This window comes from Pteronotus mesoamericanus, unplaced genomic scaffold (genome assembly GCF_021234165.1).
Source record: "Pteronotus mesoamericanus isolate MK-2021 breed Mesoamerican mustached bat unplaced genomic scaffold, CSHL_Meso_final contig_657, whole genome shotgun sequence".
Taxonomy (NCBI): Eukaryota; Metazoa; Chordata; class Mammalia; order Chiroptera; family Mormoopidae; genus Pteronotus; species Pteronotus mesoamericanus.
The window spans coordinates 19,150,402-19,284,141 of NW_026555229.1; the positions used below are offsets into that span (position 1 = coordinate 19,150,402).

At 44.3% G+C, this 133,740-nt stretch overlaps 1 protein-coding gene across 2 annotated transcripts; it reads left to right on the top strand.

The window, feature by feature from the left end:
• Window positions 1-57,722: 57,722 nt before the first annotated feature.
• Window positions 57,723-111,386, top strand: WDR11 (WD repeat domain 11). Of its 2 annotated transcripts, none has more exons than XM_054581616.1 (29): window positions 57,723-57,842; window positions 58,815-58,926; window positions 62,906-63,059; window positions 64,229-64,402; window positions 65,891-66,077; window positions 68,308-68,473; window positions 68,899-69,013; window positions 69,842-70,037; window positions 70,242-70,345; window positions 73,103-73,279; window positions 75,332-75,416; window positions 81,502-81,608; window positions 83,530-83,605; window positions 88,116-88,224; window positions 90,122-90,246; window positions 91,158-91,305; window positions 95,155-95,261; window positions 95,604-95,718; window positions 96,069-96,240; window positions 102,117-102,225; window positions 103,122-103,184; window positions 104,356-104,421; window positions 105,137-105,299; window positions 106,470-106,565; window positions 107,112-107,277; window positions 107,781-107,878; window positions 108,323-108,468; window positions 109,192-109,271; window positions 110,456-111,386. In XM_054581616.1, exons 1-29 carry the CDS (start codon window positions 57,757-57,759, stop codon window positions 110,611-110,613), a joined length of 3,660 nt encoding a protein of 1,219 aa, XP_054437591.1. In that variant the 5' UTR covers window positions 57,723-57,756; the 3' UTR covers window positions 110,614-111,386. The 2 variants fall into 2 exon arrangements, with proteins under 2 accessions (XP_054437591.1, XP_054437592.1); XM_054581617.1 differs by having other exon boundaries at window positions 70,245-70,345.
• Window positions 111,387-133,740: the final 22,354 nt, after the last annotated feature.

Here is a 133,740-nt window from a genome sequence, read left to right on the forward strand (position 1 = left end):
GAAGGAGCGGCACCAGCAGGTTTGGGGAGTCATCCCGGTGCCCCGCCTCTTCCTTCTGTCTGGGGGACCCTCCCATCCCACCCCAGGCCTGTCTTCAATTGGTGTTTTCAGTCCTCCTCACGCCATCCTTTCAGCCCGGCTGGGACGAGGCACTGGCTTTGTTCTTCTCTAACCAGACCCTGGGTCTGCTCACCTTTCTGAATTAACTGTGAGGCGACCAGGGCTGACTGAGCAAGGGCCATTGTCTATGGAAAGCCTCAAAGGTATCTCTGAAAACACACACTGTCTTTTGTGAGAACAAAATGGCATTGGTGGTCGAATTTGAATCAGTAGCTGTCGTTTTGCTCAGAGTTCCTCTTCTACAGTTGGCAGCAGGGTTTTTTCCTGAATATCAAGGGTGACAGTCTGCAGGTGGCTTCTCTCTGGCACTGTATTGGGTTGGTAGGAGTCCAGGGGGACAATACATTGTAAATACACTTCCTAGGTTTGCTGCTACAATGACCCCGCCCCTTTTGCACCCCCACTCCCAGCCACGCTGCAATGTACCCAATCTGGGTGTCTTCCACAGCAAAAACTGCACCGTACAGAGACGATGTGCCATAGAGACAACCCACAGAAGCTTTGAGTTGGGCAGACATGGTTTCGAGCCTTAACTTTGTTCCTCCGCAGTAGCTTTTATAACCTTGGCCTTTTAGTACCTCTGTGTCCTCATGAACAAATGGGGATAATAAGGGGAACCCGCCTCATAGGGCGTTGGGACAGATTTAATGAAACAATGTACCCAAAGAGCTTATTAGCATGAGGCTCATAGCAGGAAATCATTATGTCTACTCTTATTCCTGTTTTAAAATCTGTGGTCCGCACAGATACCTAGCCAATACCAGGCAGGCTGGGACGACCGCTATTATACGATGAAGGTATGATTACCATTATTCTTTTTGGGCAGGCTTCTCCCGTGAGGAACTCAGCTTGTAGCCACATCTCCAGCATTAAAAAGGCAACTCCTTTGATGGAGAGCGGTAATACTGAGAACTTCTTGTTTTCATGCCCCAGTATCATGTTTAGGGATATGCAAGGGTTCTTTACCTCTGGCAGTAACCTTTAACAATGAATGAGTTAAATCTACGGACCAAGGAACGAGAACTCTCTGTCTTTGACTGTAACCTGCACAAGGATGATATCCAGACCCATAGATCTCAGCCTTACGCCTGAATAAAGAGGACTCAATAGTTAATGACCCCCAGAAGCCCCCACAGAAAGCAGTCTATAAAGTCACAACACTTGTACATTCTCCAGCCATTTCTTCTGAGCTTAGGGCAGCCTGTGCTGCTCCAGATCCAGAGACTGGGCTGCAGGCAGCATTGATTTTGCCCCCTCCACCCCCTACTCTAACACCCTGAAACCCTGAGATTAATGGAACAGCTAAAATGAATGGAGTTCTTTACGCCAGCTAATTTTCCAGCGGTCAGCCTGGCCTTCTGTAAAAATGTCTGTTCAGCATTTGGAAGTATACGTTTTCCAACAACACCTCACAATGAAATACATACCAGGAAGCAAAACTATACTGTGATTTTTCTTTGGTGCTGACAAATGGAGAGGAATGAGATGTCCGTTGGCCCCAAAGTCGGAAACAGCACAACCAGTTATGAAGTCTGAGCATATCCAAAGGGCCTTAGAAGAGCAAATAGCCATGCCTGTATCATTCCATCTCGCTGGTTACTCAGCTTTTTTTGAAAGGCATGAGTAAGCTTGTTAGAGAATCTCAATGGGAATTGGTTTCAGGAAGCGACTGAACGGTGAGCCCTTGGAGCGCTGCAGGGTGGTGCTGCAGAGTCGCCTTGAAATGCCTCCGAGAGGCAGAAGTAGAGGTGCATTCAAAGTCCCTCTTCAGACTGTACTCTTTTCCCAATGACCAATTGATTATTTTACCCATGAGGACACTCATTGTATAGATATATTATACACCTACATAATTTTTACAATCTATATTACAGATAAGCTAAAAGAAGAAAATGACTTATTTCAACAAATAATGAATGTTAATCTTGCTTTACACTTTCCATAGGTTTATACAGTGGCTAAGCGCACAGGGGCCCCAAGTCCTATGACTGGGATGAGAGCCTACTTCCGTCACTTACGACTGCGTTTGATTCCATTTTCTCATCTGTGTAGATGGGATAAAAAGAGTACCTTCCTTACAGCGTTTTAGGAGGAACAAGTGAGATAATATGCATGAAGCCTTAAATCCATGCCTGGTACCTTAGTAAGCATTCAATAAATTGGAGCTATTTTATGTATCTTATATAGAGGGCACGCAATTAAAATAGGATTTTATTGTAAGTACTGTTTTATAACTGGGTTTTTTAATAGCATACTGTAAAGATTTTTTCTGTACAAATGTATGTACCTTACTTCATCATTTTAATGGCCCTATAATAGTCCCTCATGAGTTGTGGATAGGTTACCAGGTAGGAGCTGAGCGTGCTGGCACTGCCTGCCAACCACCAGTTGAATTTGGGGGCTATCTCTCTACACCAGGGTGTACATACACAATTTATTCTATTTTAGAATCCTTATATAGCCCTAGCTGGGTAGCTCAGTTGGTTAGAGCATCATCCTGATATGTCAAGGTTGTGGGTTCCGTCCCTGGTCAGGGCACATACAAGACTCAGCCAACGGATGCATAAATAAGTGGAACAACAAATTGATGTTTCTCTCTCTCTCCCCTCTTCCTTCCTCTCTCTCCCTAAAATCAATAAATTTAAAAATTTAAATTGTTACGTAAAAATTAGTATAAACAAATAACTAAAGATCTGATATTAATGGCAAGAATAATTGGTCTTGTAAGTGTTTTACACTGAGCAAAGATAGATCCTGAAGAGCATGTACAAAATGGAAGAAAAATAGTGTCAATATTTTTCTATGCCTAAAAGGCAAGTCTGGTGGAAATGTCATCGTTTGCTTTCCTCTCTCAGGGAACAGAAGCTATCTTCCAGAACATATCCTTTATCTTCAGCATTCATGTGTTTGACCAATGTCCAAAAGGAAGGTCCTGCGCTCAGGCTCCTCCCGACAGCTTCCCGAGGGAGCATGTGCCACGTGCAGAGGGCCCGGCTCCCCAGGCAGCCCTGACGCTGAGGTCCTATAGCCCTGAAGACTCGGTGACCCAGAGTCAGGGTCTCTCATCGCCAAATACCACGGGACTGTTCTGTGGGGACCCATAGAGAAGGCACACATTTTGGGGGGCCTGGAGTGAGGTCTGGGGAAAAGGCGCAGGCTAGGCATTTGACAAGAGACCCCTTGAAGCCAGTAGCGTGCTCATGGGCGTAAATAGCTTTCTGCTTTCATTCTGGAAAAAACTCTGCTCAGCAGAAATGAGACAAATACTTATGGTGGGTCCAGCAGGCCTAGCACATAGTAAATGTTCACTGAATTCTGAGTAGAATTCAAGGTCAAGAAAAGGAAGCCAAAAAGTGTCGTTTACTGTTTTAATATGTCTGTGCTGGTTGTATCACTTTATCTCTTGTTTACTCTCATTTAGAGGAAATGAGGATGAAGGCACTGATGTTTAGGGGTGAAGCTGCTGTAAATGATTCTGCAGAGACTCTGTGGATGGCACCCCTGTCATTGCACAGTGGCAGTTGGCAGCGGCCCCTCTGCAGAAAGGTGGGGGTGCAAGCTGAGACCGCCTGCGACTTCCAGAGAGCGACCAGGAGACAGACAGAAATCGGAGACAGAGGAGAAGGAGTTGAGAAGTGAGCGCGTAGTACAAAGCAGATGCAGCGAGTGTAAACCGTCCCCGCCAGCCTGGCCAGACTCCTCGGAATTCAGAGACTCTCATTCCATCCCCACTTGCTGTCTTTAGTTTCGGTGGACACTTTCAATTAGTGCCACACTCAGCCGTCCACACCCTCTTCCTCCCCACGGTTCAAGGCCATTACCAGGGGGAAAAAAAGGAGACATCTCAGTTGGGATCTTCTTTTTAAATTTTCATCAAGGAGAGAAAATCAGCCAAACCGCTGAGTTTATCCTAAGTGCAGTAGCAAAGTGTCCAACCACAAAAACGCGCCCTGCCTGCGTCTCTGGTGACCGAGGGAGAGCCGTGACTTCAGTCCTTCAGTGTGAAGCTCTTCCTAGACTTGGAGCAGGAATGACAAACTGTTGTCACCTCCCCCACCCCCCCACCCCCGCCCCACTACTGCATTCTTTCTTGAGAGCTGCAAAAAAAATGTCAGTCTTCTTTCCTTTGTGTTGCTTCCTTCCTCGCCCAGCGCCTCTCCGGGAGAGAAACCATCATGACACTTTATTCACTATTACAGGCTGGAGCAGAGTGAACCAGAGGGGCAGCAGGGTTGACTGACAGCCCTAGCCGCTGGCCCTGAGTTTGTGGAGGCCACACTTTGCTTCTCTCAGGCTGCTCCAGCCAGCGAGCGTGTCAGGGACACGGAGGCAGGCCCATGCCCGTGAGACACAGGACTCTCTTACACGTGACACCAGTTCCAGAGCTCCCCGTCGGTCTTCCCGAATCGCTCTTGGAACTGCCTTGTGGTCTAAGATTCCACCACCCCCTGCCTCCTCTCTCTCACAGGCGTCACACCGCACGGCACCCTTAACGGCTCTCCCGGCTGCCTCCCCTTCACGACTGTGTCTTGCGCAGCTAAAGCCATCTTGCCGTCTGCTTTTGGAGGAACAGAACTAACATTTGGTAGATGTAAAGAATTAGCCATTACGTGTTAGGGTAGCATTTCAGGAGAGCAACACTTGGAGGAGGATAAGAGACTTCGAGGCATAAACCCCGGACTAAATCACTTACTAGCTTTACAAACCTGAGCCTATAGAATGGGGAGGAAAACAATAATTAATACTTGCAAGTATTAATTATACAACCTCAGAGTTTTATAAGCAGCGAGCAAAATTATTTGTTTGGATAAACTTTGTACACTATAAAAAACTATGCAAATGCTATTTGTTAATCATGACACGTTATAATGATGAGAACACTTGTCAGAAACTCTCAACAGTCTCGACTCACAAGTCTCTGGCTCCAAACACACAGGACAAACCTGCCCTATAACTGAGTTCAGTTCTGACACTGGACGCCCCGGGGTGAGCGCGGAGCCCACAGGGCACGGGTCAGACCCACACGGCGGCCCCCTCCTCCGACACCAGCCGCACGTTCCAGGCCTTCTGTTCTCTGGCCGAACGGCTCTCAATCAGGGGTTCTCCCAACTCCTTTGTCGGGTTTGATAATTTTCTGGAACAGCTCACAGAATTCAGGAAAATGGTTTATTGTAAAGGAGGTAACTCAGGAACTGCCACATGGAAAAGAGGGACAGGCCGAAGTGGGGAGGGGCTGGGGGCTTCCAGGCTCGCGGCGGGCACGCCACCCTCCCGGCACCTCGATGTGCTCACCATCCCAGATGCTCTCCAAACTGCGTCGTTTAGGAGGTTTAAAAAATATATATATACAATCACTATTTTTAATATTTAATATTATTTAATATATACAATTAATATATTTTTAAGTATATAAAATTTCTGTCCAGAAAGTATCCAGCCATATCCTATGAAAAATAGAGACATTCATTGAAGAAGATACTGGATACAACAAACATGGTACCCAGGACAATGACACTTCAGTCCCCTTCAGAGTAGGCACCCTGGGACCTCACACCATTCTCCCAATATCATCAGCTGCCTCAGCCTGTTTTTCTGACTCTCATCAATAGTCTGAAGTCTCTTCCTTCTAAAGGTGATTTTAGTTTTGGGAAAAGCCAGAAGTCACAGGGCGCGAAATCTGGACAGTGCTGGGGCTGAGTCACCTGGTGATTTGATGTTTTGCCAAAAACTGCATGAGATGTGATGCATGAGCAGGTGTGTTGTTGTGATGAAGCTGCCAATCACCAGTTGCCCATAGCTGCGGCCTCTGAATCATCCAAATAGTTTCCAAGGAGCAATGAATGTTCAAGCTTAACCCAAAATTTGATGCAGACTCGTTTCCCTACTCGCTGAGTCATTTTGAATGTGGCAGCCACACAGTACACATGCTCACTCACCAGCATCTATCACCCCCACTGACCGGTAGAGTGAAGCCATCACTGCTCACGCATGTGCTTTCCAGTCCACTCACCTTGGCCGCCACGTTACATCAATGTTGTGCAAACCATCCTTGTTATATTAACAATGGCTGGACTTTTTTTCAGACAGAGAGCGGCATGATTAATTAAATCATTGATGATTAAACTCAGTCAATCTCCAGCCCCTCTCCACTCCCCAGTTTAACATTTTGATGGAGTAAAACTTGTGCAACTGAGCCCTTGTCACATATTTATATCAGCTATAATGCCACTTAGGACCATCTACCTGCTCAGGTTCCAAAGGTCCGGCAACCCCCTGGTCCCCCATCCTCCTGTGGACGTTCCGACCCTGCTGCACTCCTTGGTGTCTCTTTTCTGTGCGGTCCCCTCCTTCTGTCACCAGCACCCTGCCCACCAGGGGCCTTTGCTCCGCCTGTGGCTCTGGGCTGCCTCCCAGAACCTGATGCTGGGCCTCACGCTCTGAGCATCACTCTCGGCCCCCGTCTGGAGAGGAAGGAGCAGGTCCTTGGCTGAAGGGACCCTTGGCTCCTTTTGATTTTCAGACTGGAGTTTATAGGGGACAAATGAACTTACCTGCTCAGCTCTAATGGGTTTTTATGCTGCCTGCTCCATGCCCACCAAAAAAAGCAAAAACAAAAAACAAAAACCATTTTCCTCTTTTCGTTATCTTGCCAAAGACCCCAGGAGCTCTGCCAGGCATGACGGAGGTAGGTGGGAAATGGGCAGGGAGGGAGGCAGGCCTGTCTCACCACACATAGAAAGGTCTAAGCATTGGTAGATAATGAACTAATGTTATAGAATTTATTTAAACGTTCCTTCATCTGAGAGAGAGCTAAAACCCCCAAGAGTCTCCTCTGAACTACAGAGAGTGGAGGGTGGGGGGTTGGGATAAAAGATGTTCTGATTTAATTCCTGTATCGTAATGAAAGTCATTGTTCTGGTGTGTCATTATTTTTCCATTATCTTAATGCCTTGGTTAATGAAGATCTTCAGAGCCCACTCACGCAGCTCCGGGAGCGGAGCAGTTCGATCGTATCGTCCACCCTGTGGTTACAGGCGCAGCTCCCCTGCAGACGGGAGTGTCCCCTGCACACGGGAGTGGCCCCTGCACGTCGTGGTCTCATGCTGGCCATGGATGGGGCTGCATCTGCAAGCCTGAGCGGGGACAAAGCAGCCTCCATCCCATCCGTGTGGGAACCTCTCCCTGCTTACCTTCCGCGTGTCCTGTCGCTGCAGAGGCAGCCCTTCAACAGGCACCCGCTGTGCTGGTTGACGGCTGATTGATGGCTCTTGGGCACCAAGGCCACTCAGGGATGCTAGACAGTCCATGTCTGGCGTGGAACAGTGGGTAGTGCTGTCCTCTGTGTGAGAAGATGCTGATGTCTCAAGGTGTGCAGATTTTCAGGCTTTATTCTCCCCCCGCACACAACTGTTTCAGACTTGCCCACCCGTCTTTGCCTCTTCTCTCCGCCCCGCTGACCCTGATTTCTGACTGCAGAAAGGGCAACATCTATGCAAACCCTCTTGAGAAAAGAGACCAGACAGAACGCACTCCCCAGGTGGTTTCATGGGGAAGGAAAAGAGGTTGCTGGTCAGATGGCTCATGATAGGGACAAGCAGGTAGAGTGTTAGGGACAGGGCTGTATTATGGAGGAGAGGGGACCCCTACCACATGGCAGAGGGAGAAAGGCCTGGGAGTGTGGGGTGGGAGGGAAGAGGGAAGACAGGCTAGAGAGAGTTGTTACGGACATTGCCCGTGGAGCCCCGTAGATGGTTGAAAGAGATCTAAATAAAATTAAGTCCTTCGTGGGTTGCTTCAGTGTGGGTTGCCCAGAGGGGACACTCCTCTGAAACTGGGCCACATGGCTCCCGTCTTTATCAGCAAAATAGCTCATTTCTTGGCCACTCTCTGCCCATCTGTCATCCCTGCACCAGGACGAGTGAGAAGAGGTGAAACCGTAGAATTGTAGGCTTTCAGGGCACGGAGACCCATTAGAAAGAATCGAGTCTAACCTCCCACGTAACTCAAGAAACCTCCTTCTGCCCCCTCGCCTGGTCTCTGCTGGATGAGCTGCAATAAGAGAACCTCAGGTCCCACGAACGACCAGTCTTGTTATTGTAAAGCTCCGACGTCTACAATCGTTGAATTCTTGCTCCCCAGGGTAAAGGCCCCTCATCTGGAAAGAGGTCACAACATCCCTCTTTCAGAGTGTCTGTGGGGCGGGCACGACTAAATGACACTGTGGATGGTGTGTGGGCGTGTTCCAGAAAGAACTATGCAGAACTGAATTCTGAGGGTAGCCTCCTGACTTAGGGCCCTTGGATTGAGTTTACATGTTGATCAAACAACCTGTCAGTGCAGAGGGGGAAAGACGCCCTGTGTGGGAACACAAATAAGTGACGTGATGGAGTTTGCCTTTTAAAATAAGTCCTGGTGACATGCTAATACACAACTTTGTTTAATTGATTTGGGGAAAGTGTTTTCAAAAGAATACATCAAATACAAAGAGAACCTTGGGAATTCAAAATTATCCCCATCAAAGTCAATCTATTTACAGTCCTTCTTTATAACTACTTGAGATAGCCTTATATTTAATGAGCTTGGTATCTGAGTAAGAATATATCAAAGGAATTGGGAATCTTAGAACATCTGAGAGTAAAAATAGAAAAAAGATTGCAAAAAAATTCCAAAATAATTACTTACTAATGGAGCAATTAAAGTGAATTTATTTTTTCTTCTTTCTACATATCAAAATTTTCTACAATAAAGTTACAACATCTTGATAGTAAGTTGTGCTCCGACAGTAGGAGAGTCTAACTTCTACCATTGTGTGCGTCCTCACATCAATGAGTTCACTTTTTACTGCCTCAGTTTCTGCCTCTGCAGAGCAAAGCCATTCAAATAGGTGCTATGTAACGCCCTTTCTTAGAACACAGTATTATTCTGGCAGGTGAAAATGTCACTTAACGAGCAAAAGACTGCCACCCATTCAAAAAAGATTTCACCGTCACAGCCAGACGATTGTCCATAGGAAAAAAAAATCACACTTTTTTTTTTTAACAATGGTATGTATCTTGCCTCAGAAATAAGAAAAGAATGAAGGAGAGATGGTTTGAGTCTTAGAAATCTTGGACAAAGAGAAGAGTTGTTCAATTGTCGTGACTTGGCGGCGAAAAGATAGGTGTTTTATACAGCACATGTGCGCCTGGTTCACCGAGTGAAAATTGGCACGTTTCAGAGGAGTTAGCATCCTTTGAGTCTATCCCTTTGTGGGGGCATAAGACTCACCGCCATTCATTGGACGCACAACCTGAGTGTTCATTTGTCCCAAGGTAGCTGCCATTGCTTGAGCCTGACCGAACAACCCAGTGAGCCATTATGTAAACAGAGACACAGTTTCTAAGTGCTAAAGTGTCACTGTAAATTGCATACCTCATAAATATCAAACTACATCTCACACGCAGAACAAGAAAATAAAAAGAAATTCATGTTAAAATATAGACATAAAATATAATATTCCCTATTTGCTTGAAGAATTGAAAAGAAATCTATATTTATACTTAAAGTGTTGGACTTTTGTTGGGTGATGTGATGAAAATACATTATTTGGAGCCACAGACACCAGATAGCTTGCTCTGAGGCTAAGTATTTCTCCCTTTGAATTTCAGTTAGTTCATCTGTAAAATAAGCGTGCAATAGTTTCCTTTCTCCTTCCGTGGTTATCCTTAGATTTCTTTAATCCAGTGGTATGGTTTATACAACCTTGGAAACAGCTTCTATATTTTAGCCATTTCTATATTCCCTTTCAAACGTTTTCTGGCACACATGACAGCACTAGATTTCCATCGTAAGCTACGCTCCTGGACGGATGATAAATGGAATCAGGAAGGGACACCAGGGCTTCTCACCACTGTGATTACTAATTTGCTAAAACATGTAAATTAATAGCAGATCCCAGGTCCTAATCCTCTGATTCAATAAAGGGATAAAGACCTTTATATTCTAGTTATTTATGCTGTTATCTTGTTGTCTCTTTGAAGATGAAGCTGGGTCTTATTCTTCTAAGCGTACGTAACCCACATCTGACAGGATTTTCAGACGTGCATAGGCAGACTGTGCTGCATGATTACATACATACTGTCCCTAGTAGGGGGAGAGGAAGAAGAAAATACATGCATTTGCAAAAATTTTTTAGAATATATTGGGGACACTGAAAATATGGTTCTGCATTTAAATTCTCATAAATAACAGTGTCTGTACCAGCGACATTGTTGCCCCTCCAACAGCCACCCCCAGACTGTGTGTCCCCGTGTGTCCCTGCTGGTGGCGCCTGGATCAATGATAAAGAGAGAGCAGAAATGCCAGGAACCCACTTGCCAGCAGCCCCCGATGCCCTGGCAGCCACGGGTCCGGTCTGGTTCGGAGATGTTAGGGGAACGATATAAAGGGGGTTCTTGGGGAGACCTTCTGCCCTGAGAGATGTGGGATGAAGCCTCACGCTCCCTTTCGGACTTTTCAGCTCACAGAATAGCGGAGGCACTAAGTTGGTGTCCAGACACCACTGAGGTGCTGAGCGACCGAATAATCAACTCTTTTCAGAATTTGATGTGGGAAAAAATTGGCCCTTACTGTTTAATGTAACTTTTGTCTGCTTTCCAGGTACAGGTGCTCTGTTCCCCGTAGGCAAAGCATCTTTCAGCATAGGAAACATAGTCCATAACATTGCAATAGCTTTGTATGGTGGCAGATGGTAACTAGACACACTGTGGTGATCGTTTTGTAACGTCTATGAATATCGAACCACTAGGCTGTACACCTGAAACTAATAGGGTATCGTGTGCCAGTTATGCTTCAATGAAAACTAGAAGCCTCCTTTTAGGGGGCCCTCTCACCCTTCCACTCTTGCCCTGAGCCTTCCTGCTTCTCACCCTCTGGCCTGGTGTAACCCTGTCACTTACAAGTATACTGTCAAGAAAAATGATAAAAAGTTGACTTTTTCTCCATCCCCCCGAATGAACTCCTCCGACATGACCTGCCAGGGTACATGAGGGCAGGTAATCAAATCCCCCTGGGACCCCAAGAGGGGCAGGGTGGAGGAGGGGCCAAGTCAGTGAGGTTTTAGGGTAGAGCAAGAGGGCGGGGCAGGCACACGTGGGCTGTGGACACCTCAAAGCTGCCTAGAGAGCTGTCCAGTTCCTCGAAGGAGCTGTGGGTCCCCTTGACCCTCAGCAGGAAGTGTGCTGTGAGCTGCAAGCCACAGCCCCTCCAATTGCAGAGGTGGCCGGAGCAAGGCTGAGCTGGCCGGTGGTCTGAACCCTGAGAAACAGTTGCAGAGAGAAATGCCATCAACAACCGCTGTTCATGGTGGCCCTCGTGGAGGGTGGGGCGGCTGCAGAGAGAGAAGCAAGTCGGCAGCCTTTGCCTTGATGAGTGAGGTGCTCTCTGCAGGGCTCCCCGGAGACCAGGGGCTGCTCCAGGAGCTGCTGAGCTGCCAGCTGGGGGACCCTGGGGTTCATGTGTCCCGCACTCTAACGTCCCCACTTCCGATTCACCCTGACATCTGTGCAGCAGAGAAGGGGTTTCTCTGTTTTACTCACCCCTCGCTATGAAAGGAAAATAACATCCTCTCACTGGGAGACAAGAAGAGACAGAGGCACCAAAATCTAGAGCCTATCCGACTACAAAGGACCAAGGTTCCGGCCCGCACAGACAGCTGGGAGCAGCGCAGGCCGCCTGGCCAGGATGCTTTCCCGGCATTGACCAGCAGGCGGCCCCTGGCCAAGGAAATCACTGATGGGCTCCTTTTGCTGAGAAGTGAAAGTCTTTTTCTAGGCACTCGTTTTGAACATTGGCAATTGGGTTTTCTGAAAGGCTTGGAATGGCTTTCAGACATTTAATAAATTGCAGTCTCTCCAGTTCTTTGTGCTTAAAGGCATCTACACAGGACAAAATAAAGTGGAAATTTGGCAAGAGAGGGTCAAGGTTAGCACAAACCAGTTGAATTTGCTAACTTGTCTACAGACATTGCTGATATCAGGCCATGTTTACAGAGCTGTGCCCATGTAAACATCACAGTATTAATGAGGATGTCAACAACGAACGCTGTTAAATGTGCCAGACACTAAGAACTCATGTCATTTAATCCTCACTGCCCTATGCAGTAGGTACTTACTATCTGTGTGGCTTTGGATGAGTTAATCCCTCCAAGGCGTCCACTGCGGGAGCCAGGCCTCAGACACAGCCTGCCAGACTCCACGCAGGGCCTGCGTGTGAGTCCACCGTACCATCCCACAAGCCAGACGTGACACCCAAAGGCCTCGTCTTTGTTGGGGCTGGCTTTTCAAGCCAGCATATAAACATGAGAAACTCTCCAAAATAACCCTGGAGTCAAACCTAACTTTCTAGGCTCTGAAATGCTCTTAAAGGGAGGGTGTGCGTGCGTGCGTCCGTGCGTGTGTGCGTGTGTGTGTGTGTGTATTGGTGAAGCTAACATGGACACTCCAGCCTCTTAGGGCAGAAAAGGTTTTCAATGAATTTAATTTTGTTTTGTGTGCTGCCTCACAGAGAACAGCGAAGTACTTACTTAAACTCTGAAAGAGCCTGCAAGGCCAACCGTTGGTAACTCAATAATTTAAATATAAATTTCTATTTCTTCTGCATTTGAGTACCGCAAGCCAATAACTTATAAAATTTCCTCGGCTGTTAGCAATACAAAAGTTGAGAAGCATGTTAAAACCCACATGCACACCCAAAACTTAAAAAAAAAATTTCCACCATATTTTGCCTTTCCTTTTGGCTGAATGTCATCAACATAATTTCATTTTATTTAATCTAAGATAAAAGATGTACAAACTCCATTTACTAAACGAGGGAATGATCTGCTCTAAATCGTTCATAATTATAAAGAGTACATATATTTCATTGTGCGAGACTGGCTGTAAATTCATTTTTCAGCCCATCCATTAGTGAGAAATATTGGCTGTGCATCTTAGTGGCTGTGTTCAACAAATGATTCATACTTAAAAACTCATTTTCACTTCTCAGAAGCACATTGTAAGTGACGGCTTTGTTTATGCTGGAAACTGTTGATGGCTCGCGCCTCCTGTGAATGCTCCAGACAGACGCGCCAGGCTGAGCTGCCGTGCGGGGCCACTTGCCATGTGTACTTGAGGGAGCCCAGGCCTAGTCCCTGCGCAGACAATACAAGCCACCGTAGTGACAGTAGAGCGAAAAACAGAACTCAGCTCTCGTGGGCTCATTGCATCCCCTGAAATTCATATGTTGATGTCCTGACTCCTAATACCTCAGCGTGTGACTGCATTTGAAGATATGACCCTGAAGGTGTGATGAACTTAAAATAAGACCCGTAGGGTGGCTCCTAACCAATCTGATTGGTGTCTTCATAAGAGATTAGGACACAGACCTATACACACTCCAAAGAAAGACTGCGAGAGGGCTGGGGCGGGGAGGGGTGTCTATAAACCAGGGAGAGAGGCCTCGGGAGAAACCAAACCTGCAGACACCTTGATCTCAGACGTCTAGCTCCAGAGCTGTTAGAAAATTCATTTCTGTTGTTCAGGTCTGTGGTATTTTTTATATAGCAGCCCTAGCAAACTAACACATCAGCCTATCATCCGTAGGGAGCAAAGTTAAGGTGCATTGAGACCGGCTCTAGAATTAAGCTGGTGATTCTCAAAACACGGCGAGCCCAAAGGTCAATGTCAGCCATGCCCTTATCTCCGGAGCAGGGAGTCCCTCCTGTGAGGGATGATCTCACTAAGCTCTTCCCTTTTATATTTTGAGAGGTGATGGATGAACCAGGTCATGGTGGTGGCTGATCAGCCCTTGGTTAATAACGATAGCAATAACCACCAGCAGCATTTCTTAGGAGCTCTGTATGCTGCGGGCTCTGGACTGCACGCTCTGTGTGGTATCTGATCACATCACCACCGTCAGAGTAGGCAGATCTTGTTGGTCTTCTCTGGTCACATAACCAGGAAGCCAGATTTGGACTCAGGTGGCTCATCGTGGAAGCCTGTGCTCTTCACTTGTAGGCTTTATTCACTGGTAATGTCAGTGACCTTAAAATGCATAAATATGAAAATGAAGTGACACCTCTGTTTTTTTACTCCAAATGAATGACTGTGATGATGGGGAGTCCATTCTCTTACGAGCAGGGCCTGCCCTCTCCTCTCCACTTCACCTCCTCCAGGAAGCCTTCCAGGCCCATCCCATCCTTACAGGCTCCGTGAGTGCTTTATTCCTACCTTGCTTATTAACAAAACCCTGCATCTGGCACTTGGTGTAAATGGTCTGACCGTACTGATTATGTTCTCATGAGCGATATCATATTTTACCAACTTTCATCCCAGACGTGGGATGTGGCAGGCACTCTATGGCTTTCGCTTCTTCATACAAGATAGCGAGGGGCGACAAAGTGGTTTGTCTGAAAACACCCACGGGGGCTCCTCTGCGGTTGCCTAGACCAGGAGGCAGCTGGACCAGTGGCTCCCCTGTCCTGCAGTGGGGAGAATGGGGTTGGGCAGCTTGCAAAGAGCTGGCGTCTAACCCAGACCACCAGGGGCCCAACCCGTGGGCAGCCTGTCACACTTGCTCTATATGAACGGCCCCCACACGGTGGTGTCAGTTGGGCAGATTGATTTACTGTCACATGCCAACTGGATCGGCTGTGTAGAGTTTTGCATTGAGAAATGTAGAGGTCTAGTTTGAGAGCATGGAAAACAGTATCCAGGCTCGCTTGGGGGCAGTTCTTAAAACTAACAGTGCTTCGGCCCTCATGCCAGGTTGATTGAATCAGAAACTCTTAGGGAGGGAGATGTTGGAATTGTTTTGTTTAAAAGCTGCCCAAGTAATTCCAGCATCCAGACAGGGGACTGGCTGGAGGACAGAAGGGAACCGTCCCGCCCGTGAAGCATTGGCCACAAGGCGGGCTGTCCGGGATGTCAGTCCCCACCCCGTTCTGCACAAGGCCCCCAGTTCTCCACTGCCAGCCAGAGGGGGCTCGGTAAATGCTGCTGGGGGACGGGTGTGTCAGCCCAAGTGAGAGGGAAGAGCTTCTTCAGGAGGGACAGGAGGAGGCCCTTGGAGAATACAGGGACTGACCTGTCCTGGTTTTAAACCGGGATGTTCCAGGTTTCCTCACCCCATGGAAACCAAGATGGTTGGTCGCTCTACTGCGGGAGCAGGTGACATATTTGCAGTAACTGCCCCTCCTGCCTCCGGTGCTGAGATTCAAAGTTGGTGGCCCTCGAACTTCTCCCCTGGTGGTCAGAGCTGGGGATGGGGGAAGCCGTCTGCACTGTGACCCAAGGGGGAGATGCCTGTGCCGCCAGCAGAGGGCGGAGCTGGGTGGCAGTACCAGTGACTGCAGGTATAAGCCCAGGTGAAAATCCGCCAGTCTTAAACGTTAAGTTTATTTGTGCATGTGACGTGAAAAGCCACTGCCTGATTGCAGGTTTGTCTTGTATGTGACGATGAGGTTTGGCTTTATTTTGTTTCGGAGATGAGTGTTCACTGGGGTCACCCAAGACTTCTCTGCCCCCCCCCACCCACATGGGGGGTGAATTTGAAGACATGATCAGCTATTTTCTCCCATGGGCAAGAATTTAAAAGAGAATTTTATCAGCTATAACAGACATTTCTGGGATAATAGGGGAAATGTGAATATAGACAGACTGTGAGATGACTTTCATTTTGTTAGGATGATCGTGGTAGTGTGGTAGGAAAATGCCCTTATTTTTTTAGAGATATGTACCGAAATATTTAGGGATAATTATCATATTAACTGTAATTTATAATAATTCAGCAAAAAGTGGTACAAATAATATAAAGGCAAAAATGCTCAAAATCATAATTGGGGTGCTGTGTGTAGCAGAGGCTCCCCCAGCCTGTGTGCAGTGAAATAGGGCGGAAGTTGGTAGGGGTAACCTTGGATCATGACAGAATGGTTCATGCTTGGCCTGTTCGCAATGAAGGACCAGGAAAGTGTCTGATTTTTAATTTTCCAAATCTTTCATCCAAAAGGCCATTTAAATGTTCAAGTTTTTACAATTTTTCAAAGCCCAAAGGCATCTAAAGCTTGACCCATGCACAGTGTGTTTTAGGGAGCACAGGCTGGGGAGCGGGCAGGGAGCCCAGCGCCATCACTCACTAGCTGTGTGAGCTTGAGCAGGTCACGGAACCTCGTGGAGACCCAGGCTTCCCCTCTGGGAAGTGGAGTTAATAGCATCCTCCTTGCAAAGCTGCGATGGGCAAATGCTGTGAACAGGGAGCTTGCCTGAACACATTAGGTAACCAATAAATGGAATGGCCACTTGTGGAGGAGGAAGGAAATTTGATTTTGTCCAATGTACAAATAACCCAAACAAAGAGTCCCCCAGAGAGACTTGACTAGCAAGTTTAGTATTGCCCTTCCATGCCCATGCGCTTGGGATACCTGCATCGACACGTTGAATTAATAGCTATGGAAACCCAGAGGCAGCCGGGGAACTCTGCGTTGTAGGGAATAGTCTTGTGACATTTACCTTAGGAAAAAATGGTTTTCAAAGGGAGATCAATATAAGCAGATTTCCATTGTTTATTAGTCCAGCCTGTGTTTATATACAAAAGAAATTGAACTTTATATAAAGTTGAGATTCATATTTCTCCCATTGTAATCTCTAGCCTAATAAAAATGACTCCATTTATCAAACAGATACAATAGGCCAAGCATCACTAGATGTAATTAATTGTTATCTTCAGCACAAGCTAATGAAGTAGCTATTATTATTGAATTACCCCCAATTTAACAAAAATAATAGCTATCGCAGGCGAAGTCTCGTGCCTGGAGATTGTAGTTGAAATGGCAACACAGCCTTTGATGAGAAGCTCTACAACCTTGCCAGGACCAGCTCATTCCCCTGCCCCTCTGTGTCCCCACAAGCCACTGAACAGGGACAGGGACTCCAGTTTTCCTGGTCACACGAGAGGGATGACAGTAACAAGCCCATTGGATCCTGAGGTTCATTGAGCTAATGCACTGATACGTGCAAAATATTTACAACAGCTTCTGGCACATGGCCACTATTACGTGACATAAGGTTTGGCGTGTTTAACTAGTTCGACCTGGCTGGCTGACCCTTTATGCTACCTCACTGGTGAATAAACTCAGCTGGTGGCCCCTCTCGTTGCTCACCAGATGTCACTATCACGAGAGGGCCGGACATGGGCCTCTGGCCCCAAAGGCCGTCTCTCAGCCCCAGCATGCCTCCTGCTTGACCTCACCGCAGGCTTCCCTCTGCACACCGGGATGCTCAGGAGCGGCTGCATCCCTCCATCTGCACACCAGCTGCCCTGTTCTCAGATCCATGAAGCTCATCAGGTCAGGAGTTCAAAACACTTATTTTGGGGATTAACCATGTTCTGTGATCCAGACAGCAGACGTCATCCCCTGTGAAGAGGAAACTTATGTGGCTGAGAATAGCTTGCAAGATAGAGTTCAGCCAGAAACTCCTGAGGATAGACCAGGATTGAAATATTACATTGCAGGTGCACAAATACGCATCGGTGGCCTCCCGCATAGATGGCAGACATACCACAATGGATGGACTTTCATCAGCCTAGGGTCTGTGTGTTTTTTTAAAATACCCATTTATTTGTGCATAGCTCTCAGGCTCTCAGGCTGGGCTGGAATGTAGGGTGTGAGGGTGGTTATGCGTTGCAATGTCACAAAACACAGAAGAAACAAAGAAACAAAAAGAGGAAATGATTTCTAAAGCAAAAAGAAGGGGAGAGTTTCTTCTACCACAGACATAGGAATGCAGCTCATTCATTTATTCATTCATTCACTTGCTCACCTGTTTATTCAGCAAATGTTCATGGGCTTCTATGTTGTGCAAGGCTCTGTGTGATGCATGAGGACAGATGGTCGAGCCAGGTGGGTTCCTGCCCTTGGGGAGGGGGGATGGTTGATCAGTGATCATGCTTGACCTTGGATAGGTACCACCTCCGTGTCCTGGACTTGCTTTCAGTCCTGGGTGGATGGACTTGGGGTCTAACATCATCTTACCCCCAAGGCCAGCAGTTATATTTCCCTTGGAGCTGGTGAGGCGGCTGAGACCTTCCTGGGAGTGGAGACCGTCACCCCGACTCCGGAAGCTCTGCCATGCTCCCATCCGGCTCCTCGCGGACAGATGCTCTAGGAAACTGCAAAACTATTTGCGCCTAGAAATCCACATGCTCGTTCATGTTCTCTCTCTCTTTTCCTCCTCTTCCACTACAGAGTGAATGATATGTCCCATAGGCTCATATAATTATGGAAAGAAAATTAAACCTAATGTATCCTCACCCTGTTTGTGCTTATTTACTCTCTGTGCTCATGGCTTGCTATTAATACTCTTATTCACTATAGCTTATACAACGAAAAAGAGGGTAAAAATATGAGTTGCTGTTGATAAGGGTAACATGTCCCTTTTACTGAGCTTGAATGCAATCAAGTGATAAGTGTTCCTTGTGCACCCGCTCCGTGCTATTACTCAGTACCGTGAAGGACGCAGATCAAAGGCGGGCAAGTGCTCTGGCCTTGCTAACCAAGCACCCGGCTGGCAGCCCCAGGCTGAGGGATAAGCTCGCCTCCAATCAGAATACGTCCCAGCCTTTCTGTCCTAACCAATCCCCCTGCCCCATCCCATCTGCGCTTTCTGATCTGTCCCTGATCCAAAGTGGGATGTGGCAACACAGCTGTGTGGGGTGGCTGTTTGCCTTGGGCTGTGTTTTTATGACATAGTTGGATCAGTGACCCTGTCAAAATGGAAAGCTTTTGCTGTGCATTACCAGGTATCGTGCATGGCAGACATTTCCAGTCTTTGTTTCTTGTCTACTTCCCCCTCTTCGTCCCCTTTTACCGAGAGGATGGTTTTTATGTTTTTCCTTTCTCTGTATTATCTAAACTGTTTTGGAAGTGTGCTCTTTGGTTGAGTGGTGTTTTCTACCAGTCTACTAAAAAGGGTTTGTCTCTATAGATATGTTCCCTGCTTTGGAAAAGTCATTATAAAGTAGGTTAACGCTGTTAAATATCATTTATATATTGTGCACTACCGGGCACTGAGAGAACTGCTGGAAACTTACCTGCGGCTTCCCTCTGCAGTTTGGAGAGGAGAGGAAGTGCTGGCTTTGACGCGACTTCGGGATGAATCGGGCTGCTGAGACAGGGCGAGTGTCCCCTGTCTGGGGGGGTGGGGGTGGGGAGGTTGGTTTCTATTTTAGGCGGTCTGAGTTTGCAGGACGGCAGGAATTTCCAGCACTTGCTGAGATGTGGCCCTAACTTCTCCAAGCCTCGGTTTTCTTATCTGTAGGCTGGGCACGGCAAGTCTGGCTGAAACCAGGAGACCTTAGCAGACAATGGATGGGACACCAAGATCTTTTTCAACTTGAATGAGAAAAGCCTAAAAAGAAATCAGACTGAACTTGGCTCAGCCTCACATCTCCTGGGTGAGCGGTGTCCCACCTATGGTGTCACCTGAGGCTGGAAAACTGAGAAGAGAGCATGCGCAATGTGGGAATGTGGCCCGAGAGTCTCCAGGGGGCCGGAGGACCGGTCTGCACCCCTGCGGGTGGGGTGGAGGTTCCCATTGTCGGTCATCTTAAGAAGAGGTCATTCCAGGAAATGACCACTCCCGGGAGGAGGCTTAGACACAGCTAGAAGAAGGAAGAAAACCCTAACTTTTCATCTCCATCCATCCAGGGCTCACTTGGGGACCCCGGGGAGCATCCAGGTTGCCAGGGGTTGGGGGTACCTGGAGAGGCAGACTGGTGATAGTTATCTCTGCGCTGCAAGTCCCCTCCCCCTTGCCCTCAAGGCCATCTCTTGCCTGGTGCGACTGAGGAGCGTAATTGTGGGGAATCACAGGGAAGAGAGTCTCCAATTACTGTTCCCCTGTGCCTCACTGAGAAACACCTCCCCTCCCCCCGGTAATTGTCAGCCACTTTTTTTTTCTTTTTTTAATTGATGGTTATAATTTAATCCACTTTTACAAGGTCGTTTCTATCACTTTCATTTAAACTGCCCCTTCCCGCCCATCTTTGAAGGCGTTTCATACTTCCGTGAAAACTCTTGAAGCTGCTGGAGCGCAACGGCAAAGACGGAGGACTCAGGGATTCCTTGCTTGTGCACAAACCTCCCCCTTGCCCTAGGGTGGGGGTGGGCTGGGAGTGAAGGGGGGGTTAGGGAGACTGGAGAGAAGACATCCCTCCAAGTGACTGCCCCTGGAGAGGTGGCTCACTCCGTCCCTTAGGCATTCCTCCTGATTTTGGTTGTATCTATTTACCCCTAAATATTTTCATGCATATTTTCTAAAAATGAAGACATACTCTTACTTGACTGTAATGCAATGATCAAACTCCAGACATGTAACAGGGATACGACATCATTACCTTAGTCCATATTCGGATTTCATCCGTTGTCTCCACAGTGCCTTTTCTCCTTTAATCTACAATTGTCCTTCAGCTTTACAGGCTACTGGATGTTGATGTTTTTGAAGAATACAGGCCAATTATTTTGTAGAACCTTCCTTGGGATAGTTTGGTGTTCCCTCATGATCAGATTCAGGTGATGTATTTTCAGCAGGGCTATCATAGAAGTGTTCTTGGTCTCTCAGCGTGTACCTGCTGGCTCTTTGTAAACACTGTCTATAGGAATGTGGCAAAATATTCTGAGAGTATACAAGCAATAAGTCTTTCAAAAACATTTCTAGACTTCAAATTGACCCCAATACTCACTCTGAAAAATGAATGTAAACCTTACATGCAAAGGACAAAAACAGATATAAGTGAAGTATAATAATCATCATGATAATGACTTTTTCTTATTTGTCTAACTGTGTAGAGAAGAATTTTCATTCATCTAGTAATGTGAGAGATTAGAGTGTTCACATTGGCGATGGACGAAGAAGCGTATGGGAATGTAACGTCATTTAAAGTGCTAAGGGCTCTTTAATTTCAAGGTATCTGCTGTCCACAGTGGCAGAATTGCTTTATTCTTCATTCTTCATCTTTTCATTCCAGTTCTAAGGATAAGTGTCTCAGTGAACATCACTGAGCTGCTGCTGGCTGATCCTCTGAGGTGCAGAGGGTTTGTTCAAAGTTAGCAGTACACCGTTATGATCACATTTCAGTGAAATGATGTTCCTATTACAAGATGTGACACCGGCAACCCGAACTGTCCCTGCCATTCTCATATTTCTCTTGTTGAAGAAACAGCTGTCCACAGGATCTGGGGCAGCCGAGCAACTGACAAAGTGTGAGAAACTATACTTTTAATCAATCACTTGCCTCAAGTCATGAAAGTGATTATTTGGTTTATAGTTACCCAGACATAATACTATTTAAAAACCTGCTTTCATCACAGGAGTCTAGTAATGTCTATGGTTTTTCTTCCTATGTATAGCAAAAAAAGAAAAAAAGAAAAAAAAAGTCTAAAAATGATGCACTTTAAATATAGAGACCCAGACAGGCTTAAAGAAAAAGGATGGAAAAAGACATACCAGGCAAAGTAGGAGCCTAAGACAGCCGGTGTGGCTATATTAATGCCAGTCAAAATAAATTTCAAGGGAAGGCCTATGAGCAGAGATTTAAAAAAAATAAAGGAGTATTTTATAGTGATAAAAGTGTCAATCGATCTGGATAGATAACAACACAAAATGTATATGTTTTCCAAAATCAATTCAAAATATAGAGAATTTAAAAGTTTATGAAGAAAAAATAACAGTGTTAAAGAGGGAACTAGATATCAGTTGAAGATTTTTAACACCTTTCTCTCAGTAATCGGCAGAAAAGTAGGCCAAAAATATCATGAGGATGTTGAAGATCTGACAAACATTCTCCACAAACTTGACCTAATTGGCATTTACTGGACAGCTGTAGAATACACACTCACTTTCCAAGAACACATGGAATCACATGGAATATTCACTAAGAGAGACAATATGCTAAGCCATAAAGTACATCAATAAATTTCAAAATATTAGACTCTTTATAAGTGTGTTTTTGAATCACAGCAAAATTAACTTGGAACAATAAGATAACTAGAAAGTCTCCAAATGCTTAGAAATCAAACAACACATTTATTTTTTTTAATACTCACCTGACAATATATTTATTGATTTTAGAGAGAGAGGAAGGGGGAGAGAGGGAGGGTGAGAGAGAGAGAGAGAGAAGAGAGGAACATCGATCAGTTGCCTTCCGTATCGACTCAGACCAGGAATTGAACCCGTAACCTAGGTATGTGCCCTGAGTGGACATCGAACACACAACATTTTTTGGCATACCGGACAATGCGCCAACCAGCTGAGGTACCCACCCAGGGTAACGACACACTTCTAAATGATGTGTAAGTCAAAGAATAAATCATAATTGATAAGAAAACATTTGCCAGAAAAATGGTAATAAAAACACAGCATATCAATTCAAAGTTCCCACAGAAGCATTGACTTAAGAGAAATTTATAGCTTTAAATCTCAGATCATTGATTTGAAATCTTCCTGTTGAACACATGTTTCTACATTATGAGACTAGAAAAATGTGGGTAAGTTAAAGCCAAAATATATAGAAAGAAGAAAAGAAATAAAGAGCCAAAATTGAAGAAATGGAAAGTAGAGAGCTAATAGGAAGATTAACAAGGACAATAGCCAATTCTTTGAAGAAATTGGTAACATTGATAATCCCTTAGCAAGACTGATTTTATCAGTTGAAGGTTGATCAGAGAATCTGAGCCAGTATGAGTGATATAGAATGTGGAATGTAGAAATTTGACCTATGCAGTTGAGGGAGTTTGTTAAACAGTCCATGTGAAGCAATTGCTTCGGTGGCAGTGCCTTCAGTTAAGAATGATAAGAGGACGCAAGATGGGAGAAACCAGGACAAACAAGAATGACCAGCCGGGATGCAGGAGACTAGTCTGGAACCTGTGTTGGTCTTCCGCCACCGCTAAGCATCCAACTTCAAAGTCTCAAGTTACATGCTGGTGCACTTGCCAAGGAGCTGCATAAACACCTGGACCTGAAGGTCTGGCTGCTGTCCCCTCCCACAAGGGCAGCCCGCAGAGCAAGAAAGTGCTGGAGCCCAGCAGTGCCTGCCAACCCCTAAGCTGAGCACCGCTTCCCTTCTGCCTCCCAACTCTCATGTTAATTTCTTTTGGGCCCAACCAACAGAGACGGAACTTCTGGGAAATGTGGTTTTGCTTGGGCAGACACAGTACATAGCCTCACTGATTGAGAAAACAAAGAGAGGAGACAAATTACCAATACCAGGATTGAAGGAGGGGCTATCACTATAGATTTTACTGGCATTTTTTTAAAAGCTCGCGTTTCTTTGTTGCTTACCCTCTGCAGTTCTTGGTTGTGTGTGCTCCCAGGAAAAATGAGTTACATTAAAAAAGGAAAAAAGACATCAAATTATCCACTCTTCCCATTTCCTTGCTGAGTAAAATATTTCAATGTATTAAAGCAAAAAGGTATGCACTAGATTGATTAGAGCATCAGGATTTACTTTGCAAAAGAATTCTTTGAGCGGCAGAATGTGGACTTGTTTCATGGAAGATCACTTCATTGACAAGCTCAAAGGAAAGAACAAAGCAAGTGGAAATCATTAGCGGCTGCGTGTTAAAGATCGGTGAGAAGTGGAGAGAAATTTTCTGAAAGGAAAATTGATGTGCCGATTATACTTTCAAGCAGAATTGCACACAACCTGAAGACCCATTTATTGCCCAAAGTGAGCACCTTTGTACATGTTCCCGCTCTTTGGTTTTCCTATCATACCGATTCTTTGTTTTTCGCGGTCAGGAATGTATGACATGACGTTATTCACTATGCAGGTATGAGGGTTTTTTTGCAAATAGTGATCATGAAATGGGGCCCACAAATTGGGTTTCTGCTTCCTCTGCCCCAAGAGGGAGAACAGAGTCCGCCGAGGGTGGCTCTCCCAGAGGCAGGGCAGAGGCCCGTGGTGACGCTGTTCGCCGTACAACTGAGCGCGTGCTGGAAGGCCATGGTGAGAAGGATGAACAAAGGCTTGAGGGCGGTCCTGCAGCTGCCTGCCTCTGCCTCTCCTGCAGGCGAGAAAATGCATCTGATCGACTCATTCACACTGGGACATGGAGGTGCCTTCTTCCAGCTCTTAAGTTTTTGAAAAGATACCTGGAGAAATCAACCACAGTATAAGGTTGTAATGGAGAGATCTCAGGCCCCTAGGGAGGCTGGGTTGGGAGAGATTTGGGTACCATGGGGAGGATTTTCAGGCTAAATCCTTACTTTCTCTCTCCAGATTTGTTGAGTAAGCCTATTGAGTGCCAACTCTCTCATGGGCAGGGGGGTTAATACCTGACCTGACTAGAAGCTTGGTATCATTAGCTTCCTGGTTGACAGTTGTTTTTTTCATAATTTCCAATAAAGCCACGGGGTCCGAGCCCAGATAGACCTGGGATGCTAGTCACCATCCTGACCTCATCTGCTGGTACATCTCCTGGCCTCTGGCAGAATTTATGGGGTGGCATTGTTCAGACTGAGAGCTCAGAGGAAGCAGCTTCCCCACGGTCACTGTGTCCTCAAGTCATCATCCCGAGAAGAGTGTTTTCGCAGATCAGAAGACATCAGAGAGCGTCCCCTGAAGGAGGGGCGAGCTGAGACAGGCGCTGGTGCAAACGCTGCCAAGAACACAGGGGGCCATGGGCCGTCTCTTCCCCTAGAATCACCTGCAATTTTAAATCCTGGCAGCTTCATTTTCTTTTGAGACTTTATTCAATTAAATCTACATTTTGGGGGTCTTCATGTCATTCCACTAACTGGTTTCAATATCTACTTGTACCAAGTGCTACCACTATACCATTAAAAAAAAAGCTATTTTACTAAGAGGATTTTAAAATGTAAATGTATCTTATCTCATATTGTCTTTTCATTTTTTTCTGAGGAGATGGGTGCCAGAAAAGAGGGTGAAACAACGAGTCAGTGAAATCCAGCGATGCCCAGGCTGGAAGTGAATCGGAGCAGTGAGCTGGAGAGCATTATCAAGCTGGGACGCGCCTGGGGCCCTGAGTTTATTCTCGTGCAGCTGGTGCATGCTCAGCAGCCACCATGTGCCACCCGCTTCTAGAAGCTACATAGTCTAAGCGGGATCTGCCGAGTGTCCAGGAAAGCAGCCCCCAGCTTCTCCAAGATAGCAGAACCATCATCCCACTCAAAACTCTCTACTTCTGGGGCTTTTCCCAGGCAGCTAAAATCATGACGACATCAAGTGAACCATTATTTCCTGAAGTTCTTTCGGTAAATACTGGCGGTTGCTGTATTATCACCTTCTCTACAGCATTCTATTTTGAAAATAATGGCCAAAGAAAAGCATCAGATGCAAAATAAAGCAAAACTGTTCTTATTAAATGTGATTAAAAGACTTGCCCTGGCTGGTGTGTGTGGCTCAGTGGATTGTGTGCCACCCTGTGAACCAAAGGGTCGTCGGTTTGATTCCCAGTCAGGGCGCATGCCTAGGTTGCGGGCCAGGTCCCCAGTAGGGAGTACGTGAGAGACAACCACGCATTGATGTGTCTCTCCCTCTTTCTCCTTCTCTTTTTTAAAAATAAATAAATAATATAAAAATTAAAAATAAAAGGGTGAAGAACAAGGACTCTGTTATGCTCAGGTAGCTCTGAAGACCAAGTTGGCAGGGAAGCGCCTCCTATTTCTTGCCATGCACTGGGGTGAGCCCACTGTGTGCAAATGAGGGAGCTTAAAACAAGAAAGGGATTTGAAATGGCTGTGTCCACTGGTCACCAATCTGGATTTCGGTCTTCCAAGTCATTAGGTGGGGGTTCTGTGTTGGGGGGGGCCCAGAGGGTAGACATACCCCAGAGCTGCAGTTCTTCACCCTGACTTCAAAGAGATGGGGCTTCCATTTCATTTGTGTTATGGGTCCGTATCCCCTGGGAAATTCTAGTTACGGAAGGGGCTCCATAACTTTGAAAGTAATTGAGAACCACTCACCTGTGCCCGCTCCAGCATGCAGGAGGGACTTGCTGATGAAGCAATCTCTTTGGGGACAAAATAGTTTGACATAGCAAACATTTTGATGAATAGCAAAGTAACACCTGGGTTGTGAACAGCACTATTGTATTGGTTCCCTTTTTTTTCCAATCCTCCCTTGAGGATATGTTTATTGATTTGAGAGAGAGTGACAGAGAAACATTGCCGTGAGACAAAAACATCAGTCAAGAGAGAGAAATAGAGAAACAGTGATGTGAGACAGAGACATCGATCGGTCACCTCCTGTACATGCCTCAAGTGGGGATCGAACCCACAGCTTAGGCATGTGCCCTGACCAGGGATCTTACCCACAACCTTTTCATGTATAGACAATGCTCGAACCACCTGAGCCACCCAATCAGGGCTACATTGGTTTCCTTTGTTCTGGCATCTGGTGCCCCTTCTCAGCCCCGGAGAGCTGTGCAGAGGAAACATGCCCCAACAGTAGGGGGAGGGTGCTGCCTCCTTGCCTGCGATTCCTCGCCCCCTCCCGCCCAGCATCACACACTGCGGAAGCCGGGCCAACGACACCTGGCCTGGAGATACTCTCAAACACTCAAGTCCACATTTCGATGCAGGTCAGTAAGCTCAGCTTACTGAAAAATAGACACGCCTAAGGTTGGGTAACACACTGCTTTTTTTTTGCTGCCATAAACCAGGATTCAGTGGATGGAACCCCTTAACCCTTTTTTTCCTCATTCTTTTTCTCAATTCATCAAACAGTAAAGGATGGCTTAGGGAAAAGGTAATAAGAGTATGCATGTAATGGATGTTGCAAAATGTTTTCTTTATGGAATAGAGAAAGCCATTTTGGAGCATATCCTATATAGCCACGATTCCTGGGTGTCTACCAGGATAGAGTGAGGCATGGGATCGAGAGGTAAAGCTACCAGGCCTCCAGAAGAAGTGAGGCCCATACAGAAATTAGGAACAAGCTGCCATTTACTGAATATTTAGCAAAAACCAGGGCTCCTGTAAGTGGCATCTCTGATTCTCAAAAAAATCTTTTATGTTAAGTAGCCTCATTTTACAGGTAGGAAACTGAAGCTCACTGAAGATGACTTCCAAGCCCCCAAGTTTTCAAATCCTGATCTGTTCTTTTCCTGCTTCCCATACAGCTCTGTTTGCATACCTCCAGTGACAGGGGACTCACTGCCTCCCTGCAGCACGGCAGTTTGCTGGGCGGCACTGACAAATACGAAGCACTTGTTGAGATGAACTGCTCTGTCCTCCCTTTCTAATTTATGCCTCTTAACACAGAGTCTTACCTCCCTTTTTTCCTTCCATAAATGATTACTTTATTTCAAAGTATATAAAAGAAAATTGGTAGAACAATAAAAATTTCAGAGTCATTGGGTTGATGTACATCCAATACATTTATTATGCAACCCAAGATGGCAACCCTGGTTTTTTTTCCCTCACATCCCAGTTCTAATACCCCTCAAAGGAACCTCTCTAGAAGAAAACATGTTTCATCACTAAGATGGATGCAGCTGGAGTCAGTATTGATTTTGGAAAGACAGCCAGTTAAGAGCATCTTTAATTACCTGGTCCCAGGAGTTGTGTTTGAGTTAACTAGATTTTGGTTTCACTTCTGGGACATGTTCTCAACTGATTTCTACTGATGATATGAGACTCAACAGACCAATGTGCTTCTAAGTAATTAATGATGCATCTTTCGTGTAGAGAATTCAATCAGAAGAGAGTAAAATGTTTTCGTGGGCTGTATCTTTGACAGCAGTTGTTCTCAGAAAGGATGGCTTTGCCACAGGGGATATCTGGCAATGTCTGGAGACATTGTTGGTTATCACAGTTGGGAAGGTGGGGTGCCATTGGCATCTAATGGGTAGAGGCCAGGGATGCTGTTAAACATCCATAGTTCTCAGAATAGCCTCTGCAGAGAAACATCTGCCCCGATATGTTAGTAGTGCCAATGTTTGGAAAACCCCAATCTACAGTACTACCCAAAAAATGCAAATAGCAAGAGAAAAAAAACAGTTACTGATTTTACAGTACAGAAAATAGTTTAGAGTGATTTCACATTGGTGTCCACCATGATATCAAGGATTGCTTGAAATGAATGGATCATAATTTAGTTAACAACCACAACTTCAACAGAGTTATTAACATTCAATGGAAACATTTGTAGCCCTCCTTTTTCTGTAGAAAGTACTGAATAACAACCAATCGTACCATGTTTCTGGGCAGGCAGAGAGCTTAATTCTCAGATTTCTTGACGGCAAATGGAAAAGCAAATTCGGGGATAGCATGGTACATGTAGTCTTGGCATTCCCGTGACAACAACGGAGGGAGACTTGACCTTTAAATCTGAAAACTAGTGAAGCTCACACCCACCACCAGCAAGCTCTGGGCAGGACATTCAAGCCTCAGGCTTTGGTTTCTGTTTCTCCAACCTTCAAATGAAAATATTGCAAAAGCATCTGAAACATTAAGGTGATTATATCAAATAAAACATGCCAGCCCTCTGTTAAGTATGAAATGCTATCCTGTTAGAGGGTTTTACAAGGAGAGTCATTATTATAAGTGAAAATAGACACCTCAAACACACGTAAGATATTGCCCAATAATATTCAAATCCTTAATAACAAGCCCTAAAATAGTTATGCTTCAGTCAATTCAATCCCAGATTTAGTCATTCTTTTCTAATCAAACACAATTATGTGAATTAAATGCTCTTAATAATATCCCCAAATTAGATTACAGTACTGCACCTGGAGTTTTCTCTATTACCAACAGAATAGCAACTCTGAGAAGCAGAATTGTTGAGTGAGTTCTAAAATGAGACAGGAGAGAATGAAAATAGGTATGGGGGAAAGAGAAATGGATGAAACAATCTTCAATTAAGTAAAAACAAATGGAAGAAAAGAGACATATAGGTCAAAATCTAAGGGAAAAGAGTAGTCTTCCCTTTTGGTTTTCATGAGACAAGTCTTTCATGCTTCAAAAGGACAGCAAGGCGACTTTACTAAAAATTAACTTGTATCGAATAATTAGAGGTAGGAGCACAAGTAATGTAAAAGAAGAAAAATGCAGGCCCAAAGTCCCTGAGAATTCCTTTGATAAATAATTAGATTTATTTTTCTGAGTTACATGGAAGCAAGATCAGCCAGAATTGCATCCCTCTGTAAAACTAAGTTAAAAATGTTTATATATATGTAAATATATACATTTATATATTTTTATGTGGATATATTTATATTTTTATATATATTTATGTTTCAGGAACAAAGGACCTCTCTGAATTTACAGTGTTAAGGAGATATACTTTAAGATTTGAATACAGTGCTGATCCAAGAGTGATTTTCCACATTGAATACAATGAAATTCAAGGGGAAATTATACCAAATAAATCTTCATAAAGCACACATCTGATTTATTAACTTTCTGCAGCACAACAAATTTGAAAGCCAGCGCAGGCTCCGCGCAAAGCAGAGGTCCGCCCTCCCGCCCCATCCTGTCTACTACCTCCCCACATCTAGTCCGCTGGTCTGCAGATGCTCTCACACGAAATTCCGTCACTGAACTGTGGCCACACCCACTCTGGTCCTGTGCTCTCCTCTCTTGATAGGTGCACTTGAAGTTTCTTTCGTCTACATGGCCAGGAAGGCCAATTGCTCGCGCGCTCCTGAAACACCACCTGAGGCCACTGGGTAAGCCCAGGTTGGACAACAGTCCCCAAAGCACCCAAGTTCCCTTGCATAAATGGACTCCCTCTCTCACACTGAGCCCAGGTCCTGGGCCACCCACACACCGCCATCCAGTGTTTTTCACCAAAATGAAACAGAGAACGTTTTGCTATATATGTCTGGCCTCTAAACGCTTTCAGAAATGAAACATGGCCAAGACAGCTAAATCCCACTGGCACCTCTCATTTCTTTCCTCCTCATACTTCCTTACATGTATCCACGGTTCAGAGGTAAGGAAGAAAAATCAAAAATTGGTTTTCCCTCACTTACCCTGAGTTTTAATTTCTCCCTTTCTTGGCTCTTAATGGATAGTGGCAGTGGACCCTATCAGCAGAGACTTACAAGTGAGATACCCAAATCTGTAGTGACAGAAGGTAGATTAATGGTTTCCATGGATGGAGGAAGGCGATAGTGTGGAGTGACAACTAATGGGAATATCCCATCTTTTGGGATGATGATGATGTCCTCAAATTAGTGGTGATCCCTGCACATCTCTGTAAATATACTAGAACCCACTGAACTGTGCACTTTAAAGGGATGACTCTTATGGCATGAAAATTATTTTTTTAATAAAAATAGTAAAAGAAGATAGATATAGAAGATAGATGATAGGTACATAGATAGATATAGATGATAGATAATAGGTAGGTAGATAGGTACAGATGATAGATAAATGATAGGTAGGTAGGTAGATAGGTATAGATAGATAGATAAATAGATAGATGGATAGATAGTAGGTAGGTGAATAGGGATAGGTAGATAGATAGATAGATAGATAGATAGATAGATAGATAGACAGATGAAAAGCCCAATGCCCAAGTGGCTTTCTTTGATGCAGCAGAACCAAAGGGTAATGTGCTGCCTCCCAGTCAAGTGTGTTTCTTCTCACACGGTGGCTCTTGGCCATCTCTGCCCTGGCCCTTCTCAGAGTCCCCTCTGTGACTCTCCCCCTCATGGAGGAGAGGAAAGTGAGCATGGAGGCCAGGTGAGATGTGTCACCTGGAGAACTCAGAAGGGGGGCGGCGTTTCTGCTGGGCTGACTTCCAACAGCAGGTGGTGGTCGCTAATGAGAAAGGAAGGCAAGCTGTAGTGGTTTCAAAGGGTCGTCAAGGAACGCGTGTATAAAGGACCCAAGGCCAAAGGCAATGCGAGGGGAGGATTGAATGTGAGAGGTGGGGGAGGGGAGGGCGGGGGAGAGTAGTGGGGAAAATGGGGACAACTGTAATTGAACAACAATAAAAAAATTTTTTAAAACCCTGAAGAATGCAAAACCAAATATGTGTTAATAATCACTCATCGCATACAGCTGGCACAGCGTGATACCTCTGAAGACTCAGGCCGTAGGGTGAACATGCGGGATCCACCGAAAATGTCCGGTGGGACACACTGCTTTAAATATCAACAGAACGATGTAGCTGGAGTCCCCAGAATTCAGAAGCTGAGCTCAGAGGTGACTTTGTTTCTGTCTGGTTCCTAGTCACACCTCCACAAGGCACTGCATACCTCAGTTTTCCCACCTGTAAAATAGGTTTCTTGACTGCCACAGACCAATTCTGATGATGATGTTTTCGGTAAAACCAGAAAGATGGTCATTAAGGACTGGGCTTGAACTTCCTACCAATCGAGCTGGCGGGAGCTCAGAGCTGACTACAGTCGACTTAGAAAAACAAAACCACAGGGGCATTTCTGATGTGCACACATGTGGGGTAACATTCATATCCACGGCACATGCACTGATTCAAATAGGGTGTGCTCTCAGCTCCTGCAAGCTGAGGTCCGGCAGGCTGATGTCCTGGTCCATCCCTTCTCTCAGCTTCCTTGTCCCTGCTGATCAGCAGGTCCTATGGAGGGGCCCGTAAACCAAATAGAAGTCGCTCTGGAGGATCCCTGCAGTGTTACAGGTATGCTCTGAATCAGAGGGACAGGGCCGTCTGGGGCAGGGGACAAAGACGAAAAGGAGATGGAGCTGCCCCAAGAATGGGAGCCAAGAGGAAGGAAACCGCCTCTCCCACTAGCCCTGCAGAGCCCTGCGCGGCCCCTCCAGCCCCCCAGGGGGCCAGCCCAGCTCTAGGGCCTGCAGCTCGGCCCCAGCTGTTTGCGGCTGCACCACACACCAGGGTGCCTATCAGACGGGTTTATAGCCCACAGGTCACTGCGCTGTCACATTTGCCATCTACAAACAGAAGGGAGTGTTTTCAGCCGGGGAGAGGGAGAACTCAGCATCTGTGGTGAGAGAAATGGAAGGCAGTGGAGGAGAAAACTCCATTACAAACTTGCAGAGGAGCTGGGCTTATCCGTCTTCCCCCGTGGTTGCCCACGAGCGCCTCTGGCCTATAGCCTCTACCTTCTCTAAAGGAAAAACAAGCACAGGTCACCTATTTCCCTCTTTTAATCACAGAATTAAGGGGATGGGTGATAAAGTGCTACATCAAGCTCACAGCCTAATGTTTCACTTTATCAGTATCATGCCCTCCAGACTGGGGGCTGGGGGCAGCACAGTTCCCTCCCAAGCCCTCACCCCTCTTGTAGCCTCTGTACCTTTTATGAACACGTTCTATCCACCTGGCCATCTTTCCCTCGTTAGCCTAAACACGGCCAGACATTTCAGCACTTTAGGCTTCTCTGTCTCCCAAATTGTCAGCCATTATCATCCTAAAACCCCTGAGCTTTAAGCAGGTGATTGGATTTTGCGATCAAAAGGGAAATCAAGAAACACAATCCTAAGATAAGAACAAAGCCAATGACAGTATCTGATTTTATTGCTGGCCGTTTGTGTTTATTTCCCCAGAGAGAGAACACTGTGTGGGGACCCCCTTTAAGTGCGCTGCCTGGTCCACTGGTGAGTCACGGTGGATTGTGCGGTGGGTCACACGCAATTAGTGCTCCTAATTAAAGTCTGTGAGTAAATCTCTTTTCTATTACGATAGAATGTATCCAAGGCACACTTATAATGAACTTACTTTTAGTCACCCATATTCTGATATGCTCTCCTGAATGTGGGAAAAAGAGGGTGAAACGCAGACAGCGTGCCCAGCACCTGCCAGCCACCTCGAGGCTACCTCTGCTCAGAGCACACCTGTGACGGTGTCCTGTTCATAATTATGACAGTTTGATATGGTTGTAGTAACGATGTTCTTTAGGTTTCCCTTGAAATCTGGTTACACCCATGGGGCTGTATTTAGAATGTGACACCATCTGTCTCCTGCCTTAGGGACAGAAGGCGTTGTTAGGCTCTGACGACCTGGAGATGCAGATACCAGATCTCCCGACTGGCTTCGCTCCCCGGAGGCGCCAGCCTCTCTGTGTCTCAGTTTACGCTCCACAAATGACAGAGCACATGGCCTTCCTCACAGGGTGCTTGCCAAAATGAAATGAACTACAGGAGAGTCTCAACTTGCCCAAGTTCAAATGGTGGACTTCCAACACTAGCATGAAAACCAGCTTCAGAGCAAAAGGTTTTCAGCTCTGCTTCACACCAACAGATGGCGCTAGGTGTCACTTGCGTGGAGGACAGAGGGACCCCCAGAAGAGCCTTTGGTAACATAAATGTTCTGGAGCTCTTGGAGGAGAATGCCCCTTTACTTGGGGAGGGTTCGAGGCCATGGCCAAGATAGAGGAAGCAGCCTGCCGTCTGCACTGGCTGCTGGCATGAACACGTTTTTGCCAGTGAACTCAATAGTAGGGGGGGTTGTTCGTTCAAGGTTTATGCTTGTTGTCATGGAATAATTGCCTCCTTTCTCAGGATCTTGGTTTGTAGGGGGGAAAAATCTGGTTACTCCACACAGTGGGACCCTGGAGACACCATTCATTTCAGAGTCAGCATCTGATGGCTGGTGCCAAGTCTGAACTTTGCATTCTTGGCTAATGCCACACTGTGTCAGAAGGGAGCAAAACAGCATGATCACTCTATTTTGACTTAGAATCTGAGTGGCAGTTTATGTAGTGCAGGGGGTCTCAGACTCAGCACTCTTGACATCCGGGCTGGATAATTCTTTGTTGGATAAGATGCTTAGCAGCATCCCTGGCCTCTACCCTCTAAGATGCCAGTAGCACCCCACCCCATCTCCCTTTTCAATTTATGACAGCCAAAAATATCCCCAGAGATTGTCAAATGTCTTTTGGGAGGTAAAATCACCTCTGTTTGAGAACCACCGATGCAGTGCTTCTTGCAGTAGGATTTAGTGTACAAATATGGATAGAGTCAACCTTGGACACTCATGATGCCTGAAATAGCCCCTGAAATCAGGAGATGAGAAATACTTACTTTTAGGGTTTGGGAGAACATACTGGTGGTCATGAACTCAAAATTTAGAGTCAGAATGATCAGCATTTGAATGTGGCTCTGTCACTGCATAGTCTTGTGCAAGTTACTCAACCTTTCTGAGCCTCAGTTTTCTCATGTCTAAAATGGATAAAAAAAATTTCTACCTCCCAAGGCAGTTATGAGAATAAAAAGAGACAAGACATATAGAGCATTTTAATGTGTTTGGAGCACGCAGTAGGCACCCGATAATAGTGTAACAATGATGATGGCTGTTGATGGTGTTGCTGTTAATTAGACGTTGGGCAGAGCCACATGATGGTTGAAGGGGCTGCTATGTTTTGAAAGGTACTATGGGCAAGTCAAGTTGCTCCAGAACAGGCCTAGTGTAAAGTCATGGTACATTGCCTTTGAATATTTAGATCTACCCTATTGTTCTCTTGGAAGCCTACTTCCCTGGTATCTGATTTCGTAAACAAGTGGCCACATGTTTACTGTATTACCAATTCTTGAGACCCATGGTGTAGGGGGTTTTTAAGATACCGTATAGCCTGGCCTCTGGCACAACCCGCCCCCCTGTCCCCGCAACGCCTAACCTAAACTCCAACCAGGGAGATACTCGCTGCCTGGCTTGGGAGCCTAGGACTAAAATGTGTCAACCCATTGTCAGACACGATGATGACCCATGCTCCAACGGACGGTCCTTTGGTGTCAGAGGCTCCTCCAGGCTGTGAAATGCCGAGGGGACATGAGCCACTCGTGGTCCTGGGCTATTCCCTGAAACTCGGCTTACAAGGATCAAATGAGAGCTGAACTTTTCTTCAAGAGGAGCTGGAATTAGTCTGTTTGGAGCTGTGTGGGGAGGGGCAGGGGGCTGAGATACGGAAAGGGTGGGGCGGGCCAGAGAGAGGAGTGGGGGTGAGGGCAGGAGAGAAGTCAGTGAGGTGACTTGGGGCCAGGGACTTGGGAGTGAAGGAAGAGCCCGAGGACAGCCCCTGGTGGCGGGCGACCACTGTAGGGAAACCTGATGTCAATTTTGGAGTTCCCTCCCCTCATTTTATCAGGCAAGCTGATGCTAGTAAATTCCATGCAAGTAGAGTTCAAGTGGAAAAGATAAAATAAAACAGGAGCCATGTTCCAAATGGACACAGGCAGGAAGATCAGTGTACGCCACACAGGAGCCCAGGGACAGGGTGGCTACCTGGGGCCCCAAGCCCATCCGTGATTTGCAGTAATTTGGGGAAAGCCTTTGCATTTGGGGACTCAGTGACAATCTCATCTAAACCACAAGGGGTGGCAAAGTCCCGCCCGCCATCAGTCACAGGTCACAGCCACCTTGTCACCCTATATCTCTTTACTGTCACTTCCACAGTTGACTCTCTAATTCCTTTGTTTACGTGTAACAGAGAAGGCCCCCCGGTTGTGAACTATCTTCAGTGGATATCCTCAATGATTTTCCCGAAGGTCAGCTGTACCCCGGAGCGGGGCGGGGTCAGAAGCCGGGGAGAGGACGCACTGAAGCCTGAGTGAGCAATGATTTGTCTCAGGTCGGTGGGAACCGCGGCCCTGATGTGCGGCTGCAAAGGGCTGCTGGGAGAGTGGAGAATCGGGAGAGACTCCTAATGAGGTTTTGGGGGGAAGAAGGGTCAATGACATTTTTCTGGAGAGAGAAGATCTTTTCTCTTAACAATGCATGGACGTTTTCAGCTTGACTGTGTCCGTGGCTGCCCCTGAGCCTGACATTGTGGCCAGGAAGTGGAGCACGCTGAGTGGCCCAGGGCTGAGTCACACACCTGCCACCCCAGTCACGCCAGGGTAGACAGGCAGAGGGGCTGGCAACCCCAAGCGAGCCACAGCCATGGGACTGGAGATGGGCGGCAGGGGCTCCTGAGGAGAAATAAGAAGCTGCAATGGATATCAACCAAGCCAAAAAAAACCCAAACACAAAACACACAAAAAACCCTAAACAGAGGTTGGGGTAACTAGCTTGAATAAATCTCTGTGCCTTAGTTTCCTCATCTGTAAAATGAGAATAATATTCATACATTTTTTTCATCTTCTGTGGTTTCAGTTACCTGCAACCCCCTGTGGTCAGAAAATATTAAATAGAAAATTCCAGAAAGAGACAATGCATAAATTGTACATTGCACGCCATTCTGAGCAGCATGATGGAGTCTCATGCTGCCCAGCCCCACCCTGCCTGGGACATGAGTCCCCGCTGTGACTGGCATCTCCAGGCTGCATAGGCTCCCTGCCCATTAGTCAGTTAGTAGTCGTCTTGGTTTTCCGACTGGCTGTCGCAGTATCACAGTGCTTGTGTTCAAGTAGGCCTTATGTTACTTAATAATGCTCCAAAGCAGGAGTACTGCTGCTGGCAATTCAGATATGCCAAGGAGAAGCTGTGAAGTGCTTTCTTTAAGTGAAAAGGTACGTATGTATAGGACTGAAGCATAGTATAAGTAGGGTTTGGTACTATCCGCAGTTTCAGGCATCCGCTGGGGGTCTTGGAACGTATCCTCCGTGGATAAGGGGCGCGACCCCTGCCTTCCCAGGTGGTTGCAAGGGTTAAATTACTTAAATGATATAAACCACTTAGAACATAGCCAGCACAACGTAGTGTTGACTACCATTATTATTAATTGCAGAATCATCTGTTCTTAGATTTCTATAATTAGCTTCTTTGGTTATTTACTTCCTCACCCGACTGAGTCCTTCTATAATTGTCAGCAATTTTTGAATGCTCTATAGCAACAGTCAGTCAGCTCTTGTTTTCCTGCCTAAAATGCCTATAAAGCAATTTGTAAATTTCTACAGATGATTGAAGTGATAACAATAACAGCCCTAGTAATTGCTATAAGATTACTAGGGTAGAGCTATCCTCCTGGCCAGCCTCTCTCCTAAGTCTAAATTCCAGACGTTCTTGCTGTTAAAGGGTTCTTACCCCCAGAAGCCAGAACCACAAGAAGGGCCTGTTTCTGATCAGGCATCTAGGGGCCTGGCTGGTGAGAACGTACAGTCTGGCCACTCCTGCAGCCTCCCCAAGGCTCTTACTGTCTCCGAGAACAGGGGTCCTTGGTGATTCTCTTGGATCCCAGAACCCCTTTCCCCGAATGGGTGCTCATTCCAGAGAAAAAAAGGCAGAAGTCCAAGTCTCTCCATGTCACGTTACCTTAGTGCTCATTTCTAGAGACAAACGGCTCCATTAAACACCAGGAAAGCCTTCTGATACCTAGACAAGCAGCTGAAAACATATAAATTGAATTTCACACTCATAGCACAAATCCATCTTTATAATACAGCCCTCAGAGGAATCCAAATGATTCTGTGTGAATAGTCTCTGAGCTATGATTATAAGCTATGATTGCTTTGGCGGAATGAGAGATGGGGAGGATTATTTCATTGGCTTTGTCAGCTTTGGCACAGGTGAGGTTATGATGGGAATTAGCAACCCCGTGGACTATTAAGGGAATGAGTAAATATTGTAATATAATATGGAAGACCTTTCAATAAGACCCAGCATGAATAATGCACTACTTTGCTGATGGTTGAAAGTCAAATATCTGAAAATAAATTTTAAAAAAATAGGCCTACTTATTATTAAGAGAGAAAAACCTATGCATCAACATTCCAAAGTCTGGTGTATACAGGCGCTGCTGACCTCAAGGCCCAGGCCGTGTGGCGGGCATGGTTAGAGCCTTCTCAGGCAGATCCTGGGGCCTGAGGCAGAAGTGGCTTCTAGTCACCTGGGCAGTGAAGGAGGAAGACCAAGTACTTGCCCTCTGCCCAGACTTGCTGTCTCTCCTGGTGGGGCAGGGAGGACAGGAGGCCTGGAACTCCCAGTTTGTAAACGCCCTCACAGATTTATTAGGAATCGATTGCAGGGCTGGCAGAAAGGAGCATGTTTGTACCACAACAGGGCTGAGCAGATTCTCAGCCGGCCACCACCATTACCCCTCACACACGGGGAGAGGGTCTCTAACCTGCGCTGGCCAGCAAGCTCTGTCGCTTACTTACTAGGTGATCTAAGGCAAGTTATGTTATCTTAATGAGCCTCAGTTGCCTGTTCTGTAAAATCGGAATGCCTACTCATAATGTGCTGGGAGGATTAAATAAAATGACTAACTTGAAGCACCAAGGATAGCGCCTGGCTTGTGACGGTGGTCCCCCACCTCTTTCCTCCTTTCTCACATGGAAGGAGGAAGAGATTCTCAATTCTTCTTTAAGCAGCAATAACAAACTATCAAAAGCTACAAATTTCTATTTGTTGTAGGGTTTGTAAGGTGCTGAGAAGAACAATTGTTCTGAAGAGAACCACACTCAACTCCTAGCCTCTAATTTTCTGTGTGACCTTTGATAAGCCTCTTGGCTGGTCTGATTCCTGGTTACCTGGACAAGTTGGTCCTCACCGTGGCTTCCCGCTCTGTGGTTTGCTGAGTGATTCTCCCACATAGCCGAGGCCACATGGAGCGAACCTTTCAGGGATTGCTTGCCTGACCCCTTCTCTTTCCAGAAATAAATCCTACATCCACATTATTACGCAGCCTGGCTGCCACTGGCCAAGGGCAATTTTTCCAGGTGCTTGACCCAAAATGAGTGAGGCAGAGTTCTTCTCCATGAGCTGTCCTGGAATTGGGAAAGTACTGTGGGGAAACTGTGAAGGACAGCTCTCAAAAGCTGCTGACAGCCATCTTTCCAGCCATTTGGTGGAAGGCAGGCTGTAAGGAGTGAGAAAAAGCCAACGCAGAGAGCAAAGATTCAGGGAGAGTCCAGAGTCTAGTCTGGGTTTTACTTTCTGATCCCAGTTGTCCCAGAGGCGCGCCAGCACCCATCTATCTCCCCGCTGCAGTTGGGGTGTTTCCATCCTTGGATTCGATGAGCCAGAGAATTCTCTTTTTGCCAAAGCTAGTTTGAGTTGTATTTCTGTCCTTTGCAGCCAAAAATGCTGACTTGGAGCACCATGTTTATTTGATCCAAACATTCCCTCATGTTTATTTGGAATGGCATGGATGCCTTTTTTTATTATGAGAATAAGAACATTTAACATGCCATCTACCCTCTGAACAAATGTTTAAGTACACAATGCAGTTAACTATAGACAGAATCTTATACAACAGATCTCTAAGACTCATCTTGTATAACTTAAACTTCATGCAACTCCTCATTTTCCTCAGCTCCCAGTCCCTGACAATCAACATTCCACTCTTTGATTCTGTGAGTTTGACTATTTTAGATACCTCATATAAGTGGAATCATGCAGTGTTTGTCCTTCTGTGACTCCATTGAAGTTGCAGGATACACAAATCAACTCGCAAAAATCAGCTGTGTTTCCATACACAAGCAACAACCTATCTGAGAAAAGAAATTAGAAAATTAATCTCACTTATCATAGCACCTAAAAGAATGAAATCCTGAGGAGTAAATTGAACTAAGGATGTGAAAGTATTGGTGTACTGAAAAATACAAAATGGTACTGAAATAAATCAAAGAAACAAACAAGTGGGAAGACACCCCATATTCATGGAACCCAAAGAATTAATACTGCTACAATGTTCTTACTACCTAAAGCAATTCAATGCAATTCCTATAAAAATCTTAATAGCATTTTTTACAGAAATAGAAAAAAATCTAAAATTCATGTGGACCCACAAAGGATCCCAAATAGCCAAATCAATCCTAGAAAAGAACAAAAATGGATCATCACACTTCCTGATTTCAAAATATATTGCAAAGCTACAGTTATTAAAACAGCACTGTCCAAGAATAGAGACATAGTTAGACAAGTAAAACAGAATAGAGCCCAGAAGTAAATCCACACATATACAGTCAACTGATCTTTGAGAGGGTTGCCAAGAATATACAATGGATAGTCTCTTCAATAAGTGCTGTTGGAAAAACTGGATATCCACATGCAAAATAATGAAATTGGACCCTTATCTTATACCATACATAAATATTAATTCAAAATAGAGGAGAGATTTACATGGAAGGCCTGAAACTATAAATGTCTTAGAAGAAAACATCGGGAGAAAGCTTCATGACATTGGTCTTGGCAATGATTTTATAGCTATGACACCAAAGCACAGGCAACAAAAGCTAAAATAGCCAAGTAGAACTACATCAAACTAAAAATCTTCTGCACAGCAAAAGACACAATCAACAGAGTGAAAAAAACCACCTATGGAATAGGAAAAAATAGTTGAAAACCATGTAGCTAATAAAGGGTTAAATTCCAAAATATATACGGATCTCTTATAACTCAATAACAAAAATATTAATAACCTGATTCCAAAAATGGGCTAAAGACTCAACTAGACATATCTGCAGGGAAGGCACACAAATGGCCAACATGTATATGAAAAGATGTTCAGCATTATTAATCATTGCAAATCAAAACCACAATGAGATATCATCTCACACATGTTAGGGTGACTATTACTTAAAAAAAAAGAAAAAGAAAAAAGACAGCCAATGTTTCTGAGGATGTGGAGACTTTGGAACCCTTGGAAATCCTTGTACACTGTTGATGGGATGGCATAGTTTTTAATATTTTATTGCCCCTACTATTTTGCTTCCCTTGAAATTCAGCTTCTGTTGCAACATGCTGTTACCCCAGGGGGAAACGAGGAGTTGCTTGATAGTATGTAATCTCAAAATTTCCGACCCAGTGGACATTCTTTACATGAGGGTCTGAAAGAGAAGACCACATCAGAGAGCAACTCATCACCAGCCCGGCAGGGTGGAAAGACAGGCTGTCTGGAGTCCCTCAGAATCTGTTGCTTTCAGTTACTGTCTCTAAGTGTGGAGTTTATTAGAGGGCAGGGTAAAAAGTCAGGGCTGACTTTGGGCTCAGGTGTTTGCATTTTGGCATGGCTGGGCAGAGGCTTCTTGGTCGCTCAGCCCTTAGATGAAAAAGGAGTATTTTGTGAAGCATGAAAGACTCAAGATTTCTCAGGAAATACCAGGAGGAGTCTTGTTTCCCAGGCAACAGCTTTTAAATTGCTGTCTTCCAGCTGGGTCCTCACAAATTAACCATGAATATAAATAAATGAAAGTGCTTCTCAAGGTAAGTGATGGCTGTCCTGTTCCGCCTGTTGGGACAGCAGTGGAGAAATCAAAAACAGAATGAGGTCTTGAGAAAGTCAATGGCACGACTCAAAGCTAAGTGTCCAGACTCTAGTTGAGCAGCGGTCATTATGGTCAAAACTGAGTGTGCCAAACCATCTCTACAGGGACACACACCGCCTACACAGGAGCCCGATGTGTTCTGATAGGAGGCAGTACGTGCTTCCTGCATGGGATGCTATCCCGGCGGGGAGCGTGGACTGCTTACTGGCTCTTAACAAAGAGCACCTTCAGACACCGCTTGAAAAAGTATTTTTTATGCTTTTGAAGTGTGTATTATTTTCAGTATTGAAGCAAGTCAATTTGCTTGCTTTACAAAGCTAACAAATTTCTGTTAGGCTGCACTAACAGAAAAACAACTCAAATTGGATGAAACGAGAAACACATTGTTCATGTAAGAGGAAGTCCAATGAGAGGGTGGGCTTGGGGTTGGCTAATGCCATCAGGCTCATGATATAATTGAGGTCCAGGCTTTTTCCATGACTCTGCTCTGCTGTTTAGAGCCAACTGCACTCTCAAGCTGGTTTTTTTTCTGGTCATGGGGTGGCTTGTGGCAGCAATCGGGACTATGTTCCCCTTCGTTCCCATACAGCAGGAGAAAAGGAGAGTTACTTCTGGAGGCCTTGCAGAGCAGGGAAAGATGTTCCCAGAAGTTGTCAGCACAACACTTCTCATATTTCATTAACCAGAAGCATATCTTACCCTAATTCCTGAACCAACCCCTGGCAAAGAAAAAAGGACCTCACCTGGGTCAATTAAACTCATGCCTAGAGCCAAGCGTGGAAAGTCAGCTTCTGCTGAGGTGTAAGAATTATTGGGGAAGAGGTAGGCAGTGAAGTCAAGTCTGAGCCATGAGACAAGACACAGGGAAATCCATGGCGAAGCAGGCAAGCATTTAGCTAATGTTAACCAACCGAAAGTTTGACTAGCCCCCTTTCCTTTCTAGCTTACATTTTCAATACTAATACTCTTTATAACTCAATTCTTCAACTCCCACATCTATATCTGCTATAGATGGAATGTCTCTGTCTCCTCCCAGTATTCCTAGGTGAATTCCTAACCCCCAAGTTGATGGTATGAGGAGGTGGGGTCTTGGGAAGTGATTGGGTCGTGAGGGTGGAGCCCTCACAAAAGGGATTAGTGCCCTTACTAGAAGAGACACAAGAGAACTTGCCCTCTCTCTGCTTTCAGCCTCCTGGGCATACAGTGTGACGGCTGCAATCCAGGACTTCCTCTCTCTAGAGATGAGCTTGGCACTGCCCTGGCTGACTGTGCAATTTGATAGCAGCAGCAACCAAACCTAAAACCCCCATAAGGATCTAATAACCTGGCAGTAGGTTGACTGCACAAGACTCTTTCCATCATGGAAGGACAGAGATGTTTCTCTCCCTGGAATGGGCCTCTTTCTGGGTTTGGGTTTGCACTCCCTCCCCATCCTGCATCTGCCAGCACCAGCTTCCATGACTGACCAGATGCATCCTGGTGGCCCACGGAGCATTACTTCTGTTCAAGGAGTTTCCTTCTTGGCGAGGTGCGTGTCCCTTGGAGACATGGGAGTTGTCTTAGGAGCCCGTCATCGCCTGACAACCCAGGGTTCCGCTAGTTTACAGAGATTGCAGCTGCGTATGGTATCAGGCTGAAACATATAAAAATTATGATAACCAACCCTTTTTCATCTACCTAAATGGCAATTTCATATGGATCAACCCAAAACTGGTGGGATTTTGGTGAGCGTTTTCTGAAAGTGTGCACTACTGCATTTTGGGTTATGAGAGGGAATAGAAGTGTTAGGCAGGAGCTATTCTTATTATATATAAGCAGCGGAGAAGCATATAGGGGCGCCCAAAGAACAGATCATAGTAGATAGTCACCATTTTTTACTGCATAGCATCCAAACACTCTTTATGTTGGGAATGCCAAGCTCACGAGCAAGCACAGCCAAGCAGGTGCTTCTATCTGGGACTTGGAACCCTGAGAGAGTTAGACATTCAGAGAATTGTTTTCATGGTGGTTGTTGGGGGGCCCATGGGTGAGTCTTAGAGCAGGGACAGAGATGTCCAGAGGTGGCGGGGCCAGCAGCAGGGGGGTCCAGCTGGGAGCGGTGCAGCCCTGAGCAGCTTCCAGGCATCATCTAGGCTAAGCTTTGCCTCCCTGTTGTTCTTGTTCAACCATGACTTTCCATTCCTCCTGCTGAGTGTAAGTTTCCAAGGCTGCTAGAACAAATCCCTTTTCTGGTTAAGCTGACCGGAGTAGGTTCTGTTGTTTGCAACTCAAAATGTTGGTAAGGACACTCTCTTTGACCAAAGGTTTTACAACGGTTTCTAGATAATAGTATTTGTCTGTTTTTTTGACAGTAAAAGACTTCACCTGTAAAATAGTCCAGGTCAGCAGTGGGCAGGAAGGCAGAGAAGGGCCTATGTATTTCTTTGATTTAGTCCTCCTTAGTTATTTGTCTTTTTAGATTATTTTTTAAATGTATTGTAGTATCAACTTATATTTTTCAGAAAAATCATCCATTTCATTTAGCCTTTCAAATCTATAATATAAAAATATGTAGGATACTTTAAATATTTTTAAAAACATTTTTATTGCTATAACCCCATATTGTGGGGTTTTTAAAAAATATTTTTCACAAAAGAGTTGCCAGAGGGTAATCCATATTGTCATTTTGAAAAGCAGAGTGTTTTGATTTATTACCTGCATTCTTGTTTTCTGCTCTATTTTTCTTCTGCCTTCATTACATCTTGTGTTTGGTGGGAGGAATTAATATTTCTTTTCTAATATCCTAAACAAAATGCTTGATTTGACCCCTTTTCTCTTTTTCGTACCAATAAAAGCATTTAAGGGAATTAATCAGGTTCAGTTCAACAGCCACATGCGGAGGGCCTGGGGGTGCCCGGGCTGGACAGGGCACAGCGGAGGGAGGACGACGCGATTCTGTGTCCCCACGAAGTCTGAGAAGGAAATGGGTGTAGTCAAAGGTACTTTTAAACAATGTGATGCAATAGTTATCTCTAGATGAAAGTAATACTGACTTTTTCTCTATTCTACATTTTTGTATTTACAATATTTCAATGACATATATTCAATTTTATCCATGAACACATGCTATTTATATAATCAGAACCCAGAAAATAAATGTGTTTTTTTTTTTAAAGAAAAATTGTGACAGAATAGAAGTAGTGCTATTTAGCCTTGGACATGGAGTTTCTAGAAAGACCTCCTAGAGCAGATACCAGATCTGAGTTTTAAGGAAGAGGAAGAGCCAGACAAAGAAAGAAAGAAGGAAGGAAGGAAGCAAGGAAGAAAGGAAGGGAGGAAAGAAAGATAGGAAGGAAGGAAAGAAAGGATGGAGGGAGGGAGAGAAGGAAGGAAGGGAGGGAGGAAGGAAGGAAGGAAGGAAGGGAGGAAGGAAGGAAGGAAGGAAGGGAGGGAGGAAGGAAGGAAGGAAGGAAGGAAGGAAGATTCAGGTAGAGGAAACAGCGTAAGCAAAGGCCCAGCACGGGAAGAAAGAGGCGTTACCCTGGCTGGCCGCTCCCCGGGAAGCCTGTGGCTTCATTGCTGTAGCCTCAGGAACCCCATAGGCAGGTGGACTCCAGCGGAGCCCCCGCACCAGCCTGACAGGTGCTCTGTGAGCGTGTGTGACACTGAATGAGGATGGATGAAGCAGGGCTGGGAGGAGAAGGGCAGTAGTCAGGCAGGCACGCTGCTGCCTGGAAGGCAGATTTGATCCAGGTGGCCATGGGCAGCCCCTGTGGTTTTAAAAGCATAAGGGAGATTTTTACTGTGCCTGACATGCTCTGTTTTAGAAAAATAGGTACTGTTCAGGGTCGGACAATTTCCCTGCAGTTTAAGAACTGATGTTGTGTCATTATCACTTTCTTAAATCACTGACATTCATAGTAAGGTACCTACTATTATCTCCTGTGGTAGATAAATGAGCCCTAATGCATATTCTCCAATACCAATAAAACCCGATGTGAACATATTACCATGTGAAGACTGTTCTTATGGACAAAATGAAGCAGAGAAACAATGGATCCCTTGATTATAGACACCATAAAGGTCTTTGACAATGGCAGCTCCATCGGCCCTCTCTGTCCTGGCCTTTAGCAGTAACACAGCTCCTACTTCCTGAGACCCAGCGAGAGCTCAGCCAGGAAACACAAGAGGCAAAACTGGAACATTTTAACACCACTGTCATCTTATTGGATGGAAAATTCTGGTCAGAACTAAAATACTATTTATCTAAATTTTTGTACTCGTGATTTTATATATTTATATACACATATAAATCATATGCTTTATATATGATCAGAAATATTAATTTCCATTTATTGTGCTGTTTCTCAATTAACAGCTTTGTTATTCAGCTCACCAAGTTTTATAGAACACCCCTTTCTACAAGTATGCAAGGATCCAAGTGGTTTCCCTTTTAGAATATTTAAAAGTGAGTATTTCGCTTAAAAGTGAAACCTAAGCCTGACGCCTACAGGGAATTAACTTTTATAACCACCACGTTCTGACATGAGGAAGATTAATGACTGTTTTCCTTCTCTACTTTCTATTGCAATCCTTCATGCAAATGAGGCAGATGTGAGGAACTTGGCACATAATGAAGTCAGGTAGGACTTTCTTGATTAATTTGGCTGGAAACCCCTGGGCATTAACTTCACCCTCAAAAGAGCATCCTTCAGAGGTAGGAGCGAAATTCCCAGCAATCAGCTTGTTTGGCAACTACGGACTAGATCTGGTTTGAATAGATGCATGAGTCTGGGGGCAGTCCCTGGCCACCTGGAACAGCCCTGCAGGTGTGGGACTCAGTGACTTACAATGGACCGAAAAGGACACAGGAGAGCCTGGGAAGCCCAGGCTCCTTGCAGGGCCCATGCAGTCGGCGAGTACGTATTTGGGGGGGCAGCTCGTGCTGCAGCCCGGCCCCCACGTGAGGGGCAGGCCAGTGAGGGGAGGAGAAGGATCAGAGGGAAGGGGGGACGATGCCTCCCAGGCCTGGTGCCTGGCTCAGCTTCAGACTTGGAATTACCTGGGGGCTTCAGAATGGGCTCTTTCTCTTCAGCTTCTGTGACCGACTGCATCTGGCCTAGAGTCAGATGCGCGTTGACTCATACAGAACATCGTGTTGTCGAATGGCCGTCTGGCAGGCAGGTGCTTTCTCTGTATGGAAAGGGAACACAGTGGGCAGTGCATTTTAGCCCATTAAAAATGTTAAGTTTCTGTACTTCCAGAAATTCACAAAGTAAAGGGGAGATTAAACTGGCAAAATATTTGCAAATGCTTACATCTGATTATTGGGTGGGGAAGAGGAGAGTAAAAATAGTTCTTATAGCGTGACCTCAGTTTATTAAAAAAAATAAAACAGATACATTTTGAAAAGGAAGACAGTCATTTAGAAGATGGTGGAGTAAGTGGGAGCTACACTAACCTCTTGCCAGGGCCAATCTGGAATTACAACTAAATTGGAGGGAAGTCATTCTGAATAACAAACTGAGTGCTTCAGCTCGGCTACTGATTACAGATTGCGGCTATATTACTGATTAGTTTAACAACTAAGGCAGAAAATACAAAGCAGCAGCCAAACTGGGAAGTCAAAGAAACACTCCCCAAATGAAACAAGAGAATTCCCCAGAAGAAGAACCAGATAGAATGGAGACAAGCAACTTGCCAGCTAGAAGGTTTAGAGTAATGGTTATAAGGATACTCAACAGTGTGAAAAAAGACATAGAAGCTACAAAAAAGGACCAGTCAGAAAAAAAGAATGCAATATCTGAAATAAATAACACACAGGAAGGAATACACAGCAGGTCAGATGAAGCAGAGGTTCGAATGAGTGATTAGGGAGACAAGGTAGAAAACACCACTCTGGCAGAGGAGCAAAAAGGAAAAAAAGATTTTAAAAAAAATGAGGAGAGCTTAAGAAACATTTTGGACACCATGAAGTGTAAGAACACCCACATCATGGGAATACCAGAAGGAGAAAAGAGCGAGTAAGGAATCAAGAACCTATCTGAAGAAATAATGACCAAAAACTTCCCTAATCTGGTGAAGAAAAAAGACACACAAATCCAGGAAGCCTGGAGTCCCAAACATGTTGGACCCAAAGAGGCCCACACTGAGACATACCGTAATTAAAATGACAAGACTTAGAAAGACAAGGAGAGAATCCTAAAAGCTGCAAGGGAAAAGCAGAGAGTTACCTACAAGGGAGCACTAATTAGACTGGTATCTGATTACTCAACAGAAACACTTCAGGCCAGAGGGAGTGGCATGAAATATTCAAGGTGATGAAAAGCAAGGACCTACAACCAAAACTACTTTACCCAGCAAGGCTATCATTTAAAATCAAAGGAGAACTAAGGAGCTTCCCAGATAAGAAAAACCTAAAGGAATTTGCTAACACCAAACCAGTACTGCAACAAATGTTAAAGGGCTTGCTTTAAGAAGAGGGAGAAGAAGAAAAAGAAAAGAAAGGAAAAAACCCCCAGAGGACAATAGTCTAAGAATAAAATGGCACTAAATATGTATCTATCAATAATCACCTTAAATGCAAATGGCTTAAATGATCCAACCAAGAGAAATAGGGCAGCTGAATGGATGAGAAAACAAGATCCATCTATATGCTGCCCCCAAGAGACCCATCTCAGATCGAAAGATATACACAGACTAAAAATAAAGGAATGGAAAAAGATAATTCATGCAAACAGAAAGGAGGAAAAAAAGCTTGGGTAACAGTTCTTATAACTGAAAAAATAGACTTTAAAACCAAGGCTATAGTAAGAGACAAAGAAGGACACTACATAATAACAACAGGAACAATCCAACAAGAGGATATAACCCTAGTAAACATTTATGCACCCAACATAGGAGCACATAAATATGTGAAGCAAATCTTGATGGACATAAAGGGAGAGATTGTCAGGAATACAATCATAGTCAGGGATTTTAACACCCACTGATTTCAATGGATAGATCTTCCAGACAGAGAATCAACAAGGAGACAGCGGCCTTAAATGACACACTAGATGGATTTAATTGATATCTTTAGAGCATTTTATCCTAAAGCAGCAGAATATACATACTTTTAAAGTGTGCATGGAATGTTTTATAGGAGAGACCACATGTTAGGACACAAAACAGGTCTCAATAAATTTAAGAAGATTGAAATCATGTCAAGCATCTTCTCTGATCACAATGCTATGAAACTAGAAACTGATTAACAAGAAAAACACTGAGAAACATGCAAAGACATGGAAGCTAAATAACATGTTATTAAATAATATATGAGTCAACAATGAGATCAAGGAAGAAACCAAAAGATACCTCAAAACAAATGAAAATGAAGACACAGCAATCCAAAATTTGTGGTACACTGGGAAAGCAATCCTTAGAGGGAAATTCATAGCATTACAGGCCTATCTCAAAAATGAGAAAAAGCTCAAGGAATCTAATTTCACACTTAAAGGAATTTGACAAAGAAGAGCAAACAAAGCCCAAAAGTGAGTAGAAGGAAAGAAATAATGAAGATTAGAGCAGAAATAAACAAAATAGAGTCTTAAAAAATGATACAAAAGATCAATGAATCCAAAAGTTGGTTCTTTGAAAAGAGAAACAAGATTGACAGACCTTTAACCAGACTCATCAAGGAAAAAAAAGAGAAAGGACCCGAATAAATAAAATCAGAAATGAAAGAGGAGAAACAACAACTGACACCAAAGAAATACACAGAATTGTAAGAAAATATTATGAACAGCTATAAGCCAACAAACTGGACAACCTGGGCAAAATAGGTAAATTCCTAGAAACATACAGTCTTCTAAAACTAAATCAGGAAGAATCAGAGAATCTGAATAGACAGATTAAACCTAGTGAAATTGAAGCAGTAATCAAAAAATTCCCCCAAAACAAAAGCCCTAGGCCAGTTATCTTCAAGGGGAAATTTTATCAAACATTCTGAGAACTAACATCTCTCCTCAAAATATTTCATAAAATTTCATAAAAAGAGGAAGGAAGGCTCCCAAACTCATTTTACAAGACCAGAATTATCCTAATTCCAAAACCAGATAAAGACACTACAAAGAAAGAAAATTATAGGCCACCATTCCTGATGAAAATAGATGCTAAAATCTTCAAGAAAATATTAGCAAATGAAATACAGCAACGCATCAAAAAGATCATATACCATGATCAAGTGGGATTTATTCTAGGGATGCAATGTTGGTACAACATTCACAAATCAACAAATGTGATTCACCACATAAACAAAATGAAGGATAACAACCACTTGATCATATCAATAGATGCAGAAAAAGCATTTGATAAAATTCAGCACCCATCTATGACATAATCTCTCAGCAACGTGAGAATAGAGGGATCATTTCTAAACACAATAAAGGCCACATATGACAAACCTACTGCCAGCATCATGCTCAATGGGCAAAAACTACTAGCATTCCCCTTAAGATAGGGAACAAGATAGGGATGTCAGCTTTCGCCTCTCTCATTCAGCATAATACTGGAAGCCCCAGCCACAGCAATCAGACAAGAAGAAGAAATAAAAAACATACAAATGGGAAAGGAAGAAGTGAAACTGTTATTATTTGCTGATGACATCATACTGTACATAAAGAATCCCACTTTCTACCAAGAAGCTACTAGAACTGATAAATAAATTCAACAAAGTAGCAGCATACAAAATTAACATCTAGAAATCAGTTGGATTTTTTATGCCAATAATGAATTAACAGAAAGGAAAATTAAGAAAAAAAATCACATTTATGATTGCTAAAAAACAAAAAAAGAATAAAATACCTAGGGAAAAAAATCTAACCAAGGCTGTAAAAGATCTGTACTCAGAAAATTTTAAGACACTGAAGAAAGAAATAGAAGACACAAGTAAGTGAAAGTACATAGTATATTCATGGATAGGAAGAATTAACATCATTAAAGTACCCATACTACCTAAAGGAATCTATAGATTCAAAGCAATTCCTATCAATATTCTAATGATGTATTTCACAGAACTAGAAGAAATATTTCAAAAATTTACATGCAACCACAAAACACCCTGCATAGCAACAGTGATCCTGAGAGACAAAGTTGGAGGAACCACGCGGCCTAGTATCAAACTATACTATAAGGCCACGACAATTAAAACAGCATGGTACTGGCATAAAAGCAGACACAGAGATCAATGAAACAGAATAGAGAGCCCAGAAATAAACCCACACCATTACAGTCAATCAATATTTGATAGAGGAAGCAAGTGCATGCAATGGGCTAAAGATAGTTTATTCAGTAAACGGTGTTGGGAAAGTTGGACAGATATGTGCAGAAAAATGAAATTAGACTACCTTCTTACACCACACATAAGAATAAGTTCAAAATGTATCAAAAACTTAAATGTTAGACCCAAAACCAGAAAAATCGTAGAAGAGAATATAGGCAGCAAAATCTCGGACATTGCTCATAGGAATTTTTTTTTTTATCAGATATATCTCCCCTGGCAAGGGAAACAAAAGAGAAAAATAAACAAATGGGACTACATCCAACTAAAAAGTTTTTGCGCAGCAAGTAAATCATTAACAAAATATAAAGACAACCCACAGAACAGGAGAACATATTCACTGATACATCTGGTAAGAGGTTAATATCCAAAATTTATAAGGAACTTACAAAACTCAACACCAAAAAACCAAACAACCCAGTTAAGAAATGGGCAAAGGACCTAAATAGACACTTCTCCAAAGAGGACATACAGCGGGCCAATAGACATATGAAAAGATGTTTAACATCACTAATCATCAGAGAAATGCAAATTAAAACCACAATGAGATATCATCTCACACCAGTCAGAATGGCCATCATCAATAAATCAACAAAAAATGGTGGCGAGGACGTGGAGAAAGGGGGACCATTTTGCCCTGTTGGTGGGAATGCAGACTAGTGCAGCCACTGTGGAAAATAGTATGGGGACGCCTCAAAAAATGAAAAATGGATCTGCCTTTTGACCCAGTGATCCCACTTCTGGGAACCTATCCGAAGGAACCTAAAATGCTAATTCGAGAACATAAGCACACCTATGTTCATTGCCGCATTGTTTACAATCACCAAGATATGGAAACAGCGCAGATGTCCATCAGTAGATGAGTGGGTAAAACAACTGTGGGACATTTACACAATGCAATACTACTTGACTGTAAAAAGGGAGAAATTTTACCCTTTGCCACCTGGAGAACATTATGCTCAGTGAACCTGGAGATGGGCCTGAGATTATTATGCTGAGTGAAATAAGCCAGTCAGAGAGAGACAAGTACCAAATTATTTCACTCATATGTGGAATCTAATGAACAAACTAAACTAACAGGAGAAACGGGGGCAGATTCGTAGATGGAGAGCAGGATGAGAGCAGGAGGGGAAGGGAGGAGCGACTGAGCAAAACGGAAAAAGGACTCATGGATGTGGACAACAGTGTGGTGGTCGCTGCGGGGAGGGGGCTCTGGGGGACTAAATGTTTATGGAAAAAAAATACCATAAAGATTAAATTAAAAAAATAAACAGGAAACAGTCATTTAAAAGAAGCCCATCTTCATGTAACCAGTCATCACATAATTAATATTTTTTGCATTCACGCTTTTCTGAAACTTCCATATTTTCTGCAGTAAGCATTTATTTATTTTGTAATTAAAAATTTTAATAATAAAAAAGATAGTCATACTCACTCCTGCAAATTATTTTTTAATAAATAACTTAATAGAATTAAAACCAACTAGAAGCACAAAGATATTTACAGTAGCTTTATTTTTGTTATTTAAAAAATTATAATTAAATATTAGGCAATAATGGAATAGCTAAATAATTTATATTCCCTCTACCAAATATTATGAAGTCATTCAAATGATAATTATGATGACTATATAAATATTATAAATGTGGTTATGATAGAATGTTCAAAGACAAAATGAACAAGATGTATGCATGTTATGCAGCTATGTAAAATATATCTTCATTTGGCAAGAACTGGGAGAAATGTATAAATATAAAAATAAGTACATTAGCAAATGAAGAGCATGGATAGGTTTTTTAAAATTCTTATATTATTCTCCATATTTCTTTTTTAAATTTTTTTATTGTTTAACCTCCATTCAAAAATATTTATTGATTTTAGAGAGATGAAGGGGAGACAGAGAGAGACAGATAAAGAGAGACAGAGAGACAGACAGAAACATTAATGTGAGATAGAAACATTGATCTGTTGTCTCTCATGTGTACCCTGACTAGGGATCGAACCTACAACCTAGGTATGTGCCTTGACTGGGAATCAAACTGGCAAGCTTTTGGTGTACAGGATGATGCTCCACCAACTGTGCCGCCAGGTTGGGCTCTTCCTCTTTCAAAAAGTCAAATGAGATGGTCCTGAGCAAGCGTTTGGAGGATAGGTCAAGGGCACTGTGAGCTCCCTGCTTTGTCTTATGCTGGTGTCTGGGCCTCTGGACTTAGTGTATCCACACTCAAGCCTTGTTACAGGGCAGATTTAAATTACAAGTCAGTAATCTTGAATTATGTCTTAAATTATAAGTTGGTCATCTACCCTGGGTAGAAATACAGGCATGACACTCAGAGAGTCAAAGTAATGGTGGTGAATTGGCATTTATTTTTAATCACCACAACTGGAAGATTCTGTGAAACACCAGCCAGTGAAATCCTTAAACCTGTTAGAACATCTCACAATCCACTTCCACCAAAGTCCAAATTTTTTAAGAAAGAGAAATCAATAGAATCATTTTTTTCCCCCCAGTACATTATGATCATGCACCAGATATGACCTGGATAGGTTATCTAATTTATGAAGTGCTATCCATGAGTACAATGTGAAGACACTGTTTATTCGGACTAATAAGATTCTGAAGGAGAAGCCAAATAAGAAAGTCCTCTAGTTTATTCTTCCTTAAAAACTCAGTAATTGGATAAGCGCACGCTGACAGAAGCTAAGTGGCCCCAGCAATGAGATATGCTGGCAGGTCAATTATGCGGGCCATCTGGAAAGAGAGAAAGGACCAGAAAGGGTGACTGAGAGGTGAAGGGGCTGACGTGCCTTCTCATCCTTAATACCCGGGACAACGATCACATTGCAGAGTCTTACATGCCCCAGTTTTATCCCCTAAATCAGCCCACAGTCACAGAGTTCAGGGCGGCAGAGTTAGGGCAGGACGCTTGTCTGCCTGTCTGTCCAGCTGCAAAGTCCTCATCGCTCCTAGCAGCACCTAACTGGCTCTCCGTGTGCGAAGGGTGTAAGCGGGGCACGTCCCTCACATGCCCTGCTCTGGAGAAATCCATTTCATCATGGCTACCTTTCTCAGAAACGCCCTTTAGCCTAATAAACCTCAATTACCATGTCATAACGTTTAGTGACTAAGCCATTGTAATATCATAATTACCTATGACATAGAGACATGAGTAGCCAAATAATAAATCCAACTAATGATTATCCACAAGGGGTAAGGTGTGGGCGGAAGGTGTTTAAGGAAAATCCCACAGAAAGATAAGTAGATGCTAAGTCTAGGTTGTCCATCCAGGACTCCTTCAATAGTCCTGCCCTCTGTACTGCCAGCTTCACCTTCCACATTTCTGGGTGCCTTTCCTTTAAAATGTTTTGCCTCCACAAAGTATACATCCTAGTCCGCATTTCATCCCCTGTGCGAATTCCCCAACCACTCCTCAGTCTCCCAGGAGAGCAGCCATGTATCCTAGACAGAACCTTGGCATTAGCATGACAAAACCCAACAAAGGTTCCCCTCTGTCACTGACTACGAGTGTGATCTTGGCTAAGTCACTGACGGCTTCTGAGGCTGAATTCTTTCACCTAGAACATGGGTTGGGAATGCCCACAACTGACGAAACAGGGTTGGTTCAGACTTCAAATGCTTCTGTTCAAATTGTCAAGGATTGGCCAATTCAAGGTACCAATGTTATAAGGAAACGAATCTAACAAATGAAACAAATGTCTTGGTATGCATTGACACTGGAGGGGTGGGAGGCTGAGCAATCTACATCAGGAGGAGGTTTTGAGTGAAGACACAGCAGAGAAGCAAGGCTCGGGGTCCCAAGCCTGGGAGCAACGCGAGACAACAGCATCCTCAAGGCGCACAAGGCCCTCCCCTTGAAGAGCTGACCCTGCCGCACCAGAGGCGAGCCCCAGGCAGCACCCGCTGACATAAACAGGATGCGACCAGCAGGGTGGCTGAGCCTGCCCACGGCTCCTGGGGGGCACAGGTTGCCTGGTCCTGGGGGGCACAGGTTGCCTCGTCGGCGGTCAGACAGGCCATGTCTTCGGTTGTGTGAAGACAGCCTAACTTTTAAAAAAATATTTTCATGTTCATTACATAATTAAAACAGATATTTAAGCATACAGGTTGTTATAACAGTTATTTTATACTAACCCAATAGCAAGTCTCAGAAATGAAATAATAACATCAGTTCTATTCAGATGATAGTCTTTTACTACCCTATCGAACCAAGCAGGCAAATTGTCGTGCCACATTTAGTTCATCTTTCATTCAGACTGGAAGATTTCTGTCTAGTAACAGCATATCCCTCTGGCCACATAAGTCCTCTCACGTTTCATGTTTTCTGTCAGAATCACAGCGAAGGTGGATCAATGCACTCTCTCTCCTGCTGGTTGGAGAGGCTTTGTTCCGCAGTAGAGATGGAGAACGCTATAGCCACTCCCTGGTTGGCTTCAGTGAGATTGGTTATTTCTAGCCTTATCGGTAGGTCTAAGTTGCAGCAAAAATGCTGATAACTTCTCTAAGTCAAGCCTCTTATTTTTGGAGAAATAACTTTCATGGTTATTCTTTTTAAATTAAAGTATAGTTGACATATAATGCTATGTCAGCTTCAGGTGTGAAACGTGGTGATTCAACATTTATATTACTTATGATGTGAACATCGCAATAATTCTAATAACATCTGTCACCATACAAAGTTATTTTGATATTATTGACTATTTTCCCTATGCTGTCCATTACATCCCTGTACGTGAAGGGGAATAAGAAGTACAGACCTCCAGCTACTAAAAAAAAAAAAAAGTCAGCTTGACTTTTTAGAAAGAGCTGAGTTAGCATCTCCAGGCCAAGCTCAGCATGGTCGGCCCAGAACTGTGATTCCCCAGCCCTGCCTGGTGGTCCTGATTGTGGCTCCTTCAGCCTTTGTTTTAAAGCGAGCTTCTGGGGTTTTAGCATCCTGGTGACTGGCAGCAAATTCAACTCCACTTTGACCGAAATCCTTATCACTTCTTCCCTTGTAGGCCACACCTTAAATAGAGAAGATCTTTCTTCATATTCAGGATGGGATAGCTTAGGGAGGCCAGTGCTGTCAATGAAAACAGGAGGTCTAGATTTATGCCTCAACTATGCTGGTGAACATTAAAGTGTAGCGCAGGAGCTCCAAATCAGGAAGCTGCTTAAGTGTTCATGATACTCCAAAAAAACCCCACCCACCTTGTGGACTAGCTGATGTAGACATGCTATTTATTACTCACCTTCCAGGGGAGTGCACCCAGGGGGATGGGGTGGGGGGGTTGGTGTGAGAGAGAGACAGCACTTCCTCCAGCCTGAGGCTTCTTATAACAGGGTCCCAGACAAAGGAGGCATGTGTTCTACGGGTGACTCTAAACTACATTACCTCAGGATGTACGTGCAGCAAGAAGCAGTCACAGGACAAGAAGGTTCTCCAAAAAGGAGATAAGGAGGGAGTTACAATCTACTTCAAAAACAATACACGGTTCCTTCTGGCCAGTGGCCACGCCCATTGGCCCCACAGGTGTTTAGGAATCTAAGTGCTGTGTTAGGCTCTGTCCAGTTATTGTCTAATGTAATGCATTTAATTGCCCAGACTGCTGCCCCAACCCCTGCTAGTCATCCATCATTTGCCTTGACTATGAAACATCCATGTCCTCAAGGTAGCTTACAGATTCACACTAATTAATACTTCTTCCTCCAAGAAGGGTAGGTTCTGCCCCTCTGCTTCTGTGAGTTCCTGCACTGACTTCATTGTCATTGCATGCCTGACTGACCTTATATTTATGGCCATTTAAAACTCCTACACCACCAATCATTTATTGAGGACCAGAAGGAGTGCTAGATGTTGAGGAGAAAGGAAGATTGTTTTTTTGTTTTGTTTTGTTTTGTTTTCCTGGCAGGAGTTCTAAGCCTCCTACAGTATTTATTCTCCTATATCAGAGTTGCCTAAAAATGTGTTAGTCTCCCCTGCTAGACCGACATAGCTTCAGATAACAGTAATGTAGGGCATAAATTCTGAAATAGCACAGATCAGCAGGGGGGAGTCATTTCTCAGAGGCTACTACACAGCACTGTGATAATGTGCCAGACACAAATTGTGGTTATGTTCTGATGAAGAAGGGGAGGATGAATTGTGGAAGCCAATTAGCAATCTTTGTCACAAGAGACATGAAAGAGTTTTAATACGTGAGTGATAAATTTAGACCTGTGGGTATGGTCTTCTCTGGTGGCCCCAAAAGGACCAGTCGCAAGGGATGTGGTGCAGGGAAGGTAGCACAGCCGGGGCTGGGAAGCAGCAACAATGTGTGGTTGCCGAGAGCAACAGCCAAAACATGTTTCTTGGCTTTAACAAGTATGTGGATATAGCAGGTGATCTTTGAGAAAGCTGTTTCCTAAGAGTGACAAGGTGGACACAAAGATCTGGGGTGACGAAATTACCAGTATTTTGTCCGTTTTGTTGATTAAGGAACTAAATGTATTAGAGGAGAAACAGACACCTGCAGAAATCATTGTTGCAAGGCACAGGGGAAGGAGGGATTGTGCCTGACTGGAGCAGAGCCACAGAGGAAAAACTGCAAAACGACTCCAACAGGCAAGCAGGCCCTGGGCCTCAGGAATAACGCTTATTTTTTTCAAGTATTTCCAAAACCAGATATGGAGTGTTCTCAAACTGGGAGATCTTTATAGTCAAGCCATTACTCTCATTCGTTTTCTTGCTTTCTCCATTTCATCCAGTTAATCCCCTTCATTTAATTACTCTATAAAATGCATGAAGACAGAGACTTATGTCTTCATCACGACACCCCCATACCACCAACAGTGCTTAGCTTGGTAGTTGCCCTAATTGACCAAAGGAAGAAAGGTAATTGAGACTTTTTAGCACTTCTTTTCAGGATTTCCAGAAAGGTAGAGAGGTCTCCGCAGCTTCAATTTGAGGAAAACAGATACGATTGGAGGGGAGCACGGGCTTCTATACACAGTGGCAGAACCAAGGGAGCTGCGGAACCCTGAAGAAGGCGGGACCGGGAGCGGTGGAACAAGGTCAGGGAAATCCAGGAGCGGTGGAACCTTCGATCCTGCGGAACCAAACGGCGGAGCGCACAGAGCCACCCGGACTGTATTTGGAACGGAAGTGCAGTGGCCGCCACTTCCGGATTGCCTGTCGGCTTCGAGGGCAGGGTTTAGCCGCGGCGATGTTACCTTTCACGGTGAATTTCAAGGTGTCGGCCCGCACCCTCACCGGGGCCCTCAGCGCCCACAACAAGGCGGCGGTGGACTGGTGAGGGCGCCGGGCTGCGAGGCCGCCAGGCTCGACCAGGAGTGTGTGAGGGGAAGGGGAACAAGAGGTTTCACCCCCTGATTAGTTTGGCCTCGCCAGGACTGGGTGCCACCCTCACATCATAGCGATTTTCTTTTAAATGCTGGGTTTTTGTTGTTGCTATAAAAGTAGTAAATACCCCGTATGGGAACTTGGCGTGTGCCAATACATTTGCCCTCTTTCTTGCATCTTTGTTTCTCTTTGCTCTTTCCTGCACACTTTCCTAAAACATCCTATTTCGGTCTCTACCTCTCCTCCAATCTCCAGGCTTCTCTCCCCCCACAGCCAGTGCGCCTGACCACACTTTCTTCCCCTTTCTGCCTTTCTCTTCACTCTTATCTCTGTCCCTTACCTTGACTCATTCAACAGTGTGCGATCCTGTGCTAGGCACCTGTTCTATCCTTCAATTCACTTTTATCTTTTTACTGTAAAATAACACTGCAGCTTTGAAAATTAAAAATTAGACTAATGGAAAGCAGCGTTCTATAGCTGTGGCTGCTGGGAATTTAGGCAGGGGGACTGAAACCTCCTGTCCAGGGTTTGTCTTGTTACCTGGTTGGAAGGACCAGGACTGAAGTAGAGGTTAGGGAACATGATCCCAGGCACTTGGTGGATGCTCAGGATTCGAAGTTGAGCAATTCAAGGAGTAGACCCTCAAAAACAAATAGAAGACAGGAGACGCTGTATACTTTCTCACAGCTCTATATGCATATCTCTTAGAACGTTTTTGACCCAAGTGAAACGAATTTCAACAAGCATTTTTGAGCTTAGCTAAACCCTTTATTTAAATGAGATAATGTAAAATGCTGACCTTTGAGCTAATTTTACTAACGGTAGTACATATTCATTACATTTATCATTTATTTAGGGTGCCTCTTGACAAAAGGCCTCTTGCTTAGTTTTACTTAAATTTTAACATTACTGTTTTGTTAGGGGCTGGCAAGGTTTAATTGCTTATGGCTGCCATTCGCTTGTGGTAGTGATTGATTCCAGTACTGCCCAAACTCTTCAAGTTTTAGAAAAGCATAAAGCTGATGTTGTCAAGGTAAGTCAGATTCCACTTTGACCCTATAACCGATAGCCTGTTCTAAAGTAGCACTAGCATCTCATTAAGTCATATGTATAAATGTTGAATAGCTTTTAAATATAATAGTAATCTCTTCGAGGTTAACCTGCCATTACTATGCGGTTGACTTAACATCGATCTAGGATGAATTATTATGTGTTAGTTCTTAGGTTATTTTAAAGCTGATGGAAAAACACCAGTTCTATACCATTTGCTGGGCCATTCATTCATTATTAGTTTTGAGCACTTCGCATGTTCTAAGGAGAAAGAGATGAAAGCCCTCAAGCAATTCATTGTCTGGTGAGGAAGAATGAAAACACCAATGTATGTGGTGAGTGAGACTTGCACAGTGTGCTGCGGGGAGATGAGCCACCTGTTAGTCAGTCATAGGGATCTGGGGCGGATCACAGCAGTTTTCACTTCAGGAACCGGTAAGCAACGGGTAGCCAAAGGGAAAGCTGGGGGAGGCGCAGCACCGAAGCAAGGGAGAGGATACACAAAGGCAAGCCGTGTGCGTGAGGGTGGCTAAAGGGTGGGATACTCATGTAGGGGTGAGAAGGGAGGAGGCAGCCAGAGACGCTCACCTGCCCTGCAAGTCTGATAAGATTGTGAAACAATGTGGATTTTTAAGTAAGAGATTGATACGATCATCTTTGCGTGTTAGAAAGGCTCCGGCAGCAGTGGAGGATCTGTAGGAGGAGGGCAGTGCAAGGCAGTGAGATCATTCAACAGACTTTTGCAGTAATTTTGGCAGGAAATTCTAAGGGCCCAAAATAAAGCTGAGGCATGAAGGAGTCTTATTTAGTTGCTGCATAAAAGGTAAACTCGATAGCTTTGTAGCAATCAGTTTTAAGGGAAAGTCAGAGTATAGAATGATTCTGAAGTTTCTGAGTGACTGAATGACAGTGTTAATGTGATAAGCTAAGCGTGTGTGAAGTCAGTGAATTCAGATTTTCAACACACAAAATCTGAGCGGCCTCAGACAAGTGAATTAGAGTGATCTGAAATTTTAGGAGAGAGTGGAGACAGAGATTTGGAGTCTGTATTTATTTTTGATGACAGCTTTGACACATCCTATTATAAAGTTAACTCATGTAAAGGGTAGAATTCCATGGCTTTTAGTACAGTCACAGAGCTATGCGGCCATCGTCCCAATCTCGAAACTCCGAGAAGAAGCCTGCACCCACCCCACCCTTTTCCCATCACCTTCATCCTTAGGCAGCCACGAATCTACTTTCTGTCCTGTAGATTCACCTATTCTGGGCATTTCTTATAAGAGAAATCATGCAGTGTGCGCCCGGCCCTTTCGCCTAGCATCATGTTTTCAGGGTTCAGCCATATTAGATCATGTGTCAGTACTTTGTTACTTTTTATTGTTGAATAATATTCCACTTTATGGGTAAACTACATTTATTTATTGATGGATTTTTAGGTATTGTGAATAATGCTGTTTTGAACATTTCTGTACTTTTTGGGAGTGAACCTGTATTTTCATTTCTCTTGGGTATGTGCCTAGTAATGGAATTACTGACTCATGTGGTAACTATGTCTGACTTTGGAGGGACTGCTAGACTGTTTTCCCAAAGAGGCCGCACCATTTTACACTCCTGTTAGCTGTGTATGGAGATTGCAATTTGTCCATACCCTCACCAACACTTGTCATTGTCTGTCTTTTTGATTTTAGCCACTCTAGTGGCTATGAAGTGGTTCTCGTGCTTTGGTTTGCATTTTCCCGGTGGCTAATAATGTTGAGTATCTTTTCATGTGCTTATTGGTCATTTGCTTTTCTTCTTTGGGAATGTCTCGTCCTTTGCAGATTTCTAAATTGCATTGTCTTTTTTATTATTGACTTGTAAGAGTTCTTCGTGTTTTCTAGATCCAGGTTTCTTATCAGATATGTGATTAGCAAATATTTTCTTTCATTCTGTGAGTTGTCTTTCACTTTTTTGAAGATGTCCTATGAAGCACAAAAGTTTTTAATTTTGATATAGTTCATTTTATCTATTTTCTATATCAAGAAACCATTGCTTTTTACAATGGCAAGAAGATGTACACCTTTGTTTTCTTCTAAGAATTTTATAGTTTTAGTCCTTACATTTGGATTCCTGATCCATTTTGAGGACACACACAAACACGTGCGCACACGCGCGTGCACATGCACAGTGAACCAAGAAAAAATACTATTGTTTTTTTATATTAACCTGTATCCTGTGACCTTGCTAAACTGATTAGATCTAGTAGTTTGGGGAGGAATTTTTACATATACAATCATGTGATCATCAGATAACAGTTTCTTTTTTTCATTGATAATCTGTGTCTTCCGCTTTTTTCCTTGCCATACTGCGTTATATGGGGCCTCTGCTGCGGTGACTAGGAGTGGTGGCAGGGCATTCCTGTCCTGTTCCTGAGCCCGGGAGGGCAGCATTCAGTCTTTCCCTGTTAAGTCTGAAGTTAGGGTTGTTTTTTTTAGAAAAACATCATCTCTCTCTCTCTTCCTCCCTTCCTTCCCCTCTTCCTGCTCCCTTCCTCCCGCCCTTATGCCTTTTTGGCGTTTCTGGAGTTTTCATATAGACCCAAGTTTCAGTCTGGTATTATATTCCCTTCCTGTGAAAAATGCCCTTAAAGTTCTTGAGGTATATATCTAATATTGGTTGATTTTCTCAGCTTTTATGAGCCTGAAAATATATTTCAGTAATTGTCTTCCTTGTCGTACTTTAAAGATACTACTTTCCTGTCTTCCAGTTTGCATACTTTCTGGTGAGAAATGTGTGTCTTTGTTTGTCTGTATGTAGTGTATCTTTACGCATCTGGCTGCCTTTGGGATTTCCTCTTTATTTTTGGTTTTCAGCAGTTTGACTATGATGTGCCTAGGTGATTTTTTAAAACACATATACACCGCTGGGAGTGTACTAAATGAAATTCAAGCACTGTACGCCTATATACATACGTAAATATACATATACAAAGGTGTAAATCTCCTTGACATTGAAGAAGGCAATGGTTTCTTAAATACAGCAAAACAAGAGAACAGTAGATAAACTGGACTGCGCTTCACAGGACACCGAAAAAGCAAGAGGCTGGGAATTGAAATGTGGACAAGGCCTGCATGGTCCTGCTCTGTGGGGCTTGTGGTTCATGGGTTGGTGATAGGTCAGAACAAAGTAAATAAAATAATTACAAATCATGTGGTCAATGCTTGGAAGCAGACAAGCAGGATGCTGAGCTAGGGGAGGGTGTGTGGCCAGGGAAGGCCTTGGTGTGGGGCGTTTTATTCCTGACTCTGTATTTGATGCTTAGGATTAACCTGGTTTGCCCTGGAATGTTTATGTTTTTCATTTTGAAGATTCTGTTCTTACGATGTTGCTGGAGGTGTAAAGCATACTTTTCTTTTTAGAGAAAAAAACAGTTAATATTTTTTCCAATTTTATGAAAGAGGGACAGCCAGAGTTTTTCATTTGATTTTGTTTTTTCCTGCAAGGTTTTTTTCTCTGCAAGGTTTTTACAGTTCTCGATTTTCTCCTTTTAATTTGGAGAATAGACTACAGAAAACACTCTGCTTAGTGATTTTGGATTTTAGATGTTCTGTCATAATTAGATTTTATTATTGTAACATTAGAATGATCAAGTGGTATACCAATGATCATTAACATTTCATGATATGGTGGTCTGAGGTTTTTACCAGAGTTTACCAGAATATTAAGGCTGTACATTATTTTTCATATTTTAAAAGCAGGAACATGGTGATGTTTTCAAAAATATTTTAATTGCACCTTTAAAATCACAGCTAATAAAAATGTCTAACGTTCAAGATGGAAACCGTGTCCCTGTTTATTCTTCTAAATATTTTTGTAATGTAAATATAGACTATAGTATGGGTTCGGGGTGATGCTTTATGAAAATTATGTCCAATTTCATTCAGTGCAAGTATTTACCCAGTTTGATTTCTTCTTGATATTAGGTTAAGTGGGCCAGGGAAAATTATCACCATAACCTGGGCTCGCCATATTCCTTGCGCCTGGCTTCTGCTGATGTCCATGGAAAAATCATAGTTTGGGATGTGGCAGCAGGAGCGGCTCAGTGTGAGATCCAGGAACATGCCAAGCCTATTCAGGGTGAGGAAAGTCTGTGCCCTGCTGTTTGTGTTAATACGCTTACTCTTAGAGTGAGTTCCCCTCTCCCCTTCATATCATTTCATCACTTCCCAGGTAACTCTTGATTCTGTTCAGACTATTCTACTGATCTGAGTCTAGTTTTCTTTTTTCTTTTTTTAACCCTTATTATACTCCTGGGCATATTTCCTCATTTCTCAGTTGATCTGAGTTTTGGTAAAATGTATTCATTTCAACATCAGCCTTGGCCAAGCTTGATGAGAAAAATTAAGTTGCTATAGACAATCTTGTAAATTAAGCTAAAATATAAGTAAACTTGGCCAAACTGCTCTTTTGTATTAGCTCTCAGTACTTACTTTCTATTAATAGAGATGATCAAAATTTTTTTCTCCTATTTATATTGATCATTTGTTTGCTTATTTATTGACCTAAAACCAATACAGACTCTTTTTTTTGGGGTCTCAAGGCTTTGACTGAGTGGGTATTTTGAATGAGCGAAGTTTTAAATGACTGTTTAAAAAATATTTATTGTGTATTTACTGTGATCTAGGTACTGAACTAGATCTTTACCCTGTTTATCATTGTGGAAAAACATGAAATTACAAAGTCCCATTAAGTAATTCCACAGAAACATTGGGACAGTCTTTAACATAAAGTTTTCAGTATTGATTACTGCAAATAGCCTTGTATTTTTTTTTTTAATTTTGTTTATTTTTAGAGAGAGGGAAGGAAGGGAGAAAGAGAGGGAGAAAAGCATCCCAAATGTATGGTTGCCTCTCGAGCACCCCCTTCTGGGAACCTGGTCTGCAACCCAGTCATGTGCCCTGACTGGCGATCCTACCTGCGACCCTTTGGTTTGCAGGCCGGCACTCAATCCACTGAGCCACACCAGCCAGGGCGCCTTGTATTTTTTTTGAAGTAATATTTTGGATTACTTGCAAATTTTGACCTTGAGATTCTAATGTCCACAAAGCTCATTTTTATATAAAATTAACTTTTCCTCTGCAATCTTGACACACATGTGTAACTTGGAGGGGAGAAGGACAGATTTTAAGGATTACGTAAAAAAAACCCACCCAAAAAACACCAAACAACTAAATATCAAGAACATGTTATCCAAGTCCTTTTGCCGTGGATGACCTCTGAATTTTGTCACTCTCTGGCCTTTACAGACGTTCAGTGGTTATGGAGCCAAGATGCTTCCCGAGACTTACTGCTTGCCATCCACCCGCCAAATTACATCGTGCTCTGGAATGCAGACACTGGCACCAAGCTGTGGAAGAAGAGCTATGCGGACAACATCCTTTCTTTTTCTTTTGACCCTTTCGATCCCTCACATTTAACTTGTGAGTATTGGTTTCTTGTGGAACATAAGTTGAGGTGTTTATACATAGTTAACACTGTATACATAAGTTACGTACACATCATGGACGTGTCATGTTAAAACAACTGAGCCTCGTGGAGAAGCACATCTTTAAGTTCCTAGTTCAGCTCCTGCAGCTCCTAATACAGATAATAAATCATAACCTCCAGCTCCTAATACAGATACTAAATCATAGCCCATAGCATTGGCACGCATTTTGATACTTAGAAATTTGAATCAGCAAGCTGGACCTTCACTGTGTTGAATTTGTGAGTAGAATTAGATTAGCCAGGGAGAGAGAGTTGCTGTGCTATTCTAACTCAAACTTAATTAAATTTGGCTTTCTGGAACATTCAAAGAACCTAAGTTAAAGGTTTCATTTAATCTGGCCAAATTCAGTTTTTCCTTTCTAAAAGAAAATGTTCTAATTCATGCCATGTGTGTTGAGTGCCACAACCAGGTGCATGTGAGGAACAGATGAAGCCCAGCAGAGTTTTGTCTTGAAGAGGTTGTTTTTGCCAGTGTGCTTTTTTGATGCTTTACTGAGCTCTTCACCTAAAAATTAGGTGTGTTTTGAGACAGACATTTTTATGACTAAATTGTTTAGAAAATATTTTTATTGAATTATCCAACAGATGCTTCTTGAGCTAGTCCTCTATGTCAGGCGTGTTCTGGGACCTCGGCTCAATCAGTGACAAAGGACAAGGGTGCCTCCCTTGTCAAGTTTGCCTTCCCCTGTCAGGGAGTCAGATTCTGAACTCGGCGTGCAATGAATTAGTAAGTTCTAGTATAGTAAGAGGATGGAAGTGGCATTAGAAAGGTAAAACAGGACATAGGGAACAAAGGAGGATGGGGGGCTGGGAGAGCCGGCAGGTTGTTGAGTTAGCAGGCCACTGTGGCCACTCTGCTGTCATCATAGATGGAGAGAACAGCTCACTGCATCCTAAGGCTCGATCTGATGCTTGAGAAGAAAAAGGAAGTATGTTTAGACTGATGGCTCATGATAAACATAAAAAAATTCATATCATCAAGTCAAATATTTGAACGTTGTTAAGTGTGATATGCAGAGCTTACATACATAGGGGATTTTTTTTTCATATGTGTATTTTATATTTGGTAAAGTATTTAGATTTTGAAGTTACGGGATATAATGAGGGAAGGTTTTTAATGAAAGTCCATGCACTGAACTATTTGGAAGAACAAACATTTGTTCTTTCTGCCCGTAACCTTCTGGTATTTTTTTTAATATTAAACATTAATTTAGAATGCTTAGCTTGAAGGCCTCTGATGAATTACAATGGACCACCTGTTTCACTTCAACTTGGAGAACATTTCCTGCTATGTTACAACTGCATAACACTGCCAGTTTTATATTATTAAAATTATCATTACCTTGCTGTCAAAATTATAATGGAAAAAAACTGCTAAACCTGATTAAACTTTAATTAGTGGTCTGCTTCTCTCTATGTAGTACTCACCAGCGAGGGTATTGTGTTCATCTCAGACTTCTCCCCGTCCAAGCCTCCCTCAGGCCCTGGGAAAAAAGTCTACATATCCAGCCCACACTCGAGCCCAGCTCACAGCAAGCTGGCTGCAGCCACGGGGGCTAAAAAGGCCCTTAATAAAGTCAAAATCTTAATCACGCAGGAGAAACCTAGGTAAGTGACAAGTGTAAAACTAACAACAACATTTAACTATTTGTCATCTGTTCTTGAAAAAAAATAAATTTTGAACATGTACTAAGATTGATTTTCTTCTTCATTTTACCCTTCTTGTTTGTACTTTTGAGTTTCTAAGAGGAAAAATACCCGTTTCGTCGCCTCCCCTAAGGGGAGATGCAGCACTTAGCATGGCTCCTTTGCTTCCACTAGTTGGGCCAAACTTCCCCCATTGATTTTTTTATAGATTAAAAATTTTGACTTTGGATTTTTACTTTTGAAAATATGAGATGAACATTCTAACATTGCAGCTATTGAATATATTCCGAATATGAGGACAAAATCTGGATTTTCATTTGAAATACATTTTCCTGCCTTCAGTGCTGTGCAATCCCTTTAGTTGTAAAATATGGGTATTTTTCTTATGTGTGTAAAGATGTTTCTCATACTGGTAAGGGCCATAATATTAGGGGAAATTGAAGCTGTGTGACTCAGAAATTCTTTAATCTTGCTTAAATTTTACTCTCCCAGTCTCTAAAGTAGTGTTTTAAGGGATTTCATAGAGTTTCTGTAACTTAGATACTTAAGATAGTGGCTGATACTTGGTAAGAATTCGTTTGGTAAATGCTAGCTATTATTGTTCATATCAGAAATTGCAACTGAATAAAATTTTATATTAAGAAACTAATTTTAGGCATTAGAAATAGATTTCTTTCTTTTTCCTAGAGCCATGATTGTTCTTACATTTTTATTGCTTTGGCAGTTTTTTTTTGGCATCTGTTTTAAAAGAGCCTTTGCTCTTAATATGCTAAGTTTATTCTATCTAGACTTTCTGTAATTACCTGAAAAATATATGGTAAAATACAAATTGTTCTACAAATACATTTTGAATTTATATATAAACATCATTTTTATGTATTAACCATAGGCTGGTTAAGTTCACTACTTTATTCCCCACCCTGTGCCAAGATAATTTAAGATTGCTCTTTAAAGATCTTTTTCCCCTTTTTTTCCCCTTTCTCTTTTTATTTTTTTAAAATTTTTAAATTTAATCTTTATTTTTTCCCATTACTATGCTCCTTTAATATTTTAAGAGAACTTTCTATTTATTTTTCATTGATTCTTTCTCATAAATAAATAATTATTTTATAGTCTGAGTAGTTTTATAAGTTATGATTTATATATGTTACATTTTCTCTCATGTGAATCATACGTTCACCTTGAGTTTTGGGGGCGGTGAATTATTAATCCCGCCAAATAGAACTGCTCTGGGTATTTTCACTTACATTATTACGTATAATCTTGCTAAAGTCTGGGGTGGTAGTACCGGTCCCATTTTATAAATGAGGAAATTGTGCCTCACTTTGTTTTAAATGTTACTCAACTTACCCAAACAGGAAACGGCAGAGTCAGGACTTTAATGCAGTCTGCACCCCTCTCTCTAGTCCTCTAATCTAACTTTATGTTAAAGTTCAAAACCTTTTAGTAGATAATATTATGTAAAAAATAGAACATAATTGTATGTCCATTCCTGTTGAAATATATTTATTATAAAAAGGTTGTGATGAAATAGATGCAATAATCACAACTTACTAAAATGATTTTTGAGATTCTAACAATCTTTTACAATTCTCATATAGCTTTATATATTTTATTTACACAGAAAAAAATACTACGATAGGTGAGTAAAATACCCCACTTTGTTTGCAAAGAGGCTTCAGACAGCTTAAACGGAAATGAAGGCGGGGTAGCGGGAGCGACTTGCGAAAGGCTGTACAGAGAGCCCTTTGACTCGTGACCCGGTGGCCCTCCGTCCCTTACACGTCTGACTTTAGTCCCAAGTCTTGATTTCAGGAGTCTGTTCAGTATTTCCAATTGCAAAATAAAAATAAAATGACTATCCTATGAAAGTCCAGTATATCATAGACTTGTCATTTTATCTTATTCATAGTCTTACTCTTACTATTTTACTTTAAATTTTTCAAAAATTTAGGAGCACCATATCACTCAGCATGTACAATATTATTGCCATAGTTTGGGGTTTGGCACGTAGTAGAGGTCTGAGTGTTAGATAGTAGACCTCGTTTGTCATTTCATAAATAGTTGTGCATTCTCATTGACTTTTTTTATGTGGGAAGTTCAAAATTCAATTCTTTATTATTTTTTTCTGATACGAATACAATCTTTGACTCATTTCTCAATGCCTGACATAAATGTTTGCTTTTTTCAGTGCTGAATTCATAACTCTCAATGATTGCCTTCAGTTGGCATACCTGCCTTCCAAAAGGAACCACATGTTGTTACTCTATCCTCGAGAGATTTTAATCCTCGACCTTGAGGTGAATCAGACAGTGGGTGTGATTGCAATAGAACGAACAGGAGTTCCATTTCTGCAGGTAGCAACAACTTATAAATTCCATCCCCAGAAGTTGATTGTGAATGTTACATAGAGAAAAAGTATAATCATGCAAAAGTCCTTAGTTCAACTTTCTCTTTTCTCTTTATTTTAAAATTAACAATGTTATTTTATATTTCTTTTATTTATTTATTTTTTTTACACTCTTGATTGCTTTGATTTACCCTAGAAATTTTTCTGACTGATCTGGAGATGTTTACCGAACTACTGAAGTGACATGGATAAAAAAGAATTTTTTTAAAATTATAAATGGGTTTTTTAAATGTTTATTTAGTTTTAAAACTTGGGGATTGTGTGATATATTTTTATTTTTTTGTTTTGTCTTTTTTGCCGATATTCTCAAACATGAGCATATGAGTTTCACAGTATATACTCTTTAAAAATAAATGAATCATCTCTTTGAAGGTAATACCCTGCTTTCAACGTGATGGTTTATTTTGCCTACACGAAAATGGCTGTATAACTTTACGTGTTCGAAGATCTTATAATAGTATTTTCAACACTTCAAATGAGGAATTAGGTGAGTTTATGTCTCACAATAATTTAATTATGTTTTCTTCAGAAATATTTTATAAAACAAAGACCAGCCAGATAATAGAGTCAATGGTAATCCTGGCTTTGAGAAAGTAGAATATTGTTATAAAATGGGGCATAAAAAAAAACACAAGCGCAAGAATAATCTCTTGGTGTTATCATAGTACCCCTCCTGTATACAACAAAGAAAAAAATATGTTGTAATTCCTTCTGGATTATTTCCAGGGGCCAAGTAGGTGTTATCTTCTGTGAATTTTTCTTTAGTACAAGCCCAACCTTATATGTGCATTTAGTCTTATGCCTCCTTGACTTTTCCTCTGCCTTAGGAATTTACACTGTAAAGTGACAGGTAAATAAGCCTCCAGGTGGTTCAGTTGTTGTTGTCAATCTTATCCTGGAGAATAGAAGTCATATTTTGTGAAATAAAATGTACTAGTAGAGTTGAAAGTGACTTTAACATCTTCCATAAAATACAATTATTTTCAGGCTTTCTATAGACCACTATGAACTATGCTGTTCATTATTTAAAGCATTTACTTTATTTTAGAAATGTTAAAAAACAAGCTATCTTGATTATATTCAATAGATGTTATTTTGGAAATTAAACTTGGTGCAGACAATCATTAAGGTAATTATCTTTATATTCTGAAGAAATTAATAATAATTGTAGAAAGGGCAGCCACTCTTGACAGATTTTCCATTAGTGAAGGAATGCTAGCCTTTTCAGTTGAGGTTTTATTTAAAGTAAAAGAACTGTTAGTGATGTCGGTATGGTTGCTTTCTGATACTGAAAAGAAAACAATACTATGTTAAGATCCAGATCCTGTCCAGGAGCTTACCTATGATTTACGAAGCCAGTGTGACGCCATCAGGGTGACCAAAACTGTCCGTCCCTTCAGTATGGTGTGCTGTCCCGTCAACGAGAATGCGGCTGCCCTCATAGTGAGCGACGGAAGGGTCATGATCTGGGAACTGAAGAGTGCCGTTTGTAATCGAAGTTCACGGAGCAGGTGCGTCAGTCAGTGGGATCGTTTTTAAAGTGATAATGAAGGCGTTAGGTTATCAGAGAATTATGTAAACCTGCTGAAGATATTTCACCTTTGCATAAGAAAATAGATAGAATGCCGTGATCTGAAATTAGTAATTTGTTAGTTACTCCCTTGTGAGGCAGACTTGAAATATGTGGAAACTGCCGCATTGTTCGGTCTTTGCAGCAGCTCCGGTGTGTCGCCTTTGTATTCCCCCGTGTCTTTCTGTGGAATTCCTGTGGGCGTGCTACAGAAGAGGCTCCCGGACCTCTCCTTAGACAACATGATTGGTGAGCTTCTCTTTTCTTCTCTAACTTTCACATTAGGTATTCTTTCTGAAGGGCAGAAATTGATACAGTCACTGATTTGCGACGATTATAAAGTCACAGTTAACACTTGAGAAAACTAAGATGTAGAGAGCACAGAGCCCTGTACATCCTAGATATGCAGTAAATATTTATTGAAGGAATAATGAAGTAACTGAGCAATATCAGAAAGGATTATTTTAACTTTTTGACATACATTGTCTTGTTTACATGTTGGTGATTCTTACTCTCAACAAATATTAATTTGCAGATAAAATATTGCTTCCAACGTGTTTAATTATTATCAGGCCAGTGTATATTAAAGGAAGAATGAAGATTTGTGATTTCTAATATTATACAACTAGAAATTATAAATATGCCAAACAGTTTTTATTTCTAATTCTTTTGAAATTGTTGCTGTGGTTTATAAAGGATTGTTTTGTATCATTATTTGTTCTCCCATAATGTAATTGAAAATTGGTATTATTTAGTAGGTTGTTTTGTTTAAATGGTTGATAGATGATACATAAGGAAGAGCTATTAATCTTCTTAATCAGGGATGACATTTATTGAGTCCTTATTACTGTGTTCAGTGCTGAGCTAAATACTCTGAATGGTACCTCACACAGTCCTACAAGATATATAATCTTATTTCCATTTTATGTTTGTGGGAACTGAGACCTAGAGAGAATTTTTTAAAAACTTGCTCAAAACCACACAACCAGTAAGTGGAAGAGCCAGAATGTGAACCTCTTCACCCCAGGCTGGAGCCTGCTCCTGGACCTTGGCTACCAGCCCTGGCTGCTCCCCTGGGATCTTAGGCAAGGCCTGACCTTACCAGGCCTTGGTTTTCTCATGATTCCTGTAAGTTGTAAAATCCTTCTGCTCAATGACACTAACTTTTATATTTAAAATTCTTTCTCCTTGCCTCCCAGACATAAATCCACATAAGGAAGTTTAGACACATACTTGTTCTGCAGAATGCATCTTATCAGTAACCCAATTTTTGGAGTTAATTGAGCTTGTCTGCACTTGATAAAAATATTAAATTGAAAAGAATTACAAACACACACAAGCACAGAACTAATCAGTAATATGAAACATTGAAATTTTATGCTGTTTAGATATCTAAGTAAAATAAATTACATTTGTTTTAAAGATTTTTAAAATTTATTTTTAGAGAGAGGGGAGGGGAGGGAGAAAGGGAGGCAAACATTGATATGCGAGAGAATCATCAATAGGCTGCCTTCTGCACGCCCCCAACTAGAGACCTGGCCTGAAACCCAGGCACGTGCCCTGACCAGGAGTTGAACCAGTGACCTTTTGGTTCACAGGCCCATGCTCAGTCCACTGAGCCATACCAGCCAGGGCTAAATTACATTTTTTAAGAGACAAAAGGCTATAGATTGTTTAACAGCTCTTGACAATGTAGTTGGTTCAAAAGTATTATACAAATAAAGCTTTGTTACTTGAAAACAGTTTAATTAAAACTTTTAATTTGAAATTCAATGTGTATTTAGCGGTAATTCAGTTAAATACAGAGTCCTGATTTATAACGGTGTTCCTTGGGTAAAGGCTGCTGCTTATTAAGGCCTAATCTGCCTTCCCTGTGAGTTGCCTCTGTGGAAGATGCTTGAACAAAATATGGCAGTTCTCAGGAATCAACTCTTAAGATACTGAGGGTTGGTAAACATGTACCTACCTGTTGAATTCCCCATTCCTTTAGACTCCATCTTTTGTAACCAAAGATTGATGTTAACTGCAGGACTGATCTGAAGGGATCATTTTATTTGCATTAAATTGATGGCCTTTTTTTCCCTGTATATCTTATGGATTTTAAAATAACTTTAGAGCCTCAAAAGATTATATTCAGAGTCTCATCACCCATTCCTAGTAATTATTTACACTTTGCCCTTTGTATATTTGTGTGTTTATACATTATATACACTCATGTATTCTTTCTTATGTATTTTTTGGCAATTTAACCCCAGTAGTCAAAAGTGATTTATAGGAAGAAAAATTGTATACCCTTATTAGTAGATGGTGTTGATTTTGTTGTACTCTTCATATTTCCATTTTGTTACATTGGTTTTTATTGGAGTCATCTTTTTAGTTTGAGACTTGATAACTAAGTATGAGTGTTATATCTGGAAGATATGCCATTTAATACTTAACCTTTGACAGTTACAGGTTATATGTGATATATAAGTTTACATATTTACATATAAAATATTTAATTATAAAGCTTAAATTTTATAATTGTATGAACACAGTAGGATTTCTTCTTAGAAATCTAAATGAATTCTTGGACCTGTTGTTTGTGATTGCCAATTCTGTGTGCACTTTACGAAGCACATCGATTAAAAGTAATGCTTTCGAAAGTGATGCAGCGTCCCACTCCACGGAAACTGCCCTCTGACCGAAGTCCTCTTGCTTTGCCTTTGGTGCCCTAATGCCAGGAACTTTGGCTGAAACAGTGTTTCTTAGAAGACAAAGGTTAGCCGTTCTGGGGAGCAGCAGTCTGGGGTAATCTATCTTTTGAGATGTCAGGCAACACAATGCAAGTCCCGTAGCCAAGTCCAGGGCCGTTGTATAGCTACAGCCCCTGACTTGCAACATCACACCCTCTTGACCCGAATATACTTTCCTGGGCCTGAAGAGTATTTCCACTGAAAGTGTTTTGGATTTTGAAGATGAGCATCCATTATAATGGATACGTTGGTATTTTTGATTGCCAACCAGGGCAAAGCGCAGTCGCTGGGGAAGAGCAGGCCCCGGGCCCCGCCCTGCAGGAAGTGCACCTCAGGTTCTTGCTCACGGGGCTGCTGTCGGGGCTGCCCGCGCCGCAGTTCGCTGTCCGCATGTGTCCGCCGCTGACCACGAAGAACATCAAGCTGTACCAGCCCCTGCTCGCTGTCGGTGAGTGCTGGGCCTGTTCTTGAAAAATTCTTCCTTCATGTTTTACGTTTTATAAGACTTGTAACTTTGCTAATTACTAGAAAATTCTTTTTAAGAATAAAGAGGAAGAGGCTAAGTGAAGCCATGTAATACTCCTCTTAAAATATTTTTCTGTTCTGTCCTTTGAGTCTACCGATCTTTTTATTTATTTATTTTAAATCACAATGCTAATTTTTAAATGATAATTAAAATTTTTAACGCTCCCAAGGTCTGTAAACAGGTGATTTGTGATAGTTTTTATCTAAAATGAAAACCCAACCACATTTATTTTGTTGCTGGTATGTCTGAGTTATGCTAGTATATCAGCATAATGGCTGACTTGTGAGAACTAAAGGCTCATTTGAATATTACTATATAACAATATTCCTTTTCTCCATTTTTTCATTACTATTTTCTGAAGGTGATTTGAATTTTAATGTTCAATAGTCCATGTGTACATAGGGACTAAATAGTAATAATCATGTGTTCAGATTTATATAAAATCAAATAAATGTTTAATTTTTGCTATAGAATCTACCAATTCATATTAAACCTCTTAAGGAGATTTTAATTAGGATTTGCCAATGCACAAAATTTGTTCAAGGTCAATTAGGATTCTCTCAGTTTCTGGGAAAAAATTATTTCTTGGGATAGCTACATAATGAGAGCTAAGTCAGGATCTGAGATTTCTTTTGTAGGATAAACTGTATTGTACTGGTATATAATGAGTATCAAGTCATTTATTGAATTTAGTATAATAACAAAGTAAAACCAAAAAATATAAAATGCATGTGCTCAGAGTCACTAGGGAAGAGGAGCAGAGTTCATCTGTGGAATTGCTGCTTCTCCTTGGGGTCACCCTCGAGTACAGGATCACAGGCTCTACGTCAGCAAAACTTGCAGAATGTAGTACTTATTTGATTATTAAGAAGAGCAGTTAGCTGAAAAGTTTTAGTAATTCTTTAGATATATTCTCAGTAATAGAGAGCATTATTGTGGCACAGATGATAAAAGGAAACAAGTGTAATACTGTGATTTTCTAGAACAGTTTTACAAAGTATTTCTGAAGCTTTATTCAACAAGGAAGCTAAAATTGAAATTTGCCTACCATTTTTACTTTTATTATTATTATCATTATATTTTATTGTTATTTCTACGTTTATTGCACTTTATATAATCCATTAATCGCTTTAAGTCATGTACAGTGAGAAACTGATCATTTGACATATTATACTGGTCACTTGTTTAATTTACAAAAACAGTTTAAGGTTTGAAACATTGCTTTCTCAAGTATGGCCACATCCCTTCTAATTAAATTTTAGACACACTACCTGAGATCATAAGCATTAGGCAAAACCATAATTACAGTAGTAACTGAAATAGTAATAATCATATACTTACTTTGTGTCAGATGCTGTACTAAGTGTTTTATGTCTGTTCTCATTTAGTCTCCAACAGATAGACTTTCTATTATACCCATGTTTAAAGGATGAAAACCACATATTTAGTGTGGTCCCGTAAGAGTTTAGGGCAGAACCGGGGCTTGAACTCAGGCTTCTTTGACTGCAAAAATCCACAGTTAACCATTATCCTATACCATCTCTTTGTGATTTATTTAATATAAAAGATAAAACCAAACCAAAATCTTTATTTAAAAAAAACAGAAAAATCTGGTCAGTGAGTTCTGCTAGGAGTCCTTTTTGAAGACTAGTTACAATCAACATTGCAAATTTCAAGAAGTATAAATTCTCATGTGTAAAAATGCTTAGGAAAGTGCCTTTTCAAATTTTACGTGTTGAGTTAGGATTTGAAATTTTTTGTGAAAATCTATCCTTTGACCTACATATGATTTCAGAGCATGTGCGATCAGGCCCATTTTTTATGAGGGATAGCAGAGAATTTTGGTATTTTTTTAATCACATAGCTTTGGTCCCTTTTATAAGAGATAAATGTAAAATGATTAAAATCCCGAGAAAAGGTGGTGTTGGAAACATCGGGAGCTCCTCCGACACATACTCTCACGTCGTTCCGCAGGTACAAGCAACGGCTCTGTCCTGGTGTACCATCTCGCCAGCGGGCTGCTGCACAAGGAGCTGAGCGTCCACTCGTGTGACGTCAGGTGAGTATGTCATCCTGTCATTGACATGGACATCGCAAACCCACATGCTATTAGGGAGGCGTTCGCATAGACTTTGCTACATTGAATACTCCGCAGTGGTGACTATTCTACTGAAAGCGGAATAATAAACACCCATGTCCTACTAATGGCTGTGCTAATCAAGGATGATACTGATTGTTTGCTCTTTGTAAAGGGCATTATGCAGTAGAGAATTTTTTCTCATTATTGCTGTATCTTAATTGGTTTCTTCTAAGATTCAGGCTATTTCTGGAAATTGTTGTGTTTCCTTGTTCAGGTTTATTTAGTTGGTTTTTCATTTCTATAAAGATCCCTCTATCGGACTGCTTATCAAAATTGAATACAGTCATTTTAATAATTAATCTCATTTATTTCTTTGTTTAAGCACCATCAGAAAAGGACCAAACCTGTCTAGCATTTGTTTTTTCATTTTCAGATGTGATCTGTCTAATGACTATGCAGAGATGCGACGGGGGGTGGGGGCGGGGGGCCGGGGGGGCTGAAATGAGAGGAACGCCTCTTCCTTTCCGTTGTGAAGCGCATGCACGTCTTCTCCAGGGGCTTAATTTTATTGACTGTATGGCTGTTATCCTTTTTAGGCCCAAGCAAGGATGGACTGTGAAGTTGCACATGTATAATATAAAGTTATTAAATTGCCAGTATTTTTTGATGATCTTTTAACAAAAGTGTAAGAAAGGCCATTTTCTGTCCTCTGCACATTATATAAGTATAAGTCCCATGTATATGTTACAGTTCTTAGTGAACCGTTAAAGAGCACCATATCCTTGAGTAAATGCACCGTCTGAATGGGCCAGGGTTAACCCTTTAAGAATCACGCTTGTGACTGGGATGGAAGTCTCCGAAGGGTTTACATGGCCTTGTTCTTTCAGGTGTGCTGTTCCGTGGCGCAGCCCGGTGGCAGTTTATCCCCACCTCCGCTGGGCCCCTTCAGTATCTCCCTCAGCGCTCTCACGTGGAGCAGTGTCTCCAGAAGTGTTGGGCTCGCGAAGTACAGCAACACAGTCTGTTCCTCTTCTTGTTCCTTCCGGTAGCCCCTGCTGTCACTGCTGCTGCTGCCTCCCTTCCTTCCTTCCCTGTCTGCATTTCTTTTCTTGACAGTTCCGCTCACCCTTGCCTTTTGTGTGCAGTGTTGCCTCTCCTGGCTCACACCAGCCAATCAGAACCCTCCCTTTAAGCAGTACTTGTTCTAAGGATTATGCTAAGTATTAACACTTCGCACACATCATTTCACTGAATCTCCACTACAGTTTGTGCAGTAGGCACTGTGATTATTACCAATTTACAGAAGAAGAAACTGAGTATTGTAATCTCAAAACTTAGCAGAATTCAGTCAAGGCCTTTTAGACTTTAAAATTGAGCTCTTATACTTACGGTAGATGCACATAGATTAGTAGGAAACATTTCGTCAATAAGATAAAAATTTAAGCCAGATTCATGTTACGAATTTGGTACATGCTTCTGGAAAATCAAGCACATTTTAATTTTTTCTGAACACTGAAATTTTTAATAAAGACACAGGAGCTGGTTTATCTGTGAGCTATTCATTTCTTTTTTCTTTTTTTTTTAATCGGGGTGACATCGGTCAATAGGATCATGTAGGTTTAAAGTGTACAATTCTGTGAAACATGATCTGAATATTGTATTGTGTTTGCACCACCCAAAGTTGAATCTTACATTTCTGAAAGCGAGGGTTCTTGCCCTGGCTGAGTTAGGTCATGCACATGACTCACACATGCTGTGATGGTATTTGTTACTGAGCGACACTGGAAGTCTCTGTAAATTGTTACATAGGACGCCGAATAACTCTAAGGGATACACTCGTCAGACAGGCTGGTGTGGATGAACACACAGATATGCTCCCTTTTTTTATATGAATTTTCCCTCTTAATTGCCATTTCGAAGATAATTCACCTTTTATATTCAGAGGTGGCACCCAAGAAGATGCGAAAATCCTGCTGTCCTCATATCTCAGTTAATGCAATTATGGTATTATAATGAAAAGCCATTGTGAAAATTTCACAGATGTGTTATGAAAACTGCTGAACTTATTAGCAGTAAACCCGAGACGTTCTAGATATTCACATGCATATTAAAGGCCAAGTTTTAGAAAGTTGTTTTTCTACCTTGTACTAAATGTGCTGTTTAAAACCACTTATTTTTAAGTGCTTAAATCTTATGCATGCACATGGTCAGGACTGCCTAGCTGCAAACAGTTGCATCTGTTATGGTTTTTTAAAACCATGATGTTTTAACCAGTTAGGCTTTATAAATAAATATTGAGCGGCTTCTGTATGCCTGCATACAGACATCTTTAAGTCTTGTTACGTGTTGGAAGGAAGTAGATGAAGTACAGTGGTACATGTAGGTTTTCTTAGATTATTAGTTGGTGTCTTTGTCCAGTAGACTAGGTTTATAATAATGTAGCCCAATACTATTTTCAATATTGGGAACTATTAGAGCAGTAGTTTATATGGGTATGAGAACATTGATTGGTAAGTATTGTTTTGAGTAAATGGAGTGATTGCGGAAAGAAAATGATCTCTATTTTGTCTGTCCATAAATTTGCAGAAGTTAGTTTTATGTAATCCTAGAACTTGAAGGCCTCTCAGAAAGTGTGTGTCCCCCAGCCACCCACGGTTGAGAAGTAGATCCTGTAGCGTCCCCAGCGGAGGTGAGTAGGCCCAGCTTGGGAACCTGTAGGAGGCAGAAGCTCACATACCCACTGATAAAGTGACAGTTGTTCAATAGTTAGAAATCCTACAAAACAAACCTAGATTGAGTCAGAAAGTGAGCTGCTGTTCTTATGAGGTTTTTTTTTTTCTTTTGTACAGCTCAGTGCATAGTTTAAACCTAAACAATAGTTTTCTAATCCTTAGAGCACTGTGGTGCTTAGCTGTGTTGGACAAGAGCTTCCTTCTTTTTCTTTTGAGAAATAATCCCCTCCATATCTAATCTACTTTGAAGTCCAACTTGATTTTTATTTTCTTCAGTTAATCAGTACGTATCAGATGGATATACAAGCTGCTGCTGGAATCTGCTCAAAGACGACATGCTCACAGAGCTAGAATACAAATAAGTAGGCACCCCATGTTCTGTTATATTCTGAACACTGGGACATCTTATAAACAATAAGAATAGCATTTCTTGAATATGTATGGCACCAGTAAACATAGGAAAGAATGCTAGGCTTTTCTCAAACATCGTTTATTTAATCTAAGAATTTACTGAGTGCCTGTCATGTGCCTGACAACACGTAATGTGGTACTTCCCTTCAAAGAGAGCCCTGGCTGGTGTTGCTTAGTGGATTGAGCACCGGGCTGTGAACCAAAGGGTTGCTGGTTCGATTCCCAGTCGGGGCACATGCCTGGGTTGTGAGCCAGGTTCCCAGTTGGGGGTGCGCAAGAGGCAACCACACATTGCTGTTTCTATCCCTCTCTTTCTCTTTCCCTTCCCGTCTCTCTAAAATTAAATAAATAAGTCCTTTTTTTTTTTAAAGAGAGTATACTCTATCTAGTGCGTTGTTTCTGAGCCACTCCCATTGTTTCCTTAGTTGTTCAAGCTTTCAGGCAAAACCCTATTTGCCCTTTGGGACTCAGCATCAGTGGTTCTCCTGGAAGCCTTGCCTGGCCCCTGAGATAAGATTTCATTTGACTCTTGTAAGCTCCTGTTGAACTCTGCACCATGCTCTTTTGTAATAGGTAATACAGAATACACTAGTATTTTGCTAGATCATAAACTCCAGGACAGCGATTATATTCATCTTATCCACAGCTGTATTCCCAGTGCCTACCACAGTCACTGGCATCACTGGGTACTTGACAGGTATATTTTTGAAAATAAGGACTTGAGAATGAGAGGACTGGAATTGTCAGTGTTGGGGGACAGTGGCATTGCTACTATATTGGAGCATTAAGTAGTTCCGACCGCCAGCAACAAGACCTGGAGAGTGAGCGTGTCTTCAGGTTTCTGTGGTCTTAAGGTTTCTTTCTTTTTAAGATTTTGCTTATTTATTTTTAGAGAGAGGGGAAGGGAGGGAGTAAGAGGAAGAGAAACAATACAATTGTATTGTTTTCTTGCCATTGGTTTCCTCTTGTATGCGCCTGAAACCGCAACCCAGGCATATCCCTGGCTGGGAATTGAACCGGCGACCTTCTGCTTTGCAGGGTGATGCCCAACCAATTGAGCCACACCCGTCAGGGCTGTGGTCTTAAGGTTTCTAAATGTCTGATTGAAGCTATCAGGTTTATAGAAAGAGCAGAATAAGTGTAACATGATTTTTCTGCCCTTTTGTTCACTCTGAGTAGAAAACTTCATGAGTACTGTTCCATGTTAGGGGAAAGAGAAACAAGAGACAAGGGACTTTTCCAGTGAATAATTAACCAAATTATATTGTGTTCACTCTAGATGCGGTCTGAGTTGAGCAAACAGGGAGCCTCACAAAGAAGACAGAGCTTGAGTTAGAGTGTGACATAGCGCGATCGCAGTACCGATGGTGATTGCTGTCAGGGCAGCACTTCCTCCGCGGCCGGCCTTCCTTGTCGCTCAGCGTTGTCATTCTGGCACAACAGAGGAAGAGGCAGAGGAAGGGAGACCAGCTGGAGCCAGGTCTTGCCCTCAGATAGCAATTGAAAAGGGAAAGACAGAGGTCATTGCAGGCTTGGGAATTCTCAAGAGCACTCGTTTTAAGCAGCCTAAGCTGAGTGTTTCAACAGTTTTACATTTAAAGAACTATAATCCTGGATAACTACAGCAATTCCCTGCTATCACAAATATTATTTTCAGTTTGCCTGGGCTTGTCTTTGCCCCCTTGAGAAAGGACAGGTAGATGGATACACAAGGGTTGGTGAGGACGGTGATAAATAGCAGACAAGATTCAGATGATTGAGTGGTGTGGTCAGGTGGGATGAGGCAGATGGCCCTGTGGCTTTGAAAAGCGTACAGAGGGGTTTGGATGTGATGCAGGAAGCCAGCCATTGTGCCTTCTCGGGCAAGCAAGGGACGTGGTCAGGATGGCATTTAAAGCTAAATCTAGCAATTGCATTCAAACTGGAGTAAAAGTGGACAAAGTAGATGAGGGGTTGGCAGACATTTTCTGTAAAGGACTAGGTAGTAAGTACTTCAGGCCTTGCCAGCCAAAGCATTGCTCTCACAACTATTCAGCTCCGCCCTTGTATCGTGAAAGCAGCCATAGACGCTTGTTAACAATGGCTGTCCCGTAGACACTGATGGGCACCTCCGGGGAGAAGAGAGGTTTCGGTTTCCCTCCCAGCCAGCCTCTGTTGCCCTGTAAGCGATGCAGGGTAGTAGTGCAGCGTTTCTCACTTATTCTTACGGCTCTGATGACCACTTGTCCTTTGTGCCGTCCCTTTTCATTCTCTGCAGGCCATGATGGTGGACGCTCTCCAGTTACGTTGGTGGGAAAAACATGGGCTCTCCTCCCACTGCTCCCATACAAGGAGACCCCAGGACATTAGGTTGATAGGTTACTGTCTTGTCATTGGGTCTTTCTTTCTTTCTTTTTTTTTTTTTTTTTGAGATTTTTCTCTTCTGCTTTTCTCTAATTGAGATACCATTTGAAACTTTCAACCACTTCCAAATCTTACAACTCAGTTCATATTGTTTGCTTCAGGAATATCTGCTTCCTAACCAAGAAGTTTGATAAAATTTGATGAAGTTCCTAAGTGTACGCAACTTTAGGAAGTCTGCTTAGAATATTTCTATACCATTTAGTTTTAAGCAGTGGGATTCTCAGAAACTACTGTGATGTGATGCTCTCCTTCACCAGATTTTATTTTAATGTTGCTATGAAGCCTGATAACTAAACTCTCTTGTCATTATCGGAGATAAAGTTTAAACTATAAATAATTTCATATAGCTTGAAAGTATATGGTAATGCAGTCTCAAATAAAAGGTCATATTAATATTACTTCTTAATTAAGTTGTAATATTAGGAAAACTTATTTAGGAAAACTTAATTAGGAAAAACTTATTATTCAAATTTTTCAAACTAAAAGAGTATTAACCTTTGTTCAATATCTCATTATAGGGGTATTGAATGGACAAGTTTGACTGGTTTTCTTTCTTTTGCTACCTCAACACCAAATAATGTGGGATTAGTGAGAAATGAACTTCAGCTGGTTGATCTTCCAACAGGTTTGTGTATTAAGACTCTTGAAAGATTTAAAATGATTTTTCATATTGATCAAAAACATTGTCATTTATAAACATGTTCTAAAGTACTTTCTTTAACCTTGGAGTTTTTTTTCTTTTATTCTATGTTTATGTATTGTGTATTCTATGTGTAATAGGTGTCCTAGAAAGGACTCATTATTATTTGTATACAAATTGTGTTAACACAAATGGGTGGTAAAATGGAGTACCATTGGCCTGGACAGACAGATTCAGAAATAAATAGGGTATCAGTTCTTCTTTTATATACATTGTTGTGGACAACTGAAAGTGCAATTTAAAAAATAAGTCTTTGTAGTTCAACTTTATGAGATTCTATTTTAAAATTTTGGACTTTATAGGAATCCCTTAAGAAACTTATAAGTAAGGACTATTTTTAAATGCTCAAATTTGAAACTTTTGATGGTCTTTGGGTGACTGAATAGGGAGATTTAATTTGAGAGTTTAAAAGACTTTACACTCAGAAACTTCCTGTAAAGTAACTTGTTCAGAAGTGTTAAAAACTTACAGCCCAAAGAGTTTTAAAGTGAAAAACTTGAAAATAGAATAAGGTGAGGAGTTCAAATTATTTTATAACACATGCATTAATTTCAAATAAATGTTTTTTACAAAAACATGGTTTTTTAAAAATGGCGTAGCAACATGAATCTATGTAGATGGTTTTAACCAGTAAGATGCGTGTGTGTGTGTAATAAATCAAATATATTGTTGCTTCTTTCCATTCTCAATGTGTGTTTCCAAGATATACCTGAGAGTGACGAACAAGCGTCTGTCTCAGAGCGCGTTGCTGCCCCTCCAGGGCTCGGCCCCACCGCGTAGGCCGGCGGCGCTCCCCTGCCACTGGACGTGCTGTCTGTCCCCGACCCCCAGTTTGCCAGCAAACGGCACTGGTGTTGCTAGTTGCATGGCAGCCCCGGGATGAAATGGTGTCCTCTGGTGTCATTTACAAAAAAACCAAAAAAACCAAAAACTTTTTTTTTTTATCAGCTCAAGCTCTGGACTTTTAGATAAATCTTTTATAATCTCTTTTTGAGGAACAGACATCAAAGCAATGTCACTGAGTCTTTGAGTGGGACAGGAGCGCACAGAGGATACTCTCCAGAGCCGTGGCCTCTCGGGAGGGCCGCTGCCCGCAGGGCCAGGGCGGGCGTGGGGCGCTTGGCGCGTGACCGAGGGGCTGCGGCGAGGCTCCCCTGAGGGCGCCGGGGGCGGTGGGTGGGGGGTTGGCGCTCCGCTCATCAGTGTGAGTGAAAGCCCAGGGAAACATGTGAAAACGCATTTTTCAGACATGAGGTAGAATTTGCATTTTTTTAATTAGAGAAAATAATTTAGTTTCTTTGGCGGTTAACTGATCCGTATCATTCCCCAATTTTAGTTTGCAGAGAACTTTTGATAGGAATGTAGCAAAATACCTTAGTTGAGTATTTTGCACATAGGACAAGAAATCATAAGTATCTGTTAGAGCATTTTCCCCACTCGTTAGTATTTGTAAGCATGGGAATGTTTATATTACTTTAAATGTACCAGTAGTTTTTACAGTCACAATTGTTCTCCCATAAATGCATTCAAACTTTAGAAATTTATATTTCTAAATTTCTAAAATTAAATTATTTGGAAGAAACCACAGAAGAAATTCAAGAAGCTCTGTAACAAGTGAAAATATCTTTTTATAAAATAGATATTTAAATATAAGTAATATATTATTATTCTTTAACTTGTAAATACTTTTGACAATACTTTTTGAATTTTGATTATTGGAAGCAAAGAGAAGAATCCATGGGAAAGTAGAGAGTTGCACAGATCAAATTATGTTGGTATAGCTTCTCATTTCTTACATGGTTTATGTGCTGTTTTTTCACATTTTCCTTAATGTTTGCAATTACAGGTAGGAGCATTGCTTTTCGAGGTGAACGTGGCAATGATGAATCGCCCATCGAAATGATTAAAGTATCTCATTTGAAGTAAGTGTCAACCTAAAAACTATGGTGTTATTACAGTGGAATCTCAAGGATTCATTTTTCATCTTTAAGAAAATGAGAATATGCTAAAATTTATATAAAATTTCTTAAATGTTAGCAAATGGTGATATGCGGTCACATCAGAGAAAATAATTTGCCCTGACTTGTGTGGCTCAGTTGGTTGAGCATTGTCCTGAAAAGTGAAAGGTCTCTGGTTTGACTCCCGGTCAGGGCACATACCTGGGTTGTGAGCTAGGTCCCCCGGTTGGGGCACATGCAAAAGGCAACCAATTAATGTTTCTCTTCCATTCTTTCTCCCTCCCTGCCCCTCTCTCTAAAAATAAATACATAAAATATTTTTTTAAAAGAAGAGAATTTTATCATAAAATTAAGTTGCTACCTCTTTCAGTTCTCCACTTCTACAAAGATGAGGTAACTTGCATAGATCTTACCTCATTAGATTGGGAAAACCAATAATCCTGTTTTGTTCTATAGCAATATTGATATAAATTCTATCACCCACTAAGAAAATGTTACTTGTTAAATGATGAAATTCTCATGTACTTCCACCTCAGCATGGGTTTATAAAGTGAAATAATTCATTTTATTTATTTATAATTACTGCTCATTTTAAGTATAGGAAGTTTTTGAGGTTTTGTTCTAAGGGAATATACATGTAAGGCAGGGTTATTAAAAATAAAAAATAAATGAAAACCAATCAAAAGATCAAAGAAGTAGTAAGCTCTTTAAAATAGTTTTCAAAATCACTTTACCTTTTCTAGGATCTTTGCATTTCCATATAAAATATAGTTTATCAGTTTGACCAAAAAAGCATTGAATCTGTAGATCACTGTTGGGAAGAATTGATATCTTAAGCCTTGTGATTCATGAACATGGTATATCCCTCTACTTAGGGCTTCTTTAATTTCTTTCAAAAATCTTTTGTAGTTTTCAGTGTATATGTTTTACAAAATCATTTGTTAATTTTTTTGTTTTTTTCCTATGATGCTGTTATACACAGTATTTTTCCTTTTTAATTTCAAGTTTCAATTATTCATTACTTATATACTGAAATAGTTAATTTTTTGATGTTGACCTTGTGACCATGCTAAACTTAATTTTTAGTTCTTGTGGCATTTTTATTGATTCCTTAGAATTTCCTGTATAGAAAATTTTCCAATTGTGTTGCTTGCCAATAAAGACACTCCTTCATCTTTTTTTAGTGGGGGTCTGTAGGCCTTTTGTTTCTTGCTTTGCCACACTGACTAGGATCTCCAGTACAGTGTTGAACAGAAGCGATAAGAACTGCCATCTTTGGTCTGTTCCTGGATCTTAGGGAGAAAACATTTAGTCTTTCAACATTAAACATAATGTTAACTATAGTTTTTTTGTAGGTGCCCTTTATTAAGGAAATTTTCTATTCCTAGTTTACTGGAACTTTGTGTCCTTGAATAGGCATTGAATTTTGGCAGATTCTTTTCTGCACTTATGGTCATCATATAGTGTTTTTGTTTTATTCTTTAAGTCAGGTAGTATGGCAAATTTATTGATTGATGTTTTTCAAATGTTCAACCACATGAATATTCCTGGGATAAACTCCACTTGGACATGATATATTACTGGATTTGATTTGCTAATATTTTAATAAGTTACTGGTTTGATTTGGTAACATTTTATTAAAGATGTTTGCATCTGTGGTTGTGAAGGTTATTGGTTTAGCTTTGTGTAGTATTCTTGTCTGGGTTTGGAATGAGGGAATATTGACTTTATAAGTGCATTGTGAAGTATTGGCTCGCCTTCTTTTTTCTGCTTGAGTTTGTCTAGAATTGATAATCATTTCCTTCTAAATTAGGAAATTCACCAGGGAACCCATCTGGGCCTAGAATTTTTCTTTGTGGAAAAGTTTTTAAGTACAAATTCAGTTTCTTTCCTGGATATATATAGCTCTTTGGGTTGTATGTATCCTGAAGATCTCTATTGTTTATGAAATAAATTGAATATAATTTATCTATAATTTTTTTCAGCAAGCTTAGTAGTTGGTGTCTTTCAAGTAATCTGTTTATTTCATTGAAGTTGTTGAATTTATAGATATAAACTTGTTCATAATATTCTCTTATTCTTTTAATGTCTGTGATCTGAGTGATGTCATTTTCATTCCTGTTATCAATAAATTGTGCTGATCAATTTTATTTATCTTTTCAAAGAAACCTCTCTGGTTTCTTTTTTCTGTGATTTCCTCTTTTCTGTTTCATTGGCTGCCATGCTTATCTTTTCTTTTTTTCCCCTTTTGCTTACTTTGGATTTAATACATTCTTATTTTTCTTAAAGTGGAATCTTAGATGATTGAATTAAGTTCTTTCATTAAAGAAAGATTGAATATAAGCATTTAATGCTGTAGTAAGCACTTTTTTTTGATATGGTGAGTTTTAATTTTAATTTACTTCAAAATACTTTTAATTTCCATAGGATATTTATAGATATATTGTTTAATTTCAAAATATTAGGAGGTTTTCAAGATATTTTTCTCTTTTTAGTTTCCATTATCATCAAAGAGCATATTTTTATATCATTCCAGTCCTTTTAAATTTCATGTAATTGTTATATGGCCCAGAATTTGGTATATCTTAGTGACTGTTCCATGTACAATTGAAGAGATTGTATGTTCTTTTGTTGTTGATCGGAATAGTCCATAAATGTTTGTTCACTGTGGTTTATAGTTATTCTTACTGATTTTTTTATCTGCTTTTCTATCTATTACTAAAAGTAATAAGTGTTGAAATTTTGAACTTTGTAGATTTATTTCTCTTTTGAAGATCTCAAGTTCTTGCTTTGGATATTTTAAAGCTCTGTAATTAGGTACATAATATTTAGTCTTGTTATATCCTTTCGAATAATTGACTTGTTGATCATTGTGAAATGTCCTCTTTGTTTTTGGTAATATTCTTTGTTCAGAAGTAATTCTGATTTGTCTGTTAGGTATAGCCACTCCAGCTTTCTTCAGATTTGTGTTTATATGGTATATCTTTTCTAACATTTTACTTTTAACTTACCTGTATATTTATATTCAAAGTTAATTTCTTGTAGGCAACATATAATTGGGGCTTGTTTTTCTCTTTGCTCTGACAATCTCTGTTTCTAATTATAATATTTAAATTATTTATATTAATATGTCAATGTGGGTTATGTTTAAATGGACCATCTTGCTAGTTATATTTTTCATTTTCAATGAAATAATGTAGTTTTTACTTATTAAGCTTAATTTTTAATATGTAAAATATCAGTTGTTATAATCTACATAAACAAAATTCTTTGCAGGAGGTCCACAATAATTTTTTTTAAATGCAAAGGAGCCCTGAGACTAAAAAATTTGAGAATTGCTCATTTAAACTTTTTGGACTCTGATCTCCTCTATTCCAGTCCGTTTTGGCTCTACACATGCCTGCTAAGTTAATAAATCTAAAACAACTGATCACATTATCCCCCTACTGTGAAACCTTCAGAGACCCACTGTTTTCTACAGAATAAACTTCTGCATACCCTAGCATGGCATCTTAGGGTGTTTTAGGTTTTTTATGAAGTGATCCAAAATTCACACTGTAATCTTCATTCTCGTGCTGATTGCTCTCACTTGGCATTTCAGGTAGCATGTCCCCCCTAGACACGCTGTGTCCTTTCCTGTCTTTTGCCATTTGTCATATTTGGAACTCTGCCTGGAATGCCATTTTCCTATTTTCAAAATAAATCTCTTCTATAATGAATCTTTATAGCATTTACCAGATTTTGTCTTGTATTGGCTATTTACACACAAACCTTGAGATGCCTTTATATTAGTTGTAATAAAAACGTAGCATTGCATTCGAATAATCCATCATGACATAAAATTCTTTCATGTGTGCTGTCCTTTTCTTTTATCCTTACAGCATCCAGTGAGATAGGTAAGACAGGTTTTAACACCATTTTAAAGAAAAATAGCTTAAAATTCAAAAAGGTTACATGGCTTGTGTGAAGCCACATAAGTATCAATTGGCAGACTTGGCCCTGAGCAGAAGAACCAAGGTCCTTTGATACCCTGAGCACCGGGATCTTTCTTCTCTGTAACATTTTTCTAAATGTCAGCATGATGGGGACTTTATGTACTTTTTCACTTAACTTTTACCCTAACCTGCACACGACTCGTTGAGGTAGGTGGTGGTATTCACATGTCACGGGAGAGCAAGCAGCCTCGGGCGGGTACTTACTGTAACACGTGGCCCTCGATGCGAACTCACTGAGTTTTCACAGTCTTTCTTCTGAGCGGGGCTCCTTGCCTGGGTGCGGCTAGGTGGCTCTCGAAGGTCATCTGAGAGCGTCACCTTCTTTATGACAGTTAATCATGAGGACTCACTGTTAGTTTCAATTGTCTATGTTTAGAATGTGCCATCTGAGGTTTTTGATTTACTGAACTTTTTACTGATACTAGATATGGTGGAAATTTTGCAAAAAGGGGCTCATTTAGTAATTTTGTTTATTTTAGGCAGTATTTGGCAGTTGTATTCAAAGATAAACCCCTGGAGCTATGGGATGTTAGGACTTGTACCATTCTTAGAGAAATGTCCAAAAACTTCCCTGGAATAACTGCTTTGGTAAGTTACAATTTTAGAACTAAACAGTGTATGTGTGGTGAATATTTTTCTTTACCTTGAACTGAAATCATTACTACTATGTATTTTCTTGTTAAAGATGTGTGTTCAGAGAAGATGATCTAAAGAAATGGAGATAATTCTTATTCGTGGATGTTTTAAGCTAATACTTCATAAGTGCAGTTCCAATTCCGATTTTACTTAGATATTTTGAGGAACATGATAAACATATTCTAAAATGTCTATTTAAGACTAAAGGTCATAATAGCTAAGTCAGCCTTGAAAAAAAGAAGAGTAAAGTGGGAGATGGGGGTGGGCCCACTCTACCTGATGTAGTACAGTGGACACAACCAGAGAAGTAGAAGCAATGTCGTATTGGCCCAAGAACAGGAAATGAACCAGTGTCATAAAGAGCTCATTAACAGAGCCCTGAATATTTGTGTACTTCATACACAGTAGAGAAGTGCACAGGTTGGGGTGGGGGACGGACTGCTGTGTAAGACAGCGTTGGGGAAACCGCCTTGCCTTACGGTCAAAAATGCTGGATCTCTGTGTATTGCAGTCAGAGGTGGGCTCCACAGGCTCAGAGACCTCAGTGTGAAAAAGTAAAGCTATGAAATTATATAGTCAAATCCAGAAGAATATTTGTGTTATAGGAGCAGGAGAGGATATCAGAAAATCAACCCAAAAGGCAAAAAAAAAAAAAGTGTTTAATTAGGTCAGGAGGGTGTTTCTTTTCAATGATGGACACAGATGTCAAGGTTGAATGTGCAAGAAAAGTTGCAAAAAGAAATTTTCCAGCACCAGAAACTGACTGATCCCTCTAGGGGATTGGCATTGTAGGAACCCCTGCACACGAATAATAAACAGACAGCAACCCAGTGGAGAGATGGGCCAAATATGCGATCAGTTAATGAATGCCAGAGAAGCCTGAAAGGCCAACAAGCCGATGAGGATGTTTTCAGCTGATCAGTTTTTAAGAGATGTGTAGTGTAAAATAACCATGATATATCTTTTAAACTGAAAGAATTGGAAAGCCAGCCACATAGCATCAGACATGGGTGTCACATGGGCCGTAGGAATCCTCATGCGCCGCTGGCAGGCATGCGGGCCAGTGAAGCCATCCTGGCAGCTCTTAGGCAAACATGGGCCGCCTCTGCGCTCCAGCTCCGCAGCTCCTGGCTGGGAAGGAACTTTTGTCAGGGCATTGGCTGTAGTGTTTTTGATCATGATGAGCGTTTGGAGGTAATCTGGCGTCCTCTGCTGAGAGAGCAGACTGAAAATTGGTGGATGCACACGTGGAATGGTACGTAGCATGCGGAAGCAACAGAGGTGCAACTTAGCGACATTGTGCTGAGTGAAAGGAGTTCGAACCGGGATGGGATAGACAACACGGTACTATTTATGCCAGTTACAAACACGTACACGTAAAATAACTACCTGGTAAGAATTTGTACATCTGAGCAGATAATTAGAGTAAACATTAAAATAGGTGGGCATATGAAAGACTCAGTAAATAAAGTGAGAGGTTTGAGGCAGACCTGTGGGTGACAGCGGCAGTGACTGCGGACAGTCCTCTCACCCTGTGCGCCTAAGGGGTGGCGGCGGAGGGAGAGAATAGCAGACGCCCTCACTGAATGTATCGTTTTCATTTTGTAAAAAAATAAAGTGCCAAAGGTTAGACTTTTTGGAAGTTTGACATTAAACTTTTCTACCTTAAGTTCTAATTAAAATGCATTCATTCAGCCTTTCTGTAAATAGATAAACCCTAAGGACAGATGGTAAATTCATGTGCAGTAGTAATTGCAGCCGAGCTATGGCGAGCAGCCCAGGGGTTCAGGCAGGGTTCTTTGACAGAAGAACACCGAGCACGTCTAGTGGGTCTGTCTTCGCTTCACAGGAGTGGTCGCCCTCTCACAACCTGAAGAGCCTGAGAAAGAAACAGCTGGCCACCCGCGAGGCCATGGCCCGCCAGACTGTGGTCTCAGACACAGAGCTGAGCATCGCTGAGTCGTCTGTGATCAGGTGCAGTGTGCCCTTTCCTGCCACCGTCATTTGTAATGTCTGTGTCATGGTTGGGAACTTGCCAGGTGTCCCAGAGGCTTCTTGAGAAGAAGCAAGCTACACTCTGTTTTGAACACACTGTGTTTGGTACTTTTGTACCTACCCAGATTTCTGGAGAATTCACCCAACTGTTGCGTTCCGTAGCGCGCCAGCACCTTACATCCTCAGCCGGCGTGCCACAGGCCTTTCAGACGTGCCGCACCTGACCGTGTGGTCGGCGGCACCGCGTCTTTTCCCTGAGATGTCAAATAAAGAAGTGAGAATAGCCAACACAACAGTAGCCGTATGGTGTGAATGAATCAACATTATACCCATTTTCTTTTTTGGTACATCGGCAAAAAATACATTATATTTTTTGATGTGCTGCAGAATTTTAGTAATTGGTTTCTTTGTGCCATGAGATGAAAAAGGCTGAAAACCACTGGCTTACACAGTAATATCCATTAGAGAAATGATCATTCTGTCCCATAAGCTTGAGCTTTTGACGTTCAAAGGAACATAACGTTGAACATACAGAGAGATCATATTTTCACTTACGTACACCAAAGAAAATATTTTGAGAACTCCAAATTTATGTATTGTTCCCACCCCCACCAATTTTACAAATAAGTACCGTCCGAGAGAATGAGGGGTCTCCACCGAGGAGAGCGCCGTGTGCCTCCTGGAGCAGCCGGGCCTCTGGACGGGGGATGCGCCCTCGTGAGGACTGTCTGGGAGTAACTGGGGTTTCCTGTTGTCAGCTTCAGCCTTTTTGTTTTTGTTTTTTTTTTTAATGGTTTTGGATCTCCTGTTAATACATCTGTATTTTGGGTGAGTTAATTATGGGGACATTCTAGGGAATGAAAAATTTTTACGTTCTTTCTATCCCAAAGCTTGTTGCAGGAAGCGGAAAGTAAATCTGAACTCAGTCAGAACATCTCCGCCCGAGAGCACTTTGTGTTCACCGACGTCGACGGCCAAGTTTATCATTTCACCGTTGAAGGAAACTCAGTGAGGGACAGCGCTCGCATCCCACCAGATGTGAGTTCCGCCCTTGGTTAAATCTTCGTTAAGAGTCCTTATCAAAGGCTGTGTTGGTTCTGTATCCAGTGACGCCGTACCGAAGTTGGAAAGCTATTTCAGAAAAATTGAATGTAAATAAACTTTAGTATTTAAGGAAATACTATCATTGATTCAACTTGTTCCATATTGCTATAGCATTGTAACTGCTTAGACTAAAAACTTCATCGTGTGCTACTCTTTTTTATCCCCATAATAATCCATGAGGAATTTTCTGCATTTTTTCTATGACAAAACTGAGGCAGAGTGAGTGCCCTTCCCAAGGCTACCCAGCTTCGTGACGTGGCAGTTTTAAACTTGGGTATGTCTGCCTGACTCCAGTGTCACTCCTCTCTCGGTGTCAGGCATTACCCTGAGGGTTTCATGTACAGTCTAGAATCATTTATAGAAAATAGTAATCAAGTTATAAGTGTAATAGTACCATTAACTTTTACTAATTTTTGCTTATCCTCATGGCCTTCTGGAATCCTCTGCCTAAGGTTTTGTAGTTAATAATTTGTGTCAGCATTTATCTCACAGGTTGTTTTCAATGGGTAGATTAAGAAAATGTTTTGTTAACCAATACTGCTCTAATGGTTAAGTGGAGGCATGAGATGATTTCTCAACTATATGTATATATTTTAAATTCCTGTCTAAAAATGGCATGTCTTCGTCGAATGCCAGCCCCCATGTTTTACAGGTGGCTGGGGTCGCACAAGGGGGAGTCAGGACGCTGGCTGAGCCGGGAGGGTCCCCTGGGAGGCGCTCACTCACCTGGCCAGTGCGCTTTAAGGCCGGCCTGTGTCCCTCCTCACGCGGGCCTCTCCAGAGGACCGTCGGTGTCCCCATGCCACAGCGGCTGGCTTCCCCCAGAGCGAGCGGGCCGAGACAGAGCGCAAAGCAAGCTGCAGTGTCTCTCAGGACCCAGTTTTAGAAGCCACACCCCACCATTCATTTCCACAGCGGGCTTTTTGTTCCCGGGTCACCTGTTCACTGTGGGAGGTGACTACCAAGGGACACGAAACCAAAAGGCAGAGTCCCTGGGGGCCTCTCAGAGGCTGGCTTCCACATCTTCCTTATTAGCAGGTAGAGAAGAATGGAAGGTAGGCATGTAGCCTTCACTGCTAAAAACAAACTAACCTGTGAAAGTGCTCTTCACACTGCAGCTTCGTTTGTGCTGTTATATAGAGCAAGTCATATCTGAGACGTAGTCTATTTTGAACCATCTCTAGCGTTGCCAGAAATTTTCACTTGTTTAAAAGGTTGAAAATAATAATGCGAGTGTGACAGATTGATATTAGTTATACTTGGAAAAGGAACCTAACTTTAAGTGCGTAGAAAGGAAAACTGTTCCTACGGAGCGCAGACATAAAGCGGCAGTGTGATGTTGCTGCCCTTTGGAAAATCAGCTTGCTTGCTTCTGCATGAATCTACGCCTTTGGAACCCAGACAGGCCCACCCAAGCCCCTCCAGGGCCACTCGCAAAGGGCTCAGTCCCTTTTCTCGTCACTTCACATTGGAGATTAGAGTGGAGACACAATGCAGTGGCTTGTGAGATGCTGGTTCCCCTGCCCTCACCTCCCCAAAAGTTTAACATTTTTGGACATTGATAGGAGTTTTCCTTTTTGTAAGGGCTTCTTGTGGGATGACAGTTGTGCCATAGAGCTTTTAAGGGTCTCTCTCTTTGTCTCTCTGTGGAGGTCTGAAGTGAGGATCAGCCAGTCTCTCTGTTCTGCCTGCCCGGTCCTTTCATTCCGCAGCCGGACACCGCTTCCTCTGAGTGACCGGCCTAATAGGGAATAAGGATGTAGCCGCCAGTGACATTAGTAGATATTTCAGAGCAGATCATTTTTAGAGAAAAGGGAATTGAGCATCTACTGTATACTACAAGAGGCATCAATTTTGGATCATTTTTATTTTCTGTTATTAAAGTCTTTTCTAGGAATTACAGTGTAGAATTTAGGCGGTGGTTTTGTTTGCTTATTTTAATTATTTGTGTTACTCTCTCAACTGTAAGGTATTGAACACTTGTTTTGAGTCAACACTTTCCCTCCAGATTCTGGCCTCAAAACTATGCAGTATGTAGAAAAGAAGAGGAAGCCTTGGCATGTTTTAAACTACGTGCACATGGAGAGTCTAGCTGACGGCTTTTATACAGCGGGCAAGAACGGCTGTCTCTGCCTTGCTGCCAGCCTTAGTTCTCCTGTTTGGATCATTATATTTCACATGTGAGCATCAGATCAGTGTCAGCTAATAACGTTCTGTTGAGTTTTAATCCTGCATTGATCTGCGGTTATTTGGAGCCACAAAGCAAGGTGGTAGCACGTCCTCTTAAAGCATCTTGGTATCTGTCTCCACGTTGCTTGTATCCGAACATCAAACTCTTAGGTAGAAGAGTCTGGGATGTTTAATGATACAGCTGTATTAATGCATCATTTGTCATTCTAAGTGCATAGCACTGATTTCTGGGTTAATTTAAATTTTAATATAATGCGGTATTTTTTTTTAGGTATTTGAAAGGTTATAAAATGTGGAAGTTTTTAAGGCTAATAAATGTAAACGCAAATTCTTAATTAAACACTGTGTTAATATGGTCAGGAGAACAAAAATAAGATCTTGGAGTGTTGCTTCATATTGTACAGAATTCTATTAAACATTTTTTGTATTACTGAATTCGTTGAGGCACTCAGTTTTATCCTAGCTTTTCCTCTGCGTGGTGCCCGCCGCCAGGACCCCGCGGTGCCGGCGCCACGGGCCCGTGCGGCGGTAGCCTGTCTGGCCGCCCCTGGAGCTGTCCTGCTCCTCCCGGCAGCTGCTGTGAGAGCTGGATGTGTGCATTTTTATATCACTCTATAAATGCAAAAGTAAGAGTTTTTTAATATGTAGAGAAGTAGTTGAGCAATAATGCTATATAATAGCTAATGTGTATTGACTCTTTTACTGGGTGACAGGCATTGTTTTAAGGCCTCTACCTGTATACTTTTGTTAATGCTAATGGGAACCCCTCAGGTTTCATTAGCTTACCCTACTTTATTGATGATAAAATCCAAGACACAGAAAGATTAAGTAAATATGCCCCAAATCACACAACGAAGTAAGCAATCAAGTTCGGACTCAAGCGCAGGCAGCCGATGGCGTGGCCCAGGCCCCAGGCGTCTGCGCAAAGCTTTTGTGTGTCTGTTACGGCTGCAGCCTCCTCCTTGCCCACCTCAGAGATGACACCAGGGCACTGTAGCCTGACCTTTGTGTTTCCATACATAACTTCTTGGCCGGGCTTTTTGTGGATTCAGACTGTGCCGATATCTTGTACAGAGGTACAGTACCTCTTCACCTTCATTATTCCAAAAGATACCGCTGAAGCTCTAGGTCCTTGTTTTCAATAGAAAAAGTACTGCATGACTGTTATAAAACAGCTTTTGAGTTTCACCTAGAATAGATGTATATATCCTTTTGTAATGAGAGATAAGTTGGAGATAGGAGTTCTCTCCTAGGGGTTTTCTTCCCTTCTGTCTCTTGTCTTTTATATCCTTTAATTTTCTTTAAGGGATTTCTTTCTGAAAAGACATCTGTTTTCTATAAATCTAGTTCTGATAACTTAATGTCTGTCAAGCAGAAATCTCCTGTTTCTTTATAGTTAAAATTGATATGCTAGGTAGCTATTTTAGTGTCCAAAGTCACTTAGTGCTTGATTGCATTAATAATAAAGCAAAACCATTTATAGTTTATTAAAATATCTTTGCTATTTTATAATAGTTATTAAGTAAAAATATTGCTCTGTTATGACAGGTTGTAAGTAGTGAAATTTATGTACTTGTTGCTGTTCTTTTCTAGGGAAGTATGGGTAGTATTACCTGCATCGCTTGGAAGGGCGATATGCTAGTTCTTGGGGATACGGATGGAAATCTAAATTTTTGGGATTTGAAAGGCAGAGTATCCAGGTATGAGTTAAGAAAGCAGTCTTGTTATTTCATTTTAAAAAAGTAACCTCTCGATATGGATCTTGTGTCTCTGAACTTGGGAGGAAGGGCCTGGGCCTTGATCCGAGCTCTGGATCTTTCATATCTGCAAGTGCCCCATACAGAGGTGCTGGGACATGATTCCAGCTGTTGTCAAAGGGCAGAGCCTTCTGTCAGATGTGGCCCGAGTCCCAGAGGGCAGAGTGGTTCTCCCTTCACCAGATCTTGTCGGAAACGGAAATAGAAGGAGCCGTGGGACAGAGTGTCTGGCGGTGAGAGCCTGCTTGGCCTCATGCCAGTGCTCTGGTTTTTGTTTGTCCTCAGAGGGATACCTACGCACCGAAGCTGGGTGAGGAAGATTCGCTTTGCCCCTGGTAAAGGAAACCAGAAGTTAATAGCGATGTACAACGACGGAGCTGAAGTGTGGGATGCGAAAGAGGTAGGCCCGGCTCCTTGTGAGCTCGCGGCAGGGGGAGCCGCTCCCTCCTGTTTTACAAATGAAAACTATGCTGGGTTTGTCAAACTTAAAATGACTTTCTGCTTCTGAAAATTTCCCTTTTCAGTATTTCTGTTCCAAGGGTGTCAGCTCAACACCTTTTTTAAAATGTTACCACTGTCTTTGGGACCTTTAAGTGCGGTCTGCATGTGGAAGAGAGATTGCTGAAGACTGTTCGGTTTTGAACCTACCTTGGGTCTTTGCCATGGGCACCGTCTCTCTTTGACTGTAATCCAGAATGACAGGCATCTTCCTTTTCTTTCTGACTGTGACAACCATGTTCACTCTTGAAGGTTCAGATGGTGAGCAGTTTAAGAAGCGGGAGAAACGTGACCTTCCGGATATTGGACGTGGACTGGTGTACATCCGACAAAGTGATCTTGGCATCAGACGATGGGTGTATCCGAGTCCTCGAGATGTCTATGAAGTCTGCGTGTTTTAGAATGGATGAACAGGAGTTGACCGGTACGGAATTCTAACGAAAGGGGCTTTGAAATCTGTCTTTACTTTGTGCAGGGTGCTCTCTTCTGTGGAGAGAGCAGCTTATATTCATGCAGCCCTTGCTTTCTGAGACTGAATTTAAGAAACTTAAGTGTGGGTGTCTTCGCCGCTGAGATGCCGGGCTCTCGTAATTGCGGGTGTTAGTCGCTCCCGACTCCCGTTTGGCAGGCGCCCTTTCTCCAACCCTTTTCTCAGTGCTTTTCCAAAAGATCAGAGAAGTTTACATTCATCAAGATGGCTGCCTCAGAATTCAGAACTTATCCGGGGACATGAAGCTCGGGATCAGGTGCCTGGCTTTTTAGTAGTGAGCCTTACACTCATCGTTTGCGGCCACCTGTCATAGAAGAGCTGCTTTGGAAAGTGTCCTGGGTGTTGTGAATTTTGATGCCTGTTGTGTGACTTGTGGCATGGCCAGTCAGAACAAAAGTAGATGCTTGCTCTAGCTCAGCCTTTGTCAAATGGTTGTTTCAAGATGGTTTTGTACCAGAATGTGAAATGGTTTAGTGAAAACAATCTCGTATGTGACTTGAAGAAAAGAATGAGAAGATTGACTATAGCCATCACTCGGTTGAGAGGCAGCTCCGGTCTGATGAATTTCAGCATCTGTACTTGTGAGATACTTTTGGCTGGAGACATATTCCGATCCTCATTGGAGGAAAGCAAGAGACATCCTGCATTAAGTATTCTCTAAGCATGCCTTCGGTGTACACGCCAGGCTGCCTGACCGGTAAAAAATTCATGAGACTTGTTTAGTCGTGTCCTGGGTTTCAGCATGGAAGTTCGGCTCTGGGAATTGTCTGTTCCTTGTAGAGCCGTGCTTTGGCTCATCCAGAGACGGCACCGTTTTGAAAACCCGCTCCTTAGTGCTGTGTTCCTGCCGGAGGCACTCCCGGATTGCTGCCTAATGTTGGCCGGGCTCACTTAGGCCAGGTGTGCTTTTGACCCTGTCACTGCTGTGCCCCTGCCCCTGCATCTGGGTGCCACCACTTCTTACTCGGGAGCCGTGATGCCACCTGGTAAAGCCAGAAGTTAAACGTCACATTCCCTACGTGTCCTTAAGACACTTGCCAGCTCTGCAGAGACCCCAGGATCCCCCCACACGGGCAAGGGGGAGCTCTGCTATTAATTTTAAACCTAATGTTATTAAGGAAATTGGGGTAACTTTCAGGATTTGTCTTTTAACTTAGTTACTAGCTCTAGGTAAAGAAGTACAAAAATATAATCTTTGACCTTTAATTTAAAATCTGAATCTAAAAATCTCCAAAGCCAAGGTAGCTTGTTCTTAAATTAACTGACTGCCAAATTAGAGCCCACCATTAACCCATATTTAATAATGGTTTAGTAATACCACACTTGAACATCTAACCTGCAGCCAGATTTTAGATTGCATTCTTCCTTTACAGTTTTTCTAATATTAAAAAAAAATAGTAATTTTTAATTAACTGCTATTGGTACAGCTGTAGCCAGAAAGGGAAAAAAGTTTAAGTAATAATAGGGAAAGGTCAATAAAGTCATATGTACACTATACAAATTGAACTTAAAACTCAGAACAACACTCAGTAAATGTTAAGGAGTAAAAACTGGTGATTGTATAAATATGGAGTTAGGAAAAAGATGTCTGTGTATTTACCTCCAGGTATGTGCTTATTTGGGCTTGGAAAAATATGTTTGATATAATATATTTCTATTTGGGGGAATCAGAAATATAATTTGAACTTACTGCTGTCAGGGATAAAAATAAAATCATTTTAGGTCATAGGCATTGACATCTCATATTTAATATATTTCTTCAGTTCTCCTTGATAGCAAGCAGAGAAAATCATAAGTCATTGATGATTGAAATCTGTTTTTTAGGGCAGCTTAGGTAGTCCTATTCCTCCACGCCCTCTTTGCTTACATTTGTCTGAGCCCCCAACCTCCCCAAGTAAAGGGAGAGGTTGGACAGATGGAGAAGGTTGGAATCTCTCTTTTTGAGTTGGAGAATCCTTCTTGCCTGCTGCAATATAAGGAGGGGCATAAAACAACATAGAAAAGCTTAATATGCTTTTTAGCAGCATCTGCAAGGAACCCAAGAGTATGAGACTTCTTTAGTAACGTTCTCGTACGATGCGTTTCCACACACTTTACATATGTCGACATGGTGTCAGAGACTTTTCAATCTAACTTCCTCCCCAGCTGCTGGGCCACTGCGGAGCACATTGTGCCCAAGTGAGCACAGGTAGAAAGAAGCCTTCCATAAAACCGGGTTTATACCCGCACCCTTCCTCTCCACCTGCCTCAGCGTTCCAAGTGTTTTCTAGCAGTTTTCACTTGGGGCATTTGGACATGTGTCACGACATGGAGCGCGGGGAGGTCCGGGGATGCAGAGTAACGTGCAGTGTGTGGAGCAGTCGGGAGGATGAGCTGTCCTGCCCAAAATGTCACGATGTCCCTTGTCTCCCTTCTTCCCCCTGCGTTGAGTCCCAGTGAACAAAATCACCAAAGCAGGACCCTCGCGCTCTTAAAATCGCCTGCTCACCTTGACATTTGCCACCTCCACATGGTGGAGTAGCTTTTCTGCTGCTTTTCTTCTTGGCTCTTCAGTTCCTGATTTCCTGCATCGCTGTCAGAGAGGCCGCTGGCAGCCTGTGCGTGGTTCTGATCGACCCGTCAGACAGCTGCAGCGCGGACTCAGCACGCTGTGTCCAGGAGAGGTAGCAGCGACGCCCCTGCCTTTTTATTCTAATCGGGTCACTTCAGAAGTGAGCGAGCTCTTGCAGGGGGGCTGCTCCAGCTGTGAGGTGGTCAGTCTCGACCCTTGAGAAGACAGGTTCAAATTTGTTGGAGCGTGGGAGGTGATAGCGTTTACTTTCCTTTTGTTCATGCTCGTGGGATGCTGTCAACACTATTTTGCTTTGGAGAAATAACACGTATGTTTTTAAAAATAAGACATTTCCTTCCATTTACTCAGACTTCATGAATGTTGTCTTGCTCCCATTACAGAAACACTCCACGATGCTGCTTTCTAAGAAGACCCCCTTGTGTCTTTTCATTTGTCCATTGATTGAGAAACTTCCACGTAGTTTTCCCGTAGGGACGGAGATGCTCCTTGAACCATTCCATGTTTAATTTTTTGTTCCTTGATATTTACTGTTTCCAAACATTTTGTGACTTGATGCCAGCAGCTACTACTGTCTGAAAGCCAAAGGGGCTGACTGAGAATTTGAGAATTATAGGATCGCCATCTACTAGGGATGAATAGAAAGAGCATTCAGTAGACTAACGCCATCTTCCCTTCCAGCACTGATTTTAGTGCTTCGGGGGATGGGTAGGTAAGCCGCATTCTCACCACGGACATTCCTTTCTCTACAGCTGGGTATCAAAGAAAAGATAAATTGGACTACTGGGAAAAATTTTTTTTAAACTTTCAAAGCAAAAGAAATTTTAAGCATAGCAAAACACAAATGATAACTTGATGAATGTATTTGAACGTCAGTAACAGATTGTCCACAGGGGGGAATAAAAGATATGTAAATGGCCTGTAATGATATGAAAAGATGCTGAACTTTATTCATAATAAAAAAAAATATAAGTTAAAACTGCACGAAGAAGCTGTTTCTCACCTATCAGATTAACAAAAATTCACCCGTCCGGAGGCGTCCCCTGCGAGGAAGCCAGCGCTCCCAACGCTGCCCGCGGCTGTGAGGGGCTGCCCCGGCAGGTCCGGGCGGCCGGGCACCGCAGGGCAGAACGGCGGCCCTGGTGTCGGCGCTGAGTGAGAAGCTCATCATTTCATGGCAAGATGCATGGGGAGAAGGGAAGGCTCCTGTTAATAGAAGAATGCCCGTTGATAGATGTAGACAGAATGATAGTATTAGAAAATCACCAATTTACAACTCCTATTACAATAATTGATTCGAGTAAAGATCATTAAGTAGATGTGGAATCACTGAGTAGAAAGATTTTTGGAATAGGAAATTCAGTCTCACAGTGTCTCCTCCACGTTACTGATTCTGAAGAGAAAAAGGTGCCCGGACTAGAGAGAGCTCTGGTGCCTTCCCCCTCAGCTACATGATCAGATTCAGCGTTACCAGAAGACCACCAGCTAACACGCACCTTCCGACGGGACGCCGTGGAGGGGCCCGCCAGCCCCCATGTGGGGTTCTTGCTGAAGATGTTTAACCTGGGTCTGATGCTCAGAACACACAAATCGGAATGTAGGCCACTTCCTAAGACAACTGGCTCTTTAAAAATGAAAACATCATATAAGATCAGAAGCAGAGTGGGAGGTCTGCCCTAGAGCAGAGGAGGCAGGAGCGTCGGGACAAGCTGGTGCAGGCAGGAGCCGGGCCTGGGCCCCAGGGTTTTGGATACTCAGGGGTGACAGAGGACTTTTGAGTATGGACTGCACTTTAAGTAATTTTATAGAATCAATATTAAAACTCTGGGTTGTGAAAAAAAAAGTAGTATTAGAAATGTTCTTGATCACTCTCCAACTTTGAAATTGAAAAGCCCACATAAAATACTTTATCTATGACTTAATTTATACTTAACTACATAGAATGAAGTGTTCTAAAGCAGGTCTGTCCAATAGAAATATAACATGAGCTATGTATGTAAGTTTAAATTTTCTAGTACCGCATTAAAAAGGTAAAAAGAAACAGATGAAATTGATTTTAATAAAAATTTTATTTAAGCCAGTATATTCAAAATTTTACCATTTTAACATAAAATCATTATTAAAAATTACTAAGGCAACATTTTATATTTTTTAGTCTTCAAAATCCAGCATGTATTTTCATTTAGAGCACATCTCAATTCAGAGGACAAATTTTCAGCAGAAATACTCGAGTTGTATCTAGATTTTATAAAATTTTTCATCTGAGAAAGTAGCCATATATTAGGTTCTTCCAAATATTCTTAAACGTCGTCCAAGTATTAGTTTTTAAATTTAAATTAATTAAAATTAAATAAGTTAAGAATTCATCTCTTTGATTGAACTCGCTATATTCCCAGGGCTCAGTAGCCACGCAGGACTAGAGGCCGTCGTGTTGGACAGCACGGCGCAAAGTCTGTGTGGTCACTTACATAAGGCAACAGCCTTGTAGATGCGTGTGATTTGACGTGAACGTACCTGCCCGGGGGTCTGTGGGAGAAAGATGCTGTGGGACGTGGGAGCAGCAGTGAGGCTGAGTTTGTCAAAGCGGGTGGGCCGCAGAGAACTCGGTTGGAGACTGAGTCTGGCAGAGTGTGGTCACGGGGAGACGGGGCCCAGCTGTCTAGGTGGGGAGGCCTTCGGGCCTTCTCTTTCTTTGCATTGGAACATGTTGAAAAGCAGGCAAATCTTGTTTGTTGTGTCCTAAGTGAGCCAACGGTGACGTGTGGGGGGTTCTGGGATGATAGTGCCTTTGTTCAAGGGTTACATTTATAAGTAAGACCTAAGAGTACACTTGATCAGAGTTGGCCTGATCCCTTCAGCGAGGGGCTCAGGGTTGATGAGCCACGTTAGTTCAGTAGTCTCAGAAAAACAAAGACATTGAGTGGTGTAAGATGATCCTGGTAGATATGTTAGTCCAGTGTAAGTTAAAATGGTGAGCTATACTGCTATCTGTTGAATTGTTGCACTGAATCTTTTATTCAGGTAGGATTGTTGTTGTTTACCGTACAGGACACCTAAAAGGGGGAGAACAGTGTAGTAGTCCATTTGAATGAAGAGAACCCCTCCCGTCTCAGCGTCTTAGCAGCGGTTGCACTGGCCGTACTCTCTAGCTTGCCACCAGATTTATACTCAGTTCTCTGCTGCCTTGTCTGGAAACTGTCCGTGACGAAGCCTCAGTAGATAAAATTCTGCTTTCATCTAGAGCCTGTGTGGTGCCCGTACCTCCTGGTTCCGAGGGCCGCCCTCGCCTTGAAAGCCTTCTTACTGCACCAGCCATGGAACGGGCAGTATTCTTTGGATATTTCCCATGTGTAAGTTTTTCCATTTCTGTTTACTTTTTAAAATTTCCTTAGGGGTGAAGGACACCCATGAGAATCAGCAGTGGCCTGTGCTCTAGGACTTAAAAGGATTGGGACCTTAAAACTGAGCCAAGGCAGACACTGCAGACACATGAGGGAATCGCCAGTCTGCCCTCGTTTCCAGCCCCCTGGGGCCCTCGTGGAGGCGTGAGCGCGGGGGGCCGGGAGCACACACTTGCTCCCGGGTGGCCATGCGGCCACGTGCTCGGCCTCCCGTCTGAGCCTGGCCTGGTGGGAGTGCGGAGGGCCAGTGGCGGCCCGGAGGAATTTGAGGCCATGGTTAACTCTTAAAAAAAGCTCCAAGAACGTGCCTGCGTCAGAGGTATTTTATGTTTCATAAATCTCAGAGCCTGCCTTGTTGCAAAAATAAGTTCACAGAAACTATGATTAGCAGTTATTAAGTACACTCACAAGTGTTGCTGACCTCGTGCCACGTGGCGTGCACAGGGAGGCGTGAGTGAGGAGAATAGAGGTGACGCGCGGCTGTGTCCGAGCCCCAGGAGTGTCCACGGGGACGGGGGGCGAGTGGCCATTTGGTGGAGCAGGAGCAGCCCCCCCTTCAGTCATCGCTGAGTTCCTCACAGCTTTGGGAGCCCACTGATACATTTTCCCATTTCTTGAAAGTCAAAGACTTTCTTTACGCATGTCCTGTTTTGACTAAATAAGCTAGAAACAGACGTTAAAGATGGGTAGGGGGTTCCTGAGTAGACTGTTGTGCTTTGGCCACAACCAAGTTTTTAACTGAAAACTACGAAGATGTTATAATTAACGCAACTTTTTTTCCTAGAGAAAAAATAAATGGTTGTAAGTGAAGAGATAATAAACTCATTCAAAATCTTTTTGTACAGTGATTACCCAGAAAATGAAGAAATAAAGAATCTCCTTCAAGAGCAGCTGAATTCATTGTCTAAGTAAGCACTCCAATTATGTTTTATTACAAGATAAGAATATGAGAAAGGAAAATACAATAATTTAGGCTATTTAAAATTAAAATAAGTCGTGTTTTAGAAAACCTTAGTGGCCCAGGGAGAGACAGTTCTCTACCACAGAGGCCTGTCTCCTACAGAGCCTGCGTGCTGTAGGTGTGGTTATTTCCTCGTCTGCGGGCAGCGCATCTCCCTTCAGCAAGTCCCTAAGTGTCCGGTGGCGCTGGTCTCCTGTCTGGGCGGCAACAGCCCCAGGGCGTGAGGGTCCTTCCAGCTCAGCCCGCCGGCACCACAGACCTCTGCGGTCTCCCGCGAGGACGCACACAGGCGACTCCTGTGCGCCAGCTTCCTGCTTCTAAAACGGGTTCTCTGTACAGGGCCATGCACAGTTATGGCGAAGAAATCAAATGCTCCCTGAGCCAAGAGCGTTCAGAAGTGTATGTTAGGGCAAGTGCTGCAGAGGAGTTCTTGGTCAAACATAACATTTTTGCAATCAAGCATCTGTTACATGTAATTATAATATTTAATAAGTTAGCCATAATAGAATGCTATATTGATGTCAGATTCAAAATAATTACTTGATTGTTTTCTCTATACAAATGTTAACATTTGGGTTTAAATGAAAAAGAATAGATTTAAAGAATATAGCTCCTTCCCTCTCCCCCTAATTAATGAATATTCACTATTTGGCTATTTTAGAAACATCAGTTTATAAAAACAGGAGCCTTTCTTCCTTAAATATTTTATTTCAGGGATAATTTCAAAAGTAAATTCTGAATGCAGCTTCTCTAAGGTATATACTGTTTCTGATGATTAGCAAAATCATTTTATCAACAGTGACATACTCATTCCTATATAATTAGGCAACTGTTTGTGTTTTCAAAAATGAGAGTTGGAGCGCGGCAAGAGCGCCAGCCACGGCCGGAGACTCACCGCCCCGTGGCGGCTGACAGGTGCCCCTCCTCCAGCCCCCAGTACACGCTCTACACTCTAGAAGCTTCTGTAATGTCAGGGACTGGGCAGTGTAACTTCTTTGTAAGCTCTAAACATAGCCTTTGAGTGGAATCTCCCATCTCTAGAGCATCTTGATTTATTGCCTTGCCATATTGTTTAATTAAAAATGTCTTTCTTGCCTTGTCTGGATCCCTGGCTGCAGTGATGTGAAGAGCCTCTTGCTCGACCCGGAATTCACGCTCCTGCAGCGGTGCCTGCTGGTGTCCAGGTAACGCTTTTGGAGGTGGTCTGTGTGCGAGACAGACAGCTTCAGGTTAACCCACTTCTCTGGTTATGGATTTTTAGTTAAGGGCAAACACTTCTAGGTTTTAGAAAAATATTTTAGTTCATCCTTTAATATGACAATTAATTTTGAAAGGAGTAACACAAATAGAAAAAAGTTATGATTAACATGAGATCTAGGCCTTCTCGATTGAAAAGATTTCCTCCTACAGACAGCTTTTTAAAATGTGTTTAAAAATATCAGCTATAAAGGGCATGTCCCTAAGTATACCAGTAAGTTATATTTAGAATCAATAACCTATATACTTCCACGGCACAATAGAGTTGTCACTTGTAAAGAAGACGTTGCCCTCCACTCCCCAGAGAATAAATTGCACGTTGCCTCCACACCTCATGTGGCCGGTTATCCCAGGGGAACTTCTTCCTTCATACGATGCCGTGGTTCAGGGTGAAGGCGCACCGACGGCAGGCTGGGCGGTGCTCTTACCACAGGATGGAGAGGGACCTGGGGCTGAAGGGACCCCGTGCAGCCAGGCCCCGTACTGGTCGAGCCCCAGGAACGGGGCGGAACCCTTCCCCATGCAGGCACCAGCCAGGGCCCCGGACGTGTTCACCTGGCAGCACTGCGCCCCCGCGTGCAGGCCGCTCCGCGAAGCGCCTGTGTGCGAGCGTTCAGGGCAGCCTTGGCCTCCCCTTCGCAGGCTGTACGGCGACGAGTCGGAGCTGCACTTCTGGACCGTCGCGGCACACTACCTGCACAGCCTGTCCCCCGCGCTGGTGGCGGCAGAGACTGCGTCGCAGGACAGAGTGAACAACCCGCTGGACATATGCTATGACATACTCTGTGAAAATGCCTATTTTCAGGTACTGTATTTCATATATTAAAACCTTGAAAGCTATCGTCTTGATTACGTACGTGTTTGTAAGTGTATGTAACTTGGGGAACTTGGGAACTAAGCTAAGGTCCACATGATGGAAATGAGCCCATTGCACATTTGCATAAAAAAGGCCTGGCCCAGGATTTGAAAAGCTAATAAACATTTACTGAGGTTTTTGATACACATTGAAATTTTACGATTAACAGTCTTCTTATTTTTGCCTAAAAAATTTTTAACTTAGAAGGTTTAATTTCTTTAATTATTTTCTAAAATAACATTTCACTTGGTTTGAATTTGCTATTTTATATATAAAAAGGTAGCTTCAAAACTTTATAGTATGAGGGGGAACCCCAAAGATGGGAATTTATTTATAAAAAATTGTGTATTTATTTTTATATGTTTAAACTTCAGTCACCTTCAGAGTACTCTCCATTTGATGCAATACAGCTATCAAGACATTTTTTCCACAGCTCGAAAGTTTTTGAACTCATGAATTTTGATGCGTTTTAGTGCTTCTGCCATTTTTTTATTTCAACTGTTCCATATCAGCAAAATATTTCCCTTTGAGGACTTTTTTCATCTGGGCATACAAACAAAACAAAACAAAAGTCCCTTGGGGCAATATCAGGTGAATAGGGAACATGGGGCATGGGGTTATGCCATTTTTGGTCAAAACCTGCTGAACGCTCAGTGAAGTGTGGGCAGGTGCCCTCATAAATCACCCATCATCAAATGGGTTGAAAGAGTCTTCAAAAAAATTTGCTGAAACTGAACACAGCCTCTCACAACAACGCTGCCTGCTGCACTGATACAGATGGGTTCCTAGAACACTCACCTATCGGGGAAGCCTGAACCCCAAGGGGCCCGCCCTCCGGAAGTCATTCCATTGTTTTAGTGGGCTGGGGTCCCCGTCATTAATTCAGTCCACGTAGGGATTTCCATCCAGCTCTACTGGATGCAAACCTATATGCAAATGATAACACACTTTAACATTTTGGAATTTCAAATTTTTATTAAACTGTCAGATTACTGTAAAGTTGGTTAATAACCTTACAAATCAAAGTAAGTTTATTAAAATGACATTAAGTATAGTAAAATTTAAATAATTCAAAAGTTTTATAATCCAGGCTCAGTTTTCTTTTTTTTCCTACTCTAGAAATTTCAGCTGGAAAGGGTTAATCTGCAGGAAGTAAAACGGACAACTTACGATCACACGCGGAAATGTACAGACCAGCTCCTTCTCTTGGGCCAGGTGCGTCAGTGTTTATAACTCCTCTCCTGTCTCGCAGAGTCGCTGGTGGGTTAGTATTTCAGAGCATCACAGCTCCCTCTCCCGCTCCCTCTCCTGCTCTCTCTCACACGCACACACACGCACACACAGGCGCGCCTGCCACATAATGTTTCTCTGAAAGTCTAAGTATGAATTTAGGTTTTCTCTCAAAATAAAACCAGCAAATCTCCTAAGAAAGTGAAAACATGCTACGTCTAAGCAGTGCATAATTTTGGCCTCTGTAATGCGAAGTGAGGCCGAGCTTCTGTTCTGTTCTCGAGTCTCTGAGTGGGTGGCGCAGAGCTGCCCTGAGCGGGCGCCAAGCGCCTGTGCACCCAGGCCAGGGCTGGGTGTCTGTGCCGAGGCGCCGTGAGGTGCTTTCGGTCAGGTTTTGTGCATGTCGGCAAAGCACTCATGAGCAGTTTTTGAAAATGAGTCTTCTTTCAGTTCTAACTTGCAGTGCTCCAAATTAGGAACTTCTAAGGTTATGTTGGAGGAGAGTAATTCGAAGAACTGTTTCTTTATTAGACAGACAGAGCTGTGCAGCTGCTACTGGAAACAAGTGCCGATAACCAGCATTATTACTGCGACTCGCTGAAAGCCTGTTTGGTCACAACTGTCACCTCATCAGGCCCCTCCCAGAGCACCATTAAGCTGGTGGCAACGAACATGATTGCCAACGGCAAGTTGGCAGGTAAGGCGAGCTTCGCGGGCGTGTTCATCAGTGCTCTGGGCAGTGAGGCCTGTTGCCGGCAAAGGGTTTGATGACGAGGGGTGTTTCTTTCCTTCTGGTATGTGCTGGAGAAAGACAGGAAGATTATTGCTAGCTCTTTAGAAGGTAACTATATAATTGAACCCTCTAAACCAGAACACTTTTTTAAGAGTGAAAGAGGCACTATTAATAAATGCCAAGAAACAGGCCTAAGTTGGACAAACCTGGGCAGACTAAAATGATGAAAACCAGTGAGTGAGGTATGCTCTCCCTGTTTATTTTGGGACTGTATCATGCTTCCTACTTAGTTACTTGAGTGGCAGCATTGCAGAGCCGTATCTCAGTGTTTTATTTTAAACTTTAAGTCGGGAGGGTCCACAGCAGGTAAAACGCACGACTAGATGACATCGCAGGGAGGTTTTGCCATCGGTGACTTGCCTGCGAGGGCGCTGCATGTCACAGGGGGGCCCTGTCTTGCCTTCCAGAGGGCGTTCAGCTGCTCTGCCTGATAGACAAAGCCGCAGACGCCTGCCGCTACCTGCAGACGTACGGCGAGTGGAGCCGCGCAGCATGGCTCGCAAAGGTAGGTGATTTCAGCCAGTGCCCCAAGCGTTCGGGATAGAAATTTCAATCTTGAACTTTTCACTCAGTAGTTACAAGCATTTTGGGGCTGCAGGGCTGCTTTGCAAATACTTTCTCATAATGCTCGTCCTCCCATCCTTCACGAGCATAAATGTCACTGGTTCTTTTTGACCGATGCAGTTTGCATTGGCAGCAATTACGTGAAAGCAGCTGCCTCTTGCCTCTGCAGGGTGTGAGCCCAGACTACAGCCCCAAGGCACCGCCAGGCCCTGTGTCCCGCAGGCCTGGGTCCTTATCACTCGTGGTCACGGTCCGCAGCAGCATCAGGGCAGCGCGCTCGTAAAGCGAAGCCTAGCGTTTGCATCTAGGAACAGGTCCCATCTCGATTAATTTTTCACTTGTGTACAGCGTAGGCGTCTGTTTTCAACACATGCGTCTTTCCCAGGTCCGTTTAAATTCTGAAGAGTGTGCCGATGTTCTAAAGCGCTGGGTCGACCACCTTTGCTCTCCACAAGTCAACCAGAAGTCGAAGGCCCTTCTGGTCCTCCTCTCCTTGGGCTGCTTTTCCAGTGTGGCCGAGACGCTTCACAGGTACACGGGTGTGCAGTGGCTGGCCACCGTGCCCGCGATTTATCACTCCACGCCCTCCTGCTCAGTGCCCGGAGCCAAGGGAGAGGCGTGCATTCTAGGCTGACTGAAAAAACTAAAAGGAAAGGAATAGTCCATGTTTATTTGTTCATTTGCTCTAGGAGCTATGATAGATTCCTCCCTACATACAGGTCAGACCTAGCAGGTACCTAGTTAAAAGGAATATGGAAGAAGTCTTTAGAGAACTGGGGACAGTTCAGCTTTGAGTACAGCAACTGTGCTGCAGGCCAGAGGGCAGTAGGAAGGGCGACAAAGTTTGACAAGTGGCGATGTCTTCCCTGAAAATCTTGAAAAATAATGCCCATAACTTATTGGACATTTGATTTATTTAAAAGTAAAGGACGTAGATTGAGGTAATATGGCAAAGATTGCCTGTTGAATGTGGGTATTGCATGCTTGTCTTCTCTCTGAAGATTTCTGCGTGTTGCAGCTACCCCGCATTTTTTGGGTATTCATGAAAGGGAGCTTGGGCTTAGGGACCTGAGTCTGCTCCCCTCCTCCCCTCTGGAAGCCAGGCCTCAGAGAGGCGCTGGCGTAACTCACGTAGCCCTCAGGTTTCAGGGGAGAATGTGTACCAGCCTTTACCTAGATACTCTTGGATGGTTCTACGGCCAAATGCCCCACGTCACAGAGCCTAACTCTTCCTCTCCTCTGTCTGCCGAGCAGCATGAGATACTTCGACCGAGCTGCCTTGTTTGTGGAAGCTTGTCACACGTATGGCGCGATTGAAGTCAATGAGGACACAGATATCCTTTGGATGCTTATCCTGAGGGGGAGACATATGACTGAGGGGTTTTAGAATTCCTCTTGGTTGCGCTGCTGGGCAGGACCTATGTGAGATCGAGAAAGAGCCCCTCTCCGAGTCACCAAAGCCAGGAGAGGGAGGGACAGGAGGGAGAGACGGGGGGAGAAGGGGTGCATCGCTGCCTTGGCCCCCGGACGGACGCAGAGGCAGGAGGGACTGTAGAGGGAGGATCTCAAACTCTGTGATACCTTGTTCGACCTTTAAAAGAAGATAAAAGAAATAACTTAGGAAAGGTAGAGGAGCCTGCTACTTTAATATAGCCCTATATCAAAGCAGTGCACTCCATGGAATAAAAATTTACATATTTATCTGGAAAATACAGGAATAAATAAAAAAGACTCACTGTTTCCCATAATGACAATCTAATGTGGGACAAGACATGGCACTTCCAGGAGATGTGTCATGTAGGCAAGTCATCGGGGTCCTTCCGTGACCAGGAACATTTTATTTCTTCTAGATGTCCATTGAGTCATGTCTTTTTTCTTTGAAAAGAACGGGCTTGAGAATACAACTCCCACTTCCTTTTGTTTGTAGACCCTGCCTGTTCTCATTGCACTTTTTCTTGACTTACTACGTGGTGGTCGCGTTTCTACGTGTCAGATACTTGGCTTTCTGAACACTTTTATTACCAAAAACTAAACTAAACTTCAGCTTACTCAAGATCATGTATCTTGGCACCAGCCACGTTGGCTCTAGTTCAGAGGAGCCGTTTTGAATGTCAGGACACAGCAGAGCAGGGCCATCTAGAAACCCAGAGCCCAGCCCCCTGGGACCCCTGCCGTGGGGCAGGCTTCGTAAGCAGAACCCATCCCTGGAGCTGGACGGGGCCCGACTGCAGCCTCTCAGCCTTGGAGATGGCACAGGGGACTGCACGTGTCTCCTCTGCCATCGTCCTTTTTCCAGCCTTCGGTTTGTCGAGGTCGTGCAGCAGCCTGGGAGGACGTGAGTGGGGTCTTCTAGGAGAAGGGGAAGCTTTGGGCTCCGCAGGTGCTGAGTGTAGTGACGCCACAGATGGAGGTGTTGCCTCCCCCAAGCCAGCCCTGGGCCCTGCCCGCCCGCCTGTGGGAGCCTGGGTGGCGCGTCCTCGGGCCCTCGCTGCCCTTCTGCTCCTTAACCGTGGCTCACAGAAACTCTTCTCTGCCATATACGCCGATTACGCCCGAAGCCTAAAGAACCTCGGTTTTAAACAGGGAGCCGCTCTTTTTGCTTCAAAAGCTGGAGCAGCCGGCAGAGATCTGTTGAGTGAGCTGGAAGCCCCCAAAAAGGAACTGATTGAAGAGTGACGGGCGGACACGCGCCTGGAACGTGGACCTCATGGAGGACGCGCTGGGCTTCGGTGTGCCTTCGGTCACGGGCGCAGCCTGGGCTGGTGGAGGTGCTGTCCCTTCCCGCGCCCTCGAGCTGTGTCACTGGCTTCGAAGGCTCCCTGTGCGCGGCCGTATGGAAGGAACGTCCTCATGGCTGGGAGCTGGTCTGCGTCCTGTGTTCACTTCGGAGAAAAACGTGAACGCTTCAGGTTTTCAAAGTATATAACATTTTATACTTTTGGAGTTTAAGAGTCTTTGGAAATACTTTAATTTTTTTTAAACTTAAAATTCAAGTGACTGAATTGCTTTTCTTATTGATTAAATTTAAAGATGTTTGAAAAATCTATAGTAAGAAAGTTTGTGAGACCTATTCTCTAATATGTGCTGTGCCTGTGTTTATTTACAATCATTTCAGATACAAACAGAGCAGAAATATTTAAACAGTGATGACTTACCAAAGCATTCCTTGTTTTCAGACCTTGGAAACATACAAGTGTTCACCCCCTCGTTCAAGCAGTGGCTAAGTTTTCTAATTTCAGGCTCATGGGCTCATAGGGAAATGTTAAGCTTTACGTTTTGTTCCAGTATGTGGGGTCCTTGATCTTTTGAATTTTAATTCTTTCTGTGATCTAGTACATTAACCTCCTTTTTGAAACCTCTGTGCTTTACTTTTCTGTCTTTGTGTTAATATGAGATGTGACTATTATAAATTATTGCTGAGAATTTAAATGTCTATAACTTACAGAAATGGTAAATAAAAAGGAAATTCCATCCAGGCCTTGTGTTCTCTGCCTCGCTGTGCGGGTGCGGGTGCGGGTGCGGGCGAGGGACGGGCCTCAGTGCAGCTGCCCGACCCCCACAGGCCAGGCCGCCGGCTGGGTCCCAGAGACCACGGCATGCGACCACAGAGGGTGCATGCAGAGCAGGGCCGAGCTCTTGCTCCTCGAGCAGGTCTGCTGGCGTCCTGAGAGCAGGGCTCCTCTGTGGCTTTTGAAGGCGAGAGGGGAAGTGGCATATTCTTGCATTTCCCCTCCCAGGTGCCTGGATGACGGTATCTTCCCGCCCAGCAGGAGGTAGGATTTTTAGGTAGAGTCCTAGCCTCCACTTGCCTCCTCGGATGAGCAGCTGAGGTCCACGGGCAGGGAGGGCCCTCCCCCAGGGCCCTCCCTGCCCCCGGAGAGCCTGCTCCCTGGCCAGCGCTGGGGCTGAGCATCCCAGAAGAAACCCAAGACCCTTCTGTCGGCCCTGTAATGGGCCCAGTTTGCCCGCTTTTCTCTGCCTGGCCAGGTTACAGCAGGGTTTCTCAAGGCTGTGGGCAAACACAGCTCTCCTCACGTTACTTCTTATTTAAAGGATTATCCAGATATTGTTTATTTGTTCAACCACCGCCTAGTTGAAAGAAGAATGCCAATCTTAGTGAGCAGAGGAAAATGAAATTTTATTCCGCAGTAGGGTATTTTAAAAATTAAATATACGTTTGGATTTGAGGCCAGGGGGCTGTAGGCAGTCATGTGTGGGCTGAGTGGGAGCGAGGGAGTGAGCCCACTGGGCACACAGGCGGCAGCTTGGGCTTTGGTTAGAGTCCAGCTGGTTGGAATGGCGACCCTTACTCTCTCCGACAGGATGGAGACCGGGTCTGTGTCAAGTTCCAAGTGCAAGTCCTGTTCACTGTGTGCTGCTTTAGGTCTTCCCACTGCTGTGAAGGTGATAGCAGGACATTGTGTTCTTTTGAAGTAGATATCAGGGTGGCATCTGTATGAGTCCCGTGTCCCTTACAGGTGGCCCCAATCAGGAATTCTCAACAGAATGGAGTCTCTCATAGGAAAACAGACCCTCTCTTGCTCTTACTGCCTGGATGCTGTGCCCTGCGCCTGTGGTCACCCGTGGATTTCACTCAGCCACAGTGTGTGATTGAAATAAAGCCGTTAGGGCACAGACTTGTAACTGTGCTGCAGTCAAAGAATTCTGCAAGGCCGACACGACAGACAGACTAGCCCATGAGCCAACAGGGCTCTGTTTCTCCGGGAACCTGCTCGTAATTGATTGGACTGACTCACAAGGATTCGTGATGAAAGAACTTCTTTCAATTAAAATGCAAAGCCACGTCCCGTTAATTACACTCGTGCTACGTTCTAAAAGAAGGAAAGAGCAGCTGGGCATAAGAACGGGGTTCTAGACGGGCTGGGCTCTAGGGACACGGGCCGGCCAGAGGGGACTCGGGGAAGGTTGTCCCTCCGCCTTGCCTTAAAGGGTCCCTCCCTGTGGTGCTCGGCCAGCCACGCAGGACCTGCTCAAGGCAACCCCCCTCCCAGCTCCCCCCGTAGAAGACTTTCAGCAACTCTCAGCCTCTCGGGCGTTTTTCTTTAGTGTTTGGCTCTCAAACGCAGGCCCATGTGCTCACAGCCGTGGGTCTAGGAAGCTCCATACAACATGTATCCGTGCGTCACCCAGGCTGCCTTCTGTCTTGTTCCTGCCAATTCTGAGATAAAAGCCATAAATAGATGATAATAAACTTTAAATCCAAGAGCTGTTTTCATTTTCAGAACATTTTTAAGCAAATCTCAATTTTAAGCCACACGTCTCCTGACACGTTGTACTATAATAAGGCCCTCACCTTATCTAATCTTTTGGCATTCTACCATCATTTTTAAGCCATAATGCCTCAGGTAGCATAGAAGATGAAAACCAGTTACATCCTGATCCCAGGGGTAGGCGCCACTGTTGCTGAGGTGAATTCATGAGCATCCCACTTGGCGATCTCAGTGCCCGATGACAAGGCCTTGTACAATCCCATTTGGAGGAACCAGGGAGTGGGACAGGAAGTAACCAGACGTGACAAATGGACATGTTTGTGATACGATCAAATGGAAAGGCTCAAGGAGAAAATTGGCAAACTACGTTTTCACAGGCACGTACAAGTGGAAGGGAGGGTGGCCTAAGAAACAAAATTTCCTAAGGCCAACTTTTGGGGAAACGGCTCCGGCTCTTTACTGAAGAACTGCCTGTCTGACAACCACATTTATTAATGGTTTTCTAGGATGCGTATCAGTTGGGAATTTAATTGAATGACAGGCCTTTGCTTGTCTTAAATTACTAATCTTTGCCCAAAGTAGGCCAAGGAAAATACACCTGGGCCCCTCAAGAGCTAGAAATCTGCCTGGAGGACAGCGCTGTAGCCAGACTCCAGAGCCGGTTAATTCAAGGGCTGTTAGGAATCCGAGCTGAGCCTGTGCTTCTGGGAGCGGCGCCGCACGCACTGGGGGCCTGCTGGGGCCACGCGCCTGCTGGACAGCCGAGCCCTGGGCTGTGCGCGTCACCTCGGGGGACCCCCTCAGCGCTGCGCACCCCGGCCCGCAAGGGGGCACCTAGGGCGAGAGTGGAGTTTGTGACAGCGTGTCCCTGGTCCAGCTGCCTGATCTTGGGCAGGTTGTCACCTGAGCTTCATCTATAAAATAATTAGGATATTGTCTTCCTCCTGGGGTAGAGAGAAAAAGGTGACAGATGTCAGATGTCAAGGCTGGTTGTCACTCAGAGGATGCACTCTAGATCTTTAGTAGTTACTCAGGGATGTGCGGGGTCTGTTGACTTGGCGGCTCATTGGAAAATGGACGGGGGTGTCAGCTTTCCTTCAGGACAGTCTGGGTCACATGGCACAGACTAGCAGGAGCTGAGATCAGGACAGGTAGTGAGCGAGGGAGAGACGTAAGAAGGTCGACTCCTACCACCTCTAAAGTCACCCACTCTGGCCTTCTAGAAAACCGGTTTTTGCACAGCAAGAATGTGATCTGGAGCCAAGTGGCTTGCCTTCGCTGTCCCTGAGGCATCTCTAGAAACATGCCCAGTCTGCGTCTAGCACTCCGCCCAGAAAATCTCCCTCACACGTAGCGTCTCGCCTGAGACAAAATCCCCTTCCTGCTGCCCAGCCCGAGCGCCCCCACATCCCCGGCCTCGCCCCTCCCCGCAGGGGCCTCCGTCCGGGGACTCCTTTTCTGTGGAAGGCACGACGGACGCTGGACATGGAGACAGCAGGCTGTGTGGTGTGTTGGTGTGGATGCCACTACGATGGGGACTGAGTGGCCAGGGAGCCGCCGGCGGGAGGGGGAGCTTCTCAGTGGCGGGTGGCAGAAAAAGGAGGCCTCCCAGCAGAACGGACAGCGTGACAGGTGGCCGGTGGGGGGTGCAGAGCATCTCTGGCCTGAGCCGGGAGGCCAGCTCCACCTGGGGATGGGAGGGGGCGTGACACTGGGTAGGCAGGCGGGCCCTGTGTGATGCCCTCGGGCTCTGAGACTCCTCTCCAGGACAAGGCGGGCAAGAGCACCGAGAAAGTCCATTTGTTCCCGATGACCGGATTCATCTGCCCCCACGGCCACGGGCCCAGTCGGGAAGGTCGGAACCAGAGCGGGAGCAGGGCCCCGGTGGAGCAGGGCAGGGGGGCTCTGGAGGTACCTCAGCCACGTGCGGGACGCTCCTCCCTCAGAGTGAGCTGGGGGACGAGGGACAGAGACAGCACCCTGAGCCCAGGCTGGCAGCTGGCGAATTGTGTTACAACAGAACTGGGAGGCAAAACCATCCCAAGAACATGGGAGCGCTTCCAGTCCCCAGAGGTGCCTCAGCAGCTCCCTGCCTGTCCCCTCCTGGGGATGTGACTGGGTGCCAGGGCCCGCCCCCCCACCGCCCCCCCACACCTCCGAAGCAGCGAGGTGAGGGGTGGAAATGGCAGGGATTTGGGGCCATGTTAAAGTGGGACAGGCAGGAAGCAGGGTGGCGCTGCTGGTGGATCTGTTCTGGTGAGCGAGTGCGCTGCCAGGAGCCCACCCCTCGGCCTTCCAGGCACAAAGCCTGCACGCTCTGTCGAGTCCTCACAGCTTCGGGGTGGGGGTTATCACCCCATTTCACAGAAGAGTAAACTAAGGCTCAGGGACTTTGAGAGAAACTAGATTGCCCTTGAATGAGGAGCTTCCTGGGACACCAGACTCAGTGTTAAAACCAGGACAGTCCTCAGCAAATGGGGGCAGTTGGCCACCCTACTAGGAAGTGACAAAGCTGAGATGCCAGGCAGGCCTGTCTGACATCTCAGGCCAGCTACTTGGTCTCTGCCCAGTTCCCTGAAGGAGGGAGAACTTAGGGGGATTCAACCCGCAGCTGAGCCGGAATCCTGCTCCCTCTTCATCTAGGGGCCCCGGGGGCACCGAGTCCAACAGGAGACCAGACCGAGGAGGCCAGGAAGCCGGCGGGGGCGAGGACGAAAGGGCTGCCTTCTTTGCCGGGCTTTGTTGGAGAGAACGCGGGTTTCAAAACCTTTCTTTAAACTTTTTGGGGAGCTTAGACTCTGCACGTAGACTTATTTGCCGAACTGGAGCAGGTTCCAGCCCTTCGGTTTGGGGTACTCTCCTTCCGTACAAAAACCTTTGATGAACGCTGCTGCTTACTTTCTGCCTTTATTTTTCTTTTAAACGAAGAGTAGCTGCCCTGGGGGAACTGAAACAGGCCCGTGGGCTGGAAATCCAAACGCTGGTCTACAGCGTCTGCTCCACTCCTTGGTCAAGGACTTCGGAAGATGGTGCCTCCTTTTCCGGCTACCTCCGAGGTAGCTCTGTTTCCAGTTCTGAGGCCAGCAGACAGCGGCACAATGACCTGTCCCCTCATGTCGACAGGGCCTCTGCGGCCAATAGGTGCCCAAATCCTTGTCTCAGGGATGCTTCTGCTCAGGGTTTGGTTTGGGAGGAAGTCCACGTGGATCAACTTCAATGAATAAACCTCCAGTGTCCTCCCGGGGCCCAGCATTAGGAACAAAGATGAGCAAAAACAAAAACCAGGCAGAGCCTGTGGTTTCATTGGCGGTGGGACCGGCCCGCACCCAGGGGCCGGGGGTGGAGGAGGGAGGCAGATGGCAGAGGGGGCCCCAGGGAGGCGGCTCCCTTGGTGTGCGGCTGCCTCCAGGCCCACCCTCCCTCCTCCTCTTCTCCCCCTCCCCCCTCCATCGCAGCAACTTGGCAGCTGGCCTCCCACGTGTGAAACGGCCCGTGGAGCCTCTCGCCTCTCAAGGCCTTTAGAACACGAAACGAAGAAGCAAGACGCAGCTAACACACAGCGACCTGAGCTCGCCCTGAGCTCGCTGCTCGGTTCCCAGGAGGGTGCAGGGGCTGACCCGTGAGTCAGCGAAGACCCAGCTCCGATCTGAGGACACAGCGCGGGAGCTGCTCGCCCCGCCCTCGGAGAACATGCACGGGAATCCGGGAAAGCCTCCTTTGGGAGCCTGGGTCTGGCCCGAGCCGATGCCACTTTCTGCCTTCGGTCATCAGACTGACCCTTTGGTCAGTGGAAGTGGGTAGGCCTTAAACTGTAAGCAGTTGAGGCAACTGAGGGAAGCCTCAAGGGGGCTGCATTCGGGGTAAGAGCCTAGGGGTCTGTCACAAAGTAACCAGGCGCTCGGTGAGTCTCAGGGCTGCATGGGCCGCCCAGCCCCTGAGCTCCTGGACCTTCCGACAGGCCCGGCTCCTCCCGGGAAGGAGAAGCCCCGCTGCCACCCTCCCGCAGCCTGCCAGGGACACGCACGTCGGCCTCGGGGAGGGCGAGGACCCTGCGTCCTGCTGGGATCGCCAACTGTGCTGGAGGACACTGAATGGTGTCCCCTTAAAATTAATGTTCCTTTTGAAACCACAGAGAGGATCTTGTTTGGAAATGGGATCTTTGCAGGTGTCATTAGTAAAGATCTTGAGAGGAAGTCATCGATCCAGTGACTAGTGTCTTTATAAACATGAGAGGACACAGACACTTAGAGGACAGATGGCCATGTAGACAGAGATTGGAGTGACGCAGTGACAAGCCAGGGATGCCACGCATCCATGGAAGCCACCAGAAGTTAGAAAGAGGCAAGGAGGCCTTCTTCCCTAGAACCTTCAGAGGAGCCACGGTCCCGCCCACACTCTGATTTTGGACATCTGGCCTCCAGAACGGAGGATAAATTTCTGTTTTAAGCCACCAAGTCGTGGTAAGTTGTTAACGGCAGCTCTTAGAGACTAATGCACCTCCAGTGGCCAAAAATGAGGACCCAGATTTCCTCAGGGCCTTCAAGTGGTGGGGCGACACCCCCTTCTTCGCCCAGAACAATAAACCCTGGCTGGATTCCCCCATCACCTGGCTGAGGGCGGCCGGGAGGCGCAGCCTAGCTCACCTTTGTTTTACTCGGCCTCCTTTCTCTGGGAAGGACCCACTTTTCTAAAAAGAAAGCAACAGCTTTCAGTGGCCCCTGTGGACCTATTCTAGATTTAACCAGACTTACAGACCAGGTTCTGTGCTGTCTGTCTCCCTCACCATTTTCAGCAGCCACACAGCGCTTTGCGGTTGTTTCCTTCTGCTTCCCTCTGCCATCGGGAGAGAACGGGGGCACCACCAGTTCCTAAGCCCACAGCCAGGAAAGTCCTGCTTGGCCCTCAGAGCCCCCCAGCCCCCTCCTGTGGCTGGAGGAGATTCCAGAGCTAGGAATTCTGGGTGGTTTTAGCTTCCCAAGCTTCTGGAGCCAAGAATCCCTTTTTTCTAATACATCCTAATCTGTGTTCCTCTGAACTGCAGTGTTCTGTGAAATACCAGTAAATATTTTTTTAATGTATTATAGTCAGAAAAGTGTTGGAATTGACAAAAACATACAAACACATTTCTTGACTGCAAACCTCAGGTCCTTGAATGTGCCACATACAAGTTGTGCTTCTCCAAGCCAAGGGCTCAGCATTTGCTATTCCCAAACCTACTTGCTCGTGGGTTCTCTGGGTTGGGCCGGCTCTTAACGGATTGTACCATTTTGATCTTCAGCATTAAAGATGTTCCTTTCTCCATTCTCCCCTGCCTGGGCCCGCAGGCAGCGAGGATCTTCCCAAATATAAAACGAAAACAAAGTCGTCCCCTTCCTGCATTTTTTCATGTCTTATTTTAAAGTTGCAAAATATGATAAGAATCTGTTCCCACTCCCCCACCACACCCCCAGGCTTCTGTTTCCCAAGAAGTAGCAAAGGGGCTACTTCTAGAGCGCGCATCGAGCGTCAGAAGGACCTGGAGAGCCTGAGCCCCGCCAGCTGGGGCCCGAGAAGTAGCCTTCCCAGCCAGTCCCAGAGGACGCCCATGCTGCCCGCGCAGGCACCCTCCGTGCAGGACTCCTGAGCCACAGGACTTGCTGTTGTGTGGCCTGGAGGAAATCACTGCTCGCTCTGAGTCTCAGGTTCCCTGCGGGTAAAGAGAACCGCTAAGAACGCGGTTCTGCGTGGTGCTGCGCCCCGCGCCTCGCGCCTTGCATCAGTGTGTCCCAGCCCGCGCCGGCCAGCAGAGGGCAGCAGAGACTGGGAAATGCAGTTGAGTCGGGCAGCTCGGCCACTGGATGTTCAGTCTTTTGATGGAACAACAGCTTTCTGGCTGCTCAGTGCTCCAAAGCCATTAGCTGAAGGAACGAGAAAGTTCTGAATCCATGGGTGCTCTCTTCTGTGACTAGGAGAAGAGAATTGATACCTCACATGGAAGTTTATTTGTTAGAGTCACATGCGTCTAAGTGGCCTTGACAGCCCTTCTGCACACAGGGAAACTGAGGCCTGGAGAGGGAAGAATTGGCCCAGGGTCACATGTTGGCGCCAGGCACAGCCTTTCCCTCCATCCCATTGTAAGCTTTCCTTTCTTTCTAGAAGAGAACCAGCCCAGAGGGCCTTGAGGACCAGCTTTCTCCCAGAGGTCTCTGGGAGGAGGGGCGGGGAAGGGGGAGCTCCGGAGGAGGCCAGGGATTATGGGTAGGGGAGGAACAGGAGTGTTTCCCAGCCAGTCCCCAGGAGTTTAGAGCCTCCTCCATGTGCAGCTGGAAAAGGGAGTTCCCTGCAAATATTTGACCCCAGGGTCCCCACACACGTCTGCAGGGACAGCAGGTAATCCCTGTCTGGGCCTCTCCAGGCTGCCTTCAGCCAGAGAGCCCCCTGCCCCTTCTCCAGGGGCGATCTATTGCCATGAAGGGTCCACACTTGCCCACAGTGGTGGTTCCTGCACTTCCAAGCGCCTTTAAGTCACAGGATGGGGGGAGGGGCAAAAGACAGTTCCCAAAGCCCCGCCCCTTCCCAAGCTGCGCTCCCAGGACCCCATTCCTCAGGTCTGGGGGAGGACAAGAAAAGGGGCGTGGCCAACAGTGGAAGTCCCCCACCTCGTCTCTGTCCCCTCCCACCCCCCAAGGAGGAGGTTTCCTCGGTCTAGCACCCCTAGGGCGGCCGCCCAGCTGCCTGGCGTTCTGGAGGCCCAGAGCAAGAGAGAACGCGGACGCGCCTACCGCGCATCTTTTCCTAAAGCGTCATTAATCAAAACAACAAGCTGCTAGATAAAACATGGGTTCTTTTTCTACCTTAATAAATACACCGTTCCCCTCATCTGGAAGGCCAGGTTTGACTTCAGAAACCTCAGGAGTTGCTGTCAGAACAGGGCAGTGCAGAGAGCCAGGCTGGGGCCCACCGCTTTTGAGGTCCACCCCCAGCTTTATGGGGCCTTTCGTGTGCACATGTGAGTGCACACGAGTGTGTGCCCCCAGCCCACGTGTCCAAGTTCTGTCACACCCTCACCCCTACTGCCGACGCCTCCAGCCGGCCGCCACCCACGCGAGAGAGGCCCCAGGGAGGGAGGCTGCCCAGGCCCGTGTGGCCCAAGGCCCCAGGCACCCCGGCGGACTGTGGAAGGACAGGACCCAGGGGCGCATCCCAGCTTCAGGGGCTCCCCCACCTGCAGACGGACGGGCCCTGGGGGCAGAGCAGGTCTCGCCCTGAGGCTGGCTCTCGGCCAGGATGGCCACCGGGCAGCAAAGCCAACTCCTCTGCCCCTGGAAGGCCCGGTGCGGTGCTCCGTGCTGCCGGCTGGGCTCCACCTCGTCGCGCGGCCTGTCCCCCGCGCTCACCGGGACCCCGGCCAGGGCCGGCGTGGCCTCACCCAACCCACGCTCCCCTGCTATGGAAGCAGACATCAAAACTCTTGTAGATTCATGCAGAATTCTCCGTTCTTTCCAAGAGAACGTAGGTGCAGAGCCAGGAGGCTGCTGGGGGCCCCGGGGGGCATTAGGGAGTTTCTAGAAAGGGCCACAGTGGGCAGGACCACTGAGTGGCCGCCCGCCCCTTCCCCCGCTGTAGGAGGTTTTCAGGGGCCCCTCCAAGGGAAGGCCCGATCTGCCTGCCACTTCCAAGGGGATGGCTCGGCCTGGGAGCCTCCAGGGGCTCAGGTGACTTGGCCTTTGGAGACTTTCTTAAATCGCGAACCACGGGGAGGCCTGACAGGACAGAGAGGGTGGCCACCCAGGACTGCGCAGGCTGCCTGAAGGTGGGGGGTGCTTTTGGAGGGCCCGCCGCCCAGTGTGGAGGTGCAGGCGGCTGCCTGGGCAGGCCCAGAGCTGGGGGCGGGGGGTGCGGTAGACCAGCTGTGGCGCCCTCTTTGGGAGGGGTGGTAGGCAGAGGGGTGTGTGACAGGGAATCCTGTCAAATGCAGCTTTCTGGGCCCCATGCCACCACTTCTGAATCATCAGAGCTGGAAATCTACCTTTATAACAAGCCACCCCCTTCCCCCCGCCCCGAGAATCTAATTCACACTAAAGTATAAGGAGCACCGCTTTGAAACATTTCCCCATTTATCAGGTCAACAGATATTTGCAGAGCACCCCCTCCCTTGGCACCGTCAGGTTCCTGTCTCCTGTGGCTGGGGGTCGGGGGTGGGGGATGGGGAAGGCCTTCCTTCCCCAGGAAGATTCCCGCCCTTCTTGCCTCTCTCCGAAACCTCACCTCCTTGGGGCACCTTTTCCAAAACGGCTGCCACCTCCAGGCCCTCGCCACCACATCCCTTCACTGAGCTCCTCTTGGCCTTTACCACAGGCTCACACTAGCTCACTGGTACATTTATTTTACTCATTCGCTCTGTCTGCCTCTCTAGAATATAACCCCCCACCCCCACCCCAAGGCAAGGGCCTGATGTATGGAGATCATTCCTTTATTTCCCATGTTGCTGGCACATAGTAGGCTCCACATATATTTGTTGAATGATGCATGAGGCCACTTCTCACAGTAGGACGGTGGGGCAGGCATCCGTTAGAGGAAGAAGACATTTGAAAAGAGGGAAGGCGTGGGTGGCAGGAGCCTGCAAGCACTCAAGACCCAGCACGGCCGCCTGCCAGCCTCTCTCAAGGGACCCTTGCCCGTGAAAGGCAGAGAGGAAGGGAGACCGAGAGAGCTCACCAGCGGGGCGTCCTCCCTTGCGAGGAAGCATTCAGGGCTCAGCATGCTTCCTGGGGCCGGGTCTGTACAGGCGGGAGGAAGAGGCCGCCGCTCCCGGGCCACGCCAGCCCGCGGCCGGCGGTTTGTAGGAAGCCTCCCCCAGAACCTGCCTGTATGTACTTGTTCGCCTGGCACGCCACGAATTGCGTTTTGGCTGCCTTGTTAGGAGATTAAGCTCTCTTTTAAAGAGATGAAGAAAAAAAATCTTTAGCAAAGGCTTGACTGGAGCTGACCCCTGAGGAGGCGGCAGCAATAACTGATGGGCACTGTATTTGTCTAATTAATCTTCTTGTCAACAAAGTTGTTCTTTGCCGGTGCCAGCTCTCACGTCACCCCGCAAGCTTGCCACACTGGTTCATACCCAACTACAAAGGCCACCTCTGACCCAGCCCAGAGCTCCCAGCCCCACCCCACCCCCAAATGCTGTCTGTGGTGCAGTGGCTGGGCTGGGAATCGGTGGTGGGAACAGAGGTGCCCTGTCCCTGCTAACTTAGGGGGGGACCTTGGGGGACCACAGCTTGAATGAAAAGTAAGGAGAGACCTGGAAGGAGTCTCGTTCCTAAACAGGACTCAAAGATGCTGAGCATTTTCTGCAGGTTCAACTCCGGGAGGTTCAGTCTGCAACAGCGCAGATTGCCGTTGCACGGCTGGTTTGCGCCAAGTGACAACACGTTCCTTCAGGACTCAGGTCGGCATGTAAATGAGTCTGCCTGGGTTTAGGAATTGAGGGGAAACGGTGCTCGGACTGCGGTCCTGTGCAGGAGAGTCGAAGTTTCAGACTGTGGTGGTTCATGGGCTAACTTGCGCCCCCTAGCAGCGGTTTCCTGTCTCTGCATGCGGCCTCAGCGTCAAGTGTCCTACTCCCGAGTGCGCCGCACTTAACTGCGGACTTCCCTCTGGTTTTATTGTTGGCAAGGTACCCTGCGGATTTTTTTAAAGATTTTTTTTTAATAAAGAGAGAGAGAGGAAGGGAGAAGTACAAGAACATCGATCCATCGTTGCACCCTTTTGTGCCTTCATTGGTTGATTCTTGCATGATTCCTGTATGTGCCCTGACCGGGGCTGGAACTCCCCACCTGCTGTACCAGGATGGTGCTCTAATCAACTGAGCTGTTGATTTTTTGCAAAACCTTCAGTACCATCCACACTCACCTCGTTTATTTAGTATTTGGTTTCTGCTCACTACTAGCTTCTTAACCAAGAGATTTGTGGGCGAAATCTAGGGGTCCTGTGATTTGGACAGGGAAGCATTTACAACGTTATCTTCATTAACTTCTAACAGAATTTAAAATGTTTGGTTATGAATATAGGTAACACATTGCAGTGACTGTGACTTTGTCACCAACAGAAATCGCAGCTATTTTTTTTTCATCACATGGCAATTGGTGCAGTTATTCATCTGTGCTCGTCACTGTCTGAAAGGACTGTAGTTCCCATACTGATCTGTAGCTCTGTTACACCATAGAGTAACAAAGAACATGACTATTTCACAATTTTAAAAATATTTTGATGACTGTAATTGACTGCTTTATAGTACCTGTGTGTCTTCCTTCCTGAGTTTTCAGGCACCGTGAGAAAGCAGCCCAGGAGCTTCCCCTGGCTGTCTTTTAGCCACTTCTGTATCATCAGCACCCACCTCGGGTCCTGGTGCGTGTTACATTTGTGCTGACTGACTGACGGACTGACGCATAAAATGAATGAATTGCAGCATGAGTTTCAGTATGACCTATGCTGTATCCCTGAAAAGAATGTAACTGTTGTATGTCAACTATAATTGAAAAAAAATTTTTTTTAATTCCAGAAAATAACATGACCTTGCCCGGGTTCAGGGACCCATGCATCTGCAAAGGAGGAGAAGGTCCTGGGACCCTTTGCCACATGCGCTCCTTTCTCCATGACAAACTCACAGCCCGACCAGGAAAGGCTGGGGGCCTTGCTCTCTCCTCCGAGAGTTCAGGGCTGACCCAGGAGTCCCTGCCAAGCAGGGCCCCAGTGGGCCATCCCCTTTTCTGTGCAGCTACATGGCCGCACGCACCCTGAGCTAAAAGACCAGGGATGATCCCAAAAGGATTTACAAACCCTTTCACATTCTGCCTTTCACCCAGCTCACTCTAGTGAAGGTCAAAGCCCATGGCCTCGGTTGCACTTCCCGATATGGACACATGATGGCGCTGTGTCCCTTGACTGGGGAGTCTTCGAGAGTCTCACCTCAACCCAGGCTGTGAGGTTAATCAGCAGCGGGTCAGTTACCCATCAGCTGGCCATCAGTTGCCTAACTCCATGAGCCTAGAAATTATCTACAGGTCTGGAGGCGTGGGAACGCAGGGCGCCTGGGCGCTGAACCCGCAAGAGGGGCAAGGAGGGCTGGGTTCTCGCAGCTGCAGGCGGGGCGGGGGGTGGGGAGTGGTGAAACCCCAGGAGTCGGCCTTTGAAAGCCTCCAACTCTAGGGAGCCGTAGTCTCGAGGCCAAGCGCCCTGTCCTGAGAACCAGATGGACTTGAAGTCTAATTCCATCCCTGCCTTTCTGCCACTATGTTTCTCTTTTGCAAAATAAGGATAGGAATGGTCCTGTCAGATAGGTGCATTGAACACGACGATGCGGCAATAGGCTCAGTTAGCATGGCGCCCTGCGCTCAAGTGCATTGTGAGACTGGGCACCGTCATCCCTGCGGACCCCGGCCGGGCCAGCCTATCGTCGGCACCCGCAAAGGAGAGACAATATCCGCTCCGCCTTGTTGCAGAATTGAAAGAAACGCATGCACAGCTCGTACGAAGCTTGGCACACTGGAAGAGCCAGGGACAGTTAGTGAGCCCTCTTACTGTTCTTGCGTGCACACTCCGCGCACGTAGGCAGACACCAAGGCAGACTCTAATAATCCAGTCATCCCAGAGCTTGGAGGTTTGTGCCAGGACGTGGGGCCCTCGTCACACCAGGGTCCCGGTTCTTTGGGGAGAACTTAGGCAGTGGGGATTACTACTTTTAGAAGGTTCACTCTCGGAGAACTGGTTTCTGGTCAGAAGGAGGTCGCTTGGGAGAGCTGGGAGGCTGCTCTGAAACCCAGCCAGGTGTTTTGGGGCAGACTGAGGCTCAGTCTTGCCCCTGTGGCTGTGCTGGATTCGACCGAAGGCCAGGGTCCTCACCTCCCACTGCGGCCCCATCCCCTCGCCCCCTCCCCACTGCAGTGCCCGGGCGCAGGCACCCCCCCCCCCGCGGCCCCCCCCCCCACCGGCCTGTCCCTGTGTGTGCAGTCACTGGGGCGTGCAGGCTCGAGCCGGCCCACTCTGAGTCAGTCAGGGCCCGGCGTGTCCACAATGAAGCGACACAGGTCAAGAATGTAAATTTCTGTAGTTCTCAGCCCAGGAAGGTTTCACGCGGTAACTCCGGACAATTGGAGGCTGAGTGAGTCTGAAAGAGCCAGTGTTACTGTTTAAAGTGTTATCAGTTTAATGAACTGCTTATGAAGTGTTAAATGCAGGCGAGTGTAAACGCGGCATCTGGGCTTGTGTTTTATTTGTTGACCTCAAACTGGGCGCTTGGTGTTTTGAAAATGCCAATTAATGGTGTAAAATCAGAATTTCTTTTTTTTTTTTTTAGATCAGAATTTCTAATGGGGAGGAAGGGTTTTGCACTACCTCCTTAAATTATCTCAAAACATACCTAAAATGCCATGGCAGTCACACAAAAACAGCACAACCGCAAAGACTTAAAAGATCTTATTAAGTAAATTAAAGAAGCAGTAATTTACTGCTCTGTTCTGCACTGTTGCACGATTTGGTGTGTTTTTGCTGGAGGAAAGAATGAAGAGCTTAAAATCAGAGTTATCATCAACACAAATTTCTCAGAAGTTGCTCTAGGAAATTTGTCATTTCTACCCATTCCTGGCAGGCCAGAAAACAGTCTACAGGAATACTGACTGCAATTTCCCGAGAAAAATTTTCTGGCTACCCCTTGAAGCAATGAAGTTGGATTTGGAGCAAATGGAAACATTGTGAAATTGCTTATTTTCTTCCAAAGTTTGTATTTTCCTTCCTTGTTTCCTGTTAAATCAGCGTCACTCATTAGCAACAATATTTTTGCGTTATATACTCAGCAGATTTTTTTGCTCCATGACTGTATTCCAAATTAAACGTTTAAGTTTCCAGAGAAAGTGCAACAAATGTTTAAATCAGTCAGAACTTAAACTAATGAGAGAATTGGGGAGGGGAACACAACTTCTGTCTTCTGTACAACCATTGGTTTTTATCTGCTTCACACTTCGGGAGCGCTTTTATCCCTGGGATCTTGAGAGGGCTGGTCGCAAACAAGAAGTCTCGGGAAACGCCAAGATGTCTGAATGCAGAGCTGTTGAAAAGTTCTGCCTAACGCTGGTTTTAGGGAAAAACTCAGGCAGTGTGAGGCTTTCTTTGACAATTTGGACGCGCTGTCTACAGCCCGCTGCACTGTGTTAGAGCTCAAAGATGTCCAGCTTGGAAGCCTCATTTTGCAGATGGCATAACAGCAGTGCACCCAAGATAATTTAGTGATAAAGTTCAGATAGAGCTCAAAAACCCTTTGCCGTGTGTTCTTTGATGAGCAGCTTCTTGTCTTGTGTAGGGTGTCTCTCTGCCAAGGAGCAATGAAGACATAGCTCAATGCAAGTCGTTGCTTTCTAGCGGAGAGCAAATGATGCCTTAATAAGAAGCGGGTGACCCAAAGCAATTTCCTGTCAGTGGGGTCCAGCAAGGCCCAAGCTCTATCTCCACTCTGGCCTTGTTCACTCCTCCATTCCAGAGCAAAAGGCCAGGGTGAGCACAGCGAAGTCCAAAGAGCATTTTCCTGGGGAACAGCCGTAAATGTAACTGTGACCGTGAGACAGCAGATCTACACAGGCTATATTTCTATGAGACGCACAGTAGCTACAATGCACCTTCTAAGGAAATTTGGGTGCCTTAATCCAGCCCAGGGTATTTTGAGACAAAAGTATATTAAAAGTACTATTTTGCTGAGGAAAAAGTCACAAAATTTCAATAGTCAAATGAAACCACCAACAGGTGGATCACTATAACAGCATGCCTGAAACTCACGCCCTAATAGAGTTAATATAGATGAAACATTAGTATGTGGTAAAGGTCCGCGAGGAAAGGGAGATTAGTCAGTAAATGATGTTAGGACCAACCATGTGGAAAAAATTAAAGGTAATCCCTCGCTCTCTCAATATACCCAAATACATTCCACATGCATTTAACAGTTATATGCAAAAAATAACATAAAAATAGAAGACATAAATAAATTTCAGCTCTCAAGAGGATGACTTTGTAGATATAAATGCTTGGAAATAGGTTAATAAATAAAAGGTTATTGGGGCTGACCACAGACACATGAAAAATTCTAGATATGAGCAACATTGGGAAGATGTTTGTGAAAAATATCACAAAACATTAATCTTAGTTTTATGTGTAAGGCTAATGCGAAACAACGAGAACAGTGCTCATACCACAATACTAATGGGCAAAGAAGACAAGGAAAGGAAAAAAATACAAATACTTAACAAGCATGTAAAAATACTCAAATTTATGAATTAAAAATGTAAATCAAGCCAGCAATGAACATTCATTTTGCCCTTGAAGTTGCTGTAAGTGATGCATGTTGCTGGTGGGGGTGGAGTCTCCCACTGACAGAAACTTTCTGTAGAACAGTCAGGTTAATCAAAGGAGTAGCCACGTCCTTTTATTGTGTTTTCCTATTTCTACAAATGCTCCACAGTCAGATAAAACTGTAGAGACTTACTGAAAGGTATTCCACTTTTGGAGTTGCTTCAGCATTTTGGGAGCCAGCCTGTTTGTACGTCCAGGAATTATAGTTGTTGTCATCCACATGATAGACTATTACACAGCCATTATTACTACTACTATTATTATTATTAAGATGTAAGGATATGAGGAAAGGACCATGATATAATGCTAAGTAGGAACCTGTACCTATTGTATAGGTATTTTAAAAGACTGAAAAGAAAAATACCCAAAAGTTTTCGGTAGGAATAACACGATCATCTTTGTCGGACCCCATCGCTCAGGCCCCACTGGCGACCGGTGGGGCACGGATTTTCCTGGGTGCTGGGCGGGGAAGGCGGGCCTGTTTCCTTACGGAAGCGTGAGTGGGCTCTCACGAAGCAGGGCCGGCCCTCCCAGGCCCTGGGTATAAGTTCCCTAACTGTCACATCCCTTGGGGCAGGGCTACCCACACTCGTCAGGAATCCAGGGTCTTCCAAATCCCAAAGGGCTCTGGTCTCACTTGCCCGCTGCCATCCGCACCTCTTCTCCCAGGAGGTGAGGGGCTTGTGCCGTTATTTTCTGTATCAGGAGATGACACTGTGAAACTAGGAGTCTCTCAAATTTACCCTCAAGGGCTGTGGCACATTTTCTAGATGATCACTGGGCATGGCCACTCTTCCTCTGTAGAGCATCTGTTTGATTTCTGAGATTACGCAGAGGGTTTTGAGAGCCAACTCTAGTAAACAAAGCGGATAACTCTGCAAGACAACAATAGTGCCGGAAAAGGAGATTGTACAATGGGAATGGAGCCAGCTGTCACATGAGACTTCACCCAGGGCCTGACGACATTTCCAAAGAAAGGATGACACAGCCCTTCCAGCCACTTCTCAGGAATAGGTGCAAAGCCTTCAAAGGGGACTGCTTTGAAGCGTGAGGTCTTCCGGGCCCAGTAGCACACAAGTGGCATGTTTTGTTACAAACCTGCCACATTGCCTCACAGCGCGGCCCTTGTCTTTTGTAGCCATCAAACTCACAAGCTAAATAAAGTGCATCTTGGAGTGAGTGAGTGAGTGATTTGTCATCCAGGGCAAAAATAAGCCAGCCCGTGGTTCGACGAGGTCCACCAACCATTAAAACAACCAACCAACCAAACAAACAAAACTTGACCCTTTCTCTTCAAAACCTCTTAAATAAATTCATACGTGTTTAGAATGGAGGACTCAGATATAGATTCATAAAAATGTCCTTGTTTTGTGAGTCCCTCTCTTTCCAAAGCCCATAGTCTGTGCATCTAGTTCCTTGTATCCTTGGTGGCAATCACAGGGGGCAGAGGAGCAGGTGGGAACCACAGGTACTGCTCCAGGCTTCTTCCTGGCCTGTAAGGTGGACAGACCCAGATGGGCCGGCTGGCATAATTCGGGCCACTCTGTATCATCTTTTAGTTCTCAGGCCCTGCTAGACAGTGCTCCTCAATCTGCAGCTATGTATCAAGAGCCTAACCTACTCTGCCCCTGGGGCAGAGATGCCCACGGAGCCCTTCCACATTTGTACTCTCTCGTCCTTTGAAGCTTCCTCCCCACCTGCCCTCACCAAGGGCTAAGGAAAGAACTCGGGATGTTTTTCAGCAGGATTCACGATTGCAGACGTGGATGCTTATGGGGGATGGCAGAGATGTCTCTTGCTCACCGTATATCATGCGTCCAACCACTTATATTTTCCAGCCCCTTTGCAGATCGTTGGAGCCATGTGACTGGTTCTGGCCAATAGGAGGTGAGAGGAAGTGACATGATTCTTCTGGGTAGAAGCATAAAACAGAGGTGGTGGGGTGTGCAAGTGACAAGGTGGAGCCCTAACTCCCTTCAGTATCCCTCAGCCCCTGGTCGCCCCGTACTGGGCATGGAATAAGCCTCTGTTATGTTAAGGCACTCAAGTTTTAGGGTTAGTCGTTATAGTATAGTGTAGCCTTACCTGACCAGTGCAGTGGCCTACGACAAGAAGACAGCCCACGAGCTGGCATGTTCTTACACACGGTGGCTGAACATCCCCGTGTAAGCAGGACAGCACCGGGGGCCGGGGGCCCAGGCGTGAGTGTTATCCTGCTGGTGGGAAGACATGCCACCTAAAGTTCCATGGAGGGAAAATTAAGATGAGACTGACAATGGCCAGCAAAGGATGTTTCCTTTGGACACGATGGAAGCACAATAAATATTTGATATTTGACACAATTGTTTATTATGGGATATATTTGTGGGTTTAGGGTCATGATTGATGTGTAGAGCGTCTGATGAGCTATGTAGACACCTGGCATTTCGCCCTGAGGTGGATATGTAGCCATCAGTGCGCGCCCATGTGCATGTGCATGTGTGTCTACATACCTGCAAGTTCACAGGAGTTGAGAATATAATAAATAGGGCTTTTACTAACCCATTTTGGAGTTGGCTACCCAGTGGCTCCACTCCGGAAGCCAATATAAAATAGTAACTGATTTTTATAAACAGTAAAGGAAGAAAGCCAGAAAGCCAACCCCAAAAGGAAGAAGGCCAGTCATTTATTGAAATATTAGGCAGCGCGCTACAGCTAGCTGTTACAAGCACGAGATCTGAATTCTGATGCAGGGGCAAGAATCTTGCTTTCACCCCTCTTCAGGTGTGTTGTCCCAGGCTAGCGATGTAATCTCCAAGTGCCTCAGTTTCCTCATTTGGAAACAATGTTACATTGTTGTTATAAGGGTTAAAAGTAATAACTCTTAAAGGTCTGTATTAAAAATTCTGTTTAGCTGTTTGTAACTAAAAACGGTAGCTTAAAAGAAAAGAGTTACTTCTTTCCGAAGACCAGAGCTGGGCAGCCTGGGCGAGTGTATTGCCCAGAGTCAGGACCCAGGCCCCTTCTGCAGACTTGGTCTATCGTCTTCGACAAGTGGCTTCCACCCCACAGCCCAAGGCGTCACTGGTACCGCAGCCATCCGATCCTCCCTGCAGCTGGAAGGCAGGAAAGAAGGAGGGAGAGAGAAGCTAGAGGCAAAAGGCTCATTCTGTTCACCTTGTTGACCGAATCCTGGTCTCCCAGCCACACCCGGATGCCCAGGAGACCATGCGGCATCTGCAGCAACCACACAACTGTTCTGTGGTATCGCAAAATCAACCATAGACGACCAGCAACAAACAGCTGTGGCTTTGCTCCAATACGAGTACCTACGGACAGTACTTAGGGAACTGTCAAATCTGCAAATAAGACTTTCCTCTTTCACATCTGTAGGCTTATAAATTAGGTCATACCCTTGTTTCCTTCTCTTTAGTCTGGGGCCTGTGTTGTGTGGCGTTGGCACCCTTCTCAGTGCTGCTGATGGCTTTAGATGACATGGGTAGGGAAGGAGAAGGGTGTCAGCTGGGGTTTGCTTTTCTACGAGGGGACATGTCGGCCGGGTGCTTGTGCCACAGAGAAACGCCTGCAAGGGCTCCGCCAAAGGCAGGGCAGGGAAAGATACTGGTTATGAAAAGAGAAGGCAGAGAAATGCATTACGCTGAACTGACGCGTCCTATCTGTGCAGCCGCGGCTGACGCCTCCCCTCTCATTCAACGCGCGCTGGGTTACGGAGCGCTTCCCGTGAGCCCCTGCGGTGTGCCTGCAACGCTGCTTCGTGTGAGTCCGCAAGCAAGGGTCCGCGGACAAGGGAGATGGACTTGCGCCAGTGTCACGTTAGTCCCTGAAACGCTCCCGGGACAAAACCTGGTGCGCTCACGCTGTAGGAGCGGCGGGCCAGGCGTCCCTGCCGTCTGACTCAGAGAGTCTGACTTCTGAGAATTACCCAGAGAAAATCACCAGGCAAGCGAGTGGATATTTATGTGCAAGGATGCTCACTGAAGAGTGGTCTGTCATGTGATGGAACACGATGCAGCTGTGAAAAATAATGAATGACAAACACTGATTAACATGAAAAGAGGTCCGTGAAATGCGGTAAAGTGAAACTATAGCTACACAATACGGATACCATGGTCCCATTTTTGTGACTGCATATATTTTAGTGTGATGTGTGATATCGACATTCCAGTTTATGATATAGATATATGGCATTTATGGGTAGAAAAACAACTGGAAGAATATATATATAGATAGATAGATAGATATAGATACCTATATCTATCTATATATCTATCTCCATAAGGTCCCATGTCTGGGATTTGGATTCTAGATCAATTTAATTGTATTCTTTGTACTTCTCAGGGTTTTCTAATTTTTTTTTTAACAATCAGAGCTACATTTTTAACTAGCTATGTGTCATTATTATAATGACCATTTTAGGGTGCATGCTTATTTCATGCTGGACACCGAGCTAAGTTCTTTAACTCTTTTTTTTAATCCTTGCCTGAGGATATGTTCACTGATTTTTAGAGAGAGAGGAAGGGAGACAGAGAGACATTGGTGTGATAGAGAAATGTCGATCAGTTGCCTCCCCTACAGGCCCTGTCTGGGGATCGAACCGGCAACCTTCTGGTGTCCAGAACGTGCTCTAACCAACGGAGCCACCCAGCCAGGGCCAATCCCTTAACTCCTAACTTTTTATTACAATTCAACAAGGCCGTAGTTGTTTATATTTTATAATTTGTAATAAAAATAGAAATAGTCTCCAGCTCCCCTCGCTTTGTGCTGCAGCTTTGGGCGGCTCTGGCGGGCCCGGCTCCCTCCGACACGCTTTGCTGCCACTCTGGGAACGGGAATCGCGGCTGGAGCCTCTGGCCCACGTCCCCACTGCTCAGAAAAGTGCTGAGGCCTGGATCTTCCCAGCCAGGGCGGAATTCCTGGGGCTTGGCCACGGGGACAGGGTGAACGGGCTCAGGCAGGAATTTCGTCTGTCTCCTTCTTTGTTTTCAAAAGCAATAGCCCCTGCCTAACCTGGGTTGAGCCCAGTTTTATCTGGTTTTCTTCAAAGGCCGAGCAACGACGAGCTGCTGTTCCTTAGCTGTGTGGGGCTGTCTGGGGACCGGGTTCCTGGGAGAGCCTGTCCTGGGCCCAGACCAGAAGCGATGGTCAGTGGGGCCCATTCCTGCACAGGGATGAGCTTAACAGATGGAAGCTCATGGGCATGAGAGTTTCTGCCTGGAATTGACCCAATGGAGCATGGCTGGATCCCCAGCCCGGGTCTTCCTACAGTCCACACATCAAGAGATGAGCAAAGGTAATCATGGGAACCAAGTTTGGGCCCCAACCCTCTGTGCATGGCCCCCCTGCCCAGTACCAGCCCGTGCGCTATGATGCTTCACAAATCCTCAGCTCCCAGCTTTTTCTTTTTACTCCTCTTGTTCTAAATGCCAGAGTCTGCTGGACCCACGGCCAGAGGTCTTGGATTGCAAGTCCCGGCTGTGCCACATTTTGCCTGCATGACCTTGAGTTAACTCTTTCTGGTCCTCAGTTTACCCATTTGAAAAATGAAGCTTAAAGGTTAGGCCGTGTTTTGATTTGTTAGCTGTTGGTACGAAGTCTGACTGGGGATATGGGTCTCTCATCCTAGAGATGGGCTCGTTCGTGTTCCCATCCCACTGAGGGGCAGCGTCTGTTAAGGCAAGAGCAGTGTGTGGATTTTTTTGATGCCAGAATACTAGGATTAAGGGGCTACTGGATTTTCAGCACGAGTGAGCGTAACTGGGTGTGTCTGTGGGCAGGGGCAAGGGATACTTTCCAAAGTCACACCACACAGCAGTCCCCTGACCTACATAAAGCAAGTCAGGACCCCCTGGGGCTGGCCGATTGGTGCTCTTCAGGTCACGTGTCCTGAAGGAGGCCAAATTAGGCACGGTTTCTGGTTTTCTTTTTAGGGAGCCAGAGTCTCCAGGACCGGTGTAAATGTCAGTTTCATGAAAATCCATTCTGAAAGTCCCGGTCCACTCCATCATCTGCTCCCCTTTCCCTCCTAGCTCTCCCGGAGCGCCCCAGGCGCTGCTGAGATCAGAGAGCGTAATTACAAATGAACTGGGGCCCTGGTGGGGGGAAGGGGCGGCTTACGGCTTAATTAGCCCCCGTCCCTGCACTCTCTCTGCTTCTGGGCCTCACACTTGGTGCTGGGTCCCAAGTGCCAAAGAATTCAGAGCAG

Excerpts from the sequence above, each read along its gene's own strand:
- WDR11 (XM_054581616.1), top strand. The coding sequence starts at position 57,757 with ATGTTACCTTTCACGGTGAATTTCAAGGTGTCGGCCCGCACCCTCACC. Across the intron at positions 58,927-62,905 it reads ATAAAGCTGATGTTGTCAAG|GTTAAGTGGGCCAGGGAAAA; the intron begins GTAAGTCAGATT and ends TCTTGATATTAG. Across the intron at positions 96,241-102,116 it reads GGATGAACAGGAGTTGACCG|AGCCTGTGTGGTGCCCGTAC; the intron begins GTACGGAATTCT and ends GCTTTCATCTAG.